Below are 116,513 nucleotides of genomic sequence, written 5' to 3'. Positions count from 1 at the left end.
GTCTCAAAGCAGTTTTACAGACGACATCAGTGGCACCAGTGAACTAACAAGACTGATGGTGGCAAGGAAAATTTCCATGGGATGCAGTTAAGATGGAGAAACCCTTGAGAGAAACCAATAGACCGTCTAAGCACTTTATTTGGTCAGCAATTGGAAACATAATTTTTTTTTTAATATTCAATAATCTGAAAATTCTAGTTTATGGCATTTCAGTCAATTTCTAGCAATAAGGAGATGTCAACAGCTCTATATTCTATCATCAATAAACTCAATTGAATGCAAGTGAATAGGGTGGAGTACTGAGCTCAGTTCACCAAAACTGAATGTCCATGGATACATACTGTAGTCTAGAACACTGGTTCTCAAAGTGGGGCCCAGGGACCCCCCCAGGTGTCCGTGAAACACAGCCAGGGGCTTTGAGGGGAAACAATACACAGTGTTGGAAATCTTGTCCATTATCTAGATTTCACATTGCCATTATCTAGGTTTTTCACCGAAATAGCTGAAACTTGGAAAAACTTCACCTGGTCTTTTTTCCAATCGTCAGCTGTTCAGGTTTGGTGAGCCTGTGCTCACTGTAGCCTCTGATTTCTGTTCTTGGCCAACAGGAGTAGAACTCCACGAGAGGAACTCTCAAGAGATCAGTAGTTTCTGAAACCAGTCCATCTAGCACCAACAGCCATGCGATGGACAAAGTCACTGAGATCTGATATTTTTCCCCATTCTGATATTTGATGTGTGTTTGATTACATGAAAATTTTGGCCTGTATCTGCATGATTTTATGCATTGTGCTGCTGCCACATGTTTGGCTGATTGGATAATTGCATGTGAATGTGTGCAAGGGTTCCAAATAAAGTAAACAGCCTATTCGATTAATACACTCACCTAGAACTATTAGACCTTATATCACAGCTTAAGGGGCCCCTGGCTGCAAACATTTTGAGAACCCCTGGTCCAGATTCAAATCAAGGATGTGTCTGAATCCCAAACAATGGTATGACAGCTACATAATGTGGACACCTGACCACTACAACTAGATGTGCCTGCTGAACATCCAATTTCAAAACCATGGGCATTAATATGGATTTAGTCCCCTCTTTGCACTATAACAGTCTCCATTCTTCTGGGAAGGATTGCCACTAAATTTTAGAGTATGTCTGTGAGGATTTGTGCCCATTCAGCTACAAGAGCATTAGTGAGGCTGGGCACTGATGTTGGACAAGAAGGCCTGGCATGCAGTCGGCATTCAAACTCATCCCTAAGGTGTTGAGTGGGGTTGACGTCAGGGCTCTGAGCAGGTCACTCAAGTTGCTCCACACCAGCTTTGACAAACCGTGTCTTTATGGACCTCACTTTGTACAAAGGGGCATTGTCATGCTGGAACAGGTTTGGGCAAGGCCTGTTAGTTCCAGTCAAGGGAAATCAGAATGCTATAGCGTATGAAGACATTTAAAACAGTGTGCTGCCAAATTTGTGGCAACAGTTTGGGGAAGGCCCACATATGGGTTTGATGGTCAGATGTCCACATACCTTTGGCAATATAGTGTATTATCATTAAAATGTATATAGTGTATGCAAACTTTCTAATTCTTGTAAAAGCTTTGGCTACACTCTTTTGAAATAACTGGAATTGGTTGGATGTTCTAGCAATGCTACAAAAGTGAGTTTCAAATGCTAATTTAATTCATTCATACCTACTAATAAACATGTATTACCACTATTTTGAAAGCACTATGGACACATGCACAGCTCATTTTACAAATTTGTCCTGTTTGGAAGGTCAGGTAGGGCCATGATGGAAATAAACCTGTAATAATACCTGGTATCATACCATGTTATTGATTAAGTAAACAACATCTGGCTAAACATATTTTATGGTTAAAGCTCCACTTTTGAAGTTGCTGTTCTATGTAACTAGACAAATTTACAAGAAGAACTACATTGTTACTATGCTCTATTTTGATGTTAATGTACTTTACGACAAATATCAGTGGGCCCAGGCTCGCCAAAACTGTAAGGTTGAAGATTTAAAAAAAAAAATGGGTCATTTAAGAGATATTTGATCTTTAAAAACCTTTTAATAAGAATAACAAAAGGACTTAATGTATCTAAGGACCTTCTTCATGATTTAAGCCATTACATTATAGCTGTCTTAAATACATGTGCCTCCACTTCTACTATTACCTTCTCCAAATATAATAGCATTTGCTTTACTGATGACTTGATTCAAAACGTGTGTTTTGCACAGATTTGTACTTAAGCTTTCCAAGCCTAAACTAATGCTACGTTGCGGACATCTGTTATTGTGCAAAGATGTACTGTGTGTACATGTGGATAGTAGTGTGGCTTCTGTGGAACACATCTGTTGATGCACCAGGCTTGTGTGGGGGATGTTCATGTAGAGCATTGGTTATTTTGCAATAGGCTGCACCTTCATGTTAGATTTCTTTTATTACTTTAACCTTCAGTCAGGTAACAGTAGATTGTTTTAATATACACATATTTAATAAATCTGAAGGGCTCAAACATGCCTAATTACTTCATGAAAACAATCTGAATTGTTACTCTATGGTTCCATTTAGTTTATTTGTTACTTGGTTAGAACCCAAACCAAGCCCATAAGTGATCAAGCTTTCAAGAAGCGTCCAGCAGCCAGACAATTGTCTGTCATACAAGCTTTCTTATGTGTTCATGAGGGCATCAAGACACACAATTTGCCTTTAATTACGCAAAAACCCAAGCCAAACATCAAGCCAAATAAAGTGAACATCTGCTGATGTGTAACTTTACGCACAAACATTTCTTTTCCCCCTGCGCATTTTGTGACGTTGAGCATCATCACCATCTTTTCCACCAATAGAATTGCAGGATTCACTCCCACATCAGGCTTCACTCTTCTGAGAAATGATGGGCCTGCGTCTATAGTCCACTGCTGAGGGATGTGTGGAAAGCTACTTGCATCTTTAGCTGGTTATCTGTGTTGGTCGCACATATTTAGTAATGCATCCTAACTTAGGTGCTCTATCCATCCTGTTGTGCGCATGCTAGAAAAGAAAGCGCGGTTTTTGAAATCTGCTGAGCCCTGACGTCCCGAGGGTGCTTTTTTTTTTGGGTCATATTCAAAGCACGAGGACGGCACGAGCCACACAGACAAAAGAGCAGATGGCCCTGCAATTATAATGAATTATAGAGACGAGTAGGCAGCTTCTCGTCCGTCTTCCATTTTCCATCTAATGATGAGTGGAAATGCAGTCTAGATGGATGCAAGTTAAAAATAAAAACACGATGTCCAACAACAGATAAATCTCTAGACATAAAAAGAGTAAACAGGACAAAAATGCAGTTTTTATAATGCAACATATTTTGCATTAGAGGAGAAAAGCAATGCGCTTAATGCGTCATGCAAGTCGTTATTTAGTCTTCACGCGACCATGCATTGCTATGATGAGTTAATAAATTTGTATTATATAAATATGCTGAATAAATTGTTCAATTGCGATAAAGTCTCTCGGCTTAGACAGGAGTCCGATGGTTCACGTGGTTCAGGAAAGGGCGGTGATCTGCCCCGCCCACAGAGCGCGTGCGCTCGTCTCATTTGCGCTCGAGCTCCTCGACAGAAAGCGCGCTCGATACAAGCGCACGCGCCTGACCTGCACACCTCCAGTACTGCTCCTGCAGAATGGCGGAGAAAAGGAGCGCGTGCCTGGTGAGTCCCATCTCAATTTTTTTTTATCTTAATTCTCTTAGGTAGAAAAAATAACGTTGCATATTTCCATTGCAGTATTTTATAAATTGTACGTATTGTAAATATTTTTTTGGAAATTGCATTGCTAATTTTACATTAGGTTATAAGCCTATTACAGTCATGCAACAGTGACATGGTTCTGCAGTGTGCCTCTGATATGCTTCTGATGTGATGAAATATGCAAGCAAGTGTGATATACATCATACTGAAGGAAAGGATTTTTAGCTTACATCCATCATTCACTCATGTTGCATGCCTTAAGGGTTCTTTGGCTTGACTTTCTAGAGGAGCCTTTAACTGGTTCTGTGTAAAATTCTACCATACAGTGTTTCCCTATCAGAAAAAAAAACTTTAACTAACCAAAGAACCCTTAAGGAACCATTTTTTAGACTTGGCAATAAAAATGATCATTATAATCTCTGTATCTCAGGACTAATGGCTCATTCTGTTGTTTAATGGTTTTACTAATTTACCTGGTAATCTATTTGTTTTATGAAATTAACAGCAATGTGAGAAAGCTCAGCCACAAATGCACCCATCTTGAAACTGTGGTAAGTCCTAAAGATCTACAAGAATGATGAACAAGAGCAAGAGAGCAAGAAAAAATATCTTAGTATTGAATTTGTCCTTTTTTCAAGCCATATTTGTATAATATTGTTACCATAGTACAAAGTAATACAATGATTCAGTGTTACTGTATTAAAAAGGTTAATGCTATAAAGAGGCATCATATTGTATTATAAATCATATTATAGGTTTGTTTAGGCCAGGGGTTCACAAACTTTTTGCTTTTTCCCTTTAACTGTAAAACAAACTCTATGGACCTCATCAGCAAAGATTAATGTTATGAACACAATCAAACTATTCAAATGATAGGCTCATTATTTAAATATGTATGATAATATTCTAGCTATTTACTGGTGTCAAAGAGCATTTTAATATTATTTATAGACCTACTTGTTTTTGAGGTATTAGGTCTAAGGTTTGGATTAAATCCATTAAAGTGTTCAATCAAATATGATAATAGCAATAACAACTTAATAATAAATGTTATACCTTCAATAAAGGTGGGTTGTGTTTTTAATATCTGTAACAAAACATTTCCACATCTGTAGCAAATAAAGGTGGACCCCCTGGCTTTGCTTCACTGATCCCTGGCGTCCCTGGACCCCATTCTGAGAACCAGTGGTGTAGGATATGGGTGACCCTGGGATTTGCATCTGTAGAATAAACTACAATTCAAATATTAATTTTTACTATTTGCCCCATATACATTCATATTCTTTAAGATGTCTTCCTCATTCATCTAGCCTACATGCACAAAGCAGGTGAGTGTCTTCATACAGGTAATTATACATTAACTGCTTTATTAAACACTTCTGAATTTGCAGAAGCTGTGCTTCAGTCTTGTAAGCATATTGTGGTTTAGTCATAATATCCCGATTTGGCTCACAGTATGGTATGAACAAGAGCAACCTTAATACTTAAATATATTAATGCCTTTTTCTTTAAGAACAGTATAATATGAGTAATTACATGGTGGCGTGGTGGTGAAGTGGGTGGCACTGGCGCCTCACAACTCCTGGGTTTGATCCTGAACTCAGATTACTGCCTGTTTGGAGTTTTGTATGTTCTCATGAGCGTTTGCATGAGTTTCCTCTGAGTTCTCCAGTTTCCTCCCACTTTCCAAAAACATGCAGGTAGGTGGACTGGCTACGCTAAAGAGCCCTAGGTGTAAATGAGTGTATGAATGTGTGTATGAGAGGTACACTGCAATGGACTGGGGTCCCATCTGGGTGAATTCTCTTGCCTTGAGCCCGATTTACCAGGATTGGCTCCGGATCCACTGCAACCCTCACCAGGATAAACCAGTTACTGTAGATGAATAAATTTATGATTTTCATTTTATTTTAATACAACTTTAATACATTAACCATATGAATAGTAGTTATCATTTTCTACGTATCACATATTAAGTCAGTGTTTATTTGATATTCACAGAATGGTATTTGCTGATGAGTGTGTGTGTGTGTGTTTGTGTGTGTGTGTGTGTGTGTGTGTGTGTGTGTGTGTGTCTGAGTGAGTGAGATAAATAAAGATTCTTCTGTGCTTTCTGGGTGTTGTGTCTTCTTTGAACACATACACACACAGCCAAGAATAAAATGATTTTCTCCAGGTGTCTGTGTTATTTTTTATAGGGTCTAGTGTAATTTCTACATAAATCATCAATATGGCCAGCCTCATGAAATAATAAATGATTTTGTCATTTGTGTGTGAGTGCTTTTTCAGAAAAAGAAAATAATTGATTACATGTACAAAATGCATTGAATACAAATGTAAAAAATGTTAAAGTGCTGCATACAACCCACAAAGGCATACAGTGTTAAAAAGGAAAAGGGGGAATAAGATAAATGAGCAGACTGGTACTCCATAATATAAAGAGAAATATCCATGGCAACCAATGCAAAAAAATGCATACACATGGTTTCTTTGCACTTCAAGCCCAATGTGAAGGACAGATTATCTGATGAATGATCAGATTTAAAAAAGAAAAAAATGCAAAAATGAGTTGTGTGAAATGCAAAGCAATGATTGATGCACAAAAAGGCTGCACTGCTTGATATAAAATATTTCTAAATATGTTTATCATGTTATAAGAGATCTGTTATAAGGTTGTTTACAGCCAAAATAAGCACATCTGTTAGGAATATGACCTTTAATAAAAAATATGTTTAAAATTTTTTTTTAATTAAAAAAAAGGGATTAATTTTTTTTTAATTATGCAGCCTGTTTTGTTGTTATGCTGTGAAAAGAGCTCATTCCTATTAAAAAAAAGGCATATACGAGGCTACTTATATAATAATTACATATAGTCTTATCCAATGCAACTTGAGGACGTTGCAATTTCCAGTCTCGCGCCCCGACATGGTATCCGTGGGTAATGTTTAAAGCTCTCACTCTCACGCCAGGGATCAGTCCTGTTTTGTTCTGGTTTAAACTGCGCGAGCACCAGATGGCACTTTTCCGTTGGCGCTTTCTGACTCCTGACACTGATAATTGGAGGGAAATTTGAATAACTGTCACGCGTCTGACGCGTGCGACTTATAATTCCCGCATTTCCCACGCCACGGCTGAACGACCCTCAGCAGGCAGTGGAGCTTCTCCCAGGTAGCACACACACACACACACACACACATACACACCATACTAAACCATACTAAACGTCAAAATCATGAGTGTGTGTGTGTGTGTTTGGAAAATTAATATCCTACTAAACTGACATGCTACTATTATTTATAGTTTGAAATAAATATATATTTGGACACAAGATGCTACTTATTTTGAATCAGTACTGTTTTGAATTATTTAAAATAATTCAATAATATTTAGTATTAAGTAAACAACCTAGGTATTGGTTTGGGTTATTTGTGATTGACATATTTTAAGATATTAGGTATTTTACAACGTTTTATGATTGAAATCTATCACTTATAGATTGAATTTATTATTAAATCAGGATAAACTTATGCATAGATAGCCTCCTGTGATATTTGTTTATTTTATAGGCAAGTCATCGATATTAGTTTAAAGCTCAGGAATTTGCATAAAATAGCAAAATAATTGAAAAGACGAAATAGTAATGCGTTTACTACGTGAGCATAAGGTGAAGTCCATACTGAGTGTAGACAGCTGAGACAACATTGCCTCTGGTCTTTGGGGACTTGTTGCGCGCGACCCTCCTGAGGAATGAGCCGCCATAAGCCTGGCGCGTGCGGCTCAATATCTGATAAGTGCACGAGGAGGGGGGGCGCAGGGGCGGGGGCGGGGGTGGGGGTGTGGCTGAGGGGGAGGGGGAGGGGGAGGATTAGGGGAGGGGGGAGGGGCAAGCGGGTGAGTGATAGGGTTGTTATGAGTGTGCGGCACGCGCCAGGCACGAGCTTGAATCCCCCCCGAGGGACTTTGACCACATAAAAGCGGCTCGAGCGGAAAAAAAAAGGCTCTGGATGCGTTGCATTTTTCTTGGACGTGAACAATAAATAAATAAATAAATGCCTGCGTTAACGTGGGTATGTACAAAATAATAATAATAATAATATTTCTTTAAAAAAGGATAGGCAACCTAGTCAAGACTTGGATTTAATTTGCGGGTGTTACAGTTTACAGTTTTAACATGTTACAGTTCAATAGGCTATGATATGCTTCAGGTATGTGCAATAAGGCCTATCTGTCAGTGCAGTTAGTTATAGTAGTTATATATTAATGACTTTTGCACTCTCATGTCTTTAAATAATTAAAATAAAATGCAAATACAGTACAATGTAATATAAGAACTCAAAGCTGGAGCACGGCATTTAACAGCTCCACGCTCATAAATCAGGCTATGCTCGTCTGCCATCTATTGGTGATAAAGTGTAAAGTCTGCTTCATGAAAGTCCTAACGCTATTATTACAGCCTGATATTAGTACTAGGCTACACTGACAGTGAAAAAAAAAAATAATAATGCAAAAATAATAATACAAAGAAATCCTAGCAAAGTAGTCTATATTAACATATTAAACAAAAATATTAATAATACATAAAATGAAGTAGATGGAATTAAAATAAAATACACTTTTAAGACAAGGATGAAATGCTACATGGCACTAGTTGAGTAAAATGAGCTGAGATGGAGTGAACTGCGGCTCGCGCGCGGCGGGTGAACTCTTGTAAACATGGCGTTGTTTGCACGCGCTGCCCCTTTAACGCTGAGCCGATTTAAGTGAGGCAGGTAACAGCCAAAGCAGCCAATCCTCCTCCCCTTCATCGATTATTTAACAAGTTGTCGAGGCAGCGAAGGGCGTCTAAAGGGACCTGAAGAAGAAAACACATCATAACTTCCAACTATTCATCGCCAGTAATGTAGGCTGGCTGTGAAGTTGCGGGAGAAGAACGGAAGCGCGTGCCGGGGGTCCTGGAGCTTTTAAGAAAGCGCGCAACAGGAAACTTCAGACGATCCGCTCGCCTTCTGACATAATGGACTGGCTTTGCTAGCTCGTGCGCATCTCCGCTGTTAGACTTCTATTCATTGTCACTTAACAAATGAGTAATTCTACATGGCCATGTGACATGGCCTGACATGCCCACCGAGCTCCTCTTACCTTTAAATTTTTCCCATCGATTGCATGGAGTGAAGAATTGCATGCTAGCTATTTTTCTGATTATTGATTATTTTATTTTGCATCACGCGACACCTGAGCTTATTTTTTTTCCATGTGAAATGGTGCATGAATAGTCACCTTGTCACAGGGAGTCATTATGACCGTGGAGGCGACACTTCTCGCCGCCAGGCAAGGCGAAATAGAGACTCTGAAAGTGCAATTAGAGGGAAAAGTGCTCAATAGTGATGTAAAGGACTCGCTTGGAGCGACGCCCGTGCATCACGCGGCGCGCGCTGGCAAGCTCAAGTGCCTCCAGTTCCTGGTGGAAGAAGCGGGTTTACCGGGCAACAGCCTGGCTCATAACGGCGCGAGCCCCGCTCATGACGCAGCCGCCACCGGCAACCTGGCGTGCCTGCAGTGGCTCCTGACTCAGGGAGGCTGCCGCGCTTCGGTGAGTGTCATGTTGTTTTTTTTCCCCTCCAGTTTCCGTTTTAAAGACAAACTCAGCTCGGGTTGCACAGTACACACTGAGCAGGTGCGCCAACTGCAGTATGCATGGCCTGGCACATGGCACCCTCTACCCAAACCATCTCTCATCAACAGAAAGAGACCACTGTGATCATTTGGGTGGTGGATCATTCTCAGCACATCAGTGAGGCTGACATGATAGTGTGTGTGTGTTTGGTGCTAGTATGAGTGTTTTAAACAGCTCAGTGCCACTGCTGAGGTGAGGATAGTCCATCATCCAACAATATCCAGGCAACAGCAGTTCTGTGCTCAGGACAGCAGTTCTATGCTCAGTCTAGAGCAGTTTCTCAAAGTGGGGTCCAGGAAGCATAGTCAGGGGGTCTGTGATTTAAAACAAACAAATAAAAACTACTATTACAGTGGTAGAAATCACAACCCACCAGTATCAATATGTTTTCATTCCATCTGTCATGGAGCTCTTACAGTTTTTGACAAGTCACTTGAACTGAATGAGTTTAGTTCAAACCTCAGCAACTCCGCTCAGAAACAAGTCAGCCTATAAATGTCAGCTTGAACAAAATGTGTTTTATCAGTGGAAAGATCAGGAATAACACTCTCTGTGGCTCCCATAAGTAGCCTGTATATATTGTCACTTTGAATTAACAAGCCTAATATTTGAATAGTTGGATTTTGCTCATAAATCTGTAAAAAAAAATTATATTTATATTTGCCTGGCTAGACTGCCATTAACACAAACTGCATAGCATAGTATATGATCTATAGTCTTATGTGCATGTCATATGGAAAAGGTTCGAGTTGGGGGTGGATTCGTACAATCGCCCTAATTTATTCAGATTGAGCTCATGAATTCGGATGATTAAGCTGGATTAATGAAGTAGATATGTCAAATAGAGTGACTAGTAAGCGTGCATTTTATTTAAAAATCTTCCCAGGATTAGGGATTTTGTTCGATTTCACCAGATAAGCTTGTGACACACATCGCAGTATCAGAGTCACTGCTATGCTGAGAATGATATACCACCCAAATAATGTCTTGTAAGTGGTGGTCCTGTGGTGGTGCTTTTCAGTGACAAGGCTGAGAATATTGTATAACTGTTGTTACCATATATGTATATATGGATGGATTGACCATACACAGTCCTGTCTTATTACCTGGATGGGATACTTTGTCATACTTTAATGCCATGGTCAATGTGTTTACTCATCTGGATGCCGAGGTCGTTGTTGTTCTGAACACAGTGCAGTATGCAGGATATTTACAGTACATCTGGGTCAGTGAATAACTTGAAGCACAACAACTCTACTCTTAATATCATTAAGGTCAGCTATTTCATAACTGGCTAATACCCTAATCTGCAAAATACTCTCACACTTTTTTATTTATAAAATTGGAATACTGGATACATATATTAACGTACCTACATGAGTATATCAGTATCAAAACATGTTAGGAGGAATTTGGTCACTGGAAATAACCGCCTGTCCTGGGTTTTTTTTTGGCATCTTGGGAGTCAATTAACGCATGATGCGCAATAATGACAGCACGCATCTTTTTACACTGGACATGACGCAAGGAGGGTGAGGTGAAACCGGAGTCGTGACAGTGAAGTATGAAGGCTCTGTGTCATAACATCTTACTCATGTAGGATGGACCGTTTGCTGGTTTCTTCTTGATTCATACATTTCCTGGAAAAGGAAATATATGCCACAATGATGGAGACTTCAGATTTCACAAATCACTGGCTGATAGATGCAGTGATATGTTATATGGACTGACAAGGAAAATGCAGTTTTGTTTATTATGTCTCCTTTAAGGTAGCTAGGTAATCATTAATTAGTCCAATTTTTCTGTTAATTAGACTGATTTTCTTAAAATGTCGCACATTTGTATCATCCCTGAGAAAATCATGCAGCTTTATGTGTCACAAATAAAAAGACACCATTAATATTTTCTGCATTGGGGTCGCCAATATGATAAAAATCACAACACTTGAAGACATTTCTACTATACATGATATGTATCAGAATATATAGGTTTGGTAGGAAACTGCCAAAGGAAGTATTGATTCATATTTAAAAACTTATGAAAAACTTTTATGCCTACAATGTCTACAAAATTAATTACTTTAAACTAAAAAGGATTTTTAAAAAAATCAATATTTTACTTTCATATTTGCACAGTTTCCTAATACACTGTCCATACTCAGTGGTGTTGATTGCTTGGTTCATATGTGTGTGAAGTGGGGCATAGACGGAGTGCTGAAGGCTGGGTTGGAAAATATTGGTATAGTAATGAATATGGGTTCCGTGAAGTTATATCTCCTAGGCCTTTGTTTTCTACAGTAATAATGATATGCATGGTAGGAGGACATTGTACAAAAATCAGGATTGGTTTGCCCATACTGCATTTGTTTGTATACCGGAACAATGGCCCAAATCTTTGCATGTAACTGCGGGTATGACTTGGTGATGCCGCTACTGGAGCTTGTAATATATTTCCAGGAGTTTACATTATTGTACAGTTTACATAATTGTAAACAGGTCTTTAACTGACAAAACAGCATTTGCTTAGACCAATAAAAAGTGTGATTAGACACAATTTTTTTTTCTTATTTTTTGGCCTATGACTTGAACAGTTTGGAATATATGTAATATGACTTGTTATATACAATAACAACAACAAATTTGTGCTGGCTATAATTTATCCAGGAGCACATTTTTTTCATTAAGTAATCAGTCTGAGAGACATTAATAGTAATGTATCATCACTAACCAGTGTGTTAAGTTGAATTAAGTTCACACCATCATATAAAGTACAGTGTAGATTTCAAATGACCTGTTAAATGGGTAAGAACTCTTTATGATCTTAGAGCTGAATTGTGTTAAACAAATATCTGTACCAGTTTCAGATACGTTATGCAATCCAGGTGTATTTGAGTGAGTGCATTCCCAAACCCAACAAAATGGCTGTCATAATTATGAAAAAAGTGCTTGGCTGAAATTTTGAATAGGAGAATATGTTGCATATTATTATAAATGTATAAAAGAAACAGAACCCAGTTCCCATTTTTTCAAGGGTGTAAAAGTTGACTGTTGTGAAAAAAGAGGTCTTAATATAGACCATACTGTATAGGTATAAGATTAAAGGCTATTAAAAGCTGTCCAGAGTAATAGTCACTAGGGAGGTACCTAGAAACTTGAGGAGCCTTGACCACACATAGTGTGTATGTTTATCTCATTTTTTTCAGTACCATATCTTTCCTTTCCTTATGTAAAGCAGCACAACAAGGCAGTTATTGTTTTTCTTCATACGACCTTGTGCTCTGATTTGCATGCCCTGAACGGTATGGGCCATTTGAATGACGCCGCTGTGGTACTCCACATGGCTTCCTGTTTCAGCAACCTGATCTCATGCAATATTTGTAGGAATTATAAGGAGCAAAAGGGAGTGTATTGGTTTTCATATCTAAAGCTCAGACTACAAACCCTGTCATTTTTTCTAGCCTTAATTATTCTGAATATATGATGTGCATTTAAGGAGGGGTTTGTGACCATAGGTTTGAGTTGGGCAGGATGACCTTAATAATGACACAGCCTCAAACAAAATTAAGTCAAGAGGTTATCACATTTGATTTAGGATACCATCTAGTGAATATTTAGAGTAACCCCATAATAGATAGCTGAGAGTTGGAAAGACTTGAATGAAATTGAACAAACTACGTACACCAATTTTCACCAAGAGAATTCAAATATGTAGTCTGCTCTGAAAGCCAGTGCCCCAGCACAGACGAAAAGCCTAACATTAAGTAAAAAAAACCATGCAATTCCTATAATTGATCAAGTGGAACATCTCTGCCATAACACTACCACCTTTCTGTTTAATTTGTCTAATTTGTAAAAAAAAAAAAAAAAAAAAATTTAGCTCATCAATTTTTCAGCAATTTTTTTATCACAGCTTTATTGACATCAGACATTATAATTTTTTAAGCAGTTGGTGCAATTATGATGGTTTCTGGTTGCTGATAATTGCACTTCAAAGACACGTTAACCACCTAGCTAGTTTCATAGCTAGCTACATAACAGTATATATTAAACTTGCTGATCACATTCTTTCTAATTAGGGAGAGGATTGAAAGCTGTGGACTAAAAAGATTTTCGGCAGTGTTCACTTATGTTCTTCCTTCCCCAAACAGAACATTCATAGAGTGAGTATGGGGCAGCGTGATTCTTGCCCCAATGAGCCTCCATTAGCTCTTGTTGTAGTTTCTATTTTTGAGCAGTAGGTGCAATGATAACTCTACGGAGCTAAATGGGGCAGTGAGCATGCTACCCTATGATTGAGCAACATCTAGAAAGGTGACCAAATCAATAGAACATTAGCTAATATCAATTTTTTTTAAGATCATTGGTCACCTTTGGTCAAAATATTTCAATGGAATTTAAAATGTTTGAGGTTATGAATGAGGACTCTGCCCAATCTGCCTCTGTGGAAGAGCCACCACTGGTGCATTCTCATAATGTGATCCTTAAACTATGCTGACTTCAACTATTTGATAGGTTATATGAGGGAGGCTTGAACCATGCAATTGTGATCTTTTAAATATGCATTTAAATGCACAGTAAAAATTCAGTCAATATCTGATTTTAGATATAAATAGATTCATACATCTTGTTACTGCCTGACACAGTTATCTTGAAGTTTCTTGAAGTGTGTGAAAAGAGTTGCATGCAGTAAATATTAGTTAATTAATTAATATTTAGTTTTAAATTAACCAGGTTTAGAGGTTTGAGGTTTAGTTTTAAATTAATCAGTTGTTAGAGATTCCGGAAGCATCTTTGCTTCTGCTTAGGGCATGCAGTACTGTGTTTGACACACACACACACACACACACACACACACACACACACACACACACACACACAAAAAAAAAAAAAAATATAGCCAGTATAAAAATAAGGCTAGCATATGATGTAAAGGTATAAATGGATTTATATCCAGTGACCTTTGTGTTAAAAGGTTAGGGTGGTAGCTGCCATAATGGACATGTAACCAGAGCTCCCTCTTTCATTTCCATGTTCTTTCTTCCTTCTCACATTCACTAACATCAGTTATCTCCTCTGCGAGTCGGAAGCTCTAATTCATTTGATGTAACATAAACCTTACGGGATTAGCAACAACACTGTATTTGATGCATGAGGTGGCCACTGAAGTACCGCTAAAAGAGCTTATGTTTGTTTGAACTGCCCCTTAAGGCTACAGGATGTAGGATTTTGGAATTTTGCCCTCTCTGGTAGGAAAAGGCTATTGCAAGCTAAGAACAATTCATAATGTGGGTTCTGCAGTGCCTTTCTTCACTGTCAAATTAAATCTCATGGCTGTGAGTGCCAAATCAATACACATTCATTCAGAATTCATGGCTGTTTCCCAAACTGCATAATGCATACTAAGCAGTTTGCCTAAATTGTAGACACCAATGGTGCACTGACTAACTTTTTAGTACACAGTTTTGGATGCAGCTCAAGTATTTGCAACTTCAAGGAAATAATTATCTATTGTTTTGTCAGTGTGAGTGTAATTTCCGCTGTATATCTGTATATCTGACACCAGTAGAGCTAGCCAGCTAACTTGATCTCGCTACCTGAAATACAGCATAGAGAACAAAACAATCACGTCTGGTCACTTCCAATGCGTGTATTTTTATTACCTGATTTGTGTTCTCTGTGTATTTTGTTTTCTAGCTTGTCAAAAACATTAGCCACGACCCAGGCAGTGTTAGCACAGCAGCTAAAACACAGCAATAAATATACACACCAGGATGGCTAACTCTCTCCTGATATAACAGAGTTGAAATATAAAAATACTCAGAAAACACAATCACCTCATGTTGGTCACTAACTGGCTATCATGAGTTCTTTAGCTCTAGCTAAACAACCTCACAACGTTCTAATGTTACAAAGCCCACAGAGAGAACAAATCGGTATTAAATAGCTTCGCTAGTTTCGAGATGGTTTGAGAACTTTTCCCAAAGTTGAGCCATGATGTTAGATACACCTGACATGGAGTCTCCAGTGAAAAAGGTCATTTTAATTCATTAGAAATGAAAAACTTTTTTTTTTTCTAACTAAAAACCTACTCTATGAGCAAATCTGAGTGATAACATATGTGAGTAGCTAACTTGTTTTGCAACTGTATATGAATATAAATGAATATAATAAATGAATATAAATGAATAAAATGTATGAGGTGCCTTTCTATAATTAATAGCATATTGTAATCATTGCCAACTCGCTCTGGTATACTGTTACTGGAAAATAATCAACTTGTGGTGTTAACAGTAATTCCACTATGTGTTGGGCCACATCACATGACCACATCGTTGATTACTTTCCTATAACTGCATAACCCTTCAGGGTTTTATTCCTTATTTAATTTTTCCTCTTGTGTTTGCAGGATAAAGACAACTCAGGAGCCACCATCCTGCACCTGGCTTCACGCTTCAGCCATCATGAGGTCACAGACTGGTTACTAAAGAGTGGAGAAGGGGATCCCAGCGTTGCCATGGACACAGGCGCTGTGCCTGTTCACTACGCTGCTGCTAAAGGCGACTTGGCCATGCTCAGGCTGCTGTTGGGACACAGCCCAAAGTAAGACCATTTAGGTGCACACAGGGGTGAATTAACACACAGGCTAGCCTATGCTACAGCTTAGAGGCCCCCACTGTGATCAGGACCCACTGAATGAACAAATGTTTTTACTAGGCTGGGGCTGAATTAGTCATTATACATGATAAAGAATTTATTATATATAGAAGTTGACTGGTTATGGATGAATTAATAATTTATTTTAGGAAAGCACAGAAAAAGTCTTCCATGGCTGTATTGTTGACAATCTAAAGCATATTGTCAGTTTTGGATGTTGTGCATCTATGGCTTAAAATGGCAGAGAGATAGAAAAACATCTTTTGAATCATAATATTTTCTCTCTCATAGGGTCTGTAGGATTGATATAGTTTTGTTCCACATTTAGTAAATAATGTAGATATTAAATAAAATTTCAGTATGTTGAAGAACATGGGATGTAAAGTAATTATCCTCAGCTGATCACATAGTTTGCTCTTACAGGTAGAATTTTGATCTTGGGGGCACTCTGGGTGAGCGTGGTAAAAACTGGGGACTGGAAAATCTATGAGGCTAAAGCTAAACAGTATAGTTGCTCAATGGTGCTACATTTAAAGGCAGGATAAATGACTGCTTTTTGTCACCCATTTAACAAAATAGCATGCTGTGAAGAGAGTAGGTTTGTGTAGGTTTGTAGAACCAGAAGTATATCTGTTATTCCAGTCCAACATGCTAGCTGCCGTTAGAGTATATTTACCACTGGATCAATAGCTTTTGTATACAACACTGTGCATGTATAGAATGAACAATCCATGCTTGTTAAAGGTTTAGTGTGCATATTGATGTGTTTCTAGGGCATACTCTAAAGCCAAATACAATACAACCTTTATGTTGTATTGAGCAGTAATATAGGGATTCTTTTACTGTAACCATCACCACACAATTTAAAAAAGAAATTAAACTTATGACAAATCAGCATGAAGGTTAATAAGGCTAACCACAGAATGGTTATTACTAGATTTTAAAATGTGTCTTATTTCATTGATCTAGCTGTCAGTTATTCGGTCATGTTGGTCATCTTGTAAGATCTTTCATTTCATGGTGCATTATAGTTTTCTTCAACTTTCACGAGATACAGCAAAACAGCATTGTACAATAAGTTCTGCTCTTCACCTTTTGTCTACCTCTTGTGCGACACACACATATACACTGTTGCTAATCAGCTCTGTCTCAGAGGAACTCTGCTCCATAGAGATAACACTTAACACTTATGGCCTTGTTATTGTGATTCGGATTCTACATGCACCATTGAACACATACATCCTTAACGACAAGACCGAGGCCTTTTGTGTGATTTGCAAATCAGGTGGTGACCTGCAGGTGCATCTCCATTCATAAATCCCAGATATATATTGAATGTGACCTAGAAATCTTCAAACAGTTTTCAAGGTCCCTAGCTAGCTGACATTTCTATTGTTTCCTTCCATTAAACAGTCAAGCATGCAACAGCTGAAAGAAAACACTTGAAGATTGAAACAAGACCAGGCAATGTTTTTACAGTCTTCAGCTGTCGGGTTTCAGTGAGCCCGTACCCACTGTAGCCTCAGAGTCCTGTTCTTGCATGACAGGAGTGGAACCCAGTGTGGTCTTCTGCTCTTGTAGCCTGTCTGTCTCAAGATTTGACATGTTGTACATATTGGGATGCTTTTCTGCTCACCATGGTTGTAAAGAGTGGTAATTCCTGTCAGCACAAACCAGTCTGGCCATTCTCCTCTGACCTCTCTCAATAACAACGCATTTATGGCCGCAGAACTGCTGCTCACTGGATGTTTTTTGTTTTTCTCACCAAACTCTAGAGACTGTTATGTGTGGAAATCCCAGGAGGTCAGTACTCAACGCCATCTGGCGCCAACAACCTTGCCACGATCAAAATCACTGAGATCATTTTTTTTTCCCCATTCTGATGTTTGATGTGAGGATTAACTGAAGCTTTTGACCTGTACCTGCATAATTTTATGCATTGTGCTGCTGCCATGTGATTGGCTGAGTGGATAATTGCATGAATGCACAGATTTACTATTAACTGGTCAGTGAGTGTATATACTTTTAGTTTTAGTTACTTCAGGTACACCTTTTTTGCATGTACATTCACTGGACGTTTTATCATGTACATCAAACATTGTAAATATATAAAATTATCATCTCATGATGAGATCAGATGAGTATCTGCTATACACAGTTTATCAGGCAACCTCAATGTTGGAAAGGGAGAACTACTGACTGGATATTATTTGGGTGGTGGCCCATTTTAAGCACAGCACTGACACCGAAATGGTGGATGTTGCTATGGTACACATGATGGTACACTGATTGTTTTACCTTCTTACTTAAAAAAGTATATCTGATCTATCATATATGTTCAAGACATTGTCCAGTGATTTGTGCTGCCCAGCAATAAACACAATAATGCTAGATTTATTCATGAATTAATTTATTCAAAGTAAATTATTTCTAGTTTATTTCCATGAACCTTTCTGCTTTCTTCCTCTTCTTGGTGTCTTTGATGACCCTACCTGCCAGTGTTTTTGACCATACTGCCCATCTTGGCAGTGACTCCTAGAAGAGCCTGAATGTAGCAACAATGCCCATGCATCTTACAGCCCATGACTCACATGCGTTACAAATTGAGTCCCTACACTTGGTACAAATTGAGTCTCTGTATTGGTCACATTTGTTGCTGTCTGCAGAGATTGGTTCCCAAAAGGCGACTTAAGAATAATGAGAAATATTTGTCTCAAGTTCTCGCTTCTCATCTTTAATTATTTAAATTCCAAATACCCAATGACATTCCACAATTTTGTAATTACACAGTTTTAGTTTTACAGTAGTCACTGAACAATTCATAGTATTTACTGAATAATATGCTCTAAGATGAATAACTGAATAATAACCCAAAAATGGAGTGGAGTTTGCTAAAAGGCTTACATGTGGGCTGGATACACTTGCAGCATGGGTGAGTTTTAGGCCTAGTCTGGACTGGACTACTAGACTTCCTCTTGAGTTGGACAAATGCAATACTCCTGAAATTTTAATAAGGAAGAAAGCTGTGCTAGTGCTCAATACCTCAGTCCCATTCAGCAGTGTGTGCTTCCGTCACCATGGTGACCCCTGGCCTAATGAGGTAAACAAATACTGTTGAATAGAGGTCCGCTTTCTGCCGGACCTGGCTTGTGTTGATAGGGTTGTTTTTGAAGACAGGAGATAACACCCCCATGGCAGAATCTGTTACTTCATTGAAATATGGCAGATTTGGGATGAGTGCCAGATGCTGAGAATGACCCTAATTAGGGTTGTAGTGTTCTTATTGGCACTTGAGGACAGTTTTGATAGCGTTTCAATGGTGATACAACCCAACCGCTTTATGATGATACTACTGAGGTGATACCAGATAGATTGTGATACCCAGGTGGGATTGTGGGTTCTCTTTTGAGTCTGTTTCCTCTCAAGGTTTCTTCCTAATATTGGCTTATCGCTTGTTCATTAGCGATCTAAATTCTTCACCCAAATTTCTGTAAAGCTGCTTTGTCACAATATCCATTGTTAAAAGTTTTATACAAATAAAATGGAATTGCATGGAATTGAAATACCACCCCAATTTTAAGACTAGACTGTGAAAGGAAATGTATACTACTACTCCTCTGTTTAAGTTTAATGTTGTATCACAATGATGAAGCAACTATTAATGTAAAATGTAAGAGAACTCACACTGGAGATGTATTGACTTATATCCCCCATGCAAAACGTTTTCTTTTTTGTGTAGCAAACACCAGATAAACAGAAGGCTAAATGGCTGAATAGCGCCATTTCACAAATGAATAATATTGCACTGTTGAATTGTGATTTGTCAAAAAGTCTAAATTGTCCCATCTTGTTTCTTTGCTATCTGTTCTGAACAGCAGACGTGGTGGCTGTTATCAAAAGGTATTCACACCAGCTGTTTAATGGTGTGGAATGTGTCCTTCGTTAGGATATCAGTGTCCTTTTGTGAAATAGTGAAAGGGATCGGAGACAGATGTAGATAAAGCACTTAGACAGTGTGGCAGCGATTTATGAAAGCGGATCAGATTGGGCTTTTGTGTGCTCGTATCCTGTTGTCACAGGCTGTGGCTGTCCACTGATAATACTAATGGCATATATACACAACACAAGACACATGGACATAAACTTGCCAGAGACATGTATACAGTCTGCATGGCAGTGGGCAGTTATGCAGTCAGTTAGTGCAGATTAAAGGCTTTAGCTGGGCTTAGCAAGTGTTTCGGTCCAAAGAGGGAGACCATGCTGAAGAAACATACATATTCAGAAATTAAAGTGACAGATTAATTTGTACTTTACTATTATTTGGCATACAGCATTTTCTTACTCTCTTTATTGCTAACTGTCATTTTATTTAAATAAAGCTTTTACTCAGAGCAACTTATAATTGTGTTAGCATCTAGCTAGCAGTAAAGGGTTAAGGGTCTTGCTCAAAGAAAGCTATAGCTATGATTTGTTTAAGTGGTTTAGATTGATTTTGCCTTTCTTTTTTGTGCTTAAACATTCTAAAAGGAAGGCTAATCTTGCTAATTATGTATAACAGTGAATGAAAGCTAGAAGGAACAAGTTAACTTGACCATTGTTAGCTAGTTCTTGCTAAATTTTATTTATTGCTAGCTTTGATAGCACTCTGGGAGCAGCATTGCTTAAACGTTTGGTCCATTTCTTGTAAAGTCTTGGGTGAAATGATTTCTTTTGCTAGATTTTTTTTTAGTTTAGAACCTAGAAAAAGGTTTTAGCTAAGAGTAAATGTTAGATTAAATGTTAAAACAGCTTAGCATACTGAGTGTTGTGTTTGAGTGACATGATACAGGCTACAATAGACAAACACTGAATTTCAGTCTTGTTAGTCATTTCATTTGCAGTAACGTTAGCGTGTTGAACCGCAGGTCACCTCTGTGAGAAAAGCCCTTAGTATCTCTCTCCAGATACCCAATATGTCCGTGCTGTGGGCACGAGTGTGACACTTTGCTTAGCCGAGAGTGTTTGTCCTTTAAGCAAAAGGTCAAGTGAGACTGTTTTTGGCTGAGTTTTTACAGCTTTTTATCCCCTTGTACCTGCTTGTGTGAGAGGAGGAGACAAACTTTTTTACTTGAGGCTGAATTATTCACACATATCCTGCCACTGAGACCAATGCTGACATCAGACATGAAAATCAGGAGATGTCATGATGGCCAGATATTGAATATGTTTTGAATACATTTCTAAGGTTTCTGTTTCTTGTAATGTGCCTGTATTGTTCCTGTAATGTGTGTGTGTGTGTGTGTGTGTGTGTGTGTGTGTGTTTATGTGTGTGGTAGAGTGATTCTGAGCTTATTCTGCTTTCTCTTCTGACCCAGTACACAGGTGACTGAGCCTGCTAGGTTACACTCATTAATCTTTCACCCATCTGACCACTTCCTAATGACAGAGCCCCTGAATAAGCCCTCTTCTCCTAGTTTGAAATATTCAGTGCCTCTTTGTTTTCATTTAGACCCGGTCTGATATATGGAGACTTTTTTTTGCCTTGTTTATGGGCCTGCGTAATCTTGTTGACAGGTTTGTGGGACTTGAAATTGTTATAAACACAATAATGGACGTTGCATATTTAATTGCAGAATGGAATATTTCCTCCAGTGTGTGTGGGAAAGCAAGAGAGCGTGAGAGAGAGTAAGTGAGAGCGTATGTGTTTTTTCTTTTGTGAAAAAGGACCTTGGTTTCAAGGGGAATCCAGTTCTCCCACTCTTCTCTTTCTGCCTCCTTGATCCTCTCACTCCATTTTTGTCACTTAGCCCTGTGTAACACTGAAACCAATGGAGCAACACTAATCCTCTTAAGGAACTCATTGCTAACTTGTCAGTCGGTTTCTAAATAAAACCATCCTTATGGGATTTAGTCAGGAGGCTCTCACTCACACTCTGACCTCCTGATGTGGTAGGAGAGTTTGGATCAGTTTGGCTAATAAGAATGACTTAAATATTAAAGCAGCACATTCATTATGTCACCAATTAATCATGTGACCATCAGTACTGTTTTACAGAAATCTGAGATTTAAAGCTTCACAACAATGCTTGATTTCTTCAGTGGATAGATGTCGTTACAGTAGTTATTTGAGTTAATTGAAATATAAAAAGCATCCCTTTTCTGTCTCAGTTTCCGTAATCAGCTGGAAATCAAGCCTAAAACAATATTTGATTCTGTTGCTAAAAAATTCATCCATTCCATCCTCTTTTCTTTTATCAGACTGGCCTTATATAATTCAGTTAACTCTTCCTGAGCTAACAAAGCAATTTCTGTTTTCCATCTTTTATTTTTTCCAGTGTTGTCAACTTCCAAACCAAGAACGGTGCCACACCTCTGTATCTTGCATGTCAGGAAGGCCATCTAGAGGCTGTCCAGTACCTGGTGAAGGACTGTGGCGCAGAGCCAACTATTAGAGCCAGTGATGGAATGACGCCTCTGCATGCTGCCGCCCAGATGGGACATAACACTGTCATTGTTTGGCTGGTGAGTGAAAAAAGGTGTTGCAGGAATTTATAGTCATTTCTTATTTACATGTACAATTATGAATATAAAGCATTTACATGAGTACAGTTTGTACTTCTTTACACTTTCATTCACTGTCATCTTTCACCCAGCAGTTGGAAAATTGCAATTCCTTTGAAGTTGCTACACTTTTGTGAAATGATTCCCTCTTTGGATTTGTTTTATATTCAAAGAGGTGTTTAAGCCCACTGAACGTTACTCATTGCACATTAGTTAAACTCACAGTAAAGTTAATGGAGATCATTTAAAGGAACTGTTTGACAAATAAAATGATATGGGAAAAAAAAGGCTCACGCAACATGCACACTGTAATTTAGTTCTTCGGTAATATCATGCAGTCTTAATCCAATGTGGTTTAGGACACAGGTGTCTGTAATCTATAAAAATAAACGCTACCTCATCTTGTAGATGTACACTGTAATGTTATGGAGGCAAAACCAACTGGAACGATTTTTATTCATAGCACAGGCCCTAGCAAGTCAAATCTTGAAGGTGGAATTATAACTGAAAGCTGAATATTCTGCAGATAACAATGTAATTCCACTTTGAACTGAAATATGTCAATACAGACTATCATTATAAAGGCACTTCACTATCTCATGCGTTTGTACAAGTCTCCTAGCATCCTCCGAGCCACTCTGATTGTCTGCCAGTGTCCTATATATTGTGTCTGTTTCATTTCTATGCAGATGAGCTTTACAAACATCAGCCTGTCTGACCGAGACAACAACGGTGCCACTGCTATGCACTTTTCTGCCAGCCGAGGCCATGCCAAGGTTCTCAGCTGGCTCCTCCTCCACGGTGGTGAAATCGTGACAGACAGCTGGGGTGGGACACCTCTCCATGATGCAGCTGAGAATGGAGAGCTAGAGGTGGGTGATGCACAGAATTAAGTGTGAGAGAATGCTCTATGTTACAATATTTTAATTAATGTTGTCATACTACATACCAATGATTTATGAGACATGAAAATGTAAGAATATTTGACCTATGGCAAATGCAACATATGCAAAATTTGATCTAAGTGATACCATTAAATGAGTAATCATGCTCGCTGTATTTGCTGTGGAACTCATGCTGCAAATTAAATGGAATATGGGCTTGGCACACAGAGGAGAAAGCAGGTGTTGGTTAATTCAAATGCAAAGTGGAAAACCAGCATTTGCATGACTCACAGACTAAAGCGTAAGCGATCTGAGAGAGCAGATTTTGCCATTAAAGGGAATATGTGTGGCTTTCCCGCCCATGTAGCACGTTTCGTAACCTGTACGAAGGGTCATTTGAGTCTAAATTCTAAAACTGTTTCACTGTGATTCCCTTAGCTGCAATAATATTTCAGTGCTAATGCATTCTTGGTCTTGTATTATTAGTATTGAGAGATGACTATATCTAGGAGTGTATAATGAATGAATGGAAAATTGCTGTTTAGATATTGTTGATGGTGATTATATGACTAATCTACAAAGGAAATATCTTGACCCCAGACTACAAAACAGTGTTTTATATAGCTATTGTCATTCAGAGTGAACAACCATTATATAGTTTAATTCTATTAAACTGTAAGCAGTAAGTCAATTCTTTTGTTTACCTACACACACATTAACTAAATATTTTCTGGCTAATTGATTTGGGCTTTGGATTCTGATTTGTTTAATATCTAAACCAGTTAATTGTCTGTGAGAAGTGAAACAGCAGGTTGAATAAGTAAGATTAAATAAGACTGCAGAGCTAGATACTAGTAACTTTATCCCAGCAAAGTGGTCTAGAAAGAACAAGGGGAGACTCGCACTCTTTCTGTCGCTCTGAGTTTGAACGCAGGACAGCTGTCATCATGAATGCGCTCTTTCAACAAGAGGCTTTTGAACTCAGCCACTGGTTTAAGAGCCCATAGCTCTTTTTCACAGGCTAACATATGGCAGGGAGTAACACTCACAGATATTATTATGTGTTTAGTGTCATGGTTGACTAGTTTTTGCTAATGAGGCTAAGAGTATATCAGTGGGAACATGGTGACTGTCCATATTTTATTGGAAATGTTAAAGTATGTGTGTTTGCTTGTGGGGGAGGGGGGCAACAATGAGTGGGGGGGCTGAAAAAGTGAATGGGATAAACCACCAAGAAAAGCTCTTTGGAATAGTGGTTTAGATAAATAATATACAAAATATAATATAAAATAAGGACTACATTTAGGCCTTTAATAAGTCTTTAACCAGGTATAAAAGGTTGAGCAGTATGATTATATATTGACACTGTGAATGTAAATTACGTCACAAAACAATTTTGAGATATCAGTATTGCCAGCACTTTTATGACACTAGTTGACTCATTTCTTACTCACAGTAATAGTAGTACCATTGTTCTGAATGTTTTATGTCCTTTTCCATGTTTAATAACTTTTTGTACACATTAAATGTACCTATAATTGAACTTACATAATATATTTACCACACTGATAAACCATAGACATAACAGAAAAGCAATAACCACAGATCAGAAAGTGACTGTACACCGTTAATTTAAAAATTATTGCCTCACTTCATTAAATTAGCAGAAACACATAATTAAACAAATAAAACATGCAGCAAAGGATATTTAGAGCTTATTAAAGGGTGCAAGTAATGTTGGAGTTGATTGTTTTACTGTCTGCCTCTAAGTCTCTCTCTTACTCTTTGTGTCCTCACAGTGCTGTCAGATTCTGGTGGTGAATGGAGTGGATCTGGGTATTCGGGACCAGGACGGCTTTACTGCGGCAGATCTGGCTGAATACAACGGACATGAGCAGTGTGCCAAGTACCTCCGTACAGTCGAAAATATGGTGAGAAGCACAACATGTGTTACTGTTTGTGGTCTTAATAAAAATCCTCTGCATTACAAATCAAGGTATCTACCTTAAAGTAGATGACATCAAATCCATATGTAATACCAGAAACCCTAACAGCAGCGACCTTGCATCTAAATCAGCAGGTGGTGGATTCTAGAGGAGTGATTTAGTGATTAAGCTTCAGTATCAATAAAGCAAAGGCTTTATAACTAAACTAATGTAGATTATTTTTTTGTCCTGACTTCTTCTCAGAGCGTGGAACATCGTGTCTTGTCGCGGGATCCGTCAGCAGATCTGGAGTATAAGCAACCTGACTCAGGCCACTCATCTCCAAATGCCACGTTAAACACGGCAGCCCGTTTCGATATGGGCTCTCCATCCAGCTCACTATCCAACTACGACTCGTCCAACTCCAGTCAGTCCAGCACGGGGGAGAAGAAGAGCAGCTCGGCACCATTACGCGTAACAGGTATTGAAGGCATATGAGAGGTGTTTTAGGCTATAAATCAAACTGGACATCTCACACATACTATCATACTTTCTAACCTCCACTGTCATACTCTGTCATACACAGTACCCAAACTTATACACACTCCATCATGCTGTCTCACACACATCGCCATATTCTGTCATACATACTACAAAACTTCTTACACACTCTTTCATACACACTCTGTCATACTCTCACACACATACTACCATACTTTGTCACATACACTGCCATAATCTGTCATGCACACTACTAAACCTCTTACACACTCCATCCTGCTCTCACGCACATACTATTATACTCTCACATGCACAGTGCCATACTCTTGTCATACACACTAACAAACTTCATACACACTCTATCATACTCTCTTACACAAACTATAATACTCTGTCATATACACTACCAGAACTCTTATGCAATCTTTCATGCTCTCACACACATCAAACTCACACACATCCTGCCATACCCTTATACACTATCATATTCTCACATACTGCCATACACACTAGCTAACCTCATACATACCTCATGTACATCTACCATATTCTCACACACATAGTATAGTACTCTGTCATACACACTACCAGACACACTTTTTCATGATCTATCACGCTTAATATCATATTCGCTCACATGCATTGCCATACTCTGCCATACACACTACCATACCTCTTACACACTCTGTCATACTCGCACACACATACTATGCCTTAATGTAATGCACACCATCAAACCTCTTACCCACTCTATCATCCTGTCTCTCTCTCTCAGACACACAAACAAACACTATCAAACTACACACACGCAGTGCTTATCTCAGGTGTCAATCCGCAAACATGTGATGCTAACTTTTCAAACAATAGAATCTAGGTAAAAAATTGTACAGCTGTTTATCTGAGTTTGTACGTCTTGTATACATCATCAAGAGGATTGGGACCAACTGAGACATTTAGAAAATACAAAACTATTTTGCCCTACATGGCTTAATAAATTGTGTAATTATGCACACAACTTTTTAACCTTCTAGAGACTTTCAGTCTGGGGTTTGGCCTTTATTTCCCTGAATTCCTTTGTGTTTTGAACAATACCATGCCCTTCCCGGTAACCCATAACTTGCAGGCATCACATCTTTGGCTGCATAATACAGCATGTGTGTGCACTGTTTTCTTAACAATGCTGGGCATGGTAGCATTCACTGAACTGAAAGACAGTTGATACCAATGTTCTCAAGGTGCTTTGAGGAACACATGTTTAGAACCAAACCAGTGGTGCCCTCCAGTGGAAAGACAAATATCTGCATCCACAAGCTGTGCTGTAGTACATGTACTGATCCATGTACCTGTTCTTTTTCTGGTTTCAGTTTCAGTGCACAAGGATGGCAGTTAAAACATGACTGGTTTTTCAGTGGAGTACTTTCAGATCATTGTACTATTACTTGTAATTGAATATGAACTTGCTTAGTCATCATTATTAAGCAAGTGTATGAATCACTAGTGGATGAATAGGTTAATGGCAGACTTTCCTATGTTAGATGAAATTTCCATGAATGCTGAATGTGTGTTTTGTCAAAGGGAGCCCTGAGACAGCCATCACTGACATGCAGACCTATATGGACATGCTGAACCCTGACGTCACTGTTGGGGACCAGAACAAAAAGGGGTCATCACAACCTCCGCCTCCTCCCACTTTCCCCCCACCTCCTCCACCTGGCTCTTCACAAATCCCTCCACCTCCACCCACTTACCCTGCACCAAATCTGCCCGCGGAGGAGTCTGCTGAGTTTCTGAAGGTGAAGAGCAACCTGCGTCATGTGGACAGTTTCACAGTGACAAAAGAGGTATGCTATGTAGTATGCTGCATCGTTTATCTGACTGATAAATAGTCAAGAAGTTGAGCAAAATTAAGTCTTGTCTTATTTTTCATTTTAAAGCATATTATTCAGTAACTGTGCTAAAACTAATAGGAAAGGTATGCAAGTGAGTGGGCTCATTAACCAGAATCAGAATACGAATCTTTTAATATTTGACTCAGCAAATCAGCATGAGAAAATACAGTATATGATATATTACATTAAATAATAAAACATGACTATACAAAACAAACTTTGCAGTCAGTCTGATGTTAAAACCCTAATAGTAGCTTTAAAAATGAGTTCCACTTAAGGATTTGTTGTGTGTGTGTGTGTGTGTGTGTATATATATATATATATATATATATATATATATATATATATATATATATATATAATATTAACTGCAACACTGATGACTGTTGCAGTTAATATAGTTATACAGCAGGAAAATTATACTCCCTTGTAAATTTTCATTGCTGAAACAGTATCTAGGTTCCTTCTATCCTTACACATCCTTACACAAGTTAATTTGTTTGGTGGACTCTACAGGAGTTCTAAGCATCATTATGAATTAATTAATTATTCTATGGAGCGGAGAAACAAAACCCCATTCATTTCTCAAAAGTAGTTGCTCTGTAGTGAATGAACATTACAGAAAACGAAGAATGCCTTCTAGTGTCTGGCCTCTCTTATCTAAATGGAAAATATTCGAATCAGATGTCAGCTCATTAGGGTTATAAGCCTTCTGCACATACAATGCTTTATGGAATGATGATGTTTTGAGAAGAAGATAAGAGGTTATACTTAACCTAATGGACAGTGGATAGCGGAGTCTATAAGATAATATGGCACGGAGTAATCCGCCAATCTCAAGGGCTTGAATGATGTGTTGTTTCTAATACGCTTATCAAACACAGCTCAATTGAACCCCCAAGGATTGGTGCCTGTGTTACTGAAACCTTGCTAAATTTAAAGCAGCTTGTCAGTCCATTACACACAGCCTCATTATATATTACAAGGGCCTCACAGGGCATCACATCAAGCATGAACGAGCACTGTAACAAGAAGACAGCATTGTGCTGAGAAGCAGGTGGGTATCATTTATGTGCAAGGGTGCATAAAGTGTTAAACCGTAATGGTGTGTAGAAAGTGTAGAAAAAAAAATTAAATCAATTAAATCAATAGTTCGCACTCTATTCTTGGTTTTAAGTCCATGCTAGAAAAACTAGATAATGATATAGTACGTAGATTAAATCGTTGACTGTGTAAAAACTGACGCAGTATTCATTCATTCATTCATTCCCAATATCTGACACTTTCCTATAGCCAAATATAGTTTTTATCCCCATCAGCATGCTAGCATAATCTTTCCTGGTCCGTCATTTTGGACACCACATCATTGAGTTATTTGGCACATTGAGATAACACTTGCACCAGACCACGGATATATAATTCATTATGTAACAATACAAATGAACATAAATTCCTCCCAATAGTCAGTTTTGTCCTTAGGGAATCTCAATTCTCAACAAATGGCACAGTAGGGAATTACTAAGTGTATCCCAGCTGTAGGACACACCTCCAGCACAACCTCAAGTGGAAACGTGTGGAGGTAGAGGACAATGCTGCAAAGTAACCACATCACACCACAAAAATCATGACGCAAAGTTCACAATTGTGGTGTATTGTGGTGCTTAGAGACCATGAGAAAGTGCTGGACTGTTGGTGAAGTGAACTTTGTCAAAACTCATGGCCCATTTCCCACTAATCAAGTGAGGGAGACACAAAAGCACACACACATAATGCAGCTTTTGTGTCCTTGCCCTAATGAAGGAGGCCCATTAGCCGAGCCAGACTCCCACTGGTTTTAATGATGTGCTGAATGATGGACCTGACATTACTTCAAGTAATTAACTGTGCCAGCACTCCCACACAAATGACCCTTGGTTTCAATGAGGGAATAAAAATATTTTTTTTATAGCTGTCACAGTGTATAGTGTCACAGTGTAACTACGGAATAAAACATAACAAGGCATGCTGTTAAAAGAAAATAATAATTGATTTTTCATTTATTTATGAATGACAATTCAAACTTCTAAGCAGTTATAGTTATTTAATATTGTGAAACACTCCTTAGTGAATGTGGAAGTTAGTTCCCGTGATGATTCATTTTATAGCAGCTATAAATTGTCATTCCCTCACCGACCTCTTTAAAATGCCCTTTGTCATGTTACAGAGAAACCAGAAAGTGCAGAGTTCTATAATAAGCATGACTACGTATGTGCAAATACAATTCCTGCATAAATCGCGTGCTCACTTTAAAGGTCTGTGAGCTTATTCACTAGAAAGAAGTGCGTTTGTTTTTGTAACACAGGCAAACAGTATAGGTGTGGTTTACAGGCGTTTACTTAGAAGAGAAAAATGAGTCTAAATACACCAAACTGTGTCTCTCATCTCAAAAGCTTATATTATGCCGATATTTCAAAAGAGCAGCCTATCTACAATTTGGGAGGATATGTAGTAGTTCCACAGCTGTAGTTCAATTCAATTCAATTCAATTTTATTTGTATAGCGCTTTTAACAATGGACATTGTCACAAAGCAGCTTTACAGAAATAAATGGATTCACAAAAATATATTGTAAATATTTGAATTTATCACTGTGAATTTATCCCTAGTAGTTGAACAAATTTATCTAATATCCAATGTGCTCGATACTGTGGAACATGTAATATGTAAATATTTTGAAATGTTATATACTGTATGAATTTAGTTGAGGTCCAATTTTCTGGCATGGCTAGCTGATCCATTGAGAAGGTTGGTTAATTAGAGTAACCCACCTCTCATTCACTTCACACTCACACACACACACACACACCTGCTCCCAGGTGAACAGCTCTGGTCTGCCTTTTTTCACTTGGATTAAGTATTAATCACTGCCCTGCCCTCAGGGGGACTTTACAGGAACATTCACGTGCACACACACACACGCACACACACAAACACACACACTCACACACACACACTTTTTTTCCCATTGAACAGAGAACTGGATTTTAGAAAACAAGGAACTGACTGCTAAACACTAAACACTAATTTTTTTAATAGTTGCAACGTGTTTATAATGAGTGTTTGTGCCATTTCATTAAATATAGCAATTTTGCCTTGATTTATACTTTTTCAGTGAAACTAAACTACAAAACTAAATAAAAATTACTAAATTAAAACAATTAAAAAACATCTCTGCTAGGTTTGCTGCTGTTATACACAGCTTCAGAAATCCTCTTTTCCCAAAACATCAGGTTCAGATGCTGAAGGTCTTAATAATGAGCTGGAACAGTTGTGTAGGGGTCAAAAAGGTGCCCTTGGTACTGGAGTTGAGAATTCCTGATATAAACAATTCATGACTTACTGATTTCTGCACTTAAAGTGTTATTTTACTGTCGATTTAGTGACTGAAGTGTCTGATATAAAAATATAAGATGTCACGCTTGCACTGTGCATTTTGTGCTCTTTGTTAGTGGCAAAGAAAATGGCAATAAACAAAATAAAGAATTTGAATAGATGCATTTTACTCCACTAAATATGCTAGTGACTGAACTTTGGCTAATTGATTGATGCATTTCAGCAGCACTGTGCTTTCACAGTAAGAGCGAGTGATGAAAATATTTAACCAGATGCTAATTTTTGTTACTTTTGTCTGAATATGAAGTATTTGGTAGCCAAAAGCATGGTGCACATCTCAAAACCTCACAAAAACGTCACAACTAATAGTTTACAGATGTTGTTTGTCTTTCACTCAACTGTGCACGCCCTTTCATATGTATACACACACACATGCACATATATGCGGTACACTCGCATGCAGACTGCAACTCACTATTTGTTTGCAATAGTATGGCGGAGAAAGGAGCGTAGCAACAATAAGCATTGTCCATGAAAAACAATCCCATGAGGCTACCGCAGCACCACAGGTGCTCATGGCAACCACTTCCTGAGGCACAGGCTCCTGTTTAGCCTAATGGAGCTCACTGGAGTTTCATTTATTTGACGTTATCTTATTCATTTGAATAGCACATTACCATACGGCTAATATTAATAGCACTTTTTAAAAAATATATAAAGTGCTGTATTAATAGCATTTTTAAAAAAAAAAAAATTTAAGTCATATTGCATATAGTTGTCTGAGCTGATTTTATACATACATACTGCTTTGCTGACTGGGATCATCAGTGCACTCTTATACTTCCCAGTATTAAAAGAATCAACCTGTTGTACTTTCACAATGAAGGAGCTCTGTGTTTGTAATCAGATTCCCGTTCGCTGCCAGTGCGCATAACGCAATTGCTAAGCCGGCTGGAGATTCAATACTAGGTAGCCATGCCCTACCGGTGTGTCTCTGTGCTTTGCATAAAAAGCCCTAGCCACTCTGGGTGTGATTGGCCAGCACCTGGGCAGTTACATCACTGTGCTGGGCTAGGATTGGCTGGTGTGTCTGTGAGGGCGGAGAAAGGTAAAGCCAGTGGCAGGTAGAGTGTCACACGCACGGTGGAATGGGGATCCGGTGTCACCTGTGCAACCAGCAACTTTGGGTTTCTCAGCTTCTCTGAAACTGACTGGACTACAGGGACAGAGACAGGGTAAGACGCATTATATGCTTTTTGGCGTTTTTAGATTATGTATGGATTAGGGATTGGCAAGAGTTTGATCCTTCTTGAAACTTCCAGAATGTTCTCACAGCTTGACTTGTTTATATGACCTAGAAAGTACTGTGTAAATGTAAAGCCAATATTCTTGGGTTTTTTTTTTTTTTTTTTTTGTGACAATAAGGAGGATCTTAGAAAGAAATTTCATTATTATTTATTATTGGGTTTTTTTTTTAACTGCAAGAACATACATAGTGCTTTATACCTACTTATCGGCATTGATAACCCACTGTGGATGTTGATCGGAGCTTACTGGTATCCTGAACACACTCTGAATGAGTCATAACTAAGTCATATTTGCACAAGGCTGAAGTGTTAAATACGCACGGAGGATAAGTAATGAAAAATTCAACAGGTTGTGATCAGGAATGGGAATGAGTTTAGAAAGGGACATCTGTGTGGGTTAGAGGTCAGCACAGGCTTTCACCAATTTCCCTGAGGTATGACAATCGCACCACCTGCACGGGGCCGGCTTGTGTTACACCAAAAGCCGGTTTACAAGGAGGAAGGGGCTTAAATCAACAATGCAAATAGGTCTGGTTAATTTGGCTCTCAGGGGCAGTTTTTGTTAATGGGGGGAGGTATAGATGTTAAAAGTAGCTGTCACAGTAATAGTCTATAGAATTATATAGAACCATGGACAAGTTTATAGTTTGTTTTTTGTCCAGTTGTTACTGCTACTTGACAAGGTATTTGAAATGTATCTACTCTTGATGCATTATTTTCATCAAGGCTGCCATAAAAGCATGTGCTTCATCGTGACGTTCTCTGTGTTTCATGTCCATTTTAATTATTCAGGTTTGTCTTCTCAGTCTGTTCGTCTGTCACCTGTTTCACCTCTTTATGCTGTCACGTTTTGTTTTGGTTTTTTTTTTCTCATTTCATTTTCCTAACGCATTTTCTGGTGGGGGTTGCAGATGTCACGTTGGTATTATAGCATAATAACAAACTGTACAGCTTCAATGGCACACAGCTGAAGTGTTTTTCAAACCGTACAAGGTATGACCCTTGATAGGTGGGATTGAAATGCAAATAGAGGTTTTTTGCATTAGGAAAATTCATTTAGACCAGTAAAAGCAGCGTTGAATTTTTTTGTGGAAGGCATGGAAATTTCTAGAAGATGGCTGCCTATATTTAGGTAGAAAAGAACTGTAGAAGAGAGCCATGTTACTCTGATATGTTTTTGTACATATTTTATTATCAATCAGGATTAGAATATAGACGGTTATCTTGTATGAGTGAATTATAAACAAGTAGAATAAGTAGAATTAAGCAGTGGCTTGATTGGGAGCTTTAAAATAGTGCAAAGCACAAAGGAAAGGAGAAGAGGATTGTGTAAATCTCATTCTTTGGCATGTTTCATGTAGACTAATGCTTATTTTTTGGCCAGTGTGCATATTATGTATCTAGTTAAGTCTGATAAGTATGTGATATAACACACCATTCTATTGTTTGCTCTTATACTTTTTTGCATCATCTACATGTCCACCTCAAAGGAATCGTCTGTGTGGCAGAAGCTATTTTTATCCATTTGCATATTGAATTTCATAATCTATTTCCTCCCTAGGCTTACGCATCAGTGGGAATGAACAAGCGGTCTGTAGGCCTATTCATTCAGTCCTGGAAAACTTAAGCACAATATGGCATGATTAAATTTCTCAGAGCAAGTCTGTTGTTTCAGGATTAGTTTTACTTTTTGTAAGGAGCAAGTAAATTCATAGTGAGCTCAGTGTAACCTTTTGTCTGATCCTGTGTGTTTTGTACAGTATCAATTACAGTTTCCCTTAATTCCTTACACGTAGTTAATGCACACTAGCTTATTTTAATGAGATTGTCATTAATAAGACTTTTAAAACTTTGTGCAAAATACAATGCTTTGACTCTGAGCACAACTTTAGCATCAAAGGATAAAATCTCACTGTATTTTGTGAAGATGCTGTTCACTTTATTAGGAACATTTGTAGGCCTGCACATTCATGCAGTTATCCAAACAGCCAATCATGTGGCAGCAGCACAATATAAAAAAATCATTCAGATACAGGTCAATGTTCTCATCAAACATCAGAATGAAGAAAAAGTGTGACCTCTGTGACTTTGATCGTGGCATGGATGTTGGTGCCAGATGGGCTGGTTTGAGTATTTCAGAAACTGCTGATCTTCTGGGATTTTCACATGAAACAGTCTCTAGAGTTTATTTAGAATGGTGCGAAAAACAAAAAACATCCTGTGAGTGGAGGGTGATAGCCTCAGATTCCTGTTCTTGCCTGACAGGAGTGGAACCTGATGCGGTCTTCTGCTGTTGTAGGCCATCCACCGCAAGGTTTGATATTTTGTGCATGGTGAGATGCTTTTCTGCTCACCACGGTTGTAAAGAGTGATTATATGAGTTAATATATCTTTCCTGGCAGCTCGAAACAATCTGCCCATTCTCCTCTGACTTCTCTTATCAGCAAGGCATTTCCACCCACAGAACTATATGGCACACAGAGACTGTTGTGTGTGAAAATCCCAGGAGATCAGCAGTTTCTGAAATACTCAAACCAGCCCATCTGGCACCAACATCCATGCCATGATCAAAATCTCAGAGATCACACTTTTTCTTCATTCTGATGTTTGATGTGAATATTACCTGAAGCTCTTGACCTGTATCTGCATGATTTTTTGCATTGCGCTGCTGCCACATGATTGCCTGATTGATTAACCGCATAAATGTGCAGGTGAACAGGTGTTCCTAATAAAGTGGATGGTGAGGGTATATTTGTGATAGCATACTGACCTCAACAGGACAAACAATGTATCTTTATATACTGAAGGAAATAGGTCAAAATATAATTTTCTTTAGACCCTATCATGAAAAGAGGTAGAGAATCCACACAATAGTTCATTTTATAAAATGCCACACAATGTTCAACCAAAGTGCATGTGAATTCAACCAAATGCAGCAATGTTGATGGATTTTGTTTTTCATATGAAAGAGATAGGACAAATACAAATCCATGACCCCAAAGTTACCCTTTGTATCTTTTTTTTTTAATACAAGACTACTGGACATGAACACACACGCATTAAATAAAAAAAGTAACTAATGATGCCATATTCTGTACAATGAAGAAAGATAAATGAACAGGAGAGTGTATAGACAGAAGAAAGTGTAGGAGGAAGGTGTTGCTCAGGAAGACAAACCGTCTGACTACCACGCCATCAGCCATGATTTGTGCGTGTTTGGCCACAGAGAATATCTCATGAGGTGTAGTAAAATCTACCTGGCCAAAAAGAAATGAGAGGGGAAGAACCATTGCAGTCTTTGATTCAATTATTTCTCAGCTATTCTGAGTGTTTATTTTACTTACTTTAGTTCCTTTATTCATTTATTTCAGTAACAGCTTGGTGTTACATTTTGGTTATTATTTTACACTTGAACAAAAAAATGATCAAAGGAAATATAAACACCTCAATAAATAATTCATTACATATCCTTGTTTAGAAAAATGACACCGTCATAAAAATTGTTCAGTGGAAAAATATGATTTGTTGTAGAAATTCATCTCACATGTGCTAGGAACTGCAAGGTGGTTTTAATATTATAGTACAATGACAGTATAATGAGTGTTCATGGCTTAATTTGCTTCTAAATATTAGAAATGTATACAAGGGACTGAGAAGAACTATAATCATTATAATGCTGATCTGAGATCAGTAGCCACTCTACATATTACAGTAGATAAGGAAGTGGATCAGGAGTGTTAGGTTTCATATTTAAGATCTCTCATGTTTATTTGATTCGTCATTAATTATTGTTTGTGTGCTCTATTTTTCGGCACCAGTTGTCAGGAGGGGAGAACCCAGACAGACTACGGCGGGTGGACTCCAACAGGAAGTCACGAAGCTTCAGTAAGCAGCCCAGCACTGGAGACTATTACAAGTCCCTGGGCAACGACATCACGGACGGGCAACCCAGGACAGACATGGCACCGAATGAGGAGGTACATCAAGAACTGTTCAACTTTGTAGATATCATTTGGTTATAATTTTAGTGCAAAGGTTATTTACGAGACAAAAAAGCACAGGAAAGCAATACCAACATGGCTGCTATGTGTTCCTGTGTGTGTGATCCTAGCTAGCAGCTTCTCTGCCTCACCTGCTACATTACAGCACAAATCCGTGCAAGGTGTGGCCCAGCGCTGGCAGAACCTGGCTTTTAATCCTCATATCAGTTGCACTGCTCGATAAACACTGTGAGCTGTTTGCTCAGCTCTTTCATCATGTTACATAACCCTGACATTTGGGGCCTTGGGTTTTTTTATATCAATCATCAAAACAGAGCTACGCCCCATTTCCAAAACAGAATACGAGTCCTCTGGCCATTGTGCACATTTAGTATTAAAACAAGCCTGATGGATGTAAACCACATTATACATTTTATGCATTTTATCTGAGAATTAGTTATGAAAAACTGGTTCAGTTTTGACAAATTAAAACACTAATAACTGGATTATTCACTAGAATAAATAAAAGAAAAGGATTTATTCTTATTTAATAAAAAAAGAGTAGGGACTATAATACAAATAAAATGCAAAAAGCTCTCTACTGTCAGTTATTTGTTCATTTTTAATTTCAAACAAGAATTTGTTAAGGGACCTAAAAAAATTATTTGTCTCACTTTCACATGCTGTATTTACAAATATATTTGCATTAGGTCTGTTTAACCAATAAAATAAAATATAATAATAATAACAACAATAATAATAATAATATATTACAATAAATATAATATAAAAAATATGAATGCACTGAAATTTCGACTACCAAATTTTCAGCTGTAAATAGTCAAATTTACAGCAGAATTTTCATTTCAGTGCATCATCTCAGTAATATAAAATGCCTTATTGTTGTACCTTATGTTCCTGAGTGGTGCAACAGAAAAGCGTTTGACATATCATTAGGATATTATGAGTTCAAATCCAGACGATGCCACAGCCGTCTGTAATTGAGAGTCCAAGAGAGCAAATTTGGCTGTGCTCTCTGGTTTAGCAGGATGGAATACACTAGCCAATCATGGGTGTCTGTGAGCTCATGTATGTGGAAGAGGGCAGGTAGCACTTTTCCTCAGAGTGTGTTCAGGTGAAGAGCAGCTTAGAAAAGATGGTAGCTGTCATGCAGAGGTGGTTGCTTTAAGACTACATGAAAAGCCCAGCCTCCCCTAACATTTCATTAAAATGCAGCAATGAAATGTATACTATAGAAGTGTCTATATTATTCATAAATCTTGGTGAGATTCAATAATTTAGTGAATCAGAATGTCAGATATCTAACTGCAATTTCACACAGTTTGTTCATTTAATGTAAATTGTATTTGGTGGACAGGGCAGCGTACATGAAAATCTCTTTCAAAGCCCCTGATACATCACCAGTAAAAATCCAGTAAAGCCCAGCTTCTATAGGCTTCATAGCAGATTCAGGTTCAGAGCATTTTTTTTAATCGATGTGTAATAGGGGAGAGCTAGATATTGGATGGGAAATTGGAAAAAATTGGGTAAAAAAAAATTGCTGCAGTTTCTGTGTTATTCACTGATACCCAGTGCACACACGCCTCACTATTGCCTGTAATCTCTGTTGAGCTAATTACACTCCCGGTAGGAATCCACCCTCGCCAATGGAACCAGATGGCACTTGACATGTCCCCTGAGTAAAGACCCATTAGCTGCTCCATTCATTGTGACATGAAGTGGACCATATGGTGGGAGAGGGTAGAGAAGCGTGGGTTCATTTATTGTAGGGGAGGGAATAACACGCACGTGTCTGGCACGCGCCACACACTGGGGGCTGTGGGGGCACGAGCCACAGGGGGGAGGGAGGGGGATTCCTTTATTAGTACTGTGACAGCTGGGGGTGCTGACAGGGCAAATAATAGTCCCCTGAGAGCAGGAGTGTGGAGGATTGTAGAGCTTAAGTCACAACAGATGTCTGCTCATTCCTCTGAATCACTGATCGTCTTCGCTTAGCTTCTGAACCCTAATGAGGCAGCTTGAATATGTGACCGAGGAGATGTTTTTGAAAAACCTCAAAGATAGTAATAATAAGATAATAATTATTATAATAAATTACTATTTATATGTATTATAGTAATTATATGCAACTAATACAATTGTCAGTGATGCAATTAATTACTAACTTTTGAGGCCTGTGTATGAATAAGCAATTTATCATATGTTGTTTTAAAGGGAATAACAATTTAATAACGGGATACAAATTCATAATAATTTTAAATAATATTTTAGATATTTTATATATTATTAATATTTACTTTTACAATTTACAGGGATAAATGTTTTTTATATTTTCTTCGGAATTAGTCAAGTGCAGAAAACGTTTAAGAGGAAATGTGGCACATAATGAGGGAAAGCAAGGATCGTTCAGCACCACCATATTTGTATAATTCAAACCCCTCGAGTCCTCACTAACTTCCAGTGATTGAAAGAGTATAAAATACAGTCACTTGAGTAAAAGCAAAAGTAAAATAAATGTAAATGTTGTGATCTGGAAAATTACTTGAGTAAATAAGTTATCTGGTGAAAAATTACTTGAGTAATTACATTACAAATTACTTTTTTATGTCTATTTGGCATATGACTTGTGTCTATTTGCCTATTGACACATCTAATTCAAAAAGTTGTATTGTCTTTTCTGTTCTTTTGATAACTAACCATGTGAGCTATGCTGAAGAGAACAGCACCTTCATTATCAACAGTATAATAAAAAGGTAAAGTTAGCTGACTGTTGCTGTCTAAGCATTTAGCAGCAGGAAACTACTTTAATTTGATCAGTAAAGGTAAAAGTACTATGATTTAATTATACTCAGAAAGTACCGTTTCAGTGAACCATGAACTCATGTACTGTAATGAGAGTTACTTTCCACCCCTGCTAACTTCCATTCACCATCAGCAGTGTTAGAGCTACAATGTGGGAGAAACTACTGATGTCTCTTGGCTCTTGGTTTAGTTTGACATGATTTGACAGTAAAATGATGGTGTCTTTTTTCTCCCTGCAGGGTTCAGTGCTGTTGGAGGAACCGGCTGACGCCTCCCCTGTAGTGGAGAATGGGACGGGAGAGAGCGAGGAGCCTCCCGCACCTCCTCCTGCACCTCCTCTGCCTCCTGCACAGACTCCACCTCCAGCACCCCCCCTGCCTTCTGAGGCTCCCACACCTCCCCAGAGCACCAACGCTCCTCCAGCGGCTTCCAGCCAGCGCCGCATGTCCTCCTCCTCCAGCAGTGAGTACTCTCTGACTCATTGACAACAACTCTACATCTTCATCTCTTTTCTCCTGTCGCTCCTCTCACTTTTATAAATGTGCAGTTGCTTTGCTTAGGGCCTGTTCTCCCTCACACCATCCTCATCTAAATAGTCTTTCAGTCTTCTTAATTTCTTCTCTGGCCGTGTGTGTCTTCCGTTGGACATGTAGGGCTAATCATGTGGTCAGGCAGTTATCTGAGGGGAAGCCTGGATGTGTAAACAGACAGGTGGCTGATCAGAAGGGTTCAAAGTGATGCTCCTGTGCCTTTGGTTTATATGAACAGCAAGCAGACCTGAGCTCTGGTACTGTAATTGGACTTGAAACAATTTCTAATATCTGAATGAAAATGAACTATATGTAGGGAATAAAGGGAAATAGCATCTTTTTTTTTTTCGCCATGCAATATAAACCTGTGATCTGAAGTGCAGGCTAAACTACTGTCAGAGCTGCTGTTATAGAAAATTAATCAACACCTTCTGACCAGTCAGATTTGAGAATTCACCAATGCTGTGCAATAAAAGGTAATAAATCACCCCTGACCCTTTTGCTTTGACCTTTACTGTCTTGGGCAGTTTTTTGGCACTCCATGTTTATAGCTATGATTCCTCATGCTTTAACACTTTATAATCTGTTGAAAAATGGATGTTGGCACAAATTACACCCAATAGCAGTGTGTATGTGCACTGGGTTGCTTCATTGGGTTCTTTTTTGAGATTCTCTCTAAGATTCTGTTACTTGAAATTGCAGCAATACAGCATGTACCATTACTGAGATGAACAAAATTTGTTTTATTTTAATGTCAATACAGTAATTCCTATGCATTAGTTTCAAAGTAATTGTTAACTATTATGTATATCCATTTGATCATTAAACCAAACTGCTAAATTTTGCTACTTTGAAGACTTTACTGCACCATGTATCATTTCCAGACTATATTTTAAGATCATTTTGATGCCAAAACTGAAAACTTAAAGCCTGTCCATGTAGTTGGACAAAAAGAGATGTATCAGATACTATTTCCATGATATCAGTTTTGAGAACGTTAGATAATATAAGATAAGATAAATTGAACAATGCTTTTCCCACACTGTTCGGTAATAGTACTCCCGCATCAGCTAGATCCCAATGTAACCCCTGTTGATTAGCCACTTGTTTGGGTTAAGCTGCTCTCAGAGACTTAGCATTTAGACTACATGGTTATTTGGACATAGAGCGATTATGATCATTCAAAAATTATTCAAACACTAGAGCTGGGCAGGAAGTGAAATTTTTCACTGGTCTCGATGTGGACTGGATATGCTGAATTGACCCTAGGTGTGAATGAGGGTGTGAATGTGCGTTTGTCCTGCGATAGACTAGCATCCCATCCAGGGGTATTCTCGCCTTGCATCCAGTGTTCTTGGGATAGGTTCCGGATCCACTACGACCCTGACCAAAACAAAGCAGTCACTCATGATTAATAAAGGAATGTGATTTCTGTAATTCGGTATTCTTGGTTTAATTTTGGTTGCATTGGGTTAGGGTTAGGGATATTAATTGGCTCAGCATGAAAGGAAGTACATTTACAGCATTTGGCAGACACCCTTATCCAGAGCAACTTACATATAGAGCCTTGCTGAAGGGCCCAGCAGTGGCTGCTTGGCAATGCTGGGACTTGAACTCACAACATTCTGACCAGTAGATCAATGTCGTAACCACTGAGCTACCAAGTAACACCTTCAGTTAAGGAAATGATGCAGGCCTGGTCTATGATGTCTATGCTTACTACTTTTTTTTTATTTTTTTTGGAAGTGCCAATGTGCCAATTTCCTCCTGTATGAAAAAAAAACTTATTAGTTAAAAAAAAAATTCTCATTGCGTATTGTTATTGAGGTATTTCACTAATATATATGCATATATATATATGTGTGTGTGTATATATATATATATATATATATATATATATATATATATATATATATATATATATATTTTTTTTTTTTTATGTCCACTGAATTGTGAAGCAATCATTAGGTAGATTTATGAATTATATATCAAGCTTCCTTGTCCTAACAGACACATTATTATCACTTTATAGATGTATAACATGTTTCTATGTTTTTTTTCCCCTAAATTTTATCAGCGTAATAGTAGAGTAGTAGTATTTCATGGCATTTTTTAGACTTATTTATTTAGTAGGTGTATACTTTATTTACGATTATGTTATAAATATATAATGAAACAAAAAATAATTAATAAACCGGATGAGATCATTCAGAAATCTGTAAAATCTCTGGAAATTGTGCATTTGTCTGTGACCATACTGTGGAACCATTTATCTTAGTAATCTGGCAATCTCATGTGAAATGATGTTCTCAGGATGGCATTAACCCCTTAAACTACCAGAAATCATTCATCTTAAACCACAATAGCGGCAATAGCGGCAATAGCGACGTGTTCTTTCAGTTTCTGTTGTGTAAAAGGATCCAGTAGTGACCCCTCTAGGTTACAGTCTGCAACACATTTGATGTAAAACCCAGTCAGGAGACAGTGTAAATATTTTAAAGATTCACCCCGTTACCATGAGAGCAGCCTGGTTGTGCTTCCCAAATATCCGTTTACGAATTAATGCGCGGGGGCTATCGTTACCTCCAAATCAGGTTTAGTGTTATCCCATTTGCGTAATTGCTCCTCTTCCAGGAGACACTGGTCTCGACCATTCAGTTCAGGATTATGTCAACAAAAACACTGCATTGTATAGCTGGTATTGCTTTTGTGTTAGTCCATTTGCTTGTCAGAGCGTCTGTGCCTTAGACAAATTTGAATAAGAACCTCAACAGGATGTATACATAGGCTGCCAACAAAAGAGGCCTAATGCCTCAGGGGTGGCTGTGGACAAAAGAGCACTATGACAAATAGATTGACTCGTAACACGTGAATCTATGGACTTATATAAGCAATGTCTGCAATTGTGTAATACACTCAGTGTAGTGACGCACTGATAAATACACTTTTGCTAATGGAGTAAAAGGTTTAAATGTGAGACTTGCTTAGTAATTGGGGGTTGCTGTAGATAGTCATTTCAGAAATTACCATTAGATTTCATCCTTATCAAACTCTACATCACCACATGTGATGCATTTGCCAAAAAAGCAGTTCACGTTTTTGTTTTATTTGCTAATTTTGTTTTTGTCCTTTTTGTGTTTATTCACTCCTCTTCTCTTATTCTTCCTACGTTCATTTTGCCCAATCCTGACTTTTTCATTTATCACCTGCCTCCTGTCATTGTCTTTCCATCACTTGTTCTGTTTCATTCTTTCACTTGGGACTTGAACTTGGTTTTTTCCTACTGGTGTCTCTTTTGGCCAAAATCTTTTTTCCCTCTATGCGGTCGCTCTAAAGGAGGGAATCTCTCCTCTGCCTCTGTCACTCCTGCCCCAGAATCACTCCGGCAGAGGAAGAGTAAGTATTCACTTCCCCGCCACACCACAGATCTCTCTCCTGCTTGTCTGTTTGTGGGTGTATTTACTCTCTCTATATATATATGTGTACTTCCTGCTTCCTGTTCTCCTGTAAACTTATGTGGATATGATCCAGCATCATGGTTATATTCTATTATAGCCAGTGGCTCTGTTTGTATGTAAGGAATAAAACACAATGGGGTGTGCTGTTATAGCAAAATAATCAAAGACTGGATGGTGTGAGTCATCCTGAGTCATAGTTATCACTCTGGAGTTGATATTTTCCTATAAAAGCATGCCTGAAGTGTTTTATTCCTCTTATACCACAGCAGTTTGCCAATGATTACAATTTTTGTTAAAGAATAAAATGTCATTCAAGTTAGTCATACATTATAGCAGCTATAAACAGTTGTTCCCTCACCAGTCTGTCCTTTTTTCTCTGAAAACCTAAAGTTACAGCTTTGCCTCTGAATGTTACAAAGTGCTGAAACTGGAGACTCCTTCCAAAAAAAAGCTAAATAAACAACCTCATAGAAAACTTCAGAACCACTGTCAGAGCTGCTGTCATAGAAACTCAAGCGACACCTTCTGACCAATCGGAATTGAAGTTCAACAGCGCTGTGGTATACATAGAGTTATATTCTAAAAAACAACATATTGTTTTTTAGGATATCATTGTAATATTCAAGATGGATCTCTCAAACTTAAGGAGTTTTTTGTCAGTAGTGTTGTCTTTAGTGTATTACATTTAAACTTATGCACTATAAAAAAAGTCTCAGTAATGACTGTTGCCATAATAAGCATATTGTACATGCTGAGACCATTTAAAATTTAACATGATGTGCTGAGAACTTTTAAATGTACAGTAAATGCTTGTGGAATTACGGATATAAAAAGAGAAACATGAATTATGAGCTGTCCAAAAATGAAAGAAAATCGAATAAAAAGTAGAACAAATTAAAGCAACAATATATGCGAAACAAAGTTAGAGAAAGAACAATAAATAAATGAATACAAGTATAAACATAACTTGTAAATTATATTTTTTGGTGTTTTTAAAATTTACTTATTTAAGGCTTTTTTAGCATATTTTTTTTAGCATAAAAAGTGTACGAAGGTCTGTAAACATCCAGTGGGTTTCTCGTAGCACACAGCCTTGGTGATTGAACCCTGCCTTCATCAGTATGCTGTTTCCTGTATCAGTTTGGTCTCTACCATGACACACACATTTGTCGTGAGAATCCTGGACGGCACTTCTGTTCGTTTTGTAAATGAATCGAGAGCACACTGATATGTGCTTGAAGCTGAAGATGTATCAGGACACTAAGGCTGATGGTATTGTGGATCGTGACGGGCATGCGTATATGTTTGACATGAATGTGTGTTTGTGAATATAAGTGTGTATATTGCACTTTTCATCTGCCTTCTTTCTGTTTGTGTGTTCTTTCTGGCATATTTTAATATGTAGTTTGAGGTCTGCTAATTCTCCTTTAGTGCATTTATAATGGGGGAGGTGGGGAAGGGAAAGTGCAATGGAGCCAGCTGAAAAGGTGATGAGAGGATTAGAGAGAGGGGAACGATTGCGTGTGAGACTGCAGGAAAGTGAGTGAGAATATAGAAAGGGGAGTCTGGGGTGAGCGACTTGAAATCCACTTCCAATTTGGCAGCGAGCTACTGTCCAAGCTGATTAGTGCTGATCTCTTTAGAGTTTAGAGCTGTGACGAGCCCCAGCTCACTTTTTTCCCCAGTCGTTCTCTGTGGAAAGAATGTGACTGAGTTGGAAGTAGAAGCGAGAGTTTACACCATATGTGATGTAAGAACGCTAGTGTTCCCGAGGACAGCTGAACCGAGCTCAGCAGGTGATGTACAGTTTTGTTTAAAATTTTCTAATGTCAGAGCTGTAAGTGCTTGCTTCTAGTTTGAAACTGGATGAAACTGTGGAGGTAGAACACTAAGTGTTTGATTTCAGTATATAATTATACAACAGGCTGTAGTTTCATTCAGCAGAGTGTTCGATGCTTATTCAGATTTTCTTTGTATCTTCTGGAACCTTACTCTAGAATATACAATTTCATTTGTTATATAGTTACATTTCCTTGTATTAAATGCTGAGCTTTCATTTAATACACCAAAATGAGCAGAACACAGTTGTTCATTGTTTTTGGTTTTCAGTAAAATGTTATGGACAAGTGTCTTTTGTTTCGAAAATGGCGCAAAATGAATAATGTGATTAAAATGAATAATGTGATTAAAACTTTTTGTAAGCAGATTATGTCTTAATCTTGCATCTTGGATCAAGATTACTCTGAAAATTTGTGAGAAAATTCATTCATTATAATAGCATTGTTTGCTTTAAAACAGTTCATTTATCTTTAATGTCTTTTTCCAAAGCAAAAAAAAAGTTTTTTAAATAACCTGTACTCTCACACATGGTGTGCTTGATGCGCAGGCATGTCATATGATTATAACTTTAATAACTTTTTTTGTCCCATCTTGGAATTATGATTCATTTAAGTTATTGAATTTAAACCTCTTTTAAAACTCTAGTTACGATGCCTCTTTCTATAGGCAATACATTTTGAAGTTTTTAAGCTACAGCTTTATCAATGTAATCTTTGTCCTTTATTCAACGGTTTCTTTTAGATGACCCTTTCTCTCTCTCTCTCTCTCTCTCTCCCTCTCTCTCTCTCTCCCTCTCTCTTATTATCATTTGACTCACATTTCCTGTGTTTGCCTTAGGCACTAAATCCTTCAACATGATGTCTCCTACTGGTGATAACTCCGAGCTTCTGGCTGAAATTAAAGCCGGGAAGAGCCTGAAGCCCACGCCTCACAGTAAAGGCTACACGACCATCTACTCCAGCAGTGGCTCTACAGCGAATAATGTAAGTGCTATTCTGTCATTAAGCACACAATCTGTGGTCCAGTATGTCCAGGTTAGAAAATACACAGTAACTAGTCCCATTCTTTTTAGGAATTTGGGCCTCATTTATCAGTTTCTAGTAAAGCTGTATATGAATATTTTCATAGACCAAATAAAATTCTCCACCAGATTTCCAAAAGCTTTGGCAATGCTGAAACATTTCTTCGTTCTCGTGCGTATGCTAATGAACGCCAATCACCTGTAGCACGTGCACACCGCGGTTCATTTGCATTTAGTTACACCCATAAAACTCCACTCACAGAGAGCTGAAAGCACAAAATGAGGACAAAATGGTGAAAGAAAAAAAATTCTCAGAAGCAGAAGTGGAGTTTTTACTTATGAATACACCAATTAAAAATATTATTTAGCACCTGAAAAGGCTAAAATCTGGAGACAAATTACAGAAAATGTGAATTAATTAAAGTGAAAAGAAAATGGTTTGACATGAAAATGGAGAAGAAAATATATCCACATTGTACCCAGCTGATCATGAACACCAGGCACTTTAGCCTTTTGCACACTTTGGCCTCTTGCCTAATACTCCCTCCCTGATGCTTTGTTAGAAAAATATTCAGGGTGCTGGATGATGATGTACACACAGCACACTCGGGATTATACTGCATCAGTCATTTATTGGTCACATAGTGCTGCCTCTAAAGCATTGCACACCATGAAAAGAAGATGCATTGGTCTTATTTGTCTTATTTGAGTGACTGGTTTATTTGTCTTAATTTATGGATTTGTGTTGGTCTTTCTTTAGTTAATATCATTAATATGAAGTGACTGGGTTTCACAAAATTGTCATTAGATTTGTGTATGTATTTGAAATAAATATGCTATTTAAACTAGATCTATAATGTAATCCATATATCAAACTGCAGTAACTCCTCACCAGTTGTATGATTTGAAGCTCTTCAACTGAGGTTTAATGAGTTTCCTTACATGTAAATTTACTCAAACCCGGGAGCTCTGGAAGGATATGAACATTTTTCTGAACTAACGGGATTTTCATGAATTTTCATGAAATTTCTTGCATATCAACAGTAGCATAAGGTGTCATTAGGAATTGCGTGGCTCTAAGACTGACTGGTTTTTCATCTCTGCTGCATATACGCACACTCTGTACAGCTGCAGCCTTCTTTGTTTGGCCAACACAGTAAAACGCAAGGCATAGGCTTAATGAGAAAAGAACAGCCAGTCATGAACCTGGAATGACTGCTGGCTGTTCCCCAACATTTTATCTGGGTGTGTCTAGCATATGCATATATTACTGTTTATATTATGTTTTTCAACTCGGCAGTGGTGTGCGTGCATGGCTGCATACATAAAGGACAATACTTCACAAACAGAAACAGGGACACAAAAGGATTAAATAGAAACTAATCAGAGGGAGACAAGAAACAGGTGTGACTGGCTGCCAAAAATAGATAACAAGAACATGAGGCACACAGCATATAAGAAACCTGGAATGCCAAAAGGGACAAAAGAGGCACATAGAGAATGGAACATGATAGGGACAGAAGTAGGGAAGATTTAATAGAATCAGAGAAGACATAACAGCTTGTATACTTGCTACTAAGGCGCTACTGTGTCAGTATCACTGCTGTGCTGAGAAAGATCCACTAGCTAAATAACTTATCAACACTGGTCCTAGCATTCCCTTTCCATCAATGAATTTTAATGTGTTATCTCAATTTTTTTTTGACTTATCTCAAAATTCTGAGATAATACATCAAAATTTTAGCATACTGCTTCTGTCAAAAAAACTTTTTTTTTCTTTTCTACCTGGTGGAAATGGGCTTCCATAACAGTCAATAATTGTATATCTGTATAGTACAATTATATAGTAAGTGTACCTGACTTATTCATATACTTAAATACATTGTTACTTTTACTTCTCTTTGTTTACAGGAAAAAATACATCTAAAAATGTGAAAAGGGATAGTCAGCAAATTATTAGGTTGCATTTGTTTAGTTACGAACATTCCTGGAAATAGTTTTTGTCATTCAGTTTAAGATCGTCTAGATAATTTGTACACTATTAAAATATAACTCAGTTATAAATCTCTAATGTTATAAATCCTACTGATATTTACCTTTTCAGGGAGAAAGTCCAGCATCGCCACCTCAGTCCCAATCCCAACCCCAGTCTGAACCCCAAACTGAGCCCCAATCTCAGCCCCAACCTCAGTCGCAGCCACAGCCTCAGTCGAATGCAGTCCAATCGACAAAACCCATATCTGCTCCCACTTCCCCATCTACATCCACGGTTCCTTCGGTTCGTGGCAGTTCTCCCCGGAACCTGAGCACATCACAGAGCTACGATCAGCTACCTGTGGTCAATGGCAACAGTGCTTCGGGTCAGACACGCAAGTCCAGCGTGGTGGATATAGAGGCCCTGGTGCCCACCCATGACGAACAAGGCAGAGCCATTCCTGAATGGAAGAGGCAGGTGATGGTGAGGAAATTGCAAGTGAAGATGCAGGAGGAAGAGGAAAGCAAGAGAAAGGTAAGGAAATGGGTGAACCATTTTTTTAAAGCAATGTTTTTGGAAGATAAGCTGAGGAACTGTCTTTGCTATTATCAGAATTACATAACCATTGGTTTTTAAATGACTCTCGGCTGGTAATTATGGTACATTTGTAGCCATAATTTACTTGAGTATGTGTAAGTCACTTTCTCAGCTTAAACAACAGCTGCCATTATTTGGCTTTAAGTTTGTACTAATGAGCCGAAAGAGTGTGGATGTGAGATTTTGCATGTTGTGGTGTGTTATTGTGCATTTACTCTAAAATAATTTCCTCTGAAATAAAATTTTTCTGTCATTTTAAACCTTAATATTTTGCTTTCTCATGTATATTCAGCACAGAATTGGTAGTAGTGATGAGCAGTTAAGAATTATAATTCCCAATAATTGAATGGAGTGTGTCAAAGATGCTGGTATCAGTTTCTCTGATCATATCCATGTTTATGTAAACTTCTTAGACTTCAGAAAAGCATAACAACCATAGTTGAAACCATAATTTGCGGCATTTGAACAATTTTAACATGTGCTAGATGAGAAAGAGCATTTCTCTAGTGCGGTCACAGAGTTTCTTTGAAACAAGAGCATGTTGTGGTCAGCCATTTGCTCGGTAAAGCCTAAAATGCATTCAGCTGTATTATGTTGACTTGGTCTAGGATGTGGCAGACAGAACATTCCAGCTCTTTGTAAATATGTAAGTAAACACACCTGTCAGTTGCTGATGGGCTGTCAGGCAGGGCTGAATGTCTGACATGTCTGATACAAGAAGCACTACGTCAGTGGTGTGCATGTTATAATAGACGCATCGGGTTAGCTTTAATATTAACTGCTTATATGTGATCTTGATCAAAGACCGAATGGGAGACTGCTGTGGTTAATTACACATTTAAGGAGCATAAAATGTTAAAGCTTAACAGGCCTTGATTCAGGAGACAAAATTTTATCAAATGCATTCACAATTTGCCTTTTTTTGCCTGAATGGTTCAGTGGTATGGATCCATCTATTACTACTGCACTTTGACGTTTTTGTCTTTTGCATGTGTTTTTGTGTCATTTGGCTGGACAATGACTTGTCCTGTGGTGTGATGCAGTGTTCACCTTGGGGCTGCTGTGACCATCCCAAGACAATTTTAAATAATATCAATATTTCTTTCATACTCTTGAAACGTAGTAAGATATATATTGGTGATGGGGCAAGACAGCTCTAAGTTTTTACATGGGGATTCAGTGGTGTGATGCAAGGTGCCCTCACACTGCAAATTATGTCTAAATCTTGGAATGCAGCTATGTCTGTCTACTTTTCTCCCTATTTTCCAAAATTCATGTCTATGTTTTCAAAATCTGTCAAGGCCAGTGGTTGTCAATCAAGTCCTCTAGAAGCACCTGTCATTCCATATTTTTACATGTTCATTTAAGGTCACTTGACCATCATACTTGTACATTCATCAACCTGCTAGTGGAATGGACTAATTATGTGGAATGACTGCTCAAAGGCTTGGTTCATAATCCAGACTACAAATTCAGAGTAGATAGGATAAGTGCTCCTGTTAAATAGGAATTTGAAATAGCTACATTTTACTCTAGAGAAAAAGCTAGTCAAATTGGAAGCTTTTTGCCTAAATTTTTCCAAATAAACATGCTGTATTGAGATCCTCAGCAACTGCAAGTTGCTAAAGGTCACACTGCTTCAACTCATCTCAGCTATAGTAAAGCAGCTACCATTGCACCACTAAATCCATGTAAGGTTTGAAACGTTTGGTGTGAAGAAGCATGTCTGAGAAGCGTTGGACCTACAGATTGAAGGACAACCCATCCTTCTTTTTTTGTTCCTCTCTGTCTCCTCCTCTGACCCTGCTTTAGTTTTCTACCAGTGGATATTTCCAAGCACGAGACTGGCATTACTCTCATGCACACAATGCTATACTGGGTCCATTTGGTGAACTGATGACTGAGGATGACCTCATTCGCATTGAGAGACAGATTGAGAACCTCCAAGTCATGCACAAAGTGACAGAGGTAGAAAAAGAGTTGGAGCAGCTGGAGAAAGAGTTACATCAGCTTCTCCCTGTGTCTGCTGCCCTGACCCAGGACCACTTCTCTGTCAACCCCAAACAGGTTCATGGGCAAGCAGAGGACCTTCCTGCTTGGTGTAGCAAAATTTCTACACTGCTTAAAAGTATGGCTATCCTCCTTGCTACATTAGGTGGTAAGGAAATAGACATTCTGGAAATGATTAATCAAGGATATACATATGAAGGTCTGAAAGGTGGAAAGGTACAGACAGCGTCCGTTACCTCAGGCAACATTGGGCGATCACAGTCTTTCTCAACCCGAGAGGACGTAGAGAAGGAGCTCAAGCAGTGTGGTGTGTCAGTGAAAAATCTGAAGGCCAATTATGAGATGATCCAGAGCCAGTCCAAGTATGAAGAGGACAAGATGAACCGAGTATACAAAAGGAAGAGATCCTTGCCAGTGGTGAGTGAGTGCAGTTATTCCCCTGAGCCTATCCTGGAAGATGAACTACTATTCACAACTTGTGATATCAACTCTCAAGTCACTAATGGTCTACCACCAGATCAAGAGCCAAGACTGCCATTAGTAGATGAGCCGGTTATAATTCCATCATATGCACCTTTGACATACAGTGGACCTAATGGTGTCTCCCAGTCAGGCATGGATAACCTGACACACCCTTTATCCAGTGATGCCGCACTAAATGGAAACCATCTCACACGCAGCCTCGAGGTGCAGACAGACCTGAGCTATGTTCAGGAGTCTATTGAGATGCGAAAGGAAAGGATTGTGTTCTTGTTTCTGGAGCACTGGAGAAAGTACACTATGACTGAGTCTTACAGACCCAAGTACACAGGGAGAAGAAGAAGTCAAGGAGTCGGGATGGATGGCTATCACTCCCAGGATAATAATAACCAGTTCGACTTGGATGGGAGTGAGGATGACCAGCTACTGCACTTCATGAAACAGAGACAGGTAGTAGGGAACCTGCTTGGCCACTGGAGGACCATTATGAGCCAGGTACCCTCACGTCAGATCCGTCGGCTCAGTCGTGCTCAAATGATCTACTGGCCCGAGCATTTTCTCCCTCATATAAATGGGGCTCCAGTTCATTATGATAACCTGACCCTTGATCTTTTCATGCTTGGCTACTTCCAACTGCTTGAGATGAACATGTCTCGCAGTGAGCGGAAGTTCCGACACTTGCTGTGCTATGAGATGTTTGATCGAATTGGCAGCCATCCTTGGGAAGTGATCCGTGAGTTCCACCGTGAAGTGATGGAAAGCATTGAGAGAGGGAATTGTGATTGGTCAGATGGCTTTGAGGACATCAAGCTGAAATACTTTGGTGACACTACAGAGGGGGGAGGGCTGTTGGAGACAACTCAGATTGACTCACCAGAAAGAATTCAGGAGATCTTAGGCTCAAGACATGTACCTGAGACAACACCAGAACAAGAGTCTTTTGAAAAGACTGAGCAAAATTTAGCACAATCACCTGCATCTGACAAAGTACAAGCTTCCACACAGGAGCCTATACAGGACACAGCAGACAATATTTCAAAAAGTGAAGTGAACTCTACAGAGCAGATTGATGAGTCTACCATACTGGACAATGATCAAAATGCAGACATACCTAATGCAGAACAGCCAGAGAACCAGACAACCACACAAGTGACTGTTGAACAACCTCTGTCTGAAACCATCAACGGTCATGCTGAGAAACAAATTCCAGCAAAAAATAATGAAGAGCTGAATGAGGACTCGATAAAGCTTATTTATGATCTTAAAGAGTTCAGCAACGAGGATATAATCAGATACATTGAGCGAAGTTTTGCCTTTTGGAAGGAGAAGGAAGCAGAATTGTTTGATATCTGAACAATGATGGCGATTATTTGATCAAAATGAAAAATTTAAAGGAAGTCTTCAGATGAAGCATGTTATTGGACAAAGGGTCTATCCAGACATGCGAGAGAGTTGGCTAGAAAAAAAGAATCTGAGACTCTCTCCTTGACTGAATAATGATCTAATGCAGGTTACTGCTGAACACTGCAAATCTAGTGTCCACCTAAATATAATGTAGGTTTATTTGAAGGAGTTCAGAAGATTTTTTTAAAATTGGGACTCCAATTTTAATCCGATATCCATATGGAAAGTGCTATGTTAAATGCACAATGTTGGAAAAAGAAATTGGAGCAAGTGTAGAAGGTCCTCAGTCAAAGACTTGTATGGAATTTATGGAATATATGGATATATGGAAGCAAGGAACTATGTTTTGTGACTCTTGGCCAAATTGTAGTCTTGGATGGTGGTGGGCCGTGGTCGATGCTTGAGCATATTTGTTTTTTATTGTATTACAAGAGAATACAATTATAACAATTGCTATCTACCCATGGTCTAGTGCAAGGCAATTCAGCTTCAATAGGAAGTGGACCAAACAGGAAATTGATGCTGGATATGCAGGCCAAGCCACAATATATTGTTAACAAATGACCAATATTCTTCTTATATAGTATTATTATTATTGTATAACCCATGCTCTAGCAGTTGGTATAGTGAATAATTGTTTGTCGGTTCAATCTAGGTGGATGGTTTTTGCTGATCTTTTTTTTGTCTTTTAAAAGAGGATAATTCACAATTGCACAGATACATAACATTTTTACCATTTCCAGCTTTTAAGTATAGATGTAACATTACTACTAATTAAGCCAGAGAGAGAAGAGACAAAATAGGCCAGATTCAGGCCATAAAATAGGCCTGATAATATAGTAGTTTAGTGTAATCTGCATTCATATTACAACCATATTGAGTTTGGCTCCTCCTAATTTTTGGTAGTTATTTCATCCGTAAACATAAATTGGTTAACAGAATTTACATTTGAGATAAATTAAAAAAAAATTTTGGCTTCTCTTTCTTGGCCCTCCTTAGTACTACCATTTTTTAAATTTCATTTTTATATGAGTTTAGCCACTGAGATATTAAGGACACAACCTTCTTCTATAAACACAGTGTTTATACTGGGGTTATGACATGAAATATTACCAAATAGTGAAATCCATGGTTCTTCGTTCTTGGTTCTCATTGGAAGAACTGGTATGCCATTCATGGTGTGGTGTGTTCTCACCTCGTGCCCAGTGTCCCTGCTGTGTATTTAGGATTATTTAAGGGCCCAACATAATTCTAAAAATATTTTCGTTTGAAGATTACCTGTATTTCATAATTCTTACAGTTCAAATACATGCCCTTTAATTAGCTTGTTCTCTAATGTAATTGTTTTTGGTATGCAGGTGAACTCAGCTAAGTCATAAAATTATTGGATGTTTTAAACTCAAGATACAATGATTATATCATTCAAGTGTGTTATTGGTGGTAATTTTGGATGTTAATTTTGATTTAAGTTTATCCATGTTTGAAGTGTTTCTGTTTTTTGGTTCCACATCAATAAAACATATAAGGTGTATTTCTTCATGTGCCTTTTCCTGTAGTTTAATTTTTATATGCTTATGCTCCTATACATACAGTGAGGAGAAATATACATTTGGAAAATTGTTTTTGTTAGATAATATATTACCAGTGCATTTATCCACTTTAAATTTACATGCTTTTTGTTCACTGTTGACTTAACTGTGAACTAAAGAGTGAACAAAAATTAGGTATTCATAAGCATAAACAAAGACACTATATTAAAAAAATATATATGTAAAGGTTACATAAATATAAATCAAGTTCTAGATATAAATGCTGCAAATATGTTCTTGTTCAAGTTGCACCTGGTGTCATTATAACAGACAAAACACTTGCCCTTCGTTAGGATGAGTAAGTAGCGATTATGGTGAAGGTGAAGGAGCTTCCTAAAGTTCTCAGGGATGCCATTATTAAACAACACTTCAATGGAAAAAGCTACAGAGCCATAGCAAAAAAAAAAAAAAAAAAAACATCCTTGTCAGTAAAATTGGTTATTTAATATGCAGATGGAAAGTTCATGGAACCACAATACTCATCCACCTACAGGGATGGCATGTAAAATTTCACGTGTGTTTAGACTAATGATAATGAAGGTCACTTGAAAGGAGTTGCAGGAAGACCTGAAAGCAGCAGGAACAACAGTTACACAGAGAACAATAACAATGAAGTGCAACGCAGTCGACTCCATTCCTATACCCCATGCAAAACTCCTCTGCTGAAAAGAAGCACAGCGATGCAGATCTAAAAGCATTTAGACAAATCCGAATTATTTTGGAACAATATACTCTGGTCAGAAGAAACAAAAATCAAACTCTTTGGCAATAATTCACCATGTTGTGTTTGTAGAAAGAAGGGTTATATGTATGATTCCAACAACACATTACCTACAGTGAAGCATGGAGGTGGGAGCATCATAATATGGGGCTGCTTTTCTGCAAATGTTACTGTGGCATTACATGTAATTGAGGGAACCATGTACTGAATTTTCAAAAAGACAACAAACCCAAACATACAGCCAAAATAATTCAAGAAGGCCTTGCATGGCCTAGCCAAGCTCGATTAAATCTGGACCTTTAATCAAATTCAAAATTTACAGAGGATTTTGAAATTGTGAGTCCGTCAGATGGACCCTCAGGAACTTTGGATAATTGAAGACAATTTGCTAAGGCCAAAACTGAACCACAGTGCAAAACCCTAATTACTTGTTAGTGTAGACATCTCGAAGCTGTAATTGCCAACAATGGCTTTGCAACAATGGCTTTTATAAGTAAAGTCAAAAGATGTGTGTAATTGTAAAGTGAATATATGCACTGGAAGTATATTAAATAACCAAAAAAGTGAATTCTGTAAAATATAGAAAAAGTTATCCCGGTCAACATTACTTTAATTAGCCAGTGATGTCAGTCTGGATAATTGGATAATTAAGCATTCTTAGCTTCCAAAAAAGAATTCTACTTTGAACCTTTTCCAATCATTTTTTTTTTCTCATTTTCATTCCAACCAATCAGAAGCCATGCCTGATTCCATCTGTTTAATTAGTTGATTTGTTGCCTTTAATCAGTTAATAGGTGTGGCTATTGCTTGGTTGGAATAAAACTACACTGGCCATTTGTTGATAAGATTGATGACCCCTGCTTTATGGGTTCCTCAAGAGCAGTGCTTTTAAAAATAGGTCCAGGGACCCCCGGTGGTCCATAAAGCATAGCCAGTGGGTTTTCCACCACTGTAACAAAATTTTTTCTAATGGTGGAAATCACTACACACAAATTTATTATATTTAGGGGACCAAGCACCCAAGTCATCTCAGACCCAATGTGTTCTATGGTTGGAAATTTCAGGAGAAGAAAGCTCTATGGCTTCAAAAATGAAAAATGTAAATAATATTTATGAAATAAATTTATACCGAATGGGCCTGTGGAATTTATGTTTACAGTTGAAGGGGTCCCTGGCTACAAAACATGTGAGAACCACCGCTTTAGAGGGATCCTGAGGCCTAATAGGATTTAAAAAATTAGCTCCTAGTTGGCATCCAAAGCACAGTATGTTTTGCTTTTAAATGTGCTAATGAACTGAGTCACATGTACATGCAAGAGCCCCAGAACTGTCGCCAAACACCATTAGGAAAACAGTGACAAAACACCAATCATATCCAAAGCTTCAGTGTTGAGACATCAACTTAAACTTATCAACTTATGAAACTTGTTTTAAGTGTTAATCCTTTTGTTCTCTTTTGGTGTTTTTTTTTTCTTCAGTTATAATTCCCAGGGGAGTATTTAAATATTAAGCTGTAGATTAGATTACCTAGATGCTGGAGCCTTTGCCAGTGAAATTGCTTCACTGGAGCAGATTTAGAGTAACTGATCCACTTTAAAGGGAAGATGAGAAGCTCAGAATGGCCACCTCCTGCTCTGGCCTCTTGTTACAATGTGTAAGTCTGCAGGAGATAATATTTCATTCTGTGTGAAGACAGAACTGTAGACCTGAACTGTAGACTGTAGTGGAATTTGGTTTCAGATCCTCCTCCTCCAATTTTCCCTCATGATTTCCTTTGGGGAATCTTGAGGCCTATGTATAAATTTGTTGAAGGTTTATAAATAATTAAGGCAAGTATATATGTATAGTGCATTTCATACACATAGGTAATTCTTATTAAGTGTTCTACAAAAGCAGAGAAGATAATAAAATTAAAATAAAATGAAGAAATAAAAAGATATTATACTCAGATAAAGTACAAATTAATAAAAATTATATAAAATAGCAAAAAAAAAAGGTCAGATGTAAAAAGTGTAATGCAAAGGTAAAAATGTAAAAATGTTTTTAACCTGCATTTAAATTATCTCAATTTAGGGCACATCTTAGATGTTTTGCAGGTTGGTTTCAATTATATATAGCAGACCTGCTAGGTTTACACTGGCACTTAAAATGTTTGAACAATGTATATTTTATCATTTTTGTTTAAATTATCTTATTTTAAATACTTATTTTAATTTTTTTGTATCAAGCTGGATCTATTCTAATCAGAAAAACGAAAATCTTTATCATGCAAATTAGGCACTTGTAGCACACCACATATTAATGCTTTACAGTTAACATTGGTGTATTTATCTTTTCCTAAATCTCCTATGACTTGTAGCAGTGTAAATAAATTGAAGCGATGTTTCACTCAGCTCACTGACCACACTGTTTTGTCTCTTTCTGATAGGCTGAGGAGGAGGAGGCCCGGCTTGCATCCATGCCTGCTTGGAGAAGAGACATCATGAAGAAAAAACTGGATGAAGAGAAGTGAGTAAAAGCCCTTGCATTCTCCAATTTTTGTTTTCTTTCATGACCAGCGTTCATTTAAAAACAAAAATATTGGCTACTACCCTAAATGATAATATAGAAGAAATTAAGTATAAAGCAAATTCATATGAATTCACAAATTCATAAGTAAAAAAGATGCTAGACTCATCTGTAGTCTATGATAAACCTCTGCATTTGTCACAGACATGACCATGATGTTCTGTGTCTGTTTTCTGAACAGATAAGTTACCAGTATAATTCTGAAAGAGATCCTGTAAAGAGATTTTTTATACAGTTGTATGCAATGGTTTGGGCACCCATGGCAAAATTAAATATTTTATTGATTTTTGAAGTGAAAAGAAGCAAACACAACCTATGCAGCAAACTATTTTTTAAATGTTTTTTCCTGCAAATGTTAATGCACATTTACTTTATATTTGATTAAGTTAAAAAATAGAAATTGTGGTTTGTGCAAAAGTGTGGACACCCTTCCATTCTCAGAACTTATTTAACTTATTTGGCCTTTATTGACTCGTTAGAAGGATAGTCATTAGGAATTATCAGATGATGACAATTCCAGAGCGTAATACATTCTCTGACTCTTCAAACCTTGTGCGAATACTCAACAACCATAAGCTCCTCTAAGCAGCTGATTAAAGATCTGAAAATGAAGCTAATAGATACCTACAACACAGGGGAAGGTTATAAAAAGATAGCAAAGCACTTCCGGCTCTCAATTTCTACTGTATGAAATATCTTTAAGAAATGGCAGTTAAGGGGAACTGTGGAATACAAGACAAGATCTGGAAGACCAAGAAAACTCAGATAGTGCTGCCTGTATGCCAGCAAGTAAGGCAAAGCAAAATCCCCACATGACAGCAAGGACCTGCAGTAAGGTTTAGCTGATACAGGAGTGGTGGTGCAGGTGCACCATTATTCTCTATAGCGTTGCTTGCACAAACATGATCTGCATGGACGATTCATCAGAAGGAAACCTTACCTGCAACCTGCAAGTATGCAAAACAATATCTAGATAAGCCAGAGACATTGTGTACTGATGGAGTAAAAAAGAAACTCTGTCATCCAAAACATAATTCAAAATCCACCATGACCCACTTAAAGAAAGGCAAGCTGAAGCTTTTGAAATGGCCTTCACAGACTTCAACATGATTGAAAATATAAGTAGATCTTAAACATGCTGTGCATGCAAGACGGCCTAGGAATATCACAGAACTAGATGTGTTCTGCACTTCTTATTAAAATAGTTTGCTGCAGAAGTTCTATTTACTTCTTTTTACTTCAAAAATCAGTAAAACACGTAATTTGTCCAGGAGTGCCCAAACTTTTGCACACAACTGTAGCGGTGCATTGTACAGACTAATTTTTAGACTGCTTGTAAATGCCTGTCAATGTCTTGAAGTATCTATGTGTAATGATTTTTCACTTAGGTTAGTACATTCACTGTTATTTATAAATGTCTCATCTTCTAATGTCTCTTATGTACCACCTGGACGGGCAGGGAACAGAAAAGGTAAGATATTAACAAGATGGAGGAATGATAAATCTGCTGGTACTTTACTTTATTGGTATTCATTTCTTGGCATAATTATAATTTAATCAATATCTATCTGTATCTATCACAAATATCTATCTACCTATCTATCTCTCTCTCTTTCTCTTTTTGGATGGTATTGATACAGTATTTGAACGGCAAAGCCTGATATTTACTGATCTCTAGATGTATTAAACAACTTAGAACATGGCACCTTTTGTTTGATCCCACCCATTTTTCAAGTGAACAAAAATATTATGTGACTGACAGGTGCTTCTTGTTGCCCAGATTGATTGTTTAAACAATTAATAGTTCTGAATGTCTACTTTTGGTTTGAGCTCTGGGTTTCACCTGTGAAGACTCCATTTGTTGTTAAAAAGGATAAACCAATATGAAGACCAGAGAGCTGTCTATGGGAGAAAAGCAAGCCATTTTGGAGCTGAGAAAAGAGTGAAAATCGATCAGATCCATTGCACAAGCATACAACAATTTGGAATTTTCTGAAAAAGAAAGAAACCACTGGTGTACTAACACCCAGACATCAAACAGGTCAGCCAAGGAAAACAACAGCAGTTGATAACAGAAACTTTGTGAGAGTCTTTCGGAAGACCTCGGAAGTAGAAATATAGAGGCCACAAGATGCAAACCACTCATCAGCAGTAAAATTCAGAAGGCATTCTGTGGAATTCACAAAGATGAGCAACAAAAGTTCTGGAAAAAAGATTAAAGGCCAAAGTGTAGAGAAAGATGGGATGAGCTCATGTGTTTTGGATCATGAGCAGATCCTAGATGTAAATATCAGGAAATGAAAGCTGAAATTCTGATCTATTGACTCATATTCATCTTTTGATCTCAAACTCATATATATATATATATATATATATATATATGATATATATATATTAGTTTGTCTGTTTGTGTGAGTGTATGTGTACAATGTAATTGCATTTTGCTGTTATTGCTGTTTTTTTTTTTGTCTTCTCGTGTGTGCTGACCTTCTAGCTTCTCTGTGGTTTCTTCTGATGTGGCAGGAAAGAAGAAGAGCGGTTGAAGATGGAGAAGGAGAACGAAGAGAAGATGGAGCTGGAGCGGCTGCGTACATTAGGCTATGATGAGACCAAGCTGGCGCCGTGGCAGCGGCAGGTCATTTTAAGGAAAGGCGACATAGCCAAACAGTAGTTTGTCCCCACTCTGCTTCCATCACCTGTAGGACACCGCATTACCCACAGTCCACCAGGTCCGTTCTGCATACTGAGTGGCTCAGCACAGAGCATGGCTGTTTGAATCCATCCAGCTGCAGATTTGTACTGTTCAGGACTGTTAACGAATCCATAGTACATTGTGATAAGAATTATGTGTGATTATAAAAGCCTATAATTCATTAGCGGTTCTCTATTTGTGCACCTGTAGATTTATTTTAAAAAAAAAAAACATTGTCAACATGCCAGCAATAATATTACAAATACATACATCATTTCAATGCAACTAATTTCCTTACATTTCCATATTTAAAAATCTTCAAAGTATTTTCATGTCTAGAAAGAGCAATTATTCTGTACAAACGTTTTAATTTTTTTAACCAGCCAATCGTTCTAAAGGAAATTTGAATACAGCATACTAGTTAAACAGATGCTGACATCGAACTACATATAAGTGCACTGAAATAATGATTTAACAACTACTTTTGGCATATGAGAAAAAGATATATTAATTGACAATAATGTTCACTACATTAACCTTGTGCATGTGTTTTAGTTTATATATTTAGCAATCAACCAATTGATTAATAGGATTCTTCATTGATATAATTCATTTTATTTGTTTTTTTTTTAACACAGTCATGAAAATGTGAAATTGTCCACACCTGTCTATAATAATAGAAGCAACCATAAGATGCATATTTGTATTTCCATAAAGACCAGAACATGGAAGATGCCGCTGTCTTTAATGCTATACTGTGCAATACATTACACACATTCTGTCCAAAAACCATGCATGTCCTTTACTAAGATTTACAAACCACAGAGTTTACTCTAGGGGAAGAATATTTGTGGTTGTTTGTTTGAACACATGGGCAGATTATATGGATATGTTTATATTTTATTCTATTGCTACTGCATATTCATTTTTGGTCTTGTGACTGACATGGATGATTATGTTGAGGGTGTACATCCATTTTTATCAGCACACTTTTCCCTCACTACATCTTCTCATAACAGTACACATAGGGTACCTGGACCTTGGAAAAGTGCCGGACGTGTCTTTCTGAATGTCTGTGTATATATGTGGTGTCTGTTCTGTGTCACAAAATGTGTGATAGTTAAATGTGATGTATTTAGAGTGTACATTTTTTTGCAAGTGTAAAAAAAATATTGTGATTCTCATTCAAATATGTGCAATGCATGCAATATTTGGTTTAACTTCATTTGATGCCATATTGATGTTTAAAAACAAAGCTATACACAAAAGCAATTGCCATTAGAAGATTTTCTATTTATGAATAATGTACATAGTTATACTGAGGAAAAAACTCTGCTGCCCTTTTGTTGCTGCATGAAGGTCCAGTTTTTCTTCCTCATCCTTTGCTTGCATTGATTTATTACTGTAAACCATCATTGTCAGTCAGGCAAATGTAGCAAAATAAAAACATCTGATTTCTTGGAATTCGTGGTCCTGGCTTTGAATGAATAATACTGCTTTGAAAAGGCATGCAATAATCAGATGGTATATTTTTAGTTATGGAAATATATTGTTCTGTAGATAGGTGGCATGGTAGTGTAGTGGTTAGTGTTGCCACCTCACAGAATCCCTGGTTCAGTCCTGAGCTCAGGTTAATGTCTGTGTGGAATTTTTATACATGTTCTCCCTGCGTTCTCATGGGTTTTCTTCAGATTGTGCAGTTTCCTCCCACCTCTCAAAAACATGCCGGATTGACTATGGTCTGTGTGTTGGCTATGCATTTGTGTGTGTCCATGGAGTCCTGCAATGGACTGCCATCCCAACCAGGGTGTATTCTCACCTCACACCCGGTGTTCCAGATCCATCTTGACCCAGACAAGGATAAAGCGGTTATTGACAATGAAAAAAAAATGAAAGAATTAACATAGATAAACTCTAAAAAATAGAAAAATAGACTTTGTTTTCCCTTCATTCTTCTGGCCAGAAACCAAGGGAGTAGCCTATGTACTGGTTTCTGGCCGTGTACACACACACACACACACACACACACACACACACACACACACACACACACACACACACACACAGTATATGAGAGTTGGTCATACCTATATTTGACCAGCAGATGGCGCTATATAATCTATAATTATCCAGCCATAATGTGGTGTGGTAATAATTATACTAATGACCTTCAAATCTTTGGAGCAAAGAAAACAACAAAATGTCCCAGGGTTGGGAAAAAAAAGCATTTAAATAGTGACATTTTAAGCCAGATAAAGCCATATAAAGTCAGTTTGTTAAAGAAAATGTTTAATTCTAGGCTAGTGACGCTTATGAGAAACATCCTGTACTCCAGCACGGAGTTGTGGGCGTGGCTTTCACACCTGTATTCGTACATCCGGAAAGCTCGGAGTTTGCTGAACGTGTTCCAGTGTTAGGCTATACAGGTAAGTTTTTTTTGTTTGTTTGCTTGTTTTTTATAGTAAATTTTCATTAACTTGTATCTTAAATGGCGAAATAACGTCGAATATTTTCAGAGTCTCAAATCTTGAGAATGCTGTGAAGACATTTGTGGGTTTTTTTGTTTGTTTGTTTGTGCTCTGTGTACCTGAGGAAAAGTTTGGTGCTAATATCACAGCCTTTATGCTACAAGCAAAAGAAGTTTCTCAATGCTTTTATTGCGGTTTTTATCACGTCACTTTGATTGTTCAGGCTAGGTTAAGCTTTTTGTTAGGATTTACTCCTGCTACCAAAGACAGATATTTCTATTTCTACAGGCTTACTTTATCTCTGTACGCATATTATTGGTTAGTTTTTACGCCTGAACTAAATGTGACTGTACTGATTAGTGTGTGAGTGTAGCGCGCGTGCGTGTTGATGAATTGGAGAATGATTGGAGGACATAACCTACATTTCTGCATAGTCTGAGACTGGACAGGAGTTAACATCCAGTTTACCTGGGTGTGTATTTTCAGTTACAGAGCACTATTACTGTATCAAAACAAATCGCTTAAATATCCACAATGACTCATACATCACCAGCTGAACACAGGCAATACCTATAACAGGTAATAGAATAATATCATATAGCAACAAGTACAGTTTTTTGACTTGAACTTGAGAACAGATGTATGGGATTGACATCAAGAGAGATGCAGGCACTTCTCTCTTTAAATCTGTCCAAACTAGACAGATGTATTTCTTTCTAAATGAGACAAAATGCTGTTTAAGAGGACAGCCTGATTTTAAACTGAGTGCACAGCATTATATTGTAGTGACCATGTGCATTATTGTGATGTATTCAATCAGTACTTGCAGTTTGACTTTCTTCCTTATGCACACTTGATTCAACTTCTCACACAACTCGGAACATTCTTTCACTCAGGGTGGTTAATATATACTTGGGAATAAATCTTTGGCTTAGTGTCGGTTTAACCCCAACAGCAGTGTTTGAGTTCAGTTTTGAATTTCCAATATATTTTGTTTTTGACAATACATGAGCAGTACTGCTGTCTAATTTTTAGATATTCCCACAATATGTCACACTGAAATTTATGTTTTGGGCTATAAATATTCTTAATGCCATCTGAAGCCAATATAAAATATGACATTATTAACTAAGAGCAACATCCCTTTAAAATCCCCATTAAGTTTAGTTTTTCTTGCTAATAAATCTTTAACTTAGTGTCGGTTTAACCCCAACAGCAGTGTTTGAGTTCAGCTTTGAACTTCCAGTGTATTTTGTTTTTTTGGAATTATATTGTATTTAGTAGACTTTGGTGTGGTTTAGTTGTTATGTTGCTTTGTTAACTGAATTTCAATTCAGAACTCAGTCAGACCTGTTTAGGAACTGTTTCTGAAAGTTGTTTTTACTCATCTGCCTTGTTTAAAATAATCATAGAAATAATGAATTAAAGCTTATCAAGAAACCAGCACAGAAACTTGGCTCCAGACTTCAGGAGCTTCACATGCTTGGGGATTCTCCTGAAGGCTGGAGTTTCTGTTCTGTTCTCTATAATATCCTTTATCTTCATGTATTGTCAAGCTAATTAAGATTTTTAGTGTACAATGCAGATGAGTAAAACAACTGACAGATCCTGCTTCTAAACAGGTTTGATTGAGTTCCGAATTATAAGTCTAGTTGACCACAACCAATCCCACCCCACCCGTCTCTTTTACAACATGCAGGTTATGACAATGGTCCGCTGAGAGCCCCGAGCCAATGAAACCGTTGCGACAAAAACTCTTCAGAGCTTCCTTTTCAAAGTAAAACAGGTCCACCATGTCACACCAACAATCCCAGACATCCACGGAGGACCAGTCTCCTCTCCTTCTGGACAGCATGCTCTCCTCCCAGCTTCATCTGGATTGCCAGGCTGGTTGTTCATCCATAAGCAGAGACCTCACTGTGCCTGAGCAGCCTGAGCAGCCTTCACGGACTCCTGTAATCCTCAGCACTGAGAGTGAAGCAGCTCGGAAGCGTGGAACCCAGCAGCTCATACCCAAAAACCTGGCTGTCACCAGTCGACCAAAGAACCGCCACCACACCACGGTGGTCACGCTGCCTGTAGCCCGTGAGACCCAAAAGAACATCCAGCGTCTCTCTCATGATCCTGAACTCTCCTGGGAGGACTATGACAGTGATGATGGTGGCTTGCGTAGGAACCGCAGGAACAAGTCATACCGAGCTGCTGTCACCAGTCTTGATCCAGATTTGACCTGGAAACAGGACCTGCTGCAGCCTGTTAGTGAGGAGAAGGAGAAAACTCCTAGCCCGAAGCCAGTTCCCAGTCCTGGACGCAAAGTGAGCCAAACTATGACTTCTTGGTTTTCTTATAATGTTGTTGAACATCTAAGGCCATATTCAGAGTTGAGTTATGTGTGTGTAGTGCAGATTTAAAACCAAAATTGCACACATCGGTATTCAGACATCAGACAAAACTACAGACAGAAGCGCTATTCAGAAGTTACACGAGACTTCCGCGTGAAGTTTGCCTAAAACAGAGGTGTGTCTTAGTTACTCTCGATTTTGACCTCGAGTCAATTTTTCTTGTGTGATATCACCTGAAATGAGGAGCAGTACCCACAATATGTCATACTGAAGTTTGTTTTGGGCTATAAATACTCTTAATACCATTCGAAGCCAATATTAAATAAGATATTAACTAATAGCAACATCCCTTTAAAATCCCCATTAAGTTTTTTTTTTTTTTTTTTTTAACCAAATGGAGGTCTTTGGAGGAGAAAGCATCTTAATTATAAACATTGCTTATCTCAAGGACGTATTAGATGTTTATTTCAATGCTTGTTATTAATATATCATATTAGCCTTTAGTCATTAATACATTTTGTCTTGCTTTTATGTTACACTGTATTGCATTTGACAGCAAGTGTCCTTATTCCATCTGCATTTTCTGTAAATATTGGCAAAGCTTTTGGGCTTAATTCATCAACTTTGGATATGACCTTTAATGCATATGTGTGAATGCAGGGACCTACCTTTCACAGCTGATAGCTAATATAGATGATTGCTTTAAACTCATTTGTTTTCTTCTTGACCTAAATTTCATTTAAAAATGAATTTTCTCAAAGCGTGAAGTGGTTAATTTTATTTTATATATATATATATATATATATATATATATATATATATATATATATATCTCCAAATACACTCACTGAGCACTTTATTAGGAACACTATACTAATATTGAGTAGGGCCTCCTTTTGCTTTCAAAACAGCCTCAATTCTTCATGGCATGGATTCCATAAGATTTTGGAAACATTCCTTTGAGATTCTGGTCCATGTTGACATTACTGCATCACATAATTCCTGCAGATTCTTAGGTGCACTATCATGCTGTGAATATCCTGTTCTACCACATCCCAAATTCTTCTCAAATTCATTCTATTGGATTCAGACAATCCCTGGTGACAGGGATGGCCACTGAAAAAAATTGAACTCATTGTCATATTCCTGAACCCAGTTTGAGATGACTTTTGCTTTGTGACATGGTGCATTTTCATGCTGGAAGTAGCGATAGAAGATGGGTAAATTGTGGCCATGAAGGGATGCACACGGTCAGCAACAATACTCACATAGGCTGTGGCATTCAAGCTATGATTAACTGGTACTAACCGGCCCAATATGTGCCAAGAAAACATTCCCCACACCATTATACCACCTCCACCAGCCTGGACTTTTGACACAAGGCAGTTTGGGTTCTTGGATTCATGCTGTTGGCGCCAAATTCTGACCATCTGTGAGCCTAGGCAGAAATTGAGATTCATCAGACCAAGCTATGTTTTTTCAGTCTTCAGCTGTCCATTTCTGGTGAGCCTGTGCCCACTGCAGCCTCAGCTTTCTGTTCATGGCTGACAGAAGCGGAACCCGATGTGGTCCTCTCCTGTTGTAGCCCATCCGCCTCAAGGTTTGAGGTGTTGTGCATTCTGAGATGCTTTTCTGCTCACCACAATTGTACAGAGTGGTTATCTAAGTTACTGTAGCCTTTCTGTCAGCTTGATCCAGTCTGGCCATTCTCCGTTGACCACCGTTCCCCATTCTGATGGTTGACGTGAACTTTACCCGAAGCTGCTGGCCCGTATCTGCATTAAATTGCACTGCTGCCATACGTTTGGCTGATCAGATAATGCATGAATGGGTAGGTGTACGGGTGTTTCTAATAAAGTGCTCAGTGAGTGTATCCTTCTTTTTTATCTTCATTATTAGCAGTATAAATAATGTTCATTGAAATGGGCACACAAAACCTCAGTATATGCTTTGGGATTGTCCTGATAGCAAGTGCACAGGCAAATAAGTGTTAGAGTGAATTAACAAGAGATTAAGGAGAGAAAATATCACCTGGTGACATGATGACAGCTGATGGCATCTGCTTTGTGCTGCTTCTTTTTTTTTTTTTTGTTACAGTTACTATAATTCATTTTAATTGAACCATGACCGATTGATTCCAGTCATCCTTCAGAATAGATGTGGCGATTCACTGAACAATGATTCACAAGAGTCACTGAAAACACATGGGAGTAATCAGTGTGTTGTGGAAAGTTTGTGGTCCTGCTTAGTGCTCTGTCTGTGACTGGCTGTGTTAGAGCAAGGAATGTTTGATTTTGTTGCAGCAGCTGGGCTGCTGAATGAAATAAATCTTGGCACGTAAGATACAATATGTATTTGTTGTGCATCCCTATTTTAAATACAGTTTAATGATTGGTCATGCAAACATGTGGCAGATGTTATTGTAATCTCCCATGAGTTGTCACACCAAGAAGCTCCTTACATTCCACAGGGATAAGATCATGTTTCACCCCATTTCTGTTTGCTTTCTATTTCTCTCTCTCTCTCTCTCTCTCTCTCTCTCCCTCCCTCCCCCTCCCTCTCAGAGAACCTTGGGTAGAAGGAGGAACAAGAAGCATGGCGGATCCTTTAAGGATGGTATGAGACTAAACACAGTGCCGGAGTGGTTGTGATTTTGACATTCATTGCATTCTGCTGTTCATTAGATGGGGAATGTGTTCATGGATACCAAGAAATTTCTTGTGGATAGTTTAAGGGTCCTAAAACTACCAAATATGTCTTTTCCAAAAGTAGAGCAACATGTGTGATGTCATTCCATCTTTGAAGCTAGAGCTAAGCTTTTGTACAAAACTTATATAATATGGTCGTTAAAGTTTTTCTTTCTTCAGTAACACTGAAGTAGGTACACGCAGTTGGAGATAACATGATCCATAATCACTGCCGTCTTGCCACAGATCCACAGTTATACCAGGAGATCAAGGAAAGAGGTCTCCAGTCCAACAACCTGGGGCCTGATGATGATGACTTCAGCCAGAGTCCAGAGGAGGACCAGGGTATTGTTGTGAAAAACTACAAGGCAGCATACATGACCTGGAGCCAACTTCCTCAGGTAAAGAGGAGACAGGAGTAGGAGGGTAAGAATAAGGGAGTGAAAGAAGAATATAATAACCTCCATGGTAATGCCACAAAAGTTCTCAAACTTCCTGATGTGGCTGAAGCTATTTTTTTCTTTGTAGCTCTTGAGCAGTAAGTTGAATCCTGACCCTAGTTTAATGGCTTTGATATTTATTGGTGCATAACTTGTAATTTCTTCTCATGTGGAATTCACAGGTGAAAGAGATGGGCATTCTGGAGAGCATTTCACCTGAGGAGCGTAAGCGGCAAGAGGTAAATGGTGTAAAAAGATCTTTGTAATTTGAATAATAGGGAAACATTTGCTAACTATATTAGCAATATATACCTATAAGACTGTGGAAATAGACAATTATTCTGTGATTATGTAATTTAGAACGTTTTCTTTCAACCAAAGTCACTGATGTCTCTAAGCTGTTGTCCTCCAAATAGTATTACTTCTACTGTGTTGAAGACAAAAGTGCTTAAAAAGGTTATCCTGCAGTCCTTCAGTCTCTCTTGTTAGAACTTCTTACAGCCTCTGCTGCTTGATGGCTCAAATTTGGGACACAGTGAAACAGCTTTGTGCTACAGTGCCTAGCATCACTAACACATGACCAGCCTGCCTTTATTCTGGCTACAGCTTTCTGTTTTGCTTTTTATAACATTCAAGGCATTGTGGAATGCACAGGAAGCTACGTTATAGGTGACCTGGACCTCGTGAGGTCAAAATGCACTAACTTTCATAGACATGTAGCTACACCCTATTTTGAAAATGTCAATAAAAAAATAATCATCAGATTTAATGCTAGGTTGTATTTCTGGGAGAAAACAAAACTTATGATCATTTAGATTTTAACCAAGATTTTTATTTCTGTTTTCTGTTAATATATTTGTTGTTGTTACTAATGCATTAATATTATCAAGGTCAAGGAAACATTTTCATGTTGTTTTTTACTGAACTGACGGAATGGCAAGAACTTACACATGTGATAAGGCTAAATGTTGGCTTGGTTTATGGCAATTAAATATCTGGTTTCAGAGTGGAGCCTCACTGCTGTGTAAATATCAAGGTCCACCTTGTACTCACAGCATGGCCACACCCTGTTATCCTATTCTTGACTGTTTCCTGTTACACAGGATTATGTATGAAGTCAGGTGCTTGTAGTGTTGTCATATATTTTGTACACATGTGGTTTACCTCGTATGCCAAATAGCTTTGTAAAGGTCATCTATCTACAGGATATGTACATACATAGGATATGTAAATACATTTAAAAGCAATTGTAACATACAATTCCATTAAGGGCAGTGGAGTAAAAGTTTGATCCTAAAAAGTGTAAATAATCATGTTTATATATTCCAAAATTGAGATCCAGACCTAAAATGTGTTCTAGATGTAGCCATGTCCAGAACTATGCACACAGAGAAAATTCCTGAATTCAGAGGAATGACCAATACAGCCAATAGACCATAAACCAATACAAACAGTATTTAAAAAAGAAGTCATTTTAAAATGTTATTAATATCAGTATTACTGTCTGTGCAGTTGTGCTCATTTCTGTCTCAGTCTTTCCAACCAACATTTTTTCTGTGCATTCACGTAGGCCATTTTCGAGATTATGACATCCGAGTACTCCTACCTGCACAGCTTGGGCATCCTGGTGCGTCATTTCAAAAACAGCATGGCTTTGAGGAAGACTATGACTGCAACAGAACACCATCACCTATTCTCTAATATCTCCACAGTCAACGACATCAGCAAGCGGTACAACATTGGAAATACAGCCCCTCAATTTCCACACTTCACCAATGTGTTATTCTGAAGACACTATTTGAAACGCATTTATACACATTTTCCGGCCCAGTATCATCCATACTTTGTGACTTGTACACAGTAAACACACACTGTCCACTTCATTAGGAATACCTGTACACCTGATTGTTCAAGTGGCAGTAGCACAATGCATAAAATAATGCAGATACAGGTCAAGAGCTTCAGTTGTTCACATCAAACATCAAAATGGGGAAAATGTGTCTTCAGTGACTTTGACTGTGGTATAATTGTTGGTGCCGGATGGGCTGGTATGAGAATTTCAGAAACCACTGATCTCCTGAGATTTTCACACACAACAGTCTCTGGAGTTTACAGAGAATATCTGAAGAAGATGCGACATTCCAATTTTCAGCTGTCCAGATTCACTGTACCCTTAGATTCCTGTTCTTGTCTGGCAGGAGTGGAACTCAATTGTCTTCTGCCCATCCACCTTACGGTTTGATGTGTTGCATATACTGAGATGCTTTTCTGCTGACTACTGTTGTGAAAAGTGGTTATTTGAGTTACTGTGGATTCCTGTCAGCTCGAAATATTATGTGACCATTCTCCTCTGACCTCTGTCATCAACATGGCATGTCTGCCCATTGGCATTTTCTCCTGTTTTTCTCCCAGTTCAGTCTTGGCCAATTCCCTCCCACCCACCAGTGGCAAGCCCTAACACATGCTACTGATGAGATACATGAAGCCAGTCAGCTGCATCTTTTTGAACTGCTGCTCATGCTGTGCTGCAGGGCGGAGTAACACACTTACAGGAACATGCTATCCTCCATTTTCGACATACATGAGCTCATGGAGGCCACGATTGACCAGTGTCACTGTGATTGATAGGGAAGAGAGCGTATGACCCCTACCACCCAGAGAGCAGGGCCAGTTTTGCTCTTTCAGACTCCTAGCCATGGATGGTTGTGGCATCATTACAAATCAAACTCTCGATCTCTGAACAAAATGACATGCCCCTTGGGAGCCCCCACTGGATTTTTTTTTTCCCCACACCATTCTGTGTAAGTTCTAGAGACTATGTTGACTCTGTAAATTCTAGAGATTCTGTTGTGTGTGTTAATCCCAGGAGATCAGCAGTTTCTGAAATACTCAAGCCTCAACTGTATTAATCTATTCTCGTCGAAGATGATGTTTACCATTTTTCTCAACAGATCATCATATAAACTTAATCTGACAATGTAGCTCAACTTTACCCGAGTTCACTAAATTTGGCCTAATGTATTCCAAAGATAGGCTCTTCTTTTTGTTTTTTTGAAAATATATTACAGATATCATGCACTTATATATACAAATACTAATTCAGTAGTTTTTGAACTGCTTTAGAAGTGAATGCATACACATTTATTTCAAGCCCATAATACAGCTTGCTGTAGTTTAACAGCAGTATTCAGTCTTTCAGCAGTATTTGGATATCAGCCACATTCCTTACTCATTCTGTATATGAATTGTTTCGTGCTACATTTCAAAATAGTACATGGATTCTGCAAACGGATGTGGAAATTGGCCAGAGAGCAAAAGCAAACACAATTATATCACAATGCTGTGGGTAAAGCTTTTTTCTTCAAAAGCTTTCCAGTGTGTCACTCTTGTTTTCTAACTTATTATATTATGACATTTGCAGCGTTCTCCTGAAGAGAAGATGTGTCGAGACATGCTAGTGAAACTGGTTTTGCAACCTAACTGCTGTAGGAATCAGGTTTCTCAAAATGAGGGTCTTCTTGCATGCTGCAGTGCTCTTTACTTTGCCTTTGACTTAGAAAACTAGATTTGCCTCAGCAACTCAAAAATACCTTAATGCTGTCCTGCAAATAGTTGGAACATTGTGGCACTGGTCCAGCTTTAGTTATGCATAGCTGGTTAAAAATGCCTTTAGGAACAGAGCAAGGTAGTTCATATTAAGCTATACAGGGACATGGGAGAACTCTTTTGAAGTTGTTTTTTTTAGCCTTGGTTGTCGTATGGGCAGAGGAAATGGGAAAGCAAACCTTGAGAAAAGCCACTGTACAAGATTTCAGCAAAATAGCACACAAACCAGAATTCTTTTAAATTGTTTTAACAAATTGCACCAATCTGCATTTAAAAATATTTAATGGCTCATCGCTAAGCTTTATTTTTTTTCTGCAGATTTTTTGAAGATCTTGAAAGGCGTCATCAAATTAATCCTGTCATTAAGGACATCAGTGACATAGTCCAGGACCATGCTACAAATTACTTTGAGCCATACATTGTGTATTGCTCCAATGAGACCTTCCAGCAGAGGACACTGCAGAAACTACTGTAAGCACACTCTTGGAGACGGGGCGGGTAACACCTTGTGGTTAATTGTTAGAATGATGAATTCAATTTGCAGGGATTTTACCTTTAACTGTTTTTGGATTCATAACCTAGGAACGTTTTAACATTTAGAAATTAGAATAATATCATTAGGGTTAAAAGGATGACTTCTCTCCAATCTTTGACATGACGTCTTGGAAAATATATAAAGGTTTATTGTTCCCAAAAAAATTTACTTTTTATATTTTCTATTGCTGTATTTTAGCATGAACAAATAATGAAAATGACCCTCACAGTTTACAGCTAAGAGAAAAAAGTAACAGTTGTAACATGGGGTGGTATTATGGACTGTCAGCACGTCAGCGACCTGTGTTTGTGTGTTGCAGTGCATCTAATATTGCCTTTAAGGAGGTGCTGAAACAAATCGAGAGCAGTCCTGAATGTGGAGCATTACCCATGCTCTCCTTCCTCATTCTGCCCATGCAGAGAGTCACCCGTCTGCCCCTGCTGATGGATGTGAGGAACACACACAAACACACTATTTCTCTTTTATTTGAATTTGCCTGCACAGGAAAAAATGTCCTGCTACTCCCTAGTGGGACTGAAGTTTCTTCTTTCTCTCCGCATTCATGCAGACCATCTGTCAGAAGACAACTAAGCAGACGACGGAATATTACGCAGCTCGCTGGGCGCTGAAGGCCATCAGTAAGGTGTGACAAAGTGTTTTGAGCTTGTGTTTGCTGTTTCGCTGCTCAAACTAAAACCTGCATTCAAAAGCCTTACCTCCAGCAGGCTCATGGTTTATAGCTAAAAGGATTTAAATTCTTGGTCTGTCCAGGTCCGCGACTGTATGTGCTCTGTTTCTTTAGATGAACATGAAAAATAACTTTTAAAAAGAATATTTCTAAGAAGGACTGAGAGAAAAAGGTGAAATAAATATGATAAAAAGTACTGTAAATGTAAACCAAAAAGGTGATTTGTCACTGCCACATTCAGTGCAAAGTGCACTTGAGAGTAATTTGGTTGTTTGTTTGCTCTTCAGCTAGTAAAGAGCTGTAATGACGGAGCCCGGAGGATGGAGCGCACCGAGCAGATGTACACCATCCAGAAACAGATGGATTTTGGAAAGATTAAGGTTTCTGCTTGTGCACTGCAGTCATATCTAAACAATTTAGAATCACATTCTGTTCATATTTATGGAAGTTATAGTCACAAAAAAAGATTGTAGTGAAATACTACAATGTGGTGATGTTTGGAAATACAGCCTGAGGTCTGTAGGTGTATAAACCATTGAGAATAAGTGAATTAATAATTGAGAGAGTAGCTGTAATTAAAAGCTATTTTTGCAATGTAACCGAATGCGATGGTCTTACTGAGACATGCTCTTTCATTGTGTTGGTATAGCCGTTCCCGTTAGTCTCATCCTCTCGCTGGCTGCTAAAGAGAGGCGAGCTGGCCTTGTGCACGGAGGAGCTCGGGATCTTAAGGAAGGCCTTCAGCCATAAGAGCTACTACCTCTTCCTGTTCAACGATGTACTCATTGTTACCAAGAAAAAAAGGCAGGTCTACCCATCTTTCACTACCCTTCACCACCACCACATTACATAGACCTGTCCAATCATACACTCTGATTACATGGTTTCTCCATCACCACAGATTTTTTTTTTTTTTTGTAATGGGTGGGAGAGGTGTTTGTAGAGAATTATTTTTATCATTATCTTTTAAATTATCTTGAGTGGTATGCACAGCACAGACACAACAAACTTCACACTCATGTTCAGATAAAATGAAAGTGTTTTAAGCTTTCATGCTTGAGGGATAGGATAGCTAGGATAAATGGTACAGTCAGGGTTTCTTTTCCACTTTAGAGATATGTTATAAGACTGCCTAGTAATGGACACAAATGTATTTTTAGCAGGTTACATGTTGTTGTTTTTTTTATTTTTCTAACTGTCCTATCAGTTATGGCAGGAGGTCAGAGACTGTTTTTGAGCGAGGCAGAGAGGGAGACAGACATGGAGATAGAGGAAGACAGATGTGGGCATAGACAGACAGAAGGAGAGACGGATGGAAAGACGGATGGAAAGACGGACTCGGACAGAAACAGAGATTGACGCAGACAGGAAGAGATGGGCTCAGACAGAGAGACAGACAGAAAGGGACAGGCATGGACATAAAGAGAGAGAGTCAGGCACAGAGACAGACTCAGACAGAAACAGACAAACAGACAAAGACAGACACAGACACATGGACAGAGAGAAAGACAGACAGGCATGGAGATAGGGAGACAGACAAAGACAGAGCCCTCAGTGAGGGATAGGGCAGTTGGTTTAGCAGAGCATGCCTTACATTCCAACACAACTCTTAAACATATGTTGTTTCTGTTCGTTAGAGGACCTCAGCTGCCAGTCACACCCAAGCAGTCCAGTGAATGAAATACCATTGTCATAGTGATTATGCACAATAATGGCTAAAATGCTATTCATGATTATTTTTGCTCAGTAAACAACTAATCAGAATTATTCATCCTGTGTTGTCTATCTAAATTTATTGCAATAAATTATTTTAAATGAACGGAAATCACCCTTTTCACATTATAAAATGAACAGAAATCACCCTTTTCACATTATAAAATAAACAGTACTGTTCTTTAGCTGCATTTTGGACAAACTTCTCTATGTCCACTTAATATGGTTTTATTTTGTGTACAAATAAATGCAGCTCAATGAAATAATTCTGAATTGCATTAATCACAGGCTAGTTTTGTAATGTGTTTGTATACATATTAGTGATGGGTCTCAATCTGTGTGTGCAGTGAAGAAAGCTACGTGGTGTTTGATTATGCCACTCTGGAGAATGTGGAAGTTGAGGAGGAGCAGGCTGACAAGCTCTACCTGCGGCTGGAGATGAAACCCAACAGCGAGGGGCGATGTGACCAGATGGCTCTGGTGGCTGAAAGCAAGTAAGAGTCGATACACGTCTGTAGTGCCATCTGCTGACAGAAGTGATCAACTCCCAACTGTGTGTGTGTGTGTGTGTGTGTGTGTGTGTTTCTGTGTGTGTGTTTCTGTGTGTGTGTTTCTGTGTGTGTGTTTCTGTGTGTGTACTAGCAGGCATGTGCATGCAACTAGCAGTATACGCTAATAGTCAGGATTCAGCAGGAAAATCTTTTTTCTATATCCACACCCTCCCCCAATAAATGTAACTGCAGTAGCAGGAATAAATTATATTAGATTTAATTATTTGGTTGAGAAATCTGCTAGAGAATTTATATTTCAAAAAGAGCCCAGGATCCCACTTAGCTGCCCATTTTTTCTCAAAATGATATTTTTATCTGCTATGTTTTGTAAAAATCAGTAACCTTGTGCCTTTTCACAGCCGGTTTTTACAGTATGCTGTGTATCAGAGATTAATATTTTTTCTGACATCATGTGCAGTGGTATAGCATAATTTTAACAGTGCAATTATTTCAGGTTTGTGCATGAGTATGAAATGTCTGTGTTTGCAGGCTGGACAGAGCTCGCTGGGTCACTGCTCTACGCTGGTCTAAGCAAGGAGAGAGTTCCCCTAACAAAGATGGTGAGTGTGAGCTCATATTAGAAATGACTAAATTGGTGCTCAGTTTTATTTAGTTTAGCATAATAATGTTGATGCAAGTTAAATGATTCAGTTCTCTGTAAAACCTACATTGTTCTTCCATTTGTCATTTAGCCATGTTAAAAATCAGAAATAAAAAGCTTTTGTCCTGTACAGCTGGTGTTCCCTTTAACCCTAGTTTAAATCTTCATCAGTGCAGAAACTGAAGCCATTTTAGCCATTTAAAAAAAAAAATTAATAGGTGCTTGTTTTAATACATTGTGTATATTACAGCACTTCCTCAGTATGAAGCCACCAAAGCCTACATGCCCAAAGAGCCAGACGAGCTGAGTCTCCAGCAAGCTGAAGTAGTCATCGTCCTGCAGGAGGTGGATGGTAAAAACAGTTTACAAAACTTTTTTAAACTTCTGCTTCAGAAAAAAAACAAAAACCTCATACTGGTATTTCGGAAAACACTAACACACTTTATAGCTCCTAATGAAAGGAGGCTAGTAGGGACAAGTTGACTTGATGTCCTTTACTAGTATCACCTAATTCATCTAGGTGAATTATTCCTCAGAATTATTCCACTGATCGTAAAACTAACCTAGCTAACTAACCTAGCTGTGGTTACTTTTCTCATAGAAAAATACTTACATAATAAAGCCTGAATAAAAAGCAGGAGAATAGAATTCCATTTGTTTAGAGAGGAGTCTCACCCTGTTACAGCCTAAGCTCAGAGTTCCAATGTGACGGAGAACGCCATAACAAAAAGTGGGTTCATTTATAGTACAAACTGCCCATTTTCATTTATATAAGTAGCTCATTTTAAACACCACTTGTATTTTCACTGAACTAATGCACATCAGTTATGAGCATTACATGCATCTTGTAGCAGGAGGCTGTCAGAGGGTGTGGATTTAATTTTCTATAACAGCATGGCTCTGACAGTAGCTCCAGCTATAACAAATGACAGATTTATATAAATATGTGCAATAGTATACAGATTAAGAAAAGTGTTATTTAACAAGTAAAATGTGTTTTGAATTAATATGAAATTTTCTGGTAAGTGATTATTTAACATTGTGGAAGAAATCTCAGATGTCAGTGCTTTGTAACAGTAAGTTTTCTGCCACAGGAGTCTTCAGGACGGAGTTTACATTTTCTGGTTTCTTGGTTTGACTATAGCTGCTGTAACATTAGTGGTAACAGGAACTAATTTGTTTCTGGGATGTGCCATAATTAATGTAACTAAACAGTTCCATAATAAAAATTTCAGTCATTGGCATATCACTGGGGTTAAAAGGAGTAAGACACTCTGGGATGTGGTGTTATAGGAAAAATTATTTTTGCATCAGGCTTTGCATCAGGCCACATCACACTACCCCAGCATGGATTATTTTCCTTACGGCATGTGGTGTCATGTTATTCCTTATATACGAGGCAGTGTTGCAAAAAGGGACAAACTTACACCTACCCAGCAAAAGAAGGAGTGTGTTTAAGAGATTGATGCTGAAATTAATATTTGCAAATAAAATTCTTACTAGACTTATAGTTGAGTTGTTTGAGCAAAGACAAAAGGTGTGTGTGTGTGTGTGTGTGTGTGTGTGTGTGTGTGTGTTTCCTAGGTGGCTTGAAAGTATGTACTTTTTGCTTTGATGCAAAAACAAGACATCGTTAGTATGTAGAGCTTTAACTTTATGTGCACATTTCTCAGGTTGGTACTATGGGGAGAGGATGAGAGATGGAGAGAGGGGCTGGTTTCCAGCCAGCTGTGCTACGCAGATCACCAACCGCACTGCCATCGAGAGCAACATACAGCGCATGCAGCGACTGCGCAAAGAGACCAACGTCTGAGCAGAGACTACTCTACATGCCACATGACTCAGAATACCTGCTGTCAGTTCATACACAAAAGATGGCAGTTTCTTTGAAGAGAAAGCATGTGACCCTTTCAGAGTGTGAATGAACTATACACTTATCAGAGGGTGAAATCAAACACAACAAACCAGGAAGAAACTTCATCTTTGACTTTTATTTTGAGCTTGCCTTTTGTTAAAATTCATGTTTGAATACATAAAAAGTTATTTAAAAATGTCAAACTGACCAGATATCAAATTACTTTTTCTTAAAAACCATTTGGTGTAAAAACATAAGACCGATTTAGAAAAACATCTGTTGTTTCCCCAAAACTTGTAGCTGTCACAAAAATAATGGAAAAAACAAAATAGGGCTGCATAGATTCTGCAGGCAATCGGTGGTAATCTGGTCAAACGCATGTTGCAAGCTTAGACGATCGTCAGGTCAAATCTGGTTCTTATTGCTCAGATCTTGGATGTTTCTTCTTATTGACAAAACTGAAAAGAAAATGGAAAAAAAAAAAGTTAATTCAAGTGGAATGAAGGTCATGTCTGCACAGTTACTTGTACAATATTCATGGCTCACAGATGACCTCCAAATACAAACAAGAAATGAAAAGAGAAACGAAACCCCACAAAGAATACTGTGTTGGGCATATCACTGCTTTGCTTTGCTTTCTCAAATCCACTGCATTAGCTCATGCTGTCTGTATTGTAAAGGCTGGTCCAGCCTTGTGTCAACAGAAAGTGCAAACTGAAACACCACCCAAAATGCCATCCTCTGACACATTAGCATTTCCCTTTGCAGTAGACATTTACTAAATATTTATAATGACCATGGTATAATTTAAAATTTGGTTTTAAAAAACAAACACCCCAACAACAACAACAACAAAAAAAAAGCATTTCTGTGGTGGGTATGAAATTCAACATGGAGTGTTGCACTTTTACCCAATAGGACATAATACTATATATAACTAGATACTCAATTACTTACTCTAAGTCTTAGAATTTAAAGACTCATTATGAAACTAGCTAAATGATTGTTTTGCTTGTCATAGGATTAGCTTGCTGAGAAGAAATAATAATTCTGTGCAAGTTTCTACTCTTGACAGTCCTGTAATGTAGAGTGACAATATGTAAGTGCAGTCAGTGTTGGCACAATCATTTTTGTAGTACATTGGAAATTTATTTGAAACATTCCCCAGTGGTCCAGTAGAGGAGTAATCTATTTTAGCCATGTAGATTTTAGAATGCACGTGGTAAACAGAAATGCCCAAAAAGTGTCAACATCTGGTCATGAACTTCAGTGGCCTAAAGCATCACATTAACACAAAAATAACCCAAAGACCCCAAAAACTTTGACAATTGCTTTAAGTATAGACAGTTATGGTCTGGCCATAGCACATTCAGTAAACCCATTTATGAATTTATCTACAACAAGTGTCTAATTCATAGCCACTGTTAAAGACTTTGTGTTCTTAGCAGTTAGATTCAGCATGATTATTAGATCACAGAATAACTGCTGTGTGCTTTTTAAATAGTGATTAATGCAGAAAAGGGTAAAACCAACCCGGCAGGATGGTGCGAGATGGTGACGCCGGCGGCGGTAGGTCTACTCGTTCCCGCCCTGTTCGGCCTCGGGAGCGGCTGATTTGTCGGTTGATGCATCGGCTGCCTTGCTGTCCTTGCCGTCCTGGGGCTTGGTGGTCTGAGGCCGTCTGCGGCGGTAGTTGAAGTTGCGGCGGTAGCGGCGCTGCCGGGGCTCCTGATTCTGACCGCCCTCGCCCTGGTTCTCCTTGTCCTCTTCCCCTTCCCGTGTAGGCCGGGGTCGAGGTGGGCCCCTGTGTGCACACAGCCATGTAAGCAATAAAGCATAATCAAAAGTTCTTGGCGTTGAACCATAATCCTTTGTAAATTACATCCTTTGCACTTGTGTAACCAGAGAGTCAGAGCCTCACATTACCAAACAAGTATACAAACCTTGGTCTGAACCTTGGTCGGTAGCCTCTGTAGTAGTTCTGCCTCACTGGTTTATTGCCCTGGTCTTGACCACCCTGGTTCTCATCACCTTCCCCACCCTACAAGCAACAAGCCATGAAATGATTATTATTTTTAATATATACACACACATACACAATCTTTTGATTGCTATATTGCTCAAGTCCATGTCTATCGTGATCTTGTGCCAGTGTACCTCAGTCATCTCTCCCCTGGGTGGAGCATTGGTGTAGGGGGGTCTGCGGCCATAGCGTCTTCTCACGTAGTATGGAGGGTAGCGCCTCCTTCCAGGGAAGGTGGGTTTGCGCTGCTGCTGATCACCTTCGCCGGTGCTGTCTCCTGCCTCCCTCTTGTCTCCCTCTCCATCACTTGGGTAGTTGTCCTGGTAGTCACGTGGGGGGCCCCTCCTGCGTGGGTAGCGTCTGTACCGGTTCCTGTCGGCCGCATATTTGCTGCCCTGCACAGGCACGCCGCCTGGCCCAGTCACATTGGCTGCCTCGGCACCCTACAGAAATATATTATGGTTTAAACACCACAAAAGGGTCGACTGTGGGGAAATGGTTGGCTGCACGATTAAAAAGGCCTCACATGTAATCACACTTGCTCTCTATAATGGATTGGGAGCTTTTTAATAACAGTAACAGATCTGACACTACTGAAAGACAGATGCCATTTAACAGGTTGGAGAGATATTATGTATTAAGTCAACTTCAAGTTAGTTTATATGAAACTCTGTTGACATGGTCGATATGAAGAGCTCACCTTTTCTCCTTCAACCACATCAAACTCCACAGTTTCTCCATCCCCTACACTGCGAAGGTATTTCCTTGGGTTATTCTTCTTTATCGCAGTCTGGAGACAATCAACATCAAACATGAGCAATCACATCAAGTGTAAGTAACAGTAAGAAACAAAGTCATCAGCACACAAGGCAAATGATTACCTGATGTACAAAGACGTCTTCTTTTGTGTCATTCCTTTCAATCAAAACAGAACAACCAAACATTAGAGCAATATAAATTTAAGAGATAAAACAAACAGGATTTAGATAATGGTTACTGGGTAAACAATAACATGTTTAGAGGACTCAGCAGCTTGCCTATAAGTATTTAAAAACTTTAATAGGATTGAGGATGTTCCCTGACCCACATATACTGTCTAGTTTCTGAGGGGGTTCAAGCAGTTTACCTGTTGATGAAACCATAGCCGTTTCTTACGTTGAACCACTTCACTGTCCCCAGGACCTTTGTTGCTATAAGGAGAATAAATAAAAAAGGACAAATAAGAACTATGAGCTTCTGCAGTAAATGATACATTTCATACACAACTGTGTTTTAGTGAAATCACAAACACCACAGCTATGGAAAAAAAAGCATCAGGAACCTAAACCATTGCCAAACTCGAAGCAGAACCTATTTATAGCCCCCAACTGTCGCGCTGTTTATAGAGTATGATCTAAAACTGTCGGTCTGCATAACCAGCTGCTCATATCACAGCCTTTTATTTCCAAAATGGTCCTGTTAATGAGTCTGAATTTAAAATGAGCTGCTGATTTCAGAGAAGACTTAAAAGTACACGACACATCCTGGATAAACAATTCTCCTGTTACGAGTCACATAAGGTCACTGAGCTGAACCAGCGTCGATTCATTATTTCAAGGAAATGACACAGTGGGGGCTGAAAGCAGGAAGACATGCTTAAGTCACACGTGGTGCGCTATACTAACTGCCTCACGAGCAACTACTATATCATCATCATCACACATAACACACTTGTAGTGATTCTATCAGGTAAAATCCGCACAGCGACTCCTTATCCTAGGGTTAGGGGCAAAAAAATCCGATTTACTAAGAGTGTACGCAGCTAGCTAGGCTGCTAACTAGCCCGTCCTGGTGCTCTTCTAGCGCCTAGCCTCAACCATGTGGTCGGACATGAGCCAGTAAGCAAACAGTCGGTTCCTTTCACCTCAGGTATTCGTTTACAAATCAATTTCGTGCTTTCAGGCACAAACTGTTAAGACGGAATGGCGCGTTTCGGTGCAGTTCCTCTAAATCACCCAAAATTCGTGTGCGCTCAGACAATGGAAATGTCCGCATCTCACCCGAGCGGCGGACATTTTGGGAATGCTAAGTTAAACGTCTAGCTAGCGGCACTTGACTGGTTTAGTGTCCATGTTGATTTAGGAAGACGGTTTAATAAAAGTGGAGATGAATCACTACTCCAGTGTTAAAGCGTTCGTTAGATGTGCGCTTAGCCCGTATTAGCGCGCAGTACAGGTAGGCCAGAAGGCTAGCCATAAACGCACTGAGGCAAACAAAGAGTTGCTCAGCCCGTCTGTCTGGTAATTCTTAAACAAGTGTCGGCTGGAATTTGAGCAATGAAGATTAATTTATTGTTGTATGTTTAATAATACTTCATAATGATGTACCCGTGGCTCAAAAGCAAACAAGCCGACCACCAGCCATCAGTAGGTGCTTTCTGAGGACAGGGACACAGCGGGTCATGATCAAGGCCAAACTCGCTTCGATACTAGGCTAACACAAACCAAGGTGTCCAGTATACTCAGGTCCACCAACTTCTTTTTTGCAGCAAGTTCATTCTAGTAGGACGGAGTAATCGTTGTACTCATCATTTTGGATACATTTTATATGTGTAAAAGCGATATAATCGAGTCAAACAATTTTTTTTCGGACAGACTAGTAGCCGGCCGGCGCTAAAACACGCACACACAGGCCTCAGGTTAGCACTTAGCTAGCTAGCATATCGGCTAGCCTCCGAGTCCTGAAGCGATGTCGGACTGACACGCGCAGGAATGGAACAGAGCGCGTGCCTTGTTATTTGGTTATTTTACGAAAATTAACCGTCGCTGCGACTGTAAGTTGATCCAGCTAAGCAAATGGACGTTAACTTACTTTCGCCAAGCGAATAAGGCTGACTACCTTACTCAAGAAACTTTATCATTCAACTCATGTTTATTTATATTTCCGCCCCCCCACACATACAGTAACAGTTGCTACACAGCGCAGCGTCGAAAAACTTCTGGCACCAAAAAAAAAAAAAAAAAAACCTGTCCGCGTTCCTCGTCAGTTAAGAAACGATATCCAACAGAGATAACAAGGCTACTAGGTTACCAGGGGGTTAGTCACATCCCAAACACCTCCTTCAAACCACTTCACAGCGCTGGCCTTAGTGCTCAGTACTGTACATACGGTGTAGTGAAGCGAGGTTAGAAAGGCTAGCTAACTCACCGATGACCTTCTTATCCCCCGCGGTAGCTGCGGCTGCCGGGCTGGATGGGCTCTCCGCATCGGCGGCAGGCTGCGGCGGCTGCTGTGTTTCGGCCTCGCTGCTCATGGTGGTTTCTTGTTGGTAAAGCCGGCGGTGGCTCTCTAGTATGTTCTCTCCCGGTGCTAGATGGTAACCTGGGCCGGCGGTGGTGGGGGCTACTGCCTTCGGGCTCTCTGCTTTCCTTTCTCCGCTCCCGTTGCCGATCGAACTGGACGGAATTAGAAAAGATACTGGAGGATATTCCTGCGCAAACATCCCATTCTTTCAGCGGATTGGTTGAGGCGGTAGTCATCAGCCTACGTTGCATATTTTCTTCACGCTCATTGGGTTGCTTTGATGTCAGTCATGTGAATCATTGGCTTTAGGGCCTGTGATTGGCTCGTTGCGAAATGAGTAAGCGAAGGCATTGCTGTACATGTCGTTAAAATGGAGACAGAAAGGAGTCAACACAAATGCCTACGGTTTTACACATGCGGGCTAGAAATAGGAGTTTTTAAATGTTAGCTATTCAGTTCATCACGTCTTATATCTTTTCGTATGTGATAAAAGTGTCAGTTTTAAAGCCTAACTCTTTAAAATGGACGTGGCTTCGATATTAAGTCTGATAAATTGTTCCAAATGTTATCACCACAGCATATCACTTACAACCTTCTGTTACTCTCTACAGATAGTCCTTTTAAAACAGCTGGATTAAAACAAAATAGTACACAAGAGGCTGTACTTATTTAATAATAATTATTATTACAACAAAACAACAACAATAATAATGATGATAATAATAATAATAATAATATGCAACATTAGCTAAGATGATTTTCATAAAGGATGCCCTTTATTGTATACTGACAAATGCACCTGAGACACTATTTTATTGGAATAAAACAATATTGTGTCATGCTTCTTTTAATTATTTCTAACTAAACTACATCTAGTCACCAGCCCTTGAACAAAATCCAGTGTGAAACACTTTTAGCAAAGCAGCCAGACACAGTAATGTTGCTGTATGAACCATCATGTCTATTTTTAACCTTGTGACTGAATTTACAATTTCAGTGCAGAAACAAGGCGTTTAAAACCACATCCCCTCACACAGACACTGCCCACTGCATTTTAAACGGGAACACTCGATGAGACCGAGTCATGGCAGAGTGTGAGACAGTCCCACACAACCTCCTCCACTTTTGTCATGTAAATGTTGTGCTGGCGTTGCAGCCGAGTGGCTGGACGACGTGTGAAGAGCTTGTTGTTAACAGCCCGGCACAAAGACGGCCTTTAACATTGACCCTCAGAAACCTCCTGCTGAGACCAGAGCTCTTCCAGCACTTCTGCTGAAAGGGCTCTTTTGTGTGGAGGGGATGGGGGACTGAGCCATGATGGTGGGTAGAGAAGGAGGCTTTTGGATAGGTTAGGATGTGGATTTGGGGAAGGAGCAGAGACAATAGAAATTTCACTAGGCAGGAACTGGCATTCAATGGCACGCCTTAGGATAAAGGCTCAGTCTGGTTTCAACTCCTGTTTGAATGCTTTCAAAGTTGTGGCGCTTGGATGATTTTTGGCTGAAATTTCATTTTATTAATCGGATCAAATGAGATGCCCGCCAATGCACTAATAACACTTAGTCATGGAAAGTCAAGGAATGAATGAAACCGTTCCTTACAAAAAAGCTGAAATTTATTCAGGATACTTGGCAGAGAATGGTTAACTGTAAAGCGATCCAAAAGATGGACAATGAAAGTATTCTTCTTACGCCTCAAGAGAAACAGGAGACACTTATCTTCTGTATTTGTCTCACCATGTTTGTTATATCAGCATTCAAAATTTATAGGAGGACAACACAATTATTTGTGTTGGAATTTGTGAGAAAGATACTATAGAGCATAGTGATGTTGCAGATCACAATAATGTCAGAAAATACATAAAAAAAAAAAAATCTTGATTTCAAGGTTTCTCTTTTGGGTGACAAGAATATAATAAACCACTGCATACATGTGACAACAAAAAAAGCTGCTTGAAAAGAAAGATGGAAAAAAAAAAGAAATCACATTTCTCCACACTGAGCGATGACGATGGGTAGTTTGGGTTTGTTGTTTGGTCCTGTAGGCACGTTCTGCAACACATGTTTAAAGAAAGAGTTTAACTAAATAATAGCCTTTACAAAGCTAATGATGCAAAAAAAACAAAAAACAAACAAACAAAAAAAAAAATTTTTTTTTTCACTCTAGAGTCATTTGAAATGTGACCAAAGCCCATCAACAGAACTGAAATTGCACATTAATATTTCTCTTTCAGTATGGCATGGCATAGCATATAGTGAAGTCCAAAACCAACTGGACGCTGGACGTTTTGGTTCTGGACTCCAGAACACTGGCTTTGAAATGTCAGAATTACTATGATGGTAAAGTGCAGGGCTTCTATTTTAATTAGAAGGTGTATATGTGTGTAGAAATTACAGGCATTCTAATACATAGTGCCATTGTTTTATGTAACCAAAAATAATTGTACAATTTGCTGCTCACTTGGTACTTGGACAAGAGAGCTTACAAAAGGTCAAGAGTTGATCATAGCCGGCTCATTTATATGTGGCATGTTGTCTCAACAAAATGAGGGACAGAGCAAAGTCCCACCATCGTGATCTAACATGGCCTAGCACCAGAAAATACTGACAAGCTTTAAGAAACGAAGGGCCAGGTTACAGTTTGTTTGGTGTGGATTACAGCATGACAGGGTGTGCTGTTACAGGAAAATAATCAAAGACAAACTGGAGTTTTCTGTTACAACTTTGAGGGTTATTATTTGCTTATAACAGCACACTCCAAAACATTTTATTGTTTTTACACCATCGTAATTCGTCAGCGCTAACAATTTATTATTAGTCAAAGAACAACAGGTCATACTGTTTTAACCATTTATAGTTACATTTAATGTTGTGGACCTTTGGTGAAACAAGTTAGTTCCTGTTATCACTCACGTCGCAACAGCTATAAACAGTCATTTCCGCGCCAGATTCTCTTTTTCTCTCTCTTGAAGGTTATTATAACAAAAACAACTCGATGGGGGGTCTCCACCGCCTACAAGTCTAGTCCTTCTTGTTACTAATTTGTACATCTAAAATAGCCATAAAATAAATATTAAACAGGAAGGAAGCTACTGAAGAAAAACTATTTAAGAGATTTGACCTTGCTGTGACCTTGACCTTGTTTGGATTTAAACAGTTCATCTGCTGGTTATAATGATAATTCCATATAAATCTTAAAAACATTCAACCACAGACAGACGTACGGATGTACAGGAAAAAAAAACCTAAGGGAACAGGTTTGCCTTAAAGTGCTGACACTGACAGGGTCTTCTTTCATAAATGTACAATAAACATCTCCTTACAGAAAGACTCCACATTTATTCCTTGTTAAATAACATTGTTTAAAATCGACTTGGTATTCTTGATTATGTGGCACGTCCACTGTACAAGTTCTAACGACCCAGCTGTATTGATAGAAATGATAACATATTAGAACAAGTGCACTGATATAAACCTGTGATTTGTCTTGAACTGGGACTACTGTCTGAGCCATGCTGTTATAGAAAGTTAATCAACACCTTCTGACCAATCAGAATGGAGAATTCAACAGTGCTGTGCTATAAAAATGTAGCACTTTGAGATTTATAGACAGATGAGATAAAGATTAAGCTGTGCTACTGTGATGGAATAGCCCTGTTCACACCTGGTATTAACATCCATCTCAGGTGATCTGATCACTCATGGACGAGCCGTTTACATCTGGCATTTTTATGTGTAGCAAATGCACCAAAACTGACGATCTGAGATCAGACTTCATCACATAACTTAGTTGACGAAGTGCTCCAGCAGTAGAATTTGTAAAAGTAGTTTTAATGGGGATAGCCTTTACAGGCCTAGTGAGCTCATGAAGTGAGTATAAAGCTATATGGGATTGAGATTGTGTCTGAGGTGTTTAAATAATAACAGTAATAAATAACAAAAAATCTTTAAAAAATCATGACTTAAGTATGTCACCAAAATGACTTAAGTCAGTAGGTCAGTTTGCCACCTTCAGAATGAATTACCAGTAAAACCCATTGCTAGCAAGTCATCTAATTAACAGGTAGTAATCTTGAGTTACTCATTTTCTAAGAAGATTCTAGGAAATTTAAAAAATTGGCATCACTGCCATCTGACTACAGCAGGATAAAAGAGCTTTTATCTTTTTTCGCAGCTTTCAGATTATGTTGTATGCGGAAACACACTTACTTTACCTACTGCTTATTGCTTGGTTATCCATTAGTGGTAAGCAAATACTGTAGAACAGAGCATGCTTCTGTGATTAACCTGACCATCATGTCATGGTGTCCAGCAGCTGTTAAGGCACAAAGAATCTGACAAAGCAGAACTGAAGACAGGAATTCCGAGTCATTGTTGCTCTTTAGCTGCTCAGTGAAGGTGGAAGAAGAGTTATTAAAAACTCATGGTTAAAGCAAATGTTCTTGGCTTGCCAAGTCATATGTTTAACCTGAACACCACTGAGCACAAAAAAGCATCAAAAGAACCGGAAAATTTCTTCATCACAGGCCAGGTAGAGACGATTGAGAAGATATCATTCGACAGATGTGTGATGTCTATGGTCACAGACTTCAGAGAGTCACTGATTACAGAGAATTGTAATCAAGCACCCTTGTACATCAGGTATTGGTCTAATACCATGCTCATTTACTGGTACTCTTACATGTAAAAATGCGCCGATACCATGTGATACCACGGGACGTAAGCCTAGTGTATGCTGTCATCCTAATGAACAGGCGCCACTACTAAATGACACAGATCTGGACGCGTTTTACGATTAATGACGCCAGTCAAAGCTGCGCTCTGATCAAATTTCATGAGAAGCTACTACATCATCTTCCCTAGACCTGATAAAACATCTTTATAGTGTGTAAACAGTATATTTATTGGAGAGTGCAAGGACCTTGAGCACGCAGAGCAGCTTCAGTGAGTGTCGTCAATAAAAATGCACGTAATTAATAGTAAGTATGTTGCTCATTTTGGTATCAGTATGAGTATTAATGAGTATTAAAAAAACGTGTATTCATACTGGGTGTGAAATTAAGTGTATCGATGCATCCTTACTAAATATGCCAATTTGATTTAAGATCATATTACTTTCAGGAAGTGGGAACAGTGGGGGTACAATGAAATGTTTCGCCTGATATAATTGTACATACCATCTAAAAAAAGCTGGCATTCTGTGCCCTAAGCTCACAGTCACTCATCACTATCCAGTGAAAATGACTAATGCATCAAATCTGTGTTGCTCACCGAATGACATCATACACTGCACAAAAACACTTATTCATTCTGATAGTGTCAAAGCTCATGGTATGGTAGCTTTATCATACAAGTTGCATTTTTAAAGATAGCATTAGTTAGTACAAGATTGCAACTAGCTTTAAAATGCAAACATGTGGTCTGAATAGCTAAACTATATCTGAAGAGCAGGATTATTCAAATTTTCTGCCTGTTTTACTGGGAGTCGCTTTATGATTTAAAATCAGAAGCTCACCTCAATTTTCCTCATGATGAGCAAACCGTCCACCACTTTGCCTGAAATGAAAATAAAAGATTAAGGAAAATCCTAGGGAATATCTAAACAGATAATCAGACATTTCAGAGTTAGTCCAGATTTCTGGAGCGCCACTAATCTGTGTACTGGCACTAATTTGTGTATACGTGACATACATTTCACTTTCCCCAACTTGGAAACACAATATTCATGTGATGATCACCTGGAAATCTCAGTTAGATTTGCTCGCACTCACCGAACACTACATGCTTCCCGTCTAACCAGTCACATTTTGTGCAGGTGATGAAAAACTGGCAGCCATTTGTTCCTGGGCCACTATTTGCCTGTGGAGAGAAAAAAAAGAGGAATGAACACATGTTAATAAGATTCAAAGCAGGAAACTCACAAATACTGACAAGCAGTCAACCGGTAATATGTGATTCCCAAGGTGGGAAAAAAAAAATAGCAATACAAAGGGATACTAGAACTCTACTGATACACGAAATTCCACCAACATAAAGTTCCACCAACAAATCAAAATAACTGATCCATAAAAGTCACCTAAAACTTCTTGCAAAGGCCAACATGTAACCCTTATATTAAACAAATAATTGTGCAGCAATTTCAAGTGTCCACTTGAATATTTGATTTCCTCATCAGGAAACCCATAGATTACTAATATGCAAGATAATAATTAATTTGTTTAGCTTCTAAAAGATGTTGTGTGTCAGTGTTTTCTAACAGTACGTTTTCTGTCTTCAGAAGTTGTGTTTTTTTCTTATTTAAGTGAGAGAAAAAGGTTGGTGAGGAACAACTGTTTGTAGCTGTTATAATGTAAGTGATAACAAGAACCAACTTTCCTGGATGCTCCTCGATATTAAACGTAACTATGAAAGGAAAAAGGTACGGCATACCATTGTGATAAATTAAATTGTAATTGTTGGCAAACTGCTGTGGTACTTGAGGAATAAACCACTGAGGGATGTGTTGTTATCGGATAATAAAAACAACTTCTGTGTGGTAACACAAATTCTGCTTCATGCTGAGCTGCATCACACCACCCTGTAGTTGATTATTTTCCTACAACAGCATACCTCATTGTGTTTTATTCCTTACAAAACACTTGCATGACTTGTTCGACAGTGAGATTCAGCATCCCTCAACCACTGCAGTGACAGTTTTCACACATTGTGTGCACACATTGAAAGTAATTCACTAATTCAATTTATTAAAGTTCACAGACACTTCAACATCCCAGTTTACCTTGCAGTAAGATGCATTTTATATATAAAAAAAAGACCCAACATAACTGGATCAGTGTATCTCTGAAGGAAGTCTAGCTTATATTATGACAAGATCTCAGGCAGGCAATATATACAAACTGTTTGCATCACGTTAGCATGCAGGAGAAAAAAAAAAACACACCCGCAGGATACGTCATTGAATTATTCCAAAGAACTATAACTAAGAATGTGTGTGGGGGGAAAAGGATGACTCTCATAATATAAAGAAATCTCTGGCAATGCTACTCTCACCATGTTGACAGCTCCCTGACTTCACACACTCTCCTGGCTCGTTAACTTATTTACATACTGCGCAGGAGGAACAGGAAAGTGTAGACGCTGAGCAGGGAAATAAATGCAAGGTATAAACACAAGGGCAAGAGCAGATGTGAAGCGTGATACATTGGCCACTTTCGAACAAACACTTTCAAATGCATCTGTGATTCTATTTTGAATCTATTGAATAAAAAATAAATAGCTATAGAACTACTTGGATTTATTTAAGTGGCAGATATTCCACTTCTCGACAACTTTGTGCTGTAATCAGGTGAAACGTGTGTCTTGTTCATCATGCTAAACAAACAAAACACACACTGCAAAAACTGACATCGTAGTCAAATTTTTCTAGTGTTTCCTACAATACAATTACAGTAAACCAAATATAGAATTGTTAATCCTATTTCAAGACATTTTTTTACTCTTAGACACTTTCTTATTCTACTGGCAGATAATTTTGCTCATTTTAAGCATTTGTTTCTAGATTGTATTTGTATTGTATACCTTTTATTTATTTCCCTGCTCAACGTCTACACTTCGTATTCAGATTTTTTCACTGCACTGTTCGGTTTTAGTTGAAAATGTCATAAGAGATTCTGTTTCAAAACTGTGTGTGTTATTACAGTTTAATAATGTTACATGTACACAATTAAATAGAAATAAAATTAAACACAGTAGTATCAAAATACTGAAGCTTTTATCAGTATACTGAAGGTGAATCCTTCATATTATCCTGACAGAAAATGAGTGTGTATGTGAGTGAGTACATTTACAGGTGAATGTATATAAAAATAAATAAATAAATAGAAAATTGGTGACAGTTCACAACCTTAATAAGATTCTTGCACTTTGGTTGAAAATGTTACACCTTTTACTTCACACACACACACACACACACACACACAACTGATGAATACAAAAATATAGTCATCAGATCTTGCAGCAGATAAGGCAGCTGACCAGAATAAAAGTTAGTGAAGATGAATTAATGATGAGTGTAAGAATGGTCTACATCCTTTGGCAGTTACTCCTGTTGTTAAAATATTATAGTTGGATGTAGTGCAAAATGGAGGGGCAAACACCATCTGTTTTGTCAAAAAATTCAGTGTAAACACTAGAGATGATGTGTGTTAAAATCCCAGGAGATCAGCAGTTTTCTTAAATACTCAAACCAGCCAGCAACCATGCCACGGTCACCGAGGTCACATTCTGATGCTGGATGTGAACATTAACTGAAACTCCTGACCTGTATCTGCATGATTTTACACACTGTGCTGCTGCCACGTGACTGGCTGATTGGATAATTGCAGGTGTGCATATAATAAATTGGATGGTGAGTGTATATTATTTTATATTACATATGACATAACATTAAAATACCTGTGCAAAGTTCATTCATGTGGTGGCTGAATCTTAAATGACTCATTTTGCCAACCACAGTAAGCTTGAGTGGGCCGGAAAATAGCATTTCTTAGGATTTTTTTTTTATTATAGAGGCCATAATGCAACATTACCTCTTGATGATCATTTGTTCATAATACATTATTAATATGTCAGCCTCATTATTAAAAAGTAAGATGACCGTTCCATCTCCCATGCAATATCACGCTGCCTTCCCTACGCACTCCAGTCCAATCACTTGCAACGTGCACTTTGGAAACAGCAGCATAAAATTATCTGCTGCAATCAGCTGTGAAATAGTCAGTTTAACATTTAAAAAGAGACAGAATGTTCCAGCCTTACCTGACCCACTGTACCTGATGGTCCAATACAAGGTGTACATGCTACATGTTAATACAAGGTGTAAATATTAGTGATCACTTACCATAGACAGCAAGCCCGGAGCAGAATGTTTCAGTTTGAAGTTTTCATCTGCAAATGGACCTCTGTAGATGCTGCAGATCCCTGTGCCATCTCCCTGTGAGAAAACACCATGGAGCGAGAGGTCAGAGGTTCATGCCACACACACACACACACACACACACACACACACACACACACACACACACACACACAGGTGCCTGTTAGTTAACCATGCTGCGTCTGATGGCTTTGAACACTAGAGGGGGAGAGAGGACATTCAGACAGTGAGCTGTCTTTCTAAAGGCCACTGAACCAGAACTCTTAGTATTAGCTAACAACATGTAGGTTTAATCTATACCTATATTCATCTATACTGGGTGAAACACACACAAAATATACTTCATGGATGCAAAAGTAATTTTATTCCGATGGAAAGAGATGTCTTGCCATATGTCTGTTAAAGCAAGACACTACAGGTAGAAACATCTATGCTGCATCTATAACATCTCCTCTCTTAAACTGTAAAAGTAAAAATATTAAAAATCGTCCACACCCACCACCTCATTATCTGAAACTTGGGAGGCTTTAAACTCCGCCCACTCAACATAATCACGTCATGTCATATATCCCTGAAAAGCTTGTGTCAATTTATGCATCATTATGGTTCATGTACTTTATAAAATACTCAGACAAAATTTTCTGTTTCTGTTACATGTTCATTCCAGTCCCTAATTAGAAATATATTAAAAATGATTTTCCCAAAATGTTGATTATTGTTCGATTTACATAAGATTTTATACTGAAAAATGGCACAATTTTTTTGATAATAGAGCATGTGTGGTATTTTGTTGATTAAGCAATAAAGAAATGATATTCCAACAAACATTTCTGTAAAAGTCGTTTTCTTGAGTGTCTTCACAGTGAAACAAATATTTTACTTCAACATCAGAAGACTAGATTTTTATAGTTGCATCAAGTTTGCAGATGTATGCATATTTAATTAGACTCACTAGACTTAAGTCTATTTGCATAAATAAATGTACCTTTTTGAAAACGCTCCAATACAAAGGTTACTCGTAAGAATATCAGCAGTCAATTGGCAAAGATTGGTTGTGATGTCTATTATTTTAAAACGTACCCTGTTCACATGTAGTGTCTTGCTTTGAGTAATGCTGATGTATAAATCGCAGGGTTGGGAGTTTTTTCACGACGTTTGCGCACTAAGAGCTGGATCAGGTCCGACTCCACCCCCTGGACTTTTGTTTCAGCAAGGGGCTCCACTTAAATTTTTGTTCCTTGTGCAATGTTGTAGACAAGCTGTTTGTAAGGAAATTACAGGTACTTAGAAACTCTCCTATAGTTACTGACTTTATGTCTACAGGTCCTTTTCATATAAGGTATACTTTTACAATTCAATGAACAAGAACGTGTAATACACATCGCCGTCACTGTAACATTTAAGCTTATGGCTCAGTGACAAACCTTTCTGACTACCAGACAGGGAGTGTGTACAAGTACAGCAAAAATTACTGTAATACAGCTAACTGTCAAATAATGCATCCCATTTGATTAATGAATACAGATTGTGTGAAAGAAGAGACTTAAGCAGAGGTGTTGTTCCTGAATTTACCAGTTTCAAATGTGCACTGGTCAATATTTTTAAAGTTCCTCATATTACAAATGTATGAAAATCTGAGGAACTCAATAAAAACTGTCAAACCAGTCTAATCAAAGCAATTGTATAATACACCTGAAGGGGGAAATATTATATCCCCTCCTGTCAGTCATATTATAGACACACCCCCATTTTACTGCTCATAAACACAAATACTGCGGAATCCAGTGCTAAACACTAACCATGCCATAACTGGTCAACAAAATGACAAGATGGAATGTTACTTTAGCTAGTTAGTTACCGAACTAACATGGATGAACGTGGCCATGTTGGATTCTGGAGAGGGGCGGGGCTTTGTATACAACCATGTGGATGGAAGGTGACTTAAAACAAGAAGCAAATAAATCGGTACAATGACTTTGTAGTTCACACGAAGAAAGCACAGAGTCTACCCAAAGCACCTTTACAATGCAGAAATAAGACATTTAAACAAAGAAACAAATAAATTTAAAGAATTTGACCTTTCGTAGTTTGACTAACAGTGATGACATAATCGTTCATCATTTGAAAATTCATTGCTAACTCTAAGGGTTCAAAATTGCACTCCTAATACTTGACATATTTTAGTCTTCTTCTGACCGAATCTCAAGTATCTCCCTACATTGGTGCACTACCCAGGGTAGGGAATAATGGGCTTCTATACACATCACAAATAAAATGGGAAATCAGTTGAAACACAATCTGTGTTTTTGAATATTTTGTCAAGTGAAAAATTGATGTTTATTTCTTTTCTTGAAACAAGCTCTAATTATTGTCTTTTTTTAAACAATACAGAGAAACATGAATAAATAAATAAAAAAAAACACTCCCACAAAAACATAACACTGCACAATAATGATAATAACAATAGTAATAACAGGAATAGTATTATTAAGAAAAAAATGCACATTTTAAAATTCTGCATTTCACAAAAATGAAAAGTCGGAGGTCATCTTTTCTACGTATGCTAAAACAGGACTACATCCTACTATACAGCATCAACTTTTTTCAGGAGTCACATAATGCATAAGCTCTCTCAGCCAGTCTTTAAAAGTAGATGGGAACTCATCCTTCCAATTTTGCAGTATGAGTCACCTGGCTAAGAGAGTGGCAAAAGCCACTGCGTTCTTGGCAGAACTGTCTGTGAAAGCAACTTGTGTGGTTATTCCAAATATTGATCCAGTGTAAGCAAGCCCATATATGACAAAGCAAATACTGATTGCCAAAATATATTTAATTTTGAACATGACCAGAACATGATAGTGTGTCTGGTCCTGTTTTACACCTATCACACATAGGGTCAATGCATGGAGTGAATTTAGCCAATTTTACAATGGACCTCTTTTAAACTGAATAATTACATATCTTAAACAAAAATCTGAAAATCTGCGTATCAAGATCCTCCTCCCATTGTTATTCAGGGGCTTTCAAACTGTACGAATTAAGCAGGGAGAACTCTGTACCATTTACTTTCTTAGACTGACAGCTAATATTCACAATGGTATCTAGTGAATTAGGTGGTAGTAGTGGAAATTGGAAGCTATTTAATGACATACGACTGCGGAGCTGTAAATACCTAATGAAATGAGAATGTGGAATGTTAAAGTTGCTCCAAGGGTATGAAAGTGTTTGCAGCATACAAGTCTTTTAATGTGGTAATTTCATTCCCAACCCAAATTGTAAAGGCTCCATCAACAATGGAGGGGATAAACATATTATTTTTAGCATTGGTCCATAAATTGAAAACTCATTAAGTGAAAAGGCTCTTCTAAACCGTGACCAAATCTTAAAAGAATGTTTCATTATTGGATTTGAGGAATAGCTATTTATGTAGATTCAGACAGTGGTATTTTCGAGCAGAGCAGGGTGTGTCGGACTTGTAACCCGAAGGTTGTGGGTTCGAGTCTCTGGTCCAGTAGGGATTGTAGATGGGGGGAGCGAATGAGCAGCGCTCTCTTCCACCCTCAATACCACGACTGAGGTGAGACCCTTGAGCAAGGCACCGAACCCCCAACTGCTCCCCGGGCGCCACAGCAAAAAACAAAAGGCTGCCCACTGCTCCGGGTGTGTGTTCACAGTGTGTGTGTGTGTGTGTGTGTGCACTTGGATGGGTTAAATGCAGAGCACAAATATATATTTTTTAAATATTTATATCTAGACGCTGTCAGAGGATTTACCGCACCCAGACTGCAAATACACAATACCTTAAACAAATTCACATGACAAACAGCTGCTGTGTACTTTCTGTTGCACGGGTCCTGCCTATTCACATAAAAACACTGTACTTACATTTACAAAGTCACCGCCTTGAATCATGAAGTCTTTAATAACCCTGCAAGACAGAGAATAAGAAAACAGAACAAGGTAAATATAATATAATTTACTGCAAGGATATGGCTTTAAAAAAACAGATAGCAAAGATAGCAAGCTCATGTGGCATTGGTCTGAAAGTGTTTTTGTGAAGAGCACCAGTGCAGGCTAACTAACTGATGTCTTTCCACACATTTCTGAATTAAAGCAATCTGCGCATAAAATGTTCTGCAAATTAGGAAAAAAAATCACAGTCATAAAGTCTGACAAATGTACAGAATGATGAAGTAACGTACCGCCTAAAAGTGAAGGAAAAAAAAAAGTGTAAGAAATTACAGACTGCCTCTAAGCAGATTCCACTCCAAGGTAGGTGCTAGAACAAGCTCATCCCCCAAAAAGGCTTAAGTATAACACGGACAATTCATCTCAGTCTCAGCAATATGTGGACAATACCACCTGAAGTGACAGTCAATCAATTATAGCATGAACCATCCCTGAACAAAGGGGTACGTGACTGTAGTTAACATTCAGAAGGACATCTGTCTAGACAATCCCATCACCCCACCATTTGGGTGGCCACACCTGTAATGACAAGAATTTAAGAACAGGAAGTGCTAAGGTCAACTGTTATCCTTAAATTACATTTAGAGCACGGCTTCATTTACATTACGTGCTGGAAAAACTGGTTTGAAAAACAGTAGAACTTGTCTGAACTTATATTGTTCAAGGTTCACTTTGACTCACTTTGAACCCGAAGTGCTTCACGTATTCTATCACTGCTACACAATAAAGTTATTCTTCATTGTGATCTTCAACGTCCTCATCATTTCTTTCTTACAACAGCAATGTTTTTCCAATCTACAGCTGCCATGCATTTATTGTATACTATACATATGTATGTTCTAGGATTGTAAACATACAGTGGAATTAGCTCCGACAAATAGTTCCATGGATCCAGAGTAATCTTCACACTCGTAGTCAAAGAAATTAACATCTTCCTGCTTAACAGAGTTAGAGTTATATGTCTCTCGAGCTGTTTACCCGTAATGCCTTCCAGCAGATTACACCATGACCCCAATACATTCAGACACAAAAACCATCTGCTCCTCAGTGTGCTACACACTACTTAGAAGGATATTACAAAGGAACTTTCCAAAATGCACACTTCCTCCTTTTTTCTGCTCAATGCCACCTAATAGTAGACTACCCACAGGTGCATGTTCACCCCTACCACTCACTCACCAGCCAGCTCTCAACTGCACCCCTGCTGTCACAATGTTTTTGCACTGTTACACTTCATTTGCTCTTTAAACAAGAATGAGCCTCTTGCTGGAAACACAATACAATCAACAAGGAAGTAAAATGCTCTCTTTGACCTGAAGAGATTCGATTTATACAGTATATTGAAATTTGCAGTAATCTTAGGATTAACGTTGGTCTGGTACATGTGCAAAATCTCTACAAAGACTTTCATTCTTCTGTACATCCATAAAGAAAACCCAGAACTGCTCAGTCTCATAAAAGGGTGCTATACATGTTCATAAGCAAAGGAACAGCAACAGTATCGAAAAAAAGGGATCAGCTGCTTTCATTTCTTTTTGCCTCTAGATATTAATCAAAAATTAGCAACAGAAAAGCATTTGCCTTATTTTCAGGAGATTGCAAATTCGAATCCCAATGATGCCACAGCCATCTGCGGCTGGGAGCCAAGGGAGCAAAACTGTCTGTGCTCTCTGGGTGGAAGGGATGGCATATTCGCTCTCCCCTGTCAATCACACTATCATGGGTGTCTGAGAGCTCATGTATGTGGAAGAGGGCAGATAGCGCTTTCCTCTAAGTTTTTTCCTCTGAAAATGTGGAAAATCCCCCCATTAAAAAGTCCTGGATATTTGCAAATTAAAATTAAAACTTAATGTTTTACAATAACTGTTACAGCTCAGACATTTTAGCTCCATCTTTCTTAAAAAAAACTCTTTAGTTGCACTGGTTACGCACAAATCATTGCAACAAAAAATGCTTAATTAATCCTTTTTGCTGATAAAAAATGTGAGTAAAAAAATTACAGAAAGTGTCTTGACAAACAGGAAAGTCTTTCATCAAGCAGTAATACTCTGGCAGCTTATGACTAGCATTATTACTACTACTAAGTAACGAAAACATCCAAGAAAAGCAGAATGAAGTATTGGTACGTGATTGCAAATGTCATAAAGCAAATTCACATTAGGTGCTGGTCATCAGTTCGACAATATATCACCATATTCCACAAGCACAACTATGTCAAAATATCAATATTACTCAGTTGTTCCATTTGGAAGAACAGCTATCTTTGAGATTCCTTATTTTGCAGGCAGCAGACACTTAATCTTCTCATTAAAGACAATCCACATTTTAGAGAATAAAAATGTAAAAACAAAACAAAACATGGCAGTCAGAGCTATCACTCATGAGTAAATAGTTTTTTAGTACATGCTCATTCATTCTGGGCATGAGATGGGAACACTCCCTGCATGGGACGCCAGGCCATCTCAGTGCACTGTGCACACAAACACACAAACCCATGTCACATATAGGGCAATTTAGAGTTTCCAGTCCACTTAACCACATGTTTTTAGAAACTGGGAGGAGAACAGAGGAAACCAGAGAACAGGCAGAACATGTGAAATTCCACAGAGACTGTAACTGAGCTGTGAGGCAAGTTGTAGGTTACATTTCAAAAGTTACAAAAAAAAAAATTACAAAAAACTGTTTGCCACACAACAGCAGTCAAAATGAAAACAGTGTCATAATTTGCTAAATTTCTTTTTGCAAAAATTTTTTAAAAATGAAATATAGTGTTGGTCAGAGTTTGAAGATGATTGATGATTTGGTGAAACGATTTGTACTGTGACATTGATAACAATAATGAAAACTGATGGAAAATACATAGCCATAAGCCTTACCTATGGAACGTGCATCCTTTGTATCCAATAGGAACACCATCTTTCCTGTAGGAGATGATTTGCATGATGCAAATGAAGGCATAAGAGACAGAATTATGATAGGGAAAAAGTCACAACACACTTCCCAACAGTTTCTCTCTTTCTATGACTAAATCTAAATATTTACTGTGTTAGTCAAAAAGCATGAAGCAAAGCTTTATGAGATTAAAGTGTTTGTCACAATAAGTCAGGAAATTCAAGGCTATGCATGCTGCCAGAAATAAGGCTTCAAAAGGGTGTAAAATAACACCAGTGCTGTAAATAGTTCCCCTGAGACTGAGTACAAAGCAATTAGACCAGGTTACCTGAACTCCCCTGTGCAGAACTGCCTGCAAGACAATACACAAGTGCATTATGTAAAAACACAACACACACACATTAGGATTTACACACCGACTACATCAGTTATAAAATGAAAAATAATACACACAAATATTTTTGACTTCTACTAGTGAAGAGTTTAGGAAATAAATGGAATTTCTAGCAGAAGTCAAAAATATCTGTTCTTATTCAGTAGATTTTTCACGAAGAAGCAAGCAACAGTGCAATACATAAAACCATGGAGATACATGTCAAGAGCCTCAGTTAATGTTCACATCAAACGCCTGGACTTTTTCCCAACCGTCAACTGTTCATTTTCACTAAGCCTGTGCCCAATGTAGGCTCAGATTCCTGTTCTTGGCTGACAGGAGTGGAAACCGATGTGGCATTCTGCTGTTGTAGTCCCATCTGCCTCGAGGTTTGATGTGTTGTGCGTGCTTAGAGGCTTTTCTGCTCAACACGGTTGTAAAGAGTGGATATTTGAGTTACTGTTGCCTTCCTGTCAGCTTGAATCAGTCTGACCATTCTGCTCAGACCTCTCTCATCAACAAGGCAGAACTGCCCGCAGAACTGCCGCTCACTGGATGGTTTTTGTTTTCTGCACCATTCTGAGTAAACTCTAGAGACTGTTGTGTGTGAAAATCCCAGGAAAAAAGCAGTTTCTGAAATACTTCAACAAGCCCGTCTGTCACCAACAACCATGCCACGGTCAAAGTCACTGGAATCAAATTTTTCCCCATTCTGATGTTTGACATGAACATTAACTGAAGCTCTTGACCTGTTTCTGCATGATTTCATGCACTGCACTGCTGCCACATGGTTGGCTGATTGCATAACTACATGAATGTATAGGTGTTCCCAATAAGTTGGACAGTGAGTCTACAGTGATCTAGGCTGTTCTATTTTAGTGGTAAAAACATAATAATAAAACAAACATAATATAATCAAAAATCAGCTGGATAGTTGTGACAAATTATAGTAAATTCAATACTAAGCAAAATAATCATGATTGTCATTTTAACCATTTTTGTGTCCTGAAATTACATGAATTCCGCTAAGGGTGTAGGTGGTGTATGAGGTGAAGGCCTGCATACTAAATTGGCCTGTAAATAATAAACTGAGTGTATACAGCACATGTGTACCCTGAATAATAAGGATGCTCTGAATAAACTTGTAGTGAACGCAAGTGTGTCAGCAACCAGTGTAGTCAGGTAATTCATTTTTAAACCTTCATACCGAAAATTCTCAGCAGTCTTTGGAACAACATCTGCAAACAGCTCAATCTTCATTCTTCCAACATCCTGCAAAGACAAACATGATTCAGTTAGAAACAAGCAAAACAAGACACATGGACACAACACATGGAGCTCACTGTTAATTGTGCTGTACAGAAAGGTTGAACAGTGGGTGGATTTTGGCCTACACACACCCGCCAATTGAGACCAGATCAAGACAAACACAAGTCCTGCAGTGTCACTGAGCTGTGTGGGCTTATGAGGGGGCAGTGGGCATGGTCGTGTAAAAGGACTCATTTGTCTGATAAGATTGAGTGTAAGTACACTGAAGACTACAGCAAGATCAGAGATTCACTGGCCTGCAGTTGTTTAAGCTCGTCTCGGGAATTAGCTAAGGAGAGAAAATTGACTCAAGAAAACAAACCAGCAAATGAATGGGGTCATTGATGTCAGGTTTTTATCTTTAAACCACTTCACATGGATATACGCAGGTAAGCAATATGATCTTCTTACTCTATGTATACATGTAACAATAAAAGTAAATATAAGTGCTGTAGGATCACATTATCTGATGTGGATGATAAAAAATAAATAATCACATTTCAATAGGGATCAAGGTATAGACTACAAAAGAGACAAATGATATTTTTGTTGCTCCTTTTTTTTGTTGCTCTAAACACTTAATTTTCAAGTTCATGTCAAACACAAGAGGATATATCCTGGTATAAATCCAGCAGCTCGTGACCATAAAGTTTGTTGGGGCAGGACAATATTGATAAGGCCTCAAACAAAATTAAGTCGAGAGGTTATCACATTTGAATTATGCTATAAACTACTATCTAACATACAATCATCCAACATACAGTCTAACAGCCCTTTTTGAACAGTTTTAGGCTTGTCTGATAAAACTGGTACATTTTCCATCATCACAGTATGGATATAGAAGTGCAAATTTCCAGCCCAACTGCATCTCAAAAAACCACACAAAAGACTTGAAACTACCCCGAAAAAACTTGGAATTTGAAAAGAGAGACACATTTTTCTTCTTTCTCTCAGCCTTTGCTTGGGAAACAAGGTCACCGTGGTGCACACGCATTTCTGATGCATGGAAGTTTTCCACTCGATAATTCCTCTTTCCCTTTCCCAATTATTGCAATACATCTTACAGTAGAAATGGTCCTGTACATCATAGACACACTGACTGCACTTACACTTTGCCTTTGTTTGTGGAAATTTATTAGGTTTAATTCTGATTGTTTGCTATAAATCAAGTAAAATTTGGCCTGGTATTAACCAGCGCATGGGACAGCATGTGGGCCTCTATTAGTGCTTGCTGAAGTTCCCATTTTTGACCACTAGGTGCAATAATAACTGTAGGGCGCTCAGTGGAAATGTGATTGCACCGCCCCATAATTCTGCAACATCTATTTAAAAAAAAAAAAAAAAAGATGACCACATCGATGGAATATCAGCTTATATCTGTAAAATAGCAACATTTTTTAAAATCGTTGTTCACTCAAAAGAGATGATAAGTAGTTCAACGGAATTTAAAATGTATGGACTTTATGTAGATTAACACTTGTTGAAAGGCTGAAGGCTGAATATATAATCACTGATATTTGCAAAAACATATTATATTCAAGAGAACTGTAGGGGATTCAAATGAAGGACTCAGTGATACCTGGACTAAACAAAGCTCTGTCAGTGTTAGAAATAACCAACATGTACAAACATGCAAGAGAATTTAATTGGCTACGCTGCTAAACAAGTGAACTGGAATTTGTGTATTAGTGTAGACAAACCTCTTACACACTGCTGAGAGTGGCTACGTGAAAAGAGACAGAACACAGCTGAACAAACAGCTAAAACGCCCTCTTACTAAACATTTGTTGCATTCTCCTGAATGTTTGCAAACAAATAAAAGTGCTATTACTTATTGCTTAATTATGTCTTTCTTTAAAACAGCAAACTGTTTTATTGTCTGCAGCGACAATTAGAACTGACACCTTTGTCAGCTGTTTTGCTCATGCTAGTGCAAGTCTAATGGTGGCTTGGTTTTGGTCTACACACACCTACACCAAGTGATTTCTAGATCAGGAGAAACAAGTTATAGCAGCATTACTCAGCTGTGTGTACTCAGCCTGTTCACCTAAAAGCATCAAGCTACTCTTCTGGAGCAGCACTAAGTGCATGAATATGAAAGCAAGACACCAAGGCGCTGAAATCGTTTAGAAGCTTAACTGGGGAAAACGAAGGATAGATGTAGGAGTGTCTGAGGTCATGTACAATGTCGGACAGACTGATATGAGCTACACAATCTCCCAATACAAAAGACTTGTTTACACTTCCCCTTGCCTTAATAAAAGCAAGTTTTTCCCAATTTTATTCCATTCTTCCAGTATCTGGGTGTGCAATCCAGTTACAGTTCATGACTTATTCTGGAGTCAACCTCAGAGTCTAACCAACAACTGACAGCAGGTATTATGTTAAGCTACGTTAGTCCAAGTGTGCAACCTCTTGGCATTGTACAATAAGCCTGAGGTGAGTCATACTGTCCAGGGAGTGTAGTCAGGCACAGACATGTAAACATTAGAATATATGAATGAATATATGAATTCTCCAGCTACTGTATGCTTGTTACCATTAATAAATCTATCACTGATATGACTTGCACTTGAACTTGTCAAGTTTTCAGATAAACTCCAGTTCACTTGTTGCTGCTATTTTTCATTGAAGGTAAGGAGAAAACACTTTAGCGCTTTAGTCCTTCAGTTCGTCCAGCTCGCTTGCCTCGTTGATCTATACACTCTGGTCAAACAGACCAGCTTCCAAAGACTCCAAAAACTTTCATGCTAATAAAATGCCAGCAATGCCATCACGCTTGTCATCTCATAGATTGCTAACTAGCTGAGCCTCTGCCGTAACTCAGTGCAACTACGTCGTATACCTGTATTGCATTCTGGAGTTCAACGTTTGTCTCCACTATTTCTACACTGGATTTCTTATTAATATGATGTTGAATGCTGATAGACAAAAGAATCCCTTCTCATGGGAAATGCATGAATAATGAAAATACAGCATCAACCAACAAACTAGCACCAGTATTGCTAAATATTTCAATATAAATATATTTTTGTTTCAGTGTGGACTTTTCCTTTAAATGTTACAGCATGTCATGAGGCCACAAAGCATTTTAGGATTTTTGCCTTTTCGTGTCCATTTAAACATTTGAAATCATTTTTGAATGTGTCAGTTTGGAATAACGCTACAAAAAAGCCTGCCATGATCACTCTCCCTTCTCGCTTCAAAGTTCAGAGGTCTGGTTAATATGAGCAGTGTTTTTATTTTTCTAAACAGACATGGTGACATTTGCAAAGACAAGAGGCTTCAATATGCAGAACACTGACAATGTTTTAACCGGATTTCTTTTAAAATAATGGCTAACCTTAAATTAATTTTATTCAACACAGTAGAATATACTAGCATTTCCGAGCTCATGTCCTAGAGATTATTAACTGAATGTAAATTTAAAGCTATTTTTAGACTGAAAATATGTGTAAAACATTGTGCATTATCCACTCTTTAAGGCTCAGATTTGCTTTCTTTTACAAACCGGACCCATGAGAAGCAATCCACACCCAGGGGAGTATGAATTTCAGGTCTGGTTTCAGTCACACTCAGGCCTACATTTTTCTCTCACCTCCTTTGTTACACAGTCGGAGAACATGTTTTAATGTAATCTGTTAATATTTGCCATTTTTGGATGTACTTGGTCACATCCAAAATTCAAAGAAAACAGCATTAAATCAAAAAGAAATCAAAGAAAACAGCATTAAATATTGCATTATGTCCATATTTATTTATAAATAGCTTCATAAGTAGTGGTCACATCCGTTACTCTTCCTCTGACTTCTCACTTTTGTAAAAACATTTTTGTATTACACAGTGCTCTGCTTGCATATTTTCCTTCCACAAATGAACGTTAACATAACTTGTATATTAAATGGCACTCTCACTAATCCTTACCACAGGCAACATCTGAACCTTACGTAAGCTATCAACAGAAGCAATAAAACACTGTTGTGAAGAAGTCTTCGGGGGAAAAAAGTTGGATGGTGTGGTCGTTCATCCTTCAATCCAAAGAATCGTGCCATAACTTATTTTTTTAAATTCCCCTTTGGTCGTCTTTTTTCATTTTGAGTCCGTGAATCTGGTTTCAAAAGCTTAACTCAATGCTGTATATCTAGAGAAACATGAGCAGAGGTGTTTCTTTAGGACCCAGAGAAAGCCACACAATAGCAGGTGTGGTGCAAAGCAGCTGTGTGCTTCAGATTACAGGTGAAATAGGCGTAGTTGAGCTAAAGGAGGAGCATCTGTGCTAAACAACTCACGCTCCCGGTTAGTTGAGGAACACACTTCACTCGCTTCCACAAACACACTTCACTATTGATGGGGTAGCGAGCTCAATATCTTCGGCAGAAGACGACAGGAAAACAAGCGGAACGGTAAAGGTAACAGCTGCTATGCACGATTCATGAGTCATGTTTATTGATTTGTAGTTGTTATATATGGTAATTAGTATTTTTTTATTGCAGTTATGAATTTTGTGCAGAAAGAACCACAGAAAAATTACAGTTTTTACTACACTTTCTTATTCAAATGCAATCAGGAAACATATTTGGTGAATACGTTTCTTGATTCCATTTGAATAGGAAAGTGTAGTAAAAAGTGCTGTCAGGCAAGTACTTTGGGAAATGATACTAAAAGTAGCACTGTAATTCCTCTGTGGTTCTGTCTGCACAAAAAAAAATACTAATTACAATATATAACAATTACTGTTTTGCATGATTGAATGAAATGCCAGACATTGCCCTAATTAACCAATATAATTAAGAAATATGGTGGAACAAGGACTGGAAATCATCCATTTTAAAACCTTAGGAATCCTTAATTTCTTGTTAAACAAGACTCTCAGATGTGATCATTCATTTCTGTCTCAGGAAATGACACTGTGAAACAGTCCAAAAAAAAAAAAAAAAAAAAAAAAAAGGTAGGTTTTTTTAGTTTTTGATACTTTATTTCCTGGACAAGGAAATATACAGCTATTGCTCAGGTACATGTTGTATCCACTTGCACAAACTGCGTGAATATGTTGTAATGACTGAGGATTGTTTTAAGCATAGCAGGCATCCACTGAGGGTACCAGTTGCACAAGGATATAATTTTGAATTCTTCAGGAATTCTTCATGAAAATTATAAATAGCTAAAAGCAAAGGAATTAACATGGTGAGTCTATATTGAACATAACTTGTTACTCATTACTCTTAGAGCTACCCTTGATGGCTTTTAAATGCTTCATGAGAGATAGGGAGAAAGGGTGGGACTTTATATTCAGCCAGTTAATACTGAGGAGTTCAAAACACCTGCACAAAACATTCCAGATTTTCAGATTCATATGCATCTCTCATTTTATTGGGGGGGAAAAAAAAACCAGATTGATCTTTTGACATATTTTTTAATTCATACTAGTGTACTCCAATGTTAAATTGCAGAGCTCCTATGCAAAATGCATAACAGTTGGCAGGTCAGGTAATATAATATGATATGATATAATATGATATAATACAATAGGAGTAAATGACTCATTATATGACTCAAGCCTTGTCTACATAGTTTCAGCATTTCACTGCAGAACTCTGCAGCTTTGCCTTGATTGGTGTCACAAGCTCGCTTTATATACACTGGATATAAAAGGTCTACACACACTGATTAAATGGCAGGTTTTTGTGAAGTAAAAAGAATAAAACTTTTAAAAGATACATAGATCATGTCAGATCTTTTCCCACCTTTAATGTGAAATTGCAAAGTATACAAATAAAGTGAAAAAGAATCAGAAATCAGATTATATTATGCCACTTGGTCTTTTTGGGTAAGAGTCTATCAGCATGGCACGTCTTGACTTGGCAATATTTTCTCACTCTTTCTTGCAAAAACATTCTAGATCCATCAAATTGTGAGGGCATCTCCTGTGTATAGTCCACTTCAGGTCAACCCACAGATTTTTAGTTGGATTCAGGTCTGGGCGCTGGCTAGGCCATTCAAAAACACTGATCTTCTTTTGGTTAAGCCATTCCTTGAGTTGAGCTGAGTTGCATGTATGCTTTGCGTCATTGTCGTGCTGAAAGGTGAAATTTCTTTTCATCTTCAGCTTACTAGCAGACACCTGAATGTTTTGGGCTAAAATCAACGGGTATTTGTAGCTATTCATGATTCCCTCCAGCCCAGTACTTGCTGAAGAAAAGCAGCCCTAAAGCATGATGCTGCCACCACCATGTTTCACCGTGGGAATGGTGTTCTTTTGGTGACGTGCCAACATACCTTTTGGAATTATGGAATTATTATATCTTTTGGAATTGGTCTTATCAGATCATAACACATTTTGCCACATCGTTTGGGGTGATTTATTTGAGCGTGGATGTTTTTTGTGAGAAAGGGCTTCCGTCTAGCCTCCCTACCCCATAGCCGTGGCATGTGAAGAATACGAGAGATTGTTGTCACATGCAGAGAGTAATCAGTACTTGTCAGATATCCCTGCAGCTTCTTTAATGTTGCCGTAGGTCTCTTGACAGCCTCCTTGGTAAATGCTTATCCTTTTATAAATTTTGGAAGGATGTCCTGTTTTTGGTGATGTCACTGTGGTGCCCCATTTTCTTTATTTGTTGATCCTACAGAAACAGCTGATCTTTATTTGGGGTTAATCAGAATAATTTCTTTGATGACAGCTGCATGGTAATTACTTTTGAACACAGCCACATCCCCTATTATAAAAGGGTGTGCACACTTAAGCAACCAGGTTATTGTAACTTTTTTTTATTCTCCCTATTTGTTCCTAAACTGTTTCTGTTTTAATTTTTAATTTTTTTATTTGTAATTTCACATTGAGGGTGGAAAAATTTCTGACTTGATTTATCTTGGTTTAATTTTTTTTTTAATCACAAAAGCCTGGGATGTTAACGGGTGTGTAGACTTTTTATATCCATTATATCTAATCATTTTCTGTCCATCTCTTCTCCACCAGAGAGCACTTCCGAAGTGAACCGAGCCGGCACGATGATGGTTCACTATTCCCCAGGGAGCATGATGGCAGTGCTCCAGGAAGAGAACGAGTACTGCACCCATGACGCAACTCTGCAGTACTTGCTTCTCCTTCTTTCCAAAGTGGCTCTGAATACACTAGTCTTGTCCTTCTGGTTGAGGAGCATTCCCAAGACACTCCTTGGTGTTTGCAGCATTTCAATATACCTGGCAGATCTGCTGCTCATCTGCTTTATCTCCGGGGCATGGTTGTTCCAGCAGAACCATGGTATCCATGAAGTCATGTGCTTCAGTCTTTCGCACAGCTCCACTGTTTACTCTCTGCTACCTTTGCCCATCCTTCTGGCAGGAGCCTTAGACTGTGTTATCCATCAACATGTGGGCTTTGGTCAGAAGTCATTAGGCAGGACTGCTGTCCACTGTGTGGTAGTTCTGCTGATATGGACACTAGCTTGCTTTTACTCTTCCTGCTACACAAACACAGAGCTGCTGACCATCCATTACAAAGAGGGGGTCAAGACTCTTGCGTGTTCTGTACAAGGATCTGTGGCAGTCAGTCAATTCAGTTTGAATCTATTCATCATTGTAGGCTTTGTACTTCTGTTTCACTGCAGAAAGCTCCCAGGCTGGGTTCGCCTGGCTAACAAACTGGCCAAGCAGAGGACTGTCTCACTTTTTATGAGTGATCTAGCCTTTTCTGGGACTCTGGAAAAGCTTGAATCAGGAGCCATTGAGGAAACGCACATGGATAACCAGCAGGATCGTCCTCCTCTCATTATCAGCCTGGTTCTGTGTTTTGCACTGAACTGGACACCTTATCTGCTTATGTGTGTGGCCTGTGATCTCCTGGGATTTGTGGTGCCAGCTTATGCAAGTGTCAATCTCCTTTGGACTGCCTGTGCCAACAGCTTACTGGTGGGTGTGGCTTTCTGGTACAGAAGCAATAAGCATGGACCTTACTGCACGCTGCCAGATGATATCTGTCCATGGAGCTTTTACTGGTATTTGAGTATGGAAAATGGCCAGTTTACAGCCAGTACGAAACTCCATGATGGGCAAGACTGAGGAGTCAATTCTACAGACTCCACAATTACTATTACCAGTGACGATACTTTTTCAAAGGCTACTTGTCTGATCACGTCTGGCACGAAGACAGAGGGACTACATCATAGCCTGCACAATATGGACAAAAATGTGTGGCTCTGGCTGGATTCTGTCCAAAAAAAAAAAAAAAAAAAAAATCAGAAAATGGATTTGTCCAAAATGTTTTTCTATGCATATTTTGGCACCACAACTTTAAGAAAACATAAATCTATTTCACCAATACCCATTCACACCAAGTGAAAACAGTCTGTGGAAAGATGTCCAAAACCTAATGTGTGAATTTCACACAGTAAATTTTGCACTTTAGGGTTTGCAATTTAGGGTTGTCACTATATTAATATATAAATATACTTAATTTTATCCTAAAATTCTTCTTAATGAAAAATAAATTCCCCAAAATTACTGTATTTTTTATAAAGTACAATGTACATATATTTTTTTACCAAAAAAAGAAAAAATACTACAGTATCTGTAGCATTGCTGTTTCTTACTGTAAGAAAGACAAAAATGAAATAGCAAATTCTTAATCTCACTTTAAAATATACTTTAATACTTTAAAAAATATTTTATAAAATCTTTATTAAATAATTTGACTGATTTGTTTTGGCCAAGTTAAATTCATCCATTAATGAAAACAAAATGTATGCCTTAATGTTGCAGTGTTATAAAACACTTTTATTTTCATAATAATAACAACATACTTGTTATTGTCAGATGCGGTTGGAGTATCAAAAATAGTTTCTCAAGTAAAAGTAACATTACAGGAAAAAAATACTCAAGTAAAAAATAAAAGTGCTCATCCAAATATCGCAGCTTTAGAGAGATATATAAATTCTGGATATAAATTTTAAATTTATAAATTTTTCCCTAAGTAGCTTAAGTAGCTGTGGCTTGCTAGACAGCTAGCGTCACATAAAACAGACTGAATGTAAACAAATGTAAGTGCATCTGATTTAAACCCTTGTATTAAGATGCATTTTATCAAACAGATGTAACTCTACTGAGTGAAAGCTTCTCGTTGCTGTGACATGCCTATAGAATGTAGCGTTATCATTCAAACTTTAGTCGTTTAAAAGTAGCTCAACGCTGGTTAACTGAACATAATTACAAATTCGCAGGGACACACCACTTAAATGATCATTTAATATAAAAAAAACAATCAAGTTTCCGTTTTGTTTTCTTCATCCTTCGTTATCTTCCATCCTCTACACGCCTGCATACGGGAGTACTTATAAACATATGCAAACATTAAATATGCTGTAAAGGCACATTTCTCTCTACTAAATTACTGCGCCTTTTCTTTATTGGACCGAGCCACCTGCACGTTGCTTTCCATCATGAAGCTGAACGATCTTCCTTGCGGGTTTGTTGTAAAGCCAGCTTTGCTGTGCATTAGCTATTGCCACCTTCTGGAGCATCATTTGCTGAATACTTGATCACGTGAAATTTTCGTCGAAGATTTTTTTTTATAAACGAGTAGTCGATTATATTCGGGTATTCGTAACAGTTCTGCTTTGTTTTGTTTAAGCTGTTCGTGCATTGATTAAATCGTGCTGTTTTGAAATGGATATCAAATCTAATCAATTCGGTTTGTAATCAGATACAAAATGGCTGTCAAAATGTCAGTGATGCTCTTGCAGTGTAGTCAGAACAAAATCTTCAAATGTGATTTCCTCCTTCACTTTTAGAGGTAGCTGGATTTTAAAATCTTCACTTCACTTTTAATTGCGATACATGCAAAAGGGACACAGGCTATTTCAGGAAAGTCTGGAGTTTTCATAACTATAGAGAAAATGTCAAAGTTTCACCATGTTTTCTCAGGCAGTGACCCAAATATGATATAGGAGCATACTGGTACATACTGTATGTGCAAGACACCTTGCAGTCTATTTGTTAAGGTGGTGAAACAAATGTGGTGAACTGGTGAAGTGTCCTTGTAAAAAAAAGTGGCCTGCATTCATTTAACCATTTATTCATTTTATCTTTCTAATGAAATGATTAGCAAAACACCATCAGAGTGTTTACAGAATAATAAAAAAAGTCTGCATTGTTAGAGTGCTGATTTGTAGACAGTAGGCTACTGCAGTATCAGTAGAGCCAAGGGCAACAGTGCGATAAGGACACACTGTGGAACTTTATACCCTAGGCAAACAGAAGCAACAGTACCAAAGCCAGATGTCAGAGCAGACATTTACTGACTTAAAGTCACTTTCAAACATCATTCTACAAACATGGGGAAATGTCTACATCTACAAACAATAAGGAAATCTCAGCAATGTCTGTAGTCTGTATTTTTATACAAAAAAGATGTACATTGTAACTGCATCTCTTTTACATGTTGTACGTTTGAGCAAAGACTGACAAGCAAATAAATGAGATCTTGTGTACTACAGTGCAGTAGATGAATTATTAACAGCTTGACACCTGCAGAACAATATTTACTCAGAACAATATCTGGCATTAGTCACCATGATTAAAAAGAACAAATGAAAATGATACATGTCATTCAATTCCTGTTGTTCGTGAAACTATAACTACAGTGCAGCAGGTTTTTTAAAGATATCTAATGACACCATGGTCTTTGATTAATGTCTAAGATTATTTTATAAGCTTATTAAAAACAGGTGCTAAACTCCACTCTTTTACTTTCAAAGACAACTTACATTGCATACACACAGTAGTTTCAACTGAGGGGATAGGGTCTATAGGGGGAAGGGGAAAACGTAGTAAATGCAAATGCAAATGTGTGCTCTGAGTGGCTCTCTGCAGTATGCAGACACATACACACCTGGTATACATCCATTACATACATCTCAGGTGATGTGATCACATGCAGTACCAGTTCACACCTGGTATCATCAAGACGTCTTCAATGACCACTTGTGATTGCGAATCTGACAAAGTCAACCCGATGTCACAAACCAGACCAGAAAACACCAAACAAAAATTAAAACCAAGCGTTCGTGAATGCCATTTCTGTAATAACTTGTGGGATGCTCAGATTGGTCATTTTGGTATCGCATATTTTGTGCACGATTTGCTCTTCTATCGCTTAAACGAAATGAGAGCTTTATTTGACTGCTTCCTGATGATTTTGTGTATAACACTGCCAAACTCAATATCTGACCCTTTCAAACCCTGTACACTATTCAACACCAAGACCATCAAAATTAGTCGCAGTAATTAGGTAAATCATATATTGTTTCTAAATAAAGCAATATTAAATACACTGAATTCCATGAAGTAGTTCTTTCAACCGGGGTGCCGAAATGGTCTCGTAAGTATTATATATTGTCCTAGATTAAAAAAAAAATAGCTGTGAGAATGAATAAACCAATTCAGTGACACAAACAGTAAGATGGTAAGGAGCAGAGCTCATGCTGAGAATGGTAAGAAGAAGTGTGCGTATGATAATATGCACACTAATTAATATAATGTAGTGTATTCAAAAATGGCTAACCTGCAGACAAAAATGAACATTATGCATAATCAACAGCAGCAATGCACAATATGAAATGAGTTAGATACTGTGTGAAAACCATAAACCTCTTTGCGGTGATCTTTTGATGTTTGCACAAGAGTGACTGGATCACAACCAGTATAGCAGTTATAGCTGTGATGAATCTATTTACAGTATACGATTTTCAGAAATCTGCACTATATACACTCACCATCCACTTTAATAGGAACACCTGTACACCTGCTCATTCATGCAGTTACCCAATCAGCCAATCATGTGGCAGCAGCACACTGCATAAAATCATGCAGATACAGGTCAGGAGCTTCAGGTAATGTTCACATCAAACATCAGAATGGGGAAAAACTGATACAGGACAGTACTGTTAATAAGAGGGAGGATAAAAGATAAGTAAAAACTTCACTATTCACATCCTCCATTTCCATCTGGTACAGCTCTGCAACTTCATACCCCAAACACAAGTTACAGTGCAACATAAGGAGTGCAGGGACAAAAAAAAAAAAAAAAAAAAAAGATTGGCTGTTAGCACTCCACCCTCACTGACCTGGATTCATTCATTGTGAAAAAGAGAGCAGGGAAAACATGTCTGACTCCACACGTCCCAGCCACATCCTTCTTCAGCATTTTTCATCACAATGGAAACCCAGAATAAGAGCTCTGAAATCCCGCACCAGGTGATGTCTGCACAGTTTCTTCCCCCCAGGCCACAATCCTCCTTAACAAAAACTCTTCCCACATCCCTCCCCTCTGACATGCAGTCACTGACAAGTCACTTCACTACACCCCTACAATTCCAATTGTAACTGCACTAACATCAGCGGTAACTGCACTTATAGTTGCAGAAATATAATTAGGCTTAATTATATTACAGCTCTACATTTTTGCAGTATGCTCCATATTGCATATTTTGCACTTTCTTCCTGTAGAGATATATTGTATTGTATTCCCTGGTTACTGTGCTGCCCTGCACTACAGTGTGACACTGCATCAAAAGGAACTTCTTGTACACAGTGTATTTGGCAAATACATACGATCTGATTGTGTTTCTGGAGAATCTGATAAACTGCTCAGGCTATACAAGAAAAAGTTTTAACAACTTCTAGGCAACACAGATCTACATTCACCAGGAAATCCAATGAAGAGTACACACAGGACTGTTTTTTGACTCCACAGAAAGTGTGACCAACCCCACCTGTTTCCACAGTCACTGTTTTGTTTACAGCTACCCATGGGCAAGTACCCGGTATGCTCCTATATTAACAAATGTGGCCTTTCTTTGCCCTGTGAGCTTTATATTTGGCTACTTGTTTTAAAAAATAAAAATAAAAATAATTTAAAAAAAAAGCTCCGGCAACTTTTCTGTTGAATCCCGTGGGATCCCAGGCCTGATGCACACCTCTAAAATCTTGAAAAGGGACCAGGCTTGATGGGGTAGGTGATATGGGTAAGAACATAGCATGTTACAATGGCATGTTACATTCGAAACTGGCTTACAATCCAAAAGAACTAACAAAAATGAAGAGTGCTGTGAAAAAGAAAAAATCAAGAAAAGAATAAGCTAGAATCAGAAGGGATTCTAGACTTCCTCCTTCAATTCAGTCAATGGAGGACTTGACTTCCTCGTTCGACCAGCCGGGGGTACAGACTTCCTTGTTCAACCAGTTGGGATCAATGCTTCATTGTTTGACCTATCGCAGGTCAGGTGGTTTTTGTGTGCTAATATTTTGAAATGTTACCAAAAGTTGCATTCAATTTAACCACATTTATATAATGTTTAAATACTATTTTAGTCTTTTCACCATCCTGACATGTAGCGTTAGTGTAGTTCCACAATAAAAATGGACAAATTTCCCTGCCCATCTACTTTCACTAACGAACTAGCGTTGTCCCTAAAATTGCATACTTATGCATATTCTAGATTATTATGGAGTACTAATGTTAACCAGTTTTCCTATTACAGTCAGTGATCGAATTTTGAAAACCTCTAACGTAGCCTTCAAACCTACCAAAAGGTCTGTTCTGTGAACCAGGCTTCTGGATTTTCTAGATTAGTAAATATTTTTAAATGTAAGGTCAGTGTTTTTTATTTAAGACACAGCTTAAGACAACAATCAGGAAGACAGCGGAAATTTTTTTTAAAGAGAATCAGAGCTCGTCAGTGTATTTAACATCACTGTGCAAAAAAATCCCTAAACATTTCACAATTCAACTTGGAAACCTGGGGAACTGGGATGTTTTGCCATGCCACACCGTGTTTTATGCTGCATTCGACTAGAGATCGTAACTCATAATTCCCAACTTCCAACCAGGAAAAAACAAAGAAAATGCACCCCAACTAGGAATTCCTACTCAGGAACTCGGGAAGGTCTCCTCAACTTCGAGGTCCTCCGAGTTCAGCAAGTGGCGTCAAATCAACATGGCTGCACACAGCAGTAAACAAAGTAGCCCTTCTTACCTTTAAATGAGTTATACTGTTCGTACAGGTATTTGCTGTAGCTCAATGAACACTGTTTTGAGGAGGAAAATATACATCAGTCATCACAGTTAGGTTAACAAAAGACAAACATGGAGGCGTCCCACTAGACTGGTAAGTCAGTGCAAGGAATATTTTTCCATGGGTTTTTAGTCACATATGCTACTGACATCATAAAATGTTCAAATATTACAGCAGTCCTAAATTATGAATCTGGAATTAAAAAAATGTAGGGTGGTCAAGGCTTAAGGTCACACAAACTTCATAATGTACATTTGCCTAAACAATTTGGGAACCCTGGTGTAGTATGTGGTTGGCATCATGATAAAGTGAAATTATTGTGAGATTATTAGACAGGCAAATTTCCCTGCACACAACCCCTTCTCTGAGGAGGCTTGAAATCTTGCACTCAACTCGAAACACTTCCCAGCTGAATGAATACACAGGATGTACACGGCATTATTACATACCCTATGAAGTGCACTCATATAGGAAGCACAGGCGCAGTTTGGACCCAGATGAATACAGGTAACGTTAGTAACCATGAAAAACTAATCAGCAGTGTTGGCAATTTAGATTTGGTGACCTTTTAGACCTCTAGTGGCAAATCTAGTGAGTTTTTGAGCAGATGTTAGTGCTGACTGTGTTGTGCTTATGACCAGTCGCTGATCACCACTGTTCCCCAACAACCAATCGCTGATCACCACTGTTCCCCAACAACCAATCGCTGATCACCACTGTTCCCCAACAACCAATCGCTGATCTCCACTGTTTGTCCCAACCTTGCACTTCTTCATGTTTCATTTTAATCTCTGTCCTTGGAGATGTTTACAAGTAATAAAAGTGAATAACCGTTTCCTTCACAACTACTCACCTTTCACTATTACTCACTATCATTGCTTTTTTTTTCTGCGTTCTTGATAGAAAGTTTAGTATTTTGTAAATGCATAAAAATTTTATTTAAAAAATAAAAAAAATTTAATGTGTTTATCTATTATTTATAATATCTATTATTTATTATATTCTAGGTGGAAATCTTGCTTCCTCCTTCCTCTGTACTCTAATCTGTACTTTGATATGCCAATAAGCATGATTATTAATATGCAACTTAGTCTATGACGTCATCTGGCGACTCTTGAAACGTGCTTTAGCTACTTTCCCCTGAGAAGAGTTGGCCACGGAGTACAGTGGAACCTGAGTGCTCCAGACAGACCAGAAAACACTTTAAAAGTGACTCTCCTTTAAACAAACCGACAGGAAATGCAATAATAACTATTAAAACCTAAGCTAATTAATTTTGTGAAGTTGCAAATAACTAGCATCACTTCCACCTGAGAGCGCCTCGCTAACCAAGAACCTCATGAAACACAGCTGTGCAGCAAACTCCAGCTCTTCTGAGTGACTTTTTCAACATTATTTTAACTTCGAGCTGCTTTTTTATTTATTTATTTATTTATTTTAAGAAACCCAATAGCTCATCACGCGCTCATTCAGTTCATAGTGAAGCAGTTAGCTAGCTCGCTTGTGGACTAGCATTAGCTACATAAAGTGGATAAGTTACTTACCTGTCCTCCGATAGTCACGTCAAAGAACACAATGGGATTATTGGGGTTTGAAGGTTGGACGTTCATTATGGAGCATTAATAGCAAATAAAACAAATACAAAAGGTTTTATTTGGCTGGTTTTTGTGAACAGATAGTGCCACTCATTCAAAAAGGAACACTACGGCAAGCATAATGGCCATTTCTACGGAAAGCCTTGAGGGACATGACCGTCTCGCACTAACCGTAATAGGATTTGTGTATTGACTTTTATATCCTTTATGTTTCTTTCTTTCTTGGAGTTATAACCTCTGTGCAATATAATACAGATATACTATTTACTACAAGGTGCTTATGTGCTTTTCCAAATTGTGCACTCAAAGAACTATAGGCCTTTTTTTTTTCATTATTTTTTGTGAGAAAACACTACAGGGAGTGCTGTTACAGAAAAATAATCAACGACAGGGTGGAGTGACGTA

At 38.2% G+C, this 116,513-nt stretch overlaps 6 protein-coding genes across 8 annotated transcripts; 4 read left to right on the top strand and 2 right to left on the bottom strand.

Moving 5' to 3' along the window:
* Nucleotides 1-8,533: 8,533 nt before the first annotated feature.
* Nucleotides 8,534-61,641, top strand: espn (espin). 3 transcript variants are annotated; one of them, XM_034306250.2, is made up of 14 exons: nt 8,534-9,336; nt 15,826-16,019; nt 22,388-22,574; nt 23,303-23,485; nt 25,297-25,428; nt 25,687-25,903; nt 27,499-27,764; nt 36,309-36,467; nt 39,533-39,755; nt 45,958-46,103; nt 48,246-48,650; nt 57,346-57,425; nt 58,945-58,995; nt 60,009-60,145. In XM_034306250.2, exons 1-13 carry the CDS (start codon nt 9,043-9,045, stop codon nt 58,958-58,960), a joined length of 2,502 nt encoding a protein of 833 aa, XP_034162141.1. In that variant the 5' UTR covers nt 8,534-9,042; the 3' UTR covers nt 58,961-58,995; nt 60,009-60,145. The 3 variants fall into 3 exon arrangements, with proteins under 3 accessions (XP_034162141.1, XP_026781735.2, XP_034162139.1); XM_026925934.3 differs by having other exon boundaries at nt 8,535-9,336; nt 58,945-58,956; nt 60,009-61,641; XM_034306248.2 differs by lacking the exon at nt 58,945-58,995 and having other exon boundaries at nt 8,535-9,336; nt 60,009-61,641.
* LOC128318722 (espin-like protein) lies at nt 48,660-54,320 on the top strand. Its single transcript, XM_053236472.1, has one exon. The coding sequence runs from the start codon at nt 50,610-50,612 to the stop codon at nt 52,554-52,556; it is 1,947 nt and encodes a 648-aa protein (XP_053092447.1). The 5' UTR covers nt 48,660-50,609; the 3' UTR covers nt 52,557-54,320.
* Nucleotides 61,642-62,490: 849 nt separating the features above from the next.
* arhgef16 (Rho guanine nucleotide exchange factor (GEF) 16) lies at nt 62,491-77,928 on the top strand. The gene is made up of 15 exons (XM_026925256.3): nt 62,491-62,603; nt 64,345-64,960; nt 67,552-67,603; nt 67,921-68,075; nt 68,297-68,353; nt 69,685-69,845; nt 72,039-72,191; nt 72,575-72,704; nt 72,824-72,898; nt 73,231-73,323; nt 73,593-73,747; nt 75,004-75,150; nt 75,697-75,767; nt 76,059-76,160; nt 77,482-77,928. Exons 2-15 carry the CDS (start codon nt 64,439-64,441, stop codon nt 77,619-77,621), a joined length of 2,013 nt encoding a protein of 670 aa, XP_026781057.3. The 5' UTR covers nt 62,491-62,603; nt 64,345-64,438; the 3' UTR covers nt 77,622-77,928.
* On the bottom strand, nt 77,780-83,182 carry ybx1 (Y box binding protein 1). Its single transcript, XM_026925258.3, has 8 exons — nt 82,873-83,182; nt 80,813-80,876; nt 80,568-80,601; nt 80,387-80,476; nt 79,821-80,129; nt 79,607-79,704; nt 79,197-79,467; nt 77,780-78,121 (listed from the first exon to the last, which is right to left on the bottom strand). The coding sequence occupies exons 1-7, from the start codon at nt 83,165-83,167 to the stop codon at nt 79,239-79,241; spliced, it is 1,119 nt and encodes a 372-aa protein (XP_026781059.1). The 5' UTR covers nt 83,168-83,182; the 3' UTR covers nt 77,780-78,121; nt 79,197-79,238.
* A 1,383-nt stretch (nt 83,183-84,565) lies between these two features.
* Nucleotides 84,566-116,287, bottom strand: ppih (peptidylprolyl isomerase H (cyclophilin H)). Its single transcript, XM_026925660.3, has 9 exons — nt 116,058-116,287; nt 100,344-100,408; nt 99,092-99,115; nt 98,748-98,792; nt 95,788-95,830; nt 91,867-91,959; nt 88,739-88,826; nt 88,483-88,523; nt 84,566-85,019 (listed from the first exon to the last, which is right to left on the bottom strand). The coding sequence occupies exons 1-9, from the start codon at nt 116,121-116,123 to the stop codon at nt 84,951-84,953; spliced, it is 534 nt and encodes a 177-aa protein (XP_026781461.1). The 5' UTR covers nt 116,124-116,287; the 3' UTR covers nt 84,566-84,950.
* Nucleotides 100,613-110,933, top strand: si:dkeyp-100a1.6 (probable G-protein coupled receptor 160). Its single transcript, XM_053236013.1, has 2 exons — nt 100,613-100,833; nt 107,421-110,933. Exons 1-2 carry the CDS (start codon nt 100,773-100,775, stop codon nt 108,500-108,502), a joined length of 1,143 nt encoding a protein of 380 aa, XP_053091988.1. The 5' UTR covers nt 100,613-100,772; the 3' UTR covers nt 108,503-110,933.
* Nucleotides 116,288-116,513: the final 226 nt, after the last annotated feature.

Source organism: Pangasianodon hypophthalmus, chromosome 8, assembly GCF_027358585.1.
Source record: "Pangasianodon hypophthalmus isolate fPanHyp1 chromosome 8, fPanHyp1.pri, whole genome shotgun sequence".
In the NCBI taxonomy this organism is placed as follows: domain Eukaryota; kingdom Metazoa; phylum Chordata; class Actinopteri; order Siluriformes; family Pangasiidae; genus Pangasianodon; species Pangasianodon hypophthalmus.
The sequence above is the reverse complement of the archived record's forward strand: the minus strand, read 5'-3'. Positions and strand labels throughout refer to the sequence as shown.

Coding starts and splice junctions, on each gene's coding strand:
- espn (XM_026925934.3), top strand. CDS start 9,043: ATGACCGTGGAGGCGACACTTCTCGCCGCCAGGCAAGGCGAAATAGAG. Junction 16,020..22,387: donor CTGTTGGGACACAGCCCAAA/GTAAGACCATTT, acceptor TATTTTTTCCAG/TGTTGTCAACTTCCAAACCA. Junction 48,651..57,345: donor AAGAGGAAAGCAAGAGAAAG/GTAAGGAAATGG, acceptor TCTTTCTGATAG/GCTGAGGAGGAGGAGGCCCG.
- ybx1 (XM_026925258.3), bottom strand. CDS start 83,167: ATGTTTGCGCAGGAATATCCTCCAGTATCTTTTCTAATTCCGTCCAGT. Junction 80,477..80,567: donor AAGACGTCTTTGTACATCAG/GTAATCATTTGC, acceptor GATTGTCTCCAG/ACTGCGATAAAGAAGAATAA. Junction 79,468..79,606: donor CGACCAAGGTTCAGACCAAG/GTTTGTATACTT, acceptor GTGTGCACACAG/GGGCCCACCTCGACCCCGGC.
- LOC128318722 (XM_053236472.1), top strand. CDS start 50,610: ATGACTGAGGATGACCTCATTCGCATTGAGAGACAGATTGAGAACCTC.
- si:dkeyp-100a1.6 (XM_053236013.1), top strand. CDS start 100,773: ATGAATGGGGTCATTGATGTCAGGTTTTTATCTTTAAACCACTTCACA. Junction 100,834..107,420: donor CTTCACATGGATATACGCAG/GTAAGCAATATG, acceptor CTTCTCCACCAG/AGAGCACTTCCGAAGTGAAC.
- arhgef16 (XM_026925256.3), top strand. CDS start 64,439: ATGTCACACCAACAATCCCAGACATCCACGGAGGACCAGTCTCCTCTC. Junction 72,705..72,823: donor GTCTGCCCCTGCTGATGGAT/GTGAGGAACACA, acceptor GCATTCATGCAG/ACCATCTGTCAGAAGACAAC. Junction 72,899..73,230: donor CGCTGAAGGCCATCAGTAAG/GTGTGACAAAGT, acceptor TTTGCTCTTCAG/CTAGTAAAGAGCTGTAATGA.
- ppih (XM_026925660.3), bottom strand. CDS start 116,123: ATGAACGTCCAACCTTCAAACCCCAATAATCCCATTGTGTTCTTTGAC. Junction 95,831..98,747: donor AAAGGATGCACGTTCCATAG/GTAAGGCTTATG, acceptor TCTGTCTTGCAG/GGTTATTAAAGACTTCATGA. Junction 91,960..95,787: donor AAGGCGGTGACTTTGTAAAT/GTAAGTACAGTG, acceptor GTTTTCTCACAG/GGAGATGGCACAGGGATCTG.